This window comes from Sceloporus occidentalis, unplaced genomic scaffold (genome assembly GCF_023333645.1).
Source record: "Sceloporus occidentalis isolate IW3139 unplaced genomic scaffold, rSceOcc1.0.p SCAF_5, whole genome shotgun sequence".
NCBI lineage: Eukaryota > Metazoa > Chordata > Lepidosauria > Squamata > Phrynosomatidae > Sceloporus > Sceloporus occidentalis.
The window spans coordinates 31,263,759-31,407,937 of record NW_028316985.1 but is presented as its reverse complement, the minus strand read 5'-3'; the positions used below and the strand labels follow the sequence as shown (position 1 = coordinate 31,407,937).

The 144,179-nt window shown below is 41.3% G+C and overlaps 3 protein-coding genes across 10 annotated transcripts in view; all 3 read right to left on the bottom strand.

The window, feature by feature from the left end:
- Positions 1–7,259, bottom strand: part of HMOX1 (heme oxygenase 1) — a 15,070-nt gene extending 7,811 nt beyond the window's left edge. The window contains exons 1-2 of the mRNA XM_089528076.1: positions 7,021–7,259; positions 5,146–5,269 (exon numbers count right to left, since the gene is read on the bottom strand). Of these exons, the coding sequence (XP_089384202.1) occupies positions 5,146–5,269; positions 7,021–7,040 (144 nt within the window). The 5' untranslated portion in view covers positions 7,041–7,259. The remainder of the gene's footprint in view (positions 1–5,145; positions 5,270–7,020) is intronic.
- A 28,157-nt stretch (positions 7,260–35,416) lies between these two features.
- TOM1 (target of myb1 membrane trafficking protein) lies at positions 35,417–72,781 on the bottom strand. 4 transcript variants are annotated; one of them, XM_089528072.1, is made up of 16 exons: positions 72,637–72,781; positions 60,602–60,686; positions 57,226–57,304; positions 56,536–56,685; positions 55,496–55,630; positions 54,377–54,523; positions 52,565–52,681; positions 52,200–52,333; positions 52,062–52,095; positions 49,588–49,699; positions 48,810–48,930; positions 43,623–43,698; positions 42,174–42,236; positions 38,993–39,052; positions 37,177–37,216; positions 35,417–36,581 (listed from the first exon to the last, which is right to left on the bottom strand). In XM_089528072.1, the coding sequence occupies exons 1-16, from the start codon at positions 72,686–72,688 to the stop codon at positions 36,433–36,435; spliced, it is 1,554 nt and encodes a 517-aa protein (XP_089384198.1). In that variant the 5' UTR covers positions 72,689–72,781; the 3' UTR covers positions 35,417–36,432. The 4 variants fall into 4 exon arrangements, with proteins under 4 accessions (XP_089384198.1, XP_089384201.1, XP_089384200.1 ...); XM_089528075.1 differs by lacking the exon at positions 72,637–72,781 and adding an exon at positions 72,134–72,385; XM_089528074.1 differs by lacking the exon at positions 72,637–72,781 and adding an exon at positions 61,542–62,169.
- Positions 72,782–75,189: 2,408 nt separating this feature from the next.
- On the bottom strand, positions 75,190–98,842 carry LOC149311861 (HMG domain-containing protein 4-like). Of its 5 annotated transcripts, none has more exons than XM_089528066.1 (11): positions 98,502–98,842; positions 96,544–96,649; positions 95,848–95,993; positions 93,317–93,395; positions 90,257–91,263; positions 89,656–89,737; positions 86,932–86,996; positions 86,594–86,699; positions 85,038–85,207; positions 81,852–81,974; positions 75,190–78,927 (listed from the first exon to the last, which is right to left on the bottom strand). In XM_089528066.1, the coding sequence occupies exons 2-11, from the start codon at positions 96,572–96,574 to the stop codon at positions 78,883–78,885; spliced, it is 1,854 nt and encodes a 617-aa protein (XP_089384192.1). In that variant the 5' UTR covers positions 96,575–96,649; positions 98,502–98,842; the 3' UTR covers positions 75,190–78,882. The 5 variants fall into 5 exon arrangements, with proteins under 5 accessions (XP_089384192.1, XP_089384193.1, XP_089384195.1 ...); XM_089528067.1 differs by having other exon boundaries at positions 95,878–95,993; XM_089528069.1 differs by lacking the exon at positions 96,544–96,649 and adding an exon at positions 94,927–95,026 and having other exon boundaries at positions 98,518–98,840.
- Positions 98,843–144,179: the final 45,337 nt, after the last annotated feature.

Genomic DNA, 144,179 nt, shown 5'->3' with positions numbered 1-144,179 from the left:
CAGAAGTGCCCCAGTAGCACTTAGAAAAACATGATAATCATTTTATTAACATATTAAAACTTTGCCGATCTACACCATCAAACATCTGGAACAAAATTCAAGTATTATCCAACTAGAATCCAACCCATTCAATCAATAGGAAATTGGTACCTCAACATATATGTAAGTGGAATCACAGAATAATAGAGCTGGAAGAGACCTCACGGTCAATCCAGTCCAACCCCTTGCCCTACAGGAACTCATAATCAAAGCATCCCTGACAGATGGCCATCCAGTCTCTGTTTAAAAACCTCCAGAGAAGGAGACTTCACCACACTCTTACTGTCAGGAAGTTCTTCCTAGTGTTTAGGTGGAATCCCTTTTTCTGTACTTTGAATCTATTGCTCTGTGTCCTAGCAGCAGAAAACAAGCTTGCTCCATCCTCTATTATTATTATTATTATTATTATTATTATTATTATTATTAGCTTTATTGATAAAGTGTCGTAAATGTACACAGCGCTATACAAAAACCAAATAAAATCAAGAATATATAAAAGGCCTGCCGATGGCATACAATCTAGAGGATAAAACAACAAGTTAGAAACAATGTGACATCCCTTTAAATATTGTGTTATGTTTACTCAGTGGGTCTTCTTAAGGGTAACAAGTGGATTTAGGACATAAAGCCTAATTAAGGAGACCGAGTTTAATGTAAGAAAATCCCAGTAGCTTTCCCAGATTTGCATTCCTGACAACAGGCTGCCAATAGAGAAAAAGAGTCAAGATGTGCTTGTAATTGTTTAGGTAAAATCAGTGTGCTGGCTTTGTGCAAGTGGCAGAAAAATGCTTCTACTTGTGTTAATCAGTGGCACATGATTTATGCTGATTCCCTTCTGTACTGTCTCTCTCCTGGGCAATATCTCATCCTGTTTGCCAACCTCCAAGACTCGGGGCATAATAGACTGTAATGAGTGGAAATTAATGGGTGGACTTGTGAAAATGAAGTGCCGTGTCTTGTGCAAATAGAAGTGTTTTTCACAAATGGAAAAATGCTATTACAGTACAATTGAGTAAATATGATTCTGTCTAATTCACTGGCCGCGACCTTTATACAGGAATCATGACTACATTGACAGCCTGTTTATAAAATACTTTCTGTCCCTTTCTGTGTTACAAATAGAAAACTAGAACAAGATACGTGTTAAATATTAACAAAGTTCCAGGAAAGTTCTGTTGATGTGCAGTAAATGCCAGCCCATGAGATCCTACAATCCTTGTGGGATAATACTCTGGGGCTACAATCCAAAATGGTTAGAGAACAGAGGTTCATCAAAAACAAAAACACTTGTACATAAATAATGTCATAGAATTTAGGATATCAATATTGAAAGGTAGATGGGGTGAGGGCAGGAGGGTGCTGGGTGCATGATTTCCATGATCATAGCACAAACTATGTGACAAAGTATATGTAAGTACAGCTTTCCTTGACCTTAGTTGGGCAGCTGTGCAAACAAGGAAAGTGCTCTGAAAAGACCAACACTTTTGTTAATTTGGGTTTATTGCTGAATTTTAGCCATTCATATTACTTCTCTCATGCTAGCTTGCTGTACCTCATGTTGTGGGTTGGTGAAGGGAGCAGCTGTAGTGAGAGGGAAAAAGCAAAGCTAGGCAGCCTGGTGCCTCCCCCCTGCCATATTTTGGATCTGGGCTACAAATTAGAGAGCCTTGTAGCATGAATCTGCTTTTGCCTGCAATAGCTAAAGTTCCTCCTTCTCCTGCTTAATCTGTAATTTCCAAGCAGAGGTAGTAAATGTGATGTTTCAGGTATTGTACTGCAAACTCCATCACACCTACTCATCACAGTAAATGGTGAGGGATATTGGGAGTTGTGGTTCAACAACATCTGGAGGGACACGCATTCCTTACTCCTGCTTTAATGGGACAGCAAATTTCAGTCACCCTTGGGGATCAAGCTGTTTTCAACTGATAGGTTATTTCCTATATATTTTAATATGTATATCTTTGATGTGCTAATCTCCTGGAGCCATTCAGGTTATGCTCAGATAATGAAATCATCAGCCTGAATCTGACCTAAGATAAATATTTCGTTTCTGCTATCTAACTACAAACAAGCACACACAGAGAAAGACATATGTAAAATCCTGTCTGATTTCAGAAACTAGTGTCAAACCTGGTAAGCACTTGGAAGGGAGACCACCAGGAATACCAGATGCTAAAAGCTATATTGAGAGGAAAGCAGTGGCAGACCACCTCTGAATAATTCTTGCTATGAAAACCCTATGAGACAGCTTCCATAAATCAGAGTTGACTTAACAACAAAAAGCAAGACTGCATGTTGCTGAAGAGATCTGAAAGCTTATGTCCCCCATGTATTTTTTAAACCTTAAAAGCAAATGTGGGTGTGAGGATTTGACTGAAGCAATGTCAGTCAGACAGAGAATACTTGATCCTTTCTCCACACCATTTTCCAGATCAAAATTGCCCCCCTACATTTGACCAAAGTTGCCATTAGTAGTCCCAAACTTTAAAGAAGCTATTTATGTGTAACACATTTATTTATTTAGAGGATGTTTGCCCTTGCCTTCCTCAGAAGCTGAGAGAGTGGGATTCATCCAAGGTCACCCAGTGGATTTCCAAGGCTGAGCGGGGATTCAAACCCTGAATTCCTGAACAGTCTTAGTCCAGCACTCAAACTACTGCACCATGTTGGTAAACCAAAGGAGCCCCCCAAGGTGTTAAAGCTTACCCCCTAGGAAGATTCTGTTAAGAATTATGGAATTATTTCTTCTTCTCTCATTCACCCTATCTGGTTTAATAAACATGAGCCAACCAGCAAAGAATGGAAATCTCCAGGCAATAGTCCATTTTATTTCCTTGGTAATATATTAGTCACCTGGGCTAGTCTTTCAAGCATGTCACTGTTGCTTCCATAGCTACCTCCCTGGAGTTTTCTCTCTCACTATCTCCCTGTTGACTGTTACATGGGTGCTTCTGCCTACTCACACCCTATTATCCATTCAGGAATTAGGAGTGACACCCAGCCATTATTTCTAACTGGTTCTACTGGACTGCACCAAAGAATGCTCAGCATTTTTAAAAACCATCTAGTGCTGTCAGATGTGGCACACTCCTGGAAGGCAGAATTTGTTTCCGTCTCCAGATGAACCTAGGAATTGTGCTGTTGTCCCTGGCATGAAGTGGAATTCAGTCACTGCATCACAGAAATATATGCTATTATTAAATTATTATTCAGTTAAATTATAATGACAGTGGAGTATAAAATCAAGGTCAATCTTAGCTTTTTAACTTTTCTTAAGCATATATTTTAATTAGTTATCAATCCTGGTAAACCACAACTCTGCAAATTTCTCATAATGGTATCTTGCTCTCAGAAATCCCCTGGGCAAAATATTTGTGAGTAACCACCCTACAATAAATATTATAACCAAAGAAGCACACAAATTAGAATTGTTACCCATTTGAAGAAAACTTTTTGGGTGGCTAGTCGTGTCTGTTTTGGTTGATCAGTCAATCAGTTTAATTTGTATGTAGACAAAAAAGTTCAGAAGCAAGGACTATCCTCTCATTTTTAAAATAAGCATCTATGTGTGGAGAACATTCCCAAGAATTCTTCTGAAAGGCTGATAGTACTGGATGAGGATTGGGAAGATTAAAATTCTAACTCTCCTGTTAAATTAATTTTCAGCACAGAATACCTCAGAAGGCTGTAATGAGGAAAAGGATGGGAGTAAAGAACTATGCTCTGAGCATCTTGAAGTCAGGATTAAGATAAAAATGTAATTAACAATACTCTAATTGGTAGGAAAAGTTTCTTATAGCATCCAAGATTTTGTACATACTTGTATGAAGGAATGTGTATGCTTTTATTTGTACCTCTCTCCATAGAGAGCCATTATGGTATGGTTTGAGTACTGGAACTGAACCTGGAGAGCAGGGTTGGAATCCCCACTCAGCCTTAGAAACCCACTAAGTGACCTTGGGCAAGTCACACATTCTCAGCCTTAAAAGGCAAAGGTAAAGGCAAACTTCCTGGGAACAAATCTTGCCAAGAAAACCTTAGGACACATTCACCATAAGGTCACTATAAGTCGGAAACAACATAACGGCACATAACAATATTTCTCTTTCTATATATAATCTCTATATAATATTATTAATATAGAGTGGGCCCTTGTTATCCACTGGGATTTGGTACCGCGACCACCCAATGGATACCAAATTCTGTGGACATGCAAATCACAGATTTGAACATTGCAACCTTACTAGTTACTACCAAGGAGGGCAGACCCAGTGAATCAATTATCCAATGAGGAGTTGATAGCCAGGCCAATCTCACTGAGGCACCTCTACTTGGGAGTCACATCAATTCAGGCATTAATTGGAAATGGTTAGAGCAGCACAGTTCTAAATACTTTAAACCCTGAGGTTCAAATCCCTATTCATTGAGAAATATGCTATTAAACATGCTATTAAAATGGCAAAGTATTTCTACATTTCTTTTATCAGCGTGGTGTAGTGGTTTGAGCATTGGACTACTACTCTAGAGACCAGGGTTTGAATCCCGGCTCATCCATAAAAACTCACTGGGTGACCTTGGGCAAAACCAAAGTGAGCAGATGTCCTCACTGCAAAAGAGGACAAGGCACTGTAACACGTAGATCCTCCAGATCAATGGAGGACCTGACCAAATAAAAGCTAAAAACACTCATATAGAAATGGAAACCCATGCTTCTTAGTCCTGCTTGATGGAAGGTTGAAATGGATGGAAGAGGAGATAGAAGGTTGAAATGGATAACATGTCTTGGGAAAAGTGGATGTCTGGCCAAACTGGGCAAGTTATTATTATTATTATTATTATTATTATTATTATTATTTATATAGCGCTGTACATACAAAGTACATACAAGTCACACTCTCTCAGCCTCAGTGGGCAATGACAACCCAACTCTGCAGAAACTTGCTAGGCTTGCCTCAAGTCAGAAATTATTTGAACGCCCACAACACCAACAACAACAGCAAGACATTTCTACTCAATTTTTTGAAAAATTAAAGCAATCTCAAAGTTTCCCTTTTCCAGATTGCGATTCCACTGCCCCCAAGCAACCCAGGGAACCCCGGTTACCTTAAATTCACGGAGTGACACCTGTCCCTTCTGGAAACTCTTCATGAATTCAGTGTTTTCTGCCTGGATGTGGACCTCTTTGGTGCTTTCCTTCAGGGCTTCTGACAAATCCCGGTGGGACATCCTGATGAGAACAGAGAGGGACATAAAAAGCGATGTTTAAGGTTGCACCTGCACTGCAGAAATAATCCAGTTTGAGACCACTTTAACTGCTCAATGCTGGGGGTTCAAGGGAAAGACACAATTTGGAGTCAGTTCTTCAAGGAAAAGACACCATTTGGAGTCGAAACTCTACTCCAGAGTGGTATTTATTCTCAAGGACCACAAAGATCCCTGTGGTCCCTTGAAGGCAGACAGATTTTAGAGGAGAATAAACCTCCAGCTCACTTAAACATCAAATGTTACACTCAAATGGCATAAATGGCAATGTGTACTGGGTGACCTTGGGCACATCACACTCTCTCAGCCTCAGAGGAGGGCAAAGGCAAACCCCTCTGATGAAAGCTTGCCAAGGAAACCCAGTGATAGGGTGGCCATAAGTTGGAAATGACTGAAGGCAAACAACACACACACACACACACTCTACACGTATCTGTACATAATATGTGTAGAGCCTATACGAGGGCATATATGTGTAGCGGTTTGAGTGCTGGATGACGATTCTGGAGATTAGGGTTCGATCCCCCCGAGTGACCTCAGGGAAGTCACACTCTCTCAGCCTCCGAGGAGGCAGTGACAAATCCCCCCCACACACACACTCTGAAGAAACGTGCCATGAAAACCTTATGATAGGGTCTCCATAAGTCAAAAATGACTTGGAGGCACACAACAACAGTACACATTCAGAGATTGGGAAATTAAAAGATATAGCCATGCTAGTCTGTAGAATCAGTACAGCCATCATTAAAATTGGACCTGCAACTTCATTTCCATACACAAAGGACTTGTAATTTGAATTGATATCCTCACATACTAACGGTATATATATATATATATATATATATATATATATATGTCTGTCCCTGGCTTCTACTCCACCAAATGCATCTGAGGAAGTAGACTGAACTCTACAAAAGCTCATGCTGCCAATTTCTTTCTTTCAGTTACTCTCAAATGTGCTACAAGATCTCTCTCTATATTATATTATTATAAAGCATCTGGGGAAGTAGACTAAAGTCTATGAAAGCTTATGCTGCCCACTTCTTTTTTCAGTGAGTCTCAAAGGTGCTAGCTTCAAGAGCTGGGAAAAGTTACTTTAACGTCCCAAATCCCCAGGCCAGCATAAGCAATGGCTGGGAAAGGCTCTGATATACAGGTGATGCAGGCGAAATGCCAGCATAAAAAAACCCACCGGGAGACCTTGGGCAAGTCACACTCTCTCAGCCTCAGAGGAGGACAATGGCAAATCCCCTCTCTGAAGAAAGTGTCAAGAAAACCCTATGATAGGGTCCCCATAAGTCAAAAACAGCTTGGGGGCACACAACAGCAACAACAATAGTACACATTAAAGTTTGGAAAAGTGACTTTAACGTCCCAAATCCCCAGGCCAGCACTAGAAAGACTGATAATACAGACTCAGACACCCCTGTATATAACCAGAGAGAGAGAGAGAGAGATGCCAGGCGAAATGCCAGCATAAAAAACCCACCAGTTGACCTGGGGCAAGTCAAGTTGACTTGGGAGGCACACAACAGCAGCCACAATAGTACACATCAGAGTTTGGAAAAGTGACTCTAACCACCCAAATCCCCAGGGCAGCATTATAAAGACCCTGATAATACAGGCTCAGGCACCCCTGTAGATAAGCACAGAGAGAGAAAGTGCTGGGATGCAGCGATGCCAGGGGAAATGCCAGTCTTGCCCACCTGCCCTTACCTCTCTGAGGGCTGCGCCATCCTCGCCTCTTCTGCCTCCTGTCGAGACTAGAGCGTCCTCTCCCTTCTTGCTTTGGCTGCTTTCTCTCTCTTGCGATCCCGAGTCAGAGAAGCGTCTGAAGTGTTAGGCAGCCCTGTGCCTGCATCCTCTTTATTTATACGTTGCTTTGCGGATCACGTGCTGCACTCAGAAAACATCTGACCTCAGTCTACAGTTCCTTTTGCACAACTTGCAGAAGTTTATTCTTTTCTTCCTTTTTTTTTTTTTTTGTCCTTCCCTTCTTCTCTTTCTCTCTCATTGCTTCCCCTTTCTTCCTCCTCTAGGGAAGGATGGAAAGAGAAAGAATAATAAAAGTCACTTGACCCAACTTGACAACTTTAAGCACAACAGGATGCCCAAGAGGAAGCTCTGTAAATTAAATTAAATTAAATTAAATTAAATTAAAAATACTGGGCACTTTGCCCAGCCAGATGATTAACCCCTTTTCTTCTTCCTTGCCAGAGAAGCATATATACAACTGGCCCTCCACAACCACAGATTTTCTTTTTATCCACGGATTCGAGCATCCACGGCTTGAAAATATTCCCCCAAAAATATAAATTCCAAAAAGCAAACCTTGACCTTGCCATTTTATATATAAGGGACACTATTTTACTATGCCATTGTATTTCATGGGGCTTGAGCATCCATGGATTTTGTTATCCATGGGGGGCCCTAGAACCAAACCCCAGCAGATACCAAGGGCCCACTGTATTTTGAAAAAACGCAGGGGGAGCTGTGTTGGCCATTTAACAAATACAAACAAAAATCCATCACTGATACCTTTATTGGCCAACCAAAATAAAGGTATCACTCCGATGGATTTTGGTTTCTATATATTTTGAGTCTGACTAGTTGGGAGCTGTGATTCCGCTCAGAGTACATGCTTTTTGGCTTTCGTTTAAAAAAGAGAAGGGAACAGAAATTTGTTCTGTAAGATTATTTCATGGGAGAAATATTAACGGTACGATAGTGGTGAAATACAATCCCGCTACATCAACCTAAATTTTTGCATGAGTTCTGTCACTGAAGAATAATGGTTAGCTCAATATGTTCATGTCATAAATCTTTTGTTGTCATCTTACTTTTTCATGAGTATGGAAGATGACGTAACCCCATCCCATTCCCCCCATTTTTGTCTCAAGGAAATAGGGTCAGCCTAAGCAGGACTCAAAATAAACATACTAGAGAAGGCTGACTGAAGACTCTGCAAATTAATAATGTTTGTCTTTTTTAAAAAGAGGATGAGGAATATGGTGTCCCTCAGTTGTTGCTGGACTTAGCTCCCATCATCCTTGACTACTGACTATATTATCTGGGACAGATAGCATTTGAAGTGCTGCATCTGCAGGGCCACTCATTATCCTTCTCTGTTTGCCTGCCTTCTATCTCTCTTTTCTTGTTTTTGGGGTATTTTTTTTGCTATTAATGCACAGTTGTGTTGAGTGCGCGTGTGCACACGCACACACACACACACACACACACACCAATAGTGGTAGCAACTCAACAAGATAATGGCATGAATTAAAATACACGATTTAGTCAAAGAAGGCATGACTGTCAGCATACCAGGGGTTTGTTTTACTGCAGTTTGAGCTATAAAAATAGCAGCAGTTAGTTGTGACAGAACTTGGAAAAGTTATTAGTTTGACTGTCTATGGAGAGTTGCTCAAAAAAAAAAAAAAAGAAACTTTTAAAAGCTCCAATTTCAGAATGGGAAGTTCTGCCATTATAGAACCTCTTTGGTCAGCAGCAGTCTATCTCTGCATGTAACACTGGAGGCAGATAAATGGAAAAGCACTGCTGTTGCTTTCATGATTTGCTTATCAGAGCTTCACAGAAGCCAGATATTGTTAGACAAAACTTTGATTGGTTCAACATCACTGTGCTTTTAGGAACCCACAAGACAAGCTTTTTCTTGGCATGGAGATTAGTGGACCACATAGAAGTATCTGCAAATCAAGCTGCTGCACAAGGCACAGGAACACAGAGAAGATTTTAAAAGTGGGCAATGGAAAGCAAACAACAATAATAAAACTCAAATTAATGATGGGAAGTATAGTGTGTTGAGAAGAGCCACAATGAAAACTATGGAGGACAAAGTGTGGCCTGGCCATCCACATATTGCTAGATTGCATCTCCCATCAGCCCTACCCCAGATAGCCAATGGTCAGGGATTGTGGGAACCGCAGTCCAAGCCACACACCCTTAATATAAATATCTATGCTTTATGGGTCAGGCAACCTGTAGCTCTGAGGCTAAAGTCAAAAACCCTCTGAGTGATCAGCCCAGGCTTCTGGCATGAATAACCCACCCCTAGCAACATGAAGGAAAGAGAGTGGGGAAAGGAAAGAGGGAGGCAGAAAGAGGGAGAAATGGGGGCTGGGTATCAACTTTTGCCTCTGGCTTTGCCCATTACCCATACGTGAGGCACCTGACCATTTACCCCCCCCCCCCCAAGGAACATGACCCCAAGAACAAGGATCCCCAAATGCGATCATTCCATTACTGAAATGTAGAAAAATGCTGAAGCAAAGGTCTATTTAAATTTGTCTTAGCTGAAGAGGTAGACATTTTGAGTGAGCTGGGTGCATACTTAGGACGTTATCAGACAAGGGAAATTGCAAGTATAATCCAATGGCAATCCAAATGCAATCATGGGGTTTAATGTTATTGTGTGACAGACTAAAACACGCAATTTCAGGCAATGGGAAGTCAGTCCAAACGCAATCGTGGGGTTTCACGTTATTACATGATAGACTACTACACGCAATTTCAGGCAATGGCAAGCTATTTTTGGGCAATGGGAAGTCAGTTCGAACACAATTCAAATTCACATAAATTCGCTGAACTAGCGAATTCACGTGAATGCATTCTGGCCCCACTTTCTTTTCATTCAAAATTAAGAGAAATTCCTCCCGTGTGATAAACTCCTTAGGCAGTATGACATGCCATAGCATTGCCTCTGGCTCAGCTGAGCTTCTTCTCAACGTCTGTTTTCTTCTTTCAAAGTAATTGGAACCATTTAAAACACCACCGTAAAATATTCTCAGTTCTACTGACTTATTCCCTGGCCAATAGTTGTGTTACAGTTGTATTCATTCTGAAGTATAACATAAAACAGTTACACAGTCCTGCCAGAAGTCATAATGTACCCAACATCAGGCTGATGAATCTTCTCATGGGACCAAATTTGTGGGTGAATATTTAATTGATCCATGTGAGATGACTACTGTGTTGTGTTCACCAATTACTGAGGAACTCTTGACAGAATCCAGTTTAAGAAAGGAGTAGCAGAGATTAAAGCTTTCAGAGTGGATGCTTTTCCCACAGCCCACCTGAATCACATAGGATACTTTCAGGCAACCCATTTACCTCATGGAAAACACAGTAATCATGTTACCCTAGGAGTTTCGCTGTCATCACCCATCTGATCATCAATTCTGCCCAGTGGTTTTTGGTCATTTTTTTCCGATGAAAAGGGGGGGATAGAAAAGGAGCAATGGAGGTTAGGCAATATGGTACATGTGATGTCACAAAGACCTTGCATTTGTCAGTGATGAAGAACAATTCATATCCAGTGGGATATACTGGAGAAAGCAATGGACTCTGACCAGAGTGACCTAGTTTTGAAACCTTGTTGTTGCTGCTGTTGCGTGCCTTCAAGTCATTCCTGTCTTATGGCAAACCTAAGATGACCTATCATTGGGGTTTCTTGGTTTTTTTAGAGGGGGTTGCCATTTCCATCGTCTGAGGCTGAGAGTATGTGACTTACCCAAGAGTTTCCATGGCCAAGCCAAGATTTGAGCCCTGGTTTCCCAGTGGCCTCATTCAATGCTTGAAACAATATACCATGCTAGCCCTTGCTCAGCTATGAAACACATTGGATGACCTCACTCTAATCTACCTCACTGGATTGCTGAGGAGACAAGCCAGATGTACCATTAATGGCTCTACCATTAAGCTGGGAGACTAGGCCACCAATGTGTTTCTGATCTGAATGTCTGTGATGACATAATAAGTTTTCAATGACCTGGGATTTCCATACATGAAGGGACACCATCTTCTCCTACTATGTATCTACCTGAGCACTGGGATCTGCCAGAGAGTCCCATTTGTGGAAGCAATACACTGATATGAATTCAAAGGACGCAGTTTTCTCTGCAGTGGCACCACAGATGTGGAGTGCCTTCTTGGAGACAGAATTGGCACAAACATGGATTTCAGTTCGGCACAAGCATAAAATGTGGCTCTTTACCACTTTACTGTGTCTAAGGATCTTGAACTGAATCTGTATATAAGATTTGAAATTGTCTTAAACTGCTTACGTTGTTTAAATTTACAGTGTTTTCTATTTCTCTTTATTGTTTTAAATGCTTTCTTTAAATACTTCTTTTTGTCAGAGATTGTCTCATACAGGGCATGATTTTAAACTGTACTAGGTAGCAAGTGCTAGAAGGCAAGGGTCGGAGGCCCCATTACTCTTCCTGACCCCCAATTACTTCTCTCTTTAGAGGATAGAGATATCTGCAGAGTCACACAACCTGTTGCCTTTTTGCTTTGTTCCATGTTGAAGATGCTTTTCCATTGCCAGCACTGATGGAAGATTAATCTGCCCATCCAGTCAGATTCTGTACATAAAAATGGTAATGGGTACCCTCTTGTTCTTTGTCTCAAGTGGAACTGTTTCTAGGCACAGCCCTATGGCAAGATCTCCACAACTAATAGCTGGAATATTTTATTATCAACTTCTAGAATTTTAATAGTTTTGCTTCTTTGCCTTTCTAAGGGATGATTGTTCTTGTGTCCCTTCAAGTTGTTTCCAACTTTTGATAACCCAAAGGTGGGATTTTCTTGGCAAGTTGTTTCACAGAGGGGCTGCCCTTGTCATTCTCTGAGCCTGAGGAAATGTGACTTGCCCGAGGTCACGCAGTGGGTTTTTACGCTTGAGTGGCAATTAAAAGAAAAGTTCATTTATGATATTTTAGACAGTTATAATGTATATTAATGTTGTTTTGTTTTCATTGTACGCAAGTTTTAATGTATTTTAGGCCTGTTACAGACAGCCAAAATAAAGCTGCTTCGAGTCACAGTGGAGCTATGGTGTTTCAATGATGCATGCATCCTAAGAGTCCAGAAGTCACACCAAAGCCACGCTCCAGCCCTAAGGACTGGAGCGTGGCTTTGGTGTGGCTTCTGGACTCTTAGGACACATGCATCATTGAAACACCATAGCTCCACTGTGACTCGAAGCAGCTTTATTTTGGCTGTCTGTAACAGGCCTTAATATATACCTTATTCTTCCCTTGCGCTTGATTTGCTGTGTCAATTGTAATAATAAACATGACTTGACACTGATGTATTTCCAGTCACTGCACATAAGAGTAAATCTAAAAGTCAGCTTTAAGTTCTTTTCCAGACTGGCTGTCTTTGTTACAGCTGCAGGGAACAAAGCCAGAGGCTAAACTTGGAGGGGGATGTATGCATTACTCAGCAAAAGCAATGCCTTCCTTTCAGGATATATTGAACAATGACACAGCAAAAACAACACTGAAGGGAAATGCTGACTCAAGGAACATCACATGCAGCTGTGCAACAGGAAAAAGCAACAGCTTTGGGAGATGTGGCAACTGCTTTGTGAAGATTTAAAGGTGCCCAGTTGGTGCAAAAATAATCTAATCATTTTTATCCAGCTGTTAACACCACTATCAGCTATCAAGAAAGGGAAAGTATTGCCAGTATCCAACAGAAGACTTGCTGGAGGTCAGATGATAAATTCCTACAAATAAATGCAGCTAAGCTGTTGAGACGTTTCCTGAGTGTAAGCCACAGAAGCTATTGTCCTCCCTGCATTTGTCACCCTCTGATTATGTTGGCAGAAGGTAATTCATCCAATTTGTTGTTGTTACTAACTGCCTTCTAGTTGCTCCTGACTAATGGTGAACCTGTGGATGAGACATTTCCAAGACCCTTTATATTCTGCTTCTCTGCTTAGGTCCTGTACATTCATACCAATGACCTCCTTAATAGAGCCCACCCATCTAGCATGTGGTCTTCCTCTCATCCTGCATCCTTCCATCTTTCCTAGCATTATTTCTAGTGATCCATGCCTTCTTTCCTAGTGATCTAGGCTTGGTTTCTAAGGAGATTTCTGGCTTTATCTGTTCTAGGACAGATTATTTGTTTTTGCTTTCAGGATACCCACAGTATCCTCAACACTCTTCTTCAGTACTACATCTGAAATGAATTCATTTTCTTCTTGTCCACTTTCTTCACTATCCAGCTCTTGCTTCCATATGTGTTAATGGGGAATACAATGCCTTGTATGATTCTTTCGTGCTCAGTTGTATATCTTACTCTTTATGATCTTCTCTAGTTCTTGCAGAGCTGCCCTCCCCATTCCTTCTGGTTTCCTGACTGTAGTCCCCATTCTGATCTATGTACCTCTCATATAAACATTTTCCTCCAAATGTTGGTAGAAACTCTAGACCCTTACCAAAACACCTTTCTCACAATTAATCACAATCCATGACCTTGGACCATGTTTGTTTCCCTGAACAAAGCCAACAACACTATCCAAACAAATTTAAGCTGGACTCTTTCTAGCCTACATACTGTATATCCAAACCAATGAAAGATAGTGAATATCATCTGAGGGATGTCCCTCATGAATGTAGATGTTAACTTCTGTGACAGAACAAGTAGTTGAGAAGATTCCTAGAGTTTATCCTTTCAGAGGACCTCAGGTCTGTGCCCTGAAGGAGCTTCCTCTTCTTGACAGGATAAATTTTTGACAGAAGAAACAAAAGAACAGAAAACAGTTTCTGCTGTGGGAGCCGGAAGAAAATCCATAAGCACTTTCCATAAGCAGCCTGGCAGGTGGGGGAAAATGAGATGTTATTTATTAGCAGCTGGCAGCATTGCCACCTGCAGCTTGGATAGTGGGGTTCAGTTCCCCAGTGGAGAGCATCAAGCTCTCAGGAGGGACCATAGCGCAGTAACAGGATCCCTGCTTTGCACACAGAAGACCCCAGCTTCAATCCTTGCCATCTCTGCTTGAAAAGACCAAATAGCAGATGAAGTGAAGTAATGGCATCAATAGGGGCGGTGTGTGTATGCAGATGCACCAGGCGACATCTGAGAGGAGGGATGACACAAGAGGCAAGCACAACCCTCCAGATTTTTTTGCAGGAGGAGGCTACTGTTGAGGTGATGGAGAAGGGCAAATGTGCCCTTTTGGCTGCCCCCCCATACTGGGTGACACCAGGTGTGGGGGCATCACTGATGTGAGGCAACCTTTCCCTGGGATGCTGGAGAAAAACTTGGTCTTTCCAGTCTCTAGGCCTCACAATCTCCCTTGATGCTGTCCTACCCAAAAAAATATTTTGGGAAAAAAATAATTTTCTGACTGTGGAAGCTCAGGAGATATGGTTTTGAAATAAAATGGGAGATAGGGAGAGTGCTATGTGGGGTAAAGGTGATAGGAGAGAAGTTGGGTTCCTTGTTGAAGTACCAGATGAAAAGGCTCAGCTCATCAGGAGCCTGATGGTGTCAGATGGGGTGGCCATGCCCCATGGCATCATCCAGCCTGTGGGAGGTCACAGAGTTGGCCCTCCACTCTATGCTTCCTCAACTCTGCTATAAGTCCTCACCTAACATGCACACCACATGAGAGGTTGGTCCATATGCTTAGGATTCCATGAAAACAGACTGTGATCCTTTGGCATATGAATCCATTGAAACATGTCTGTTCATGCTGATCAATAGGTAGATTGTTAGATAACAGGCTTCAACATGGGTTGATCTGACTCAGTAATACACACAGCACAGATGAGATGGAAAGACATGTGTTTCTAGAGTCACAAATCAGAAGATCACAGAACAATAGGATGTCAAGAGGTCACGGGAACATGAACAGGTAGCAAAGTCAGCTTGACAGGCAGACCTCATTTTATGCCAGGCACAGGATCATAAGAGGAGCAGGGCATGTTTCAAAGAAGCTTTGCCCAGCTTGGCATCCTCCTGATGTGTTCAGCCTCAGTTCCCACTGTCCTTGCTAATTGGGTTAGCATAAATCCTAATTCAACATATTGGGAAGGCACTAGGATAAGGAAAGATTTAAATGATTAATGGCTGCAAATTGATCTTGGAGATCAGTGGCTGTTGTCCATCCAAACGAGAAAACAGGAAGCTTTGCTTCTTGTAGTACTTTTCATTCCACTGCAGCAAAGCTCAACATCCTTAAGAAGGCTCATCCGCAATTCTAAAATACCTTATGACTTTGATTCTCATTACTTTATCAAATGACTCTTTGTCTAGTTAGACATAGGCACACGAGTTCTGGCTAATTACTCACAGGTGATGTAAGTACATAGCAAATATTGTGTATGGCATGGGAACTCACCTTGCTGAACCACCACACACACTTATACAATGAGTCAGAACATTAACATATTTGTTAGGAACTCTATGGGAAAAGCAGCTGTCAGGTTGGTACTCAGAAGAAATAAATAGACTTTGGCCTGCCAGATGCTTTGAAGTACTGTATAATACCCACAATCCCTTACCTGTAGCCTCGTGAGGCTGATGGAGGAATCATCTGGAGGAAAGCATCTCTACTGTAGTTCTTGAGTGCAGAAAATGTCTTCTGACACTGAGTTGGAAAGGATAACATTTGTCTCATACAGATGCATGAGCGTAATGAGCTAAGGTGAAAGATCTCCTTTTACCACTTTTACTATGGGATGTTCTTCAATGGCCTCCAATATTTCACAGATGAAATCAGAGACACATGTGGCCAAGCAACATCAGAGTCTAATCCAAAGACAAAATGGCCAAAGATATTATTGAGGAAGAATAAACAAGCTAGGAGAGGCTGCAGAAATTTGCTTTTGCCGTCTCCTTTCCTCTCCTCTTCCTGCCTCCTGAATTAATAGAGTGCAAACTACAGTCAGCTGTCCATATCCACGTTTTTTTTATCCAGGGATTCAAGCATCCACAGCTTGAAAATATTTTAAAAATATATACATTCCAAGAGGTAAACCTTGATTTTGCTATTTTATATAAGAGACACCATTTTACTATGTCATGTATTTAATGGAAATTGAACATCCACAGATTTTGGTATGCATAGCTGATCCTGGAACCAAAACCAAACCCCAGCAGATTAAGGTCCACTGTACTTTTGCATGTCAAACTCAGTTTGTGGCAACAAAAATAAACCGAGGACAAAGGAGGAAAGTGGGAAGAAGAAAGTTGAATATTTTAAAAGCAGTTGAAAACATGGGGCAATCAGGACTGTCCCTGCCATATCAGGACAGTTGGAGGACATGCTCTTCTGGCTTTTAATTTTTTTTTCTTTTTTGAGAATGACTACTCTATTTGAAAACTAAGGGAAGAGATCAGAAAATAAAAGACAGTGAAATGTGGGAGATTTTACTCTCAGTTCAAGCCAGGGGTTTATAACATAAGATTTCCAGTTGTCTTTCTTATTGAACATTTCATTTGTATTGGGTTTCTCTTACTAAAATCAAGTTTCTTTGTGTTTCTCTTATTGACCTATCATTTACCATAGTTATTAATTTGCTTTTGAGTATTGAACCCTTCCCCCTATTTTCCTGCCTCTTGTGTTGGAGGCTTCTTGTAGCCACCATTTTGTTTTTTTCCAGAATGCCCCCAAACATTCTGGGCATTGTGAAGGGAAATGATGTCCATGTTTAAATGCAATCAGCTATTTCCTTCAATAGTCAATTTCTCCCCTGGAAAAACTCAGTAGTAGCTATAAATAATAAATAAAATAAAACTTTTATTTGTATCCCGCTTTTCTGTGACGAGACAATCAAAGCGGCTCACAACACATTAAAATCCACATTTGAAAAATTATATCCCAAATTCCACCCCTTAAAACAGGATTAAATAAGTTACAATTAAAACATCTATTAAAAACACAATTAAAAATACAGCGAGGACAGAGCGGTGGGCTAATACATGATGTGGGGGGCAGTCATTCTGTGGCCGGGCACTTTTATTCAGGAAAGGCCTGCCGGAAGAGATCCGTCTTGACAGCTTTTTTAACACTGTCTAAGCTGGCAATTTGACAGATCTCGTCTGGCAGGCCGTTCCATAGTTTGGGAGCAATTACAGAGAAGGCCCTCTGGGAGGTAGCAGTTAGTCTGGTTTTTAAAGGCTGCAATAGATTCCTCCCAGAGGACCTGAGGGTGTGGGGCAGATTATGTGGGAGCAGGCAATCCCTCAAATAAGTTGGGCCCAAGCCATGTAGGGCTTTAAAGGTTATAACCATCACCTTGTACTGTGCCTGGAAACTAATAGGTGAAGAGTGAAGAGATTTTAGGATGGGTGTTATTCAGTCACTCCTAGTTTTTCCGGCGACCAGCCTGGCTGCCATATTTTGCACTAGTTGAAGTTTCTGGACTAGGCACAAGGGTAGCCCCATGTAGAGCACGTTACAGAAATCAAGTCGTGAAGTTACCAGTGAATGTACAACAGTTTCTAGGTCCTTTACTTCCAGGAAAGGGCACAGCTGATGTATCAGCCGAATCTGATAACAGGCGCTCCTGATCGTTGCATTCACCTGATTTCTCATGTGAAGCGACGGATCTAGGAGCATCCCCAGACTGCGAACACAGTCCTTTGTGGAGAGCATGACCCCATCTAGGACTGGAGGTTGCAACCCTATACCTGGTTTGGGGGCCACTACTGTAACTACTAGACATCCCATCTGAAGAAAGCTGATGCTCCTGATTTCCTAACAAGAGTAAAATCCTCCCATCTCCATATCTCTAAATGGAATGAGTAGGCACACATGGCAGTCCTGAATGTCCCCCCCCCCACCCCCCGATTCATACCAATTTGTTTCCTACTTCATTTGAGGATGAATAGAGTGAACTAAATGAATCCCATTTTCTTCAGTGTTCCATTTATTGACATGAATGGCTGCACATGCCTAATTGAAGGAAAATGGAATACAAGCACATGGTTCCACAAACATATCCAAATTCTTTTAAAAATAGAAATAATGATCTTCTAAGTTATCCACTTCAAGAGCTTTAACTCTTTTTCTGGACTGTAATGATGATAAAATCATTACAGTCAAGGTCTGTTGTCCCAGCCCAGGATTTCCTCTGCCCCATCTCGATTTCGCCCCATTTCACTCGCTGCCCCTCACTCCTGGAACCTTCTTCCCCCCCGAACAAGAGCCATCACTTCTTTAACCAGCTTCAAAATGGAGTTGAAGACTGTACTGTTCAGAGAAGCATTCCCAGGCCTTGCATAATTGTCGCTTGCCTCCCTGGATGAAGATTAACCATCCATTATGAAGCCAAGCCCTCCCTCCAGTCCACTGGCCTTGGTCCAGGCCTTGGAGGTAGAGAGGAACTGCTGGACCTCATCCCCTTCCCCACCACTACTCCCTTCTCCTTTTGTGTGGTGTCTTTTTAGATTGTAAGCCTGAGGGCAGGGAACCGTCTAATTAAAAAGACTGTATAAATTTACAGCGCTTTATAAATAAAGGTTAATAATAATAATAATAATAATAATAAGGCGATTTTTTAAAAAAAATTGTACATTATCTTATTTGACTTACACTATGATGATTCAAGAGAGCCAGTGTGGTGTAGCAATTTGAGCATTAGATTATGGGCCTGAAAAGACAGGCCAAAATAAAGCCGCTTCAGGTCATTTTGGAGGTATGCTGTTTAAATGCTGCATGTGTCCTAAGAGGCTGGAAGCTGTGCCAAAGCCATGCTCCAGTCCTAAGGACTGGAGTGCAGCTTTGGCCGAGCTTCTGGCCTTTTAAAATGCATGTGTCATTTAAACAGCATACCTCTAAAGTGACCTGAAACATTTTGACCTGTCAGTTCGAGCCCTATGACTGTGGAGATCAGGGTTAGATTCTACACTTGACCATGGAAACCCATTGGGTGAGTCACACACTCTCAGCCCCAGAAAATCCCACGATAGGTTTGTCTTAAGGTTTGTCACCATAGGTTTGAAACAGCTTGAAGGAATGCAACAACAACAACAACAACAATTCAAGAGAGGCAGTGTGATATAGTGGTTTGAGTGTTGGACTATGACAGGCTTAGATTTCACACTCAGCCATGGAAACCCATTGGGTGACCCACACATTCTCAGCCCCAGAAAACCTGTGCTAGGTTCACCTTAGAGATGCCATAAGTCAGAAACAACATGAAGGCACACATCAAAAACATGAAGATTCAATGATTTATTAGCCATCAAAGGAAAAAAGTGTAACATTGTTTAAGAAATGGTTGTAATTTTTAATACAAGTTTATAACATTATTCAGAGTGACTGTTCAATTTCTTCTTTTCAAAACTGCATTATTTTGCAGGGTTTTTTTTAAAGCTTAGTTTCATGTTTTGCAATGCTTGCTACAATTCAACCCATTTTTTTAAAAAAATGTTATTGAAAGGAAAATGGAAAGGGAAAAAACATAGATCTGTACAAGAAATGCTTAGTCTGTATAAGATCGTGTAAGTTGTACTTCCTTCTCCTGTAAAAGTCTTTAGGGCCAGAAAGAGGTAAAGGGACTGGAGCTCGATGGCTTAGAAGAAAATTGTTTCCAGATCATGAGGCGTGTTCCCCAATTGGGACATGAGCCAATTCAAACATCTGCAATCTCAGAACAAGAACAGGAAACCACTTGATTTCAACACAGACTCACATGTCCCACAGTGACTTAGCAAAAAATGCTCTCAAGACTGAAACTTTGACTCAGCAATGGGAAGAGGCAACAAAAAGCTACCATGACACAGCAAAATGCACAATGAGGCGCATGCCTTGAGAGGCTGCTGTCAGCACAATCCCCAGACATCTATTTTTCTTCCCGTGTAAGCTACTAAAAAAGGATTGCCAGAGTCTCTAATTCACAACAGACACACATAGTTTTCTCTGCTAGAAATCTCTCTGTGACATGACAGAAGAATCCATTTAAAAACAAAATCCAGTCCAGTTCCACATTAGTGAGGAAGAATTTGTGATATCAAACTCAAGGTAGAGAAGAAGCAAGAAGAAATCTTTACCTTCAAGGCAAAATGGGGCCCTCCAGATGTTGTAGGACTGCGACTCCCATCAACATAGTCAATGGGGAAGAATGCTGAACATTGCAATCCAGCATCATCTGGAAGATAAATTTTGCTCATTTCTACTGCAAAGTGTCTAAATGGTGATGATTGTAATATTTAGTTTTTATTTTTAATCATTCAGGTATGCTGAAAGTTGAGATGAGATAGGATGAGATATGTGTCTTGACATTTCTTTGTAGTTCTTGTGTGCCTTTAAGGTTTCTTGGATTTGTACTAAGCCTTTCATAAGGTTTTCATTTATGCCAAGGAAGTTTGTCATTGCCTTCCTCTAAGGTTGAGAGAGTGTGACTTACCAAACATCACCCTGCAAATTTCAATGGCTGTGTGGATTTGAAGCCTTGTTTCCAAAACTCAAACCATTGTATTGTTGTTGTTGTTGTTGTGTGCCTTCAAGTCTTTTCTGATTTATGATGATCCTAAGGGGAACCTATCATGGAGCTTTCTTGGCAGGTTTCTTCAGAGGGGGTTTGCTATTGCCATCCCCTGAGGCTGAGAGTGTGACTTGCTCAAGGTCACCCAGTGGGTTTACATGGCAGAGCCAACATTTCACTGAGACACATGTGCAAGCAACATTAGGATGTGATCAAGATGGCCAAAGTTGTTAATAGGATATTGAAAGGAAGAACAGATACATTAGAAGGTGCAGCAGTTTGCATTTGCCTGAACCCTCTGGCAAGAGCAGATACCAACCCTCTTCTCCTGCTGCTGAATTAACTCAGTGCAAAGTGCTTTTGTACTTTGAACTCACTCACATCAATTGAAGAATGCAGAGTACAAAGGAAGACAGTGGGAGGATGAAAGAGAAACTGGGACATTTTAAAAGCAGCTGAAAAAGCAGACAACTGAGGATTAATCAGGACTGACCCTTTCAAATCAGGACAGTTTGAGGGAATGTACAGCACACTCAGGGACATAGCCAGGATTTTAGGAAGGGGGGGGGGGGTCCAGACTAAGTGCCACCATTATAATGGGGCTTGGGCACGGTGGCACAGCAGCACGCACCATTCATTTTTCTAATGGAAAGGGGGGGGGGGTCCAGGCCCCAAGAACCCCCCCCCCCCCTTGGCTACGTCCCTGGCACACTGGATCCTTTGACACTCCTTTGTTGTTATTGTTATGTAGAATAGAATAGAATCATAGAGTTGGAACAGACCGCAAGGGCCATCCAGTCCAACTCCCTGCCATGCAGGAAATCTAAATCAAAGCACCCCTGACAAATGGCCATCCAGCCTCTGTCTAAAAACCTCTAAGGAAGGAGATTCCACTACACTCTAAGGGAGTTTGCCTAAGGTGAACCTATCATGGGGTTTTGTGGGGCTGAAAGTGTGTGACTCATGCAAGGTCATCCAAGGGGTTTCCATGGCTGAGCAGACATTTACAGCCTGATATCTAGAGTCATAGTCCAGAGCCTCATTTTCACTAAGTTTTAAACTGGTTTGCAAATTGGTTTGAAGTGGTTTAAATTACCCTGGTTTGCACTTTTGGAGAGGAGGCCATGCACTGGACCCATTTAACCCACGTCTTTTGACGCTGATTTTTTCTGTGTCTTTTTGGATAATTTGATTCTGCGCAAGTGTGAACCAGATACGGATCAGAATCGATTTGAAGAATCGATTTGAAGAATTGAATTCACGAATCAATTCAGTGTCAATGTGAATCAGATGCGGATTGGAATCGATTTACAATGACATAAGGGGTCACCAGGTGGGAAGCGGAAATTAACAACCTGTGTCCACCCACCCTTTGACCCTCCCCCTCTCTCTTGGCCCAGTGCCAGAAGAACATAAAAGAGATTGCAGTGATAGACAGAGAAAAAAAAATCCTGCTGAAAACGCTTCCAATTGAACCGATTCATTTGCCAATGTGAACTACAAGTGGGTTATTTTGAGAGACTCCCACAGGAAACAGTTTAAATTGAATTGATTCATTCGTCAGTGTGAATCACAAGTGGGTTATTTTATTTTGTTTTACAGCAAGAAAATATGATTGGGACAAATGTAGTGTGAACCATGCTTTGCTGACGAACCGATCTATCAATTTGGATCGCAAAGCAATTTATTTGTAAGTGGAAATGAGGCACAGTGTTCAGTTCAAACTACTACATAGTGCTGGCTCTCTTTTGACATTCCTGTTGATAGCAAATTATCCTGCTCTGCATCAGATCTCTAGAGAGAAGCTCAGCAATTTCCCTTCAGATTCTGGCTCAGCTCTCATCTCTCCCTGCTCCCTGTTCTGCAGGAAGTACTTTGGAATATTTAGCTCCCCTGAGAAGTATTACCTTAATGTTCCAGTCTATTAATATTCAGGTTTGAGATTCTGGTCAAGCAATGCCTTAAGACAGTGTTCTTCAACCTGGGACCCTTCAAATGTGATGGACTATAATTCCCATCATCCCCCAGCCAGTATAGTAATAAAGGAGTTGCAGCCTTCCCCCCATATCTGTAGGGATGCCGTAAGGCAAACCCATGTTGTTAGTGCTAGTCACACTAATCTGACAGCAATCCTATAACCAAACTCTGATTATCTGAGTTTAAGGCTTGGCCAATTAACCTTGTGCCAGTTCTTTGTGAATCATCCAACAATGTGATTGCTTGTTGGTAGCATGCAATGTGTGTGAAATCACCTTTCTGGTGGCAAAAAGTGGTTGTACTTGACTTTCCCCAAACATTGCACTTGTAAAAACAACTTTGACCTCAAATAACATTGAAACCTTTTAGCGATGAACAGCAATATATGCAAGTGACAGGAAGGGCACTGATAGTCATTACAGCGCAAATATTTCTAGCCATCAGCAGTTCATAAAGGGTTATTCCAGATTACTGTATATACTCATATATATGTCTAGAAATTTTTGTCAAAAAAGTGACCCCTGAAAAAAAAAATTAGTTGTCTTATCCATGGGTCAATGTAAGTATTGTAGTTTAACTCTTATTAAAAAGGTACCACCCCCTGGTGAAAGGCAAAAGAGTTCAATCTGTCCTGCAAGCATTCACCCTCCACTGCTCTCTCATCCATCCAGCCTTTAGTCTGAGCACAAACAGTTATGCCTGCTGGATTTTTGCAAGTTCTTTGGCATTGTACTGCCTTGCTTCATCCTTTAGATCCTTTGTTACATGCTCTTAAGTTTTATCTTTGACTTCTACGTGGGTCAAATCACAGTCTGTAATTTTGGCCCCATCTTGCCCTCGACTTGTACATGAGGTCAATTTGTAGTCATGTACAATCAGCCCTTCTTATACAAGGATTTCTTATACACGCTTTCAAGCATTCACGGTTTGAAAATGTTCAAAAAAAGTATAAATTTCAAATATCAAATCTTGATTTTCCATTTTTTATAAGGGACACCATTTTGCTATGTCATTATATTTAATGGGACTTGGGCATCCACGGATTTTGTTATCCACGGGGGATCTTGGAACCAAACGCCAGTGTATAACAAGGGTCCACTGTATATATGCCTGTTGTTAGCATTTCTGAAAAGAGATTAATACCCAGTCTTCAACGCTGGAACAAAATCAGGGCTAGTGGCAGATCTTTGAGGTGGTAGAATGGATTGTGAGCCAGTGTGGGTGTAGTGGTTTGTGCATTGGACTATGACTCTTGAGCAGTTTTGCCAATTTTCTGCGAATCCGGGGAATTCAATTAATTTCTTTCTGGAGATTTTGATGGAATAATAATAATAATAATAATAATAATAATAATAAATAAATATTGGGGAATTCTGGGGATTTGGGATTTTGATAAAACATTCCAGGGAATATCTTCGAGGCTTGTTGGCAATACTATTCTTGAGACCAGGATTCAAGTCCCTGGCTCAGCCATGGAAACCCACTGGCCTTGGCCAAGTCACACACTCTCACCCTCAGAGGAAGGCAAACCCCTTCTGGAGAAAACTTTCCAAGAAAACATCTTGATATGATGTGAAGGGACACAACAAGAAAGGATTGTCTCACTTTAAACCTTTGACTGATTGAAGGGAATAATAAAGCATTATGGGCAACAATGCTGGGTTCACCAAAGATGCACTCAAATAAAAACAGGTGAAAGATTCACTTCAGGTATTGAAAAACAGGTTTTTAATCTTTTTTAAATAGTGCAGGGATGGGGTGCAACTAACAAATCAACTTAATTATGATAATTAAACAGGCACAAAAGGGCAAAAGTAGAACATAAGGGAAAATCAAGGTAAGAAACCCAGCCTTCAGGTACAAGAATTTCTGTATGTATACTTCATTGGCAATTCAACAACCAGTTTCTAAATCAATAACAGATACACAGTCTTAACTAGGATTAGGGTGCGCCATGATGAGCTTTTACCAAAGTATTCATAGTGGAACATACTAACAATGAAAATCTCCCAAATAGATTCTTTAGAAGAGAAGAAGAAGGAAAATATCGAAGCTATCAAATCTGTTTGGGAACTTTTCAAGATTAGGTCTATAAACTGAGAACTAATATCCTTACAGACAGCTAGATAGAAGACAAGAAAAGAGGGGGGCTGGTTTGGGCTCCTCTAAAAAGACTTTGTAAAAAGGCACTTCTTTCTCAGAGGCTTTGTTAACTGAGGTATGTCTGTAACAAGTACTTATTAATTTTAAAAACTTTTTAATAATAAGGAAAGCATGATAAAGCCTCTGGAGAACGGTTTGCCCTTATACATACAGAGCAAACATTGCAAACTGCCGGTCATTTTCAAAATCACTAGTCAGTAATTATATACTTTAAAAATGCTCAAAGTATGTGTTCTTTTGTAAATGAAAAAAGTTTGGATCTTACTTCTGCTTTCTGAAACAGCACTGCTGTGAGACTTCTAAGCATTGCTCAACAGTTAAGTAGGATAGTGCCCCTTTCTTTCTTCTCCTGGAAGTTTCTGTATCTACCACTTCTCTTTGCCAGGAAGAAATACAACTGGTGCAGTTTTCCCCAACATGGAGGAGTGGTTACAGGGACAATGCCTGCCTATATTATAGTAGAGAATTCCTGAGATGAGCCACAGTGTTTGTGTGAGGAATTGTGAGGGGACAGAAACAATTGAACAAAACTCAAAAGTTTGTCAGTAGTGCAGCCAAAAGAATAAATCTGTCCCTCCTACTTAAGATAAACCACAAAAAGAAGAAGAAAAAGGACGCTGAAGAGCAGAATGTAAACTTCATTTTGCCAAGAAACAGGATGTGCGTCAGCAAAAAAGAAGAGAACAGAGTTTTGCAAGCATACACATAGGCAAATATAGAAATAATAAGAAAAATATAAATCAAGGGTGGGAGTTATGTGGCTTTTCTTATATTGTTGCATTGCAGCTCCCAGCAGTCCTTGCTACTAAAATGGTAATGATGATGAATGGTTGGAGTTGCAGTCTAACAACTTCTGGAAGGATGAATGGTGAGAAAGGGATCCAAGTATGCACTGTTGAAAAGAGCCTTAAAACCTATGATGTCCCTTCTTTATCCTAGTGCAGCAGATAGATGGGTGCACTATTAAGGCACCCATGAGTGCTTCCAGGTGCGGGGATACTACTAGTCAAACGGATTGTGCAGTTATTCCACTTTTTCCTTTGGAACAGATATTTTATTTTGGGAATAAAGGCAATGGAAGCAGCTGTGGTAAAATGCAAGAGGGTCACAAGTGGAAGACAATTTTGCTCAGAATCCCTGATAAAATTCTATGAAAAAGGGAGGGTATTTAACCCCGAATCTGATCCCCATTGCCCCAGAATCATTCCCATTCAGTTTCGAATCTGAATCAGGTTTTATTGTATAATCAGGATTATATGCCTATAAACTGGTTTTAAAAAACAGTAGGTTTTAAAGCGAATTATTTTTGTTCCCAGGGTCCGATTCGCAGTATCCGAATGGGAACGACAAGGGTGTCTGATTCGGGAACCTGGAGATGGGAGGAGCAGCACTCAAGGGGCTGGCCTGGGGGTGTCACCCTCTTTGTTCTCTTTCTGCATCGCCAGCACCATTTTCTTCCATAAGCATAGCCTTTACCCTGGTGGATTGCAACCTCCCCTCTGGTCCACATTCATAGACTGATGTGTGAGGAGAGCCATTGAACATCATTTTAAACTATTATTTTTTCTTCTTTTGCCTCTGCCTGAGCGCCTGAGCAGCAGATGGGCTTTGCAGGACATGCCTGCTTGATCTCTCCCCCCCCCCCCAGACAGCCCAGGGAGCAATGGGGCAGGCAAAGGGATTTGGGGGAATGGAGGCTCCTTCCCTCTTTCCCAGAGGAACTATGGGAAGACACAGGAGAGCCTGGACGCCCAGGGATCTGAGGGGGGGATCGAGCCTTCTCTTCTCTCTTTCCCAAAGGGAATCTGGGAAGACACAGGAGAGCCTGGACGCCCAGGGATCTGAGGGGGGGGGATCAAGCCTTCTCTTCTCTCTTCCCCAAAGAGTCTCTACCCACTGAAGCCTGCTGCCTTTCCCCCTTGATCCGATTTGCTAAGCCTGGGCTTTGAATGCAGAGTCTTTCTCCACTGAAACAGTAGGTTTTATGTGTGTGTGTGTGTGTGTGTGTGTGTGCATATATATATATATCCCAACCCTGGACTTTGGATGCAGAGTCTCTCTCCACTGAAACAGTAGGTTTTATATTTGTGTGTGTGTGTGTAAATTATAAAGTAACAAGTTTTTTAATTTATGGAAAAAAACTCATCTGTAGTTCCAAACCCACTGTAGAAATAATACAGTTTGAGACCCCTTAACCTGCCCTGGCTCAGTACTAAGGAATTATGGGAACTGGTGTGTTTGTGAGGCATATATTCTCCTCTGCCAGAGAGTGCTGGTGCCATAATAAACTACCATTCCCAGGATTCCCTAGCACTGAGTTATGGCAGTTAATATGGGAAGACACAGAAGAGCAAGGGGTTTAGGACAAATAGAGGCTCCTTCTAGTCTGGGGAGACACAACAGAAGAGCCTTGGATGCAGCCGATTTTCATTGGCTGCCCCACAAAAAAAAACAAAAAAACCTCCAAGAATTGTGATGTCTGAACCCTACGCGCTTGATTGACAGCTTGCGGACACAAATGGGAACGGGGAGCAAATTAATCCACTTTAAAATAAAGCGATTTAAAATAAATGGGAATGAAAACAGGGTCTAAATGAATCGAGGTAATTTGCCCCTTTTCGTAATGGAAACAATGGAAAAAATTTGAATTATTCCGGAACATAATCTGAATCAGAATCGCGCCAATATAATCCATTTTATCTGCCAAGTGGGAACACCCTCCCCCCCCCCCCCCCCCCATATGACTGAAAGTCAGCCTTGGATTTGAATTTAACTGAAACAGGCTGCGGGCTTTGCATTGTAGAACTCTGCTGACATCTGCTGGTTCACTTGGTCATGGATATGCACTCTTAAATGGTAAAAGAATGAGATTCCATTTTCTATGTTGAAAAAGGTGTGAAGTTGGTAAGTAGCAGTTTGAAAGCTGTAATCCTGGGACTCTTTTTTATTATTATTAGAAAGCACTATGGCATAATCTGCCCCAGCCTTGGATGTTTGTTTTCTCTGCAGTTTAATAATAATAATAATAATAATAAAAATAATAATGATAATTTATTACCTGCTTCTCCCCATGGATTGAGGTGAGGAGCAACAACAGATTAATATACAACAGAACATCAGTTAAAACACATAAACCAGCTAAAACACATAACATCAATCTCACAGAGATAGACTAAGCTGGTAGACTAAGCTGGTAGTCTCAAAGGTGCTACAAGATCTCTCTACATACTGATTCTACAGACTAACACGGCTATATCTTTGAACAACAATATAGTTATATCCCACCTTTTCTTCAGCCCTGGAAGTCAAGGTGGCTTACAAAAGTTAAAACAGATACATCATATAAAAGTATAATTAAACTATCAACAGAACTGAAATCAGTTGAAAGTATGACCATTAAAAAGAAAACATCATCAGCAAAGTATATAGACAATATAATACGTGAAAGCCCTTTCTCCATTGAGCAATCGTTCAGCAAAGGCCTGTCAAAACAAAAATTCTTCACCTCTTTAAGGCATTCTGTATATGCAGACCAGAATTTGGAAAACAACTTTTTAAAAGTCATTTATTCGTATTACTAAATCAATGGAAAAGTGACTTGTTGCTCATTACGTTCTCATTAGTGTTAGTAGCATAATATTTTTAAAAAGGGAAGAAAATCTTGTGAAAATGTCTTTAAAATACCTCTAGAAACTAATTCCTGAAATAACTAGAAATCATTGCTTATCATATCAATAAAATAACTTAAAGTATCTTACTTACCTAAAGTATCTTATTTGTGTTGCTTTTGAATTGTAACTTGATTACACCTTCATTACCCAGAACATAACTAGTTGCAAGTAGTTACCTTTCCAAGGCATTGGCCCTGGGCATCACCTGCCATGTAGTCCTTCTGTTGGCAGAACAGGCAGATTTGTATTTTGCCAGCATTGACACAGGCAGGTTATGGTGCTGGGAAATATGGTTTTACTACCAGCTACTTGGATCCATTGTATTTGCACCTGCTCTGTGAAATATGACCATATCAATTTCAGCAGCATCTGCTGCTTCAGTGGCTCCAATCACATCTTTTGTGGTAAACAATATGGCTTCCTCATCATTCAAATAAGGTTTAATTGATTTACTAGATTTAATTTTTAATTGGTCCAATTGTTCAGAGCTGAACTATCTGTCCACCGTAATATCTAGTTCATTCAGTAAACAATTGTGGCAGATACCATTGAGACTACTGCTGCTGCAGCAGCATACACTTGTTATGGGCCTTTTCCCTCCCTCTTTTTAATTTTACCTGTTAGTTTTGTTTATTTGATCAATCGGTTCTTTCCCTCCATTTTATACATAGAAACTCTTGCACTTTTTGCTTTCTAGCTCATGGTAGCACATAACACCAGAGCTTGGATTACAACTCCCAAACTCCTCCAATTAGTTTGCCCTATGGATTCTGGGAACTATAGTCCAATACCTAACTTTTCTAGGTTGTAGTTAAAACTGCTTTTATGTAGGAAAACTGGGGACAAGGAGTTTAATTAACTACTCTAATTATATACAGGTAGAATAGCCAAAACAGTGTAGGAGTCAAGAGGAGAATAGCATGCTGGCACAGGTGAGAAACATGCTTATATCTTCTCTTATATTCCTTTCAACCAGTGGTTCTCAACCTGTGGTCTTCCACATTTTGGACTCTAGCTCCCAGAATTCTTCACCATTGGCCAGACTCTTTGGCACTCTGGGGAGCTGAAGTCTAAAATATCTGGAGGGGCAAAGTTTGAGAGGCATTTGTCTAGACCAAATTTACAGTCCTCTCTCCATTCTTGCGGTCTTCAGACTCGCGTCCCTTGCTTATGCGTGAAGGATGAACAGAGGGAGAATGAATGAATGAACCTCTGTGCCTCCACACACCTGCGCCAATATTCAAGCCAATGGGGCATGAATATATGCGAAACTCCATTTTCACGAGGGGGTCTGTAACGGATCCCCTGTGAAAAAGGAGGGGCGACGGTACACAAAAATGGTGGCTCACAGATGGGTGCCGGCCCACAAGCCATGGGCTGCTGGTCCCTGGTAAATTTCCTGGAAAAAACAAAAAGAAACAATTGCAACCAATGAACACAAACATGGTACCAGTCCTTGGTACGTGGTGTATGTGTGAAATGCCAGTCCCACACATCAGCTAGCTTGACTTTAGCATACACCTGAAGTTATATCCCTTTTCAGACCTTGGAATTGGACTTCATGGAACTACCTATCAAGGTTATTGGTAGATGTGGTCTGAAACCCTGTGTCTGGAAGCGTGTGCTCATGACCTCTGAGCTCCACAGCAGGCAATGGCCTCCTGCTCCTGGCATTTACAGGCAGATACTGGGGTGCTCTGGGACAAAAGTGTCTGCAAAATATGACTACGATATTTTACCTGTTCATACTCTTTTTCACCACCCTAGATGATCATTGCCCTTCTGATGCTTTCAGGGCATTCCTTGCAACATCTCAGGCATTGCTGAGTGCCTCCAGGCTTCCTTTCCCTCTGCAGCTAGCTCTTACATGTCAAGGCAATGCCTGACAATATCGTGATCATGATGGGATGGTTTATTTCCAACAGTTCATGAAATGCCAAGCATCAAAATGGTTGAATCCCTCCCTTTTCCAGCTGCTCATGTCCCAAAGTAAATGTACCTGGTTCAATGGTGCCTTCATGGCAAACCTTGGGAGCAGAAGTCCAGGAAGCCAAACAGCAGAATGAGCAGGAAGCTTCCAATGCTGCAGAGCTGGCTTGCCAGATTTTAATGACCTTCTCTCTCATCGCCCATCCCTTTCTGGCAGGAGGACTTTCCCAGTTAATACAGGGGTGTTTTATGTATAACTCAATGGGGGGTGGTACTTGAACTGGAAGCATGTGTGCATACATTTGTATGCCCTTGTAGCTGTACAGAACATCCCCATCCTCTTCCCTGCAACTGTGACCATGATAAAGGAGAAAAACCCTATGTGGATTTGAGCCAGTAATCCTTGGAGAAACTCTTATTTATTTACGGTATTTATACCCTGCCCTTCAGCCCAAGGCTCTCAGAGCGGCTTACAATTGTTAATATTTTTAATTAGATGGTTCCCTGCCCTTAGGCTTGTATTTCCCATATTTGTTATTTCTTTGCTCTCCCCCTCCCCTTCCTTTGATGTAAAATGTTTTCCAGTGTGGATCTCAACCTCAGTTGGTTTCAGCATATAACATCATAGGGCTCCCATGGCTATATCTAACCTGTGACCACTCCTAATTTCTCTGTTACTTGCAAACAGGGAGCATGGCAACACGATGGACACACTCCTGGCCTAGATTCTCTTCACCACCCATGGTCCATATGGAACATGAATTTTGGGGGCATCAAGTGGTAAAAGTTCATAGGGATGCTTTATATGCACCTGCCATTCTGCTACTATTTGAGAGGCACACTTTTCCTCCCCTCCTCCTCTTAGATTCTGTGACTACAGTACAGGGGTAGGCAACCGTTTTGAGCCGGGGGCCGGGTTGCTGTCCCTCAGACAACTGGGGGGCCGAAACCAAAAAATAAATAATTAAATAAAATTTTTAAAATTTAAATAAATAAATAAACCGGGACAAATGTAGGACAACATTTTCAAATGGTGGACACTTTTTTAAAAAAAGTGGAGGACATGCAAAAAAAATTTGCTGATTTTTAAAAAAATGTTAATAGAAATGCATGTTTCTGAGGTGTCTATAGACAATTGCCCCCTTGCCCCTGCGCGCAAGAGGCCAAAGGCCCCGGCGGCAATCGGCGGCAGGACCAGGCTGGGGCTGGTCCCAAGGCCTCGCCGGGCCGTAGGTTGCCTACCCCTGCTATAGTAGGTAAAGCTGTTCTCCAGAAGCAACACTGGTGTATCTGAACCCCACCATAATTAGTGTATAGCAGGGGTCGGCAACCTACGGCCCGCGGGCCGGATCCGGCCCGCGGAGGCCTTTCTGACGGCCCCCGCGCAGTCCTGCCGCCGATTGCCGCCGTTTCCGTGCCGCTCCGGGCGCCATTTTATTTTTCAAAATGGCGGCCGAAGTCTCGTGCGACCTTTCCCAGGACGGGAAAGGTCGCGCGAGACTTCGCCGCCATTTTGATAAACAAAATGGCGGCGGAGGAGGAAGAGGAGGGCCGCGCGGCCTGGGGTGGAGGAGGCAAAGGATGAAGACCGGCGCCGCCCTCCCCTACCTCCCCGTGGGGCTCTGCGCGGCTCTGCGGGGCCCTGCGCGGCCCTCCCCGCCTCCCCGCGGGGCTCCGCGGAGCCATCCCCGCCTCCCCGCGGGGCTCCGTGGGGCCATCCCCGCCTCCCCGCGGGGCTCTGCACGGCTCCGCGGGGCCCTGCGCGGCCCTCCCCGCCTCCCCGCGGGGCTCCGTGGGGCCATCCCCGCCTCCCCGCGGGGCCCTGCGCGGCCCTCCCCGCCTCCCCGCGGGGCTCCGTGGGGCCATCCCCGCCTCCCCGCGCGGCTCTGCGCAGCTCCGCGCGGCCCTCCCCGCCTCCCCGCGGGGCTTCATGCAGCCCCGCGCTGCCCACCTCCTCCTCTGTCTCCTCCGTCCTGGCCCCAGGCCGCGCGGCGCATGGAGGAGGGGGAGGAGAAGAAAGAAGAGGAGGAGGAAGAGGATGGAGGAAGAGCAGGAGGAGGCAGCAGCAGGAGGAAGAGGAGATGGGGGCAGCAGGAGGAGGAAGAAGAAAGAGGAAGAGCAGGAGGAGGAAGAGGAGAGAGGAAGAGCAGGAGGAGGAAGAGGAGAGAGGAAGAGCAGGAGGAGGAAGAAGAGAGAGGAAGAGCAGGAGGAGGAAGAAGAGAGAGGAAGAGGAGATGGGGGCAGCAGGAGGAGTAAGAGGAGAGAGGAAGAGCAGGAGGAGGAAGAGGAGAGAGGAAGAGCAGGAGGAGGAAGAAGAGAGAGGAAGAGCAGGAGGAGGAAGAAGAGAGAGGAAGAGGAGATGGGGGCAGCAGGAGGAGGAAGAGGAGAGAGGAAGAGCAGGAGGAGGAAGAGGAGAAGGTGGTGAGTGGCCAGAGGCCACATGGGTTTTTTTGTTTTATTTTGCATTCTTTTTAATTGCTAACAAGTCTCCCTTGCTTTGACAATGATAGTGTGGTGGTGATGGTGATGAGTCAGCTTGAGAAGCATGCAACTACTGTTTCAGAAGCTGAGAGAGTGTGACCTTGCAAAGTGTGTTTTGTGTGCTTTTAATGCTAACAAGTCTCCCTTGCTTTGACAATGATAGTGTGGTGGTGATGGTGATGAGTCAGCTTGAGAAGCATGCAACTACTGTTTCAGAAGCTGAGAGAGTGTGACCTTGCAAAGTGTGTTTTGTGTGCTTTTAATGCTAATAAGTCTCCCTTGCTTTGACAATGATAGTGTGGTGATGATGATGATGATATTGATGATGACAATGATGATATAAGCCAGCTTGAGAGGCATGGAGGCACTGTTTCTGAAGCCAAGAGAGTGTCACCTTCCAAAGTGTGTTTTGTGTGCTTTTAATGCTAACAAGTCTCCCTTGCTTTGACAATGATAGTGTGGTGGTGATGATGATAAGTCAGCTTGAGAAGCATGCAACTACTGTTTCAGAAGCTGAGAGAGTGTGACCTTGCAAAGTGTGTTTTGTGTGCTTTTAATGCTAACAAGTCTCCCTTGCTTTGACAATGATAGTGTGGTGGTGGTGATGATGATGATGATGATGACAATGACAATGATATGAGTCAGCTTGAGAGGCATGCAGGCACTGTTTCTGAAGCCAAGAGAGTGTGACTTTCCAAAGTGCCTTTTCTGTGTGTTTTTGGTTCTTTAATGGTGATATTGATATCAGAAAGCCTCTGAGGCAAGGCCAATGTAAATTGCTGTGATTTTTACAAACCCATGCACAGTGAAGAAAAACCAAAGTCCCTTGACCAAGTACACATTTCTGAGAAGTACACTTGGTGCAAGAACGGTGAAACCACCTTGACATGTTCAATATGCATAGCCATGTTAAACCATGCTAAGTGTTAAACCCAAGGGGTTTGGTTATGGAATAAGCCTCTGAAATATGCAAGAGGCCATGTTAAGTAAAGCCATGTGAAATGCACAACTGTGCTGTTGTGTGTGTTTTGGAATGCAGGTTGGGGGTGTTTGTCCAGAAAGGGACCGAGGAGGAGAGGGCGGGCACATGCCTCCTCCTCCTTGCAGGGCTTCGGTGGAGGCTCCGCCCCAGAGGGTGGCTCCGCCCTGGTGGGTGGAAGCTCCACCCCCTGGCTTCGGCCCCCCGACTTGTCTGAGGGACACCAACCCGGCCCCCGGCTCCAAAAGGTTGCCTACCCCTGGTGTATAGGATTGCTCTGTTAAGGCACCTCTTCACATGCATTTCCTGTTTATTGTGGAACTGAATTAAACATTTGGTAGTGTGTAGTTTATTTGCTAAGTGAGCTTGGAAGTCCATAGGGTTGCTGCTTTCAGTTGACTTTTGTCCTATACCTCTCCTGGATAACATAGGTAGTGTTATTCCTTTCTGTGTGCTGGGGGTGTCACCAATGCTAAAGCATCACATCCTCCTCCCTAATGGGGTTTCTCCCATGATGTATTTTACTGGAGCAACATGGGCTCCAGTAAAAACTACTAAAGGCTTCTTTTATCTTACTACAGTCATACAGGAGTTGATTTGATTGGGTGAAGTTTTCTAATAGCCAGAGGAGCCATCTCTATGCATTTCTTTCCTCTCTCCATTCCAGAGGCCTCAGTCTGTCTTTGAGTTAAATCAGTTTTAGATTCTTTACACATGCTAATTCAAATGTAAGCAAATGTATAGCTAGCAATTAAAAACCCTACAAAAATCCATCTGGCTAAACAAAAAGTTCAATACAGAAAATGATAGGTTCAGTCAGTTTCAATTGTAATTTCTGGGTGCCAAGCTTTGCATTAATACAAACCTATGCTTTCCCACCTGGGATGGACAGAAAAGAAGGAAAGAAATCTATGCACCCCACATCTGAATTTTGCAATCAAAGTACAGTGGGCCCCCCACATTTGCTGGAGTTAGGGGCACAGGACCCCCATGAAAGTGAGAAAACTGCAAATAAAAAAAAACACACCTTTTTTTTTACCTGAAATACCTCTCTAGGAATCTCTAGGTCCTCCAACACGACTCTATTATCAACTTCCAGAGTCATGCTAGAAGACCTAGAGATTCCTAGAGAACATATGAATCAAATCCACAAATAATCGAAGCTGCAAATGTTGAGAGCCAACTAATTTTACAAATTTATCCATGTCTTCTTAGCCTGCACAACTTTTCCCAAATATGTATCTTCTATTACTTGCCATGCAACTTGGACAGACTGGACCTAATACAGGGAAGGAGAATAGTTGGCTCTCCTGATTTTGTTGGACAGCAACGTCCAGCTACAGGCAATTGGCTAATGGTGAGGGATCATGGGAGTTGCAATCCAACATTTATGGTGGTGAAACATATTCTCCTTCACTGATCTAATAAATAGAATTCTATAACCAATTAAATACAAATGGTGTCCCTCTGTGAGCAAGAGAATAAATTTTCCCTCTGTCCCTGCATTCACCCAGAAAGATGTCATTAAGGAGCTATTCACACTCTATGGCATGCTCCTAAGAGCCCTCATTCAGAAGCCTGGTTGCCTCTTGCTCTTCCTCACCAGATTGTATTTCATTCTATCAAGTAGAATCCAAACTTCATAAAAGCACACAATCCTCTTCTGAAGTCAAAGTTTTTATTGTTGTTTTTAATATGAAATATAAAAGACAGGCCTCCCAGTTACATGGAATAATTCAGCATTTCACTCCAACCATTACCTTGCCCACTGATCTTGAATATACTAAATACCACTTCCTCAGTTTTCTCTGCTAATGTGCAAAGAATTCAGCCTCCACTGTAAAGAAGGAGGGGTCACTGGGCAGAGCTTTAAGGGCAAAGGCTATGGTGGGGACACAGAAATCATGATTAATGAATAATATGAATTCTTTTTGAAGAGAAAATCTTGTCTCTAGGGTGTTTCAAGCTTTGAAGAATAGGAAGAAGCCAGTCTTAGAAGGATTTTGTACCGCCTAACACCCCTTTTCTCTGTGCTCCAGATGACTGGTACCTGGATTGGCTACTTGCATGGCCTGCAGGCAAGATTCTTTAAAAAATGCCTGCACAACAAGAAGGGATGTAAGAGTGGCCTGGCCGATATTACTCCTTTACTCCCAATTTCACTCTCTTGCCACTACAAACTGCATCCATAATTCTTGTTTCTGTTAGGGGAGGGCACAGTGTGGAAAGCTGTAGGGGAAGAGAGAGCTGCACAGTGTTTAAAATTCAGTGAAGTCATTTGTGAGACTGGTAAGTAACTACAAATCTCACTACCAATTTTCAGCATGGCTTTTACAATCTCTTCACTGGAAAAGGAAAAAAACGGAATAACAGAGAACAAATTTGGTTTGCCTAAACCACACAGGAGAAATGCCACATCCATCAAACTCATCTGGCAATACTTTTGGCAGCTTTGTAACCCCTTTCCAGCGTTCATTTCTCTCAAATTCCCCCAATGCAGCAATGATTAATCTAACCCCAAAGCAGTTTAGAAAAAAGAGGCAGGAAGTGAGGAAAGAGCAAAGATCTCTTCCTCTAACCACTGCCTTCTTGCTTCTCGCCCCCTCACCCAAGAAGGGGAGTGTAGTGCAGCACACAGATCCTCTTGCAACCACAGCACACCAGTTCACAATAGGACTCATAAAGCAAACATGGCATCTTCTTCTTTGTCCTTCTTTCGGTGGGGTCCAGAGCTGGTAGAAGGGGGAGGAACCCCAGCAGAGGGACTGGGAAGTGTGGGTAGCCGGTCGGCCACCTTTGCTCGCTCTTCCAGGAACCTGTCAAACTCTGGTAAGAGAGAACATGCAGAGAACAGAAGGAGATATGGAGGAATCTAACTAGAACCAATAACACATATCATCAATTAAAATTATATAAAAAAGTTTACAAATATTAAACCCCAGAAAAACAAACTAGCTGGATCACCCAATTGCATATCAAGGGGAGAACAGAATGGAATCAAGACACATGGGGGAAAGCTTGTCGAAAAAGAAAGGTCTTAAGATTCTTCTTAAACATGTCAAGGGAGGAGACAGAGTGGAGCTCGTCAGGAAGGGAGTTCCAGATCTGCGGGGCCAAGGTAGAAAATGCCCTAATTTCAGATACTTTGGCAAATCTATAGTTCATATCATTAGTGGAGAATAAATATCATTCATAGCATTTCTGCACATGAAGACATGGGAATATAGTTATGGTTTAACAACCATCTTATGAAAAACTGAAAATTGCAGAAATCATTTCCATGAATTCCTCATTTATACAGGATGTTTTTATACATTTGCAGATATGGGCATGGTAGATGGAGAACATTCTATATTCAAATGAACAAATGGGAGACTAGACTTTCAGGGTAGATAGACAGCATGGTTTGAAAGCAATTTACCTTCACTGGTGACACCCTTTGGATCCACTGTCTCATTTTCCTAAGAAGGGAGAAAAAAGGGCAGTATAGGAATCATGGAATTTCAGACAGAAGTTCAGAAGCCTTAATTACAAGGACAAAGAAGTGTATTCTGACCAAGTCAGGCATCTGGTATAAGTTTCCATACCAGTAGAAGTAAGGTAGAATTTTAAGGAGGAAACAGGTTAGGATATGGCTACCAGAAACTATGCTCAGATAATCATTTTACTTGCACCATGTCCCCAAGAAAGGATGAAATGCAGAGAAATTTCATCATCATCAGAAGGGACACATTCAAAGGAAGAGAGAAAGGCTAACATTTTAGCCAATAACTGATAACGATGATTCACATAACCAATTGTCTGCTGCAAGCAGCTGAGGCTATGTTTTGGCTGCATTTTGCCCATGAGAAACTAGACAGGCAATGAGAGATTTAGATAACATGTGAAATTTTTGCTGATGTAAACCTGGCTGCAGTGTGTGTTTGTTTGGGGAGGGGGAGATGACCCATCTCAGATAATATAGTTGTGCAATCAGTTATTACCTTATATACAGAACTATAAATTCACCTCATGTATATGTTGAGGGCAGGTTTGGTGGCCAAAAGTATGGATTTTTATATGACCCATGGATATGTTGAGGGTAAAACTTAGGGGCATGTAACAAAGGATCTAAAGGAGAAAGTAAAGGAAAACAATGTAAAGAACTTACAAAATTCCAGCAGGCACAACTGAAAAACATGCCTTTGGATGTGGCTGTCAGTTAAATGGATGATAGGGAAAATAGATATTTTTGCAGGGTTAGATTCATCTTAAAGGCTGGATGGATGAGAGGGTAGAGGCATCAGTGCTTGCAGGACAGCTTACATTCTTTTCACTAGTGGATGGTTCCTTTTTTATATGAGTCAAAGTTAAAGTACAGTACTTACATTGACCTGCAGATAAGCTGACTCAGGTTTTTTTAGGTCAATTTTTTGACTAAAATTTCTAGACTTATTTGTGAATATATGCAGTAGTTCAACACACTGCAAACTATATAACTAGTAAGTAATGAGAATGGTGAAGGTTACCAGTGGGTGTTAGATAAAGGAAATTCTTCTCATAGAAAGATTATGATCCATGTAACTCAGTAAGGTGAGCAGACCTGGCAGGTACAGAGGGCAATATTTATGTTTGCAGCAGGCTGCACTACACAATATTTTGTTGGAAACTGGCCGAATATCACAACTGAAAGTGATTTTCCAGTGGCAGGTTTTCAGAGGCTGATTTAGTGGTTAGGGGCTGTTGGGCCTTTAAAAAAGTAAATCTTCTTCTAGGGTGGTACAACCTTGTTGATGTACCTTTTAAGTAATTTCTGATTGATGGTGACCCTATGGCGCCCCTATCACAGGGTTTTCTAGGGCAGAGAGTGCATGACTTCCTCAGTGTCACCCAGTGGGTTTCCATGGCTGAGTGGAGAACTGACACTTGTTCTCCAGAGTCATAGTCCAAAGCTCAAACCACTACACCATGCTGGCTCTAAAACCCAGATGGCTGCAGAATGCCCCTAGGATTACATGTTGTCCACAGATCCCTACATTTTCACCCCAGGAATACATGGACTGGGAATAGCTTTCCAGGGTTTCAGACAGGTGTATTTCTTAGTTTAACTGAGAGATGCCAGAGAATGAACCTGGACATTCCACAGGCAAAATCCATTTGCTTGCTACTCAGCTATGGCTTTTTTCCCAAGGTAACCAATAAAAAATACATAGTTGAACTCTTAACTGATATGCATGTGCTTCAACTCTACTACTTACCACATCAGTGGAGAGCCACTGTTCAATATCCTCCATGAGAGCTGCCTGGGGGACCGGAATCTGACAAGGAAGGAGAAAGGGACAAAGCAGAGAATGACAGGGAAAAGCATGCAATAAATCTATCCCTGAAAAAATAGTCTATTTTCAGTATCATCCATTTAATTGACAGCCACATCCAAATGCATATTTTTCAATCAACATCACTCAGGACCCACCACTAGTCCAGTTTTCTTTTTAAACATAATTTGGCAATGTTAGTTTTTTGGGGAACAATTTCCACAACTCTGCAGCCAGCATAACCACTGACTATGATGACTGGGGTATTCTAGGAATTTTAGTCCAAAAAAGTAATTTTTACAAGTTCAAATCTTAAATGATACCATAGTCTATTAAGATTAATTAATCATTACTTTCACTTCTCTGTCTTGGACTTGTGTTGGCTGAGTGGAGAACTGAAGCTTGTTCTCCAGAGTCATAGTCCAGAGTAATTGAATATTCCCCACTTTCCTTTATATTTTTCCAAAGTTACATAGGCAGAATATTAAAAGCTGCTATCAATTAAGTGGAATTTTTTGAAAGTGAACCTGAAAGATGCAAAGCTATTGATCCTCATGATGTACACTAGATATAGATTGTACAGTGGAAGGTGTCCACTGATATTAGATTTCAGTAACACAGTGTGGGAGGAGGAGAAAGGATCATGTACATTATAGGTATGCAACAGTTTGATTTTTGTGCAGTGAAGAACAATTTTCATGTACCATTATGTTTCTGAGAACTGCAACAAACTGGCTATCACAAGGTGTAATGAATATCAGATAGAAAACCATGACATTGGTGTAAAAATCATGACATGTCCAAAACATATACATTTTAAACGTTTCTGGACACTTCAGGGCATACTACCATATTCTGCAAAAATTCTCCGTCTTTCCCAAAGACGAGAAACATTTTTTTAATGAAGTAGAATTTACACATGGTGAACCACATTCCAGTGACTCCAGTGACGCCAAGTGCCTATGTGTGCTACACTTTCCCTTGGTTTCCTGATGTCAATATCACTTTATATTTTTTCTGTATAGATTCTGTATAGATTAGATAGATTATCAGTCAAATAGGGTTACCCCAGCACTGACATGTCAGCTCTTTTAGGGCTTCTTCATCCATTCTCTCACTTCATGTTATTTTCTGGGTAATCTTTACTCTGAGTGAAATTCATAAAAGGTGTAATGCTACAGTGTCATCTAAACCTTTTCCTTCACACTGTCATGTAAGAAAATTACCACATTTCTATGTTCAGTTGGTGAAACATCATATAGTTTGTGGAAAATCTACAACTGCTGGAATGGATTAAAGGCTTTGTCTTGCACATAGACTAAATTTCTTAAATGGAAACAACAATATAAGATTCTTCTGTTTTTGTTTTTTTTTGCAGAACCTTGGGCACTTGAATAATCCACTCATGTTCAGCATGCTTCTTTCCAGTTGCTTAGACAGACTCATGCAAGAGAGACTATGCTTAACATGAAACACATCAAATGTCTATTACTTTTGTGCTATGATTGTGTGTTATTTGAGGTAGCTGGCTGCTGCTGGGATCAGACTGTTGGTTTGTGACTTGATGGAACTGGATTTGATTCAAGAAAGCAATTTATATAAACTTACAAATAATGGAAACTAGGTTATGCAGACACACACTGGTAACAACTCTGCTAACCCGAAGATATTTGATCTCTGTCTGAAAAAGATGCATGCTGTACTCTCATGCGAAGAAAATGAAGGAAGGTGAAGAAACACTCACTCCCAACCTTTTCAAAACTGGTCCCTGTGCAAAGCCAAGCACTTGAGTTTGAAAAAGTGAAATTTATCTCAACCACAAGCAGTTTCAAATGTGAGAGCTTTCCCTTTTGCAATAAAATTGATCAATGGAGAAATACCTCCCACAACCCTTTGATGTAATGCAAAAGAAGCTGGCCCAAATCCAGAGACATTTGAACACAATAGGGAATTTCAAAAATAAGTGAAATGAAGAAGGAATACCAATTGTTCCCACATATCACCTTAGACAGAACTAAAAAGCAAAGAGGCGTTTGACATTCAGTGCAGTTAAATTTGCAGATCCTTTGTTGCCACAGTGGTGGAAAGGAAGAGAGCAACCCAAAGCATCAGAATTCATCTTCCCTAAGATAAGAAAGCTTCTTCAAAGCAAGTATCCAGAGCTATTCCTAGGTCACTCTCTCTTTCCTCTGTCAAGGGAAAGCTCTTCTTTTTCCTTATCAGACCGCTTATCATAACAGCAGTGGGGTTTGGGGAGGAGAGGGATAATTTAGGATTATGCCAAAATTCCCTTTATCCCCCAGAAGAGCTTTCTTGAACAGAGGGGAGAGAAGCTTACTTATACAAGCCAGCTGGAACGATGTGTGGGGGCACCTTAGACAAGGCATCTCAAGTGGTATGTTTATGTGGGTGTCAGACAATTTCCTCAACTGATTCAATTATATTTATTACACTGGGGACCTCAGAATGACAGGCAGCCTGGTGCTAATCATGTTGCTAGGATACACTCAGGCCAAGCTAGAATTTACTGCAAGTTGTGGAGAGTCTTCAGAAGAGAGAGACACCTAAAGGGAAATTTTTAGTGGGAAAAATAGGGAGAAATAGGTGATTTTAAAGAGTTAAATCTTTTGTGGGGTATAGAAACTTAAGAGGTGGCCACCTGTTGACCTCCCTTCACCCCACCGGTGATCTTCCTTGTTTGGAAAAACAGCTATATTCTCTAGTGCACACCAGTGTTGCTTGTGTAGACAGTGGTGCAATGCTAGTGTTAGTTGGAGATATGCTCTATTGAGAGACCATATTTTTTTTTATCACATTAGGCAAACAAGAGTGGGTAAATTTTGCCCCTCCAAATGTTGCTGGAGTGGATCTTGTATCATATCCCACTGGCTATTTTGACTGTGTTTGATGGGACATGGAAGTCCAGCAACATCTAGAGGGCCAAAAGATGTGCAATCCTACAGTAAATTGAGGGGGATGGAAGTCTTAAATATACTTCCTAGACTGTTTTCACGGCCCAGTTATATGATTTTGGTGTTTGTCCCCATACACTGTTCCGTCAGCTCCACACCCTTGCTTAGCAGCCTTTTGACTTTCCTTTTCTCTAACAGAAACACATTCTCACCATTCCTTGACGTTCCATCCAGTTTGCAATGGGGGCTCCATCATTGGACACACCTGGCTCCAGCTAGTTAAAAAACAGTTCGCCTTGAAAAGTGGAAGATGTGGGGCAGAGTGGAAGGCAGACAAGCAAATGTTCCATGTTCATTAGCCTAGCAAGAACACCAGCCCTCCTCTACAAATAAAAGATGGTAGATATTTCCCTTTTTCCTGTAATATGAGAGAATTACAAACTGAGCTTGGGGCTAGAGATCACAAAAGAGCGGGTTGCATTGCCTCTAGTGATATAAAGATATGAGACACAGAACCAGTTCTTTCTTCTGTGTCTTCAGTAAGGGTCGCCTGCTAGCCTTCAAATCAAAGTTACAATTTAGATAAACTCTTGCTGGTGCTTTTAGCATCATAAAGCCAGCCCAATCTCAAGATGATGATATATTTGACAATGAAACAACTGTCTATAGTCTCTGGATGGATCTGCTGAAAAGAATAAAGATTTGCTTGTTGGGGGCTAGAAGAGTTACTTTGATATTGCATTGTATTTTTTTAAATTGCTGGCCCCATTTGGCTGTTGGCTTTTAAGGCTTTACTTCCTATACTTTTATAATAGCTGCTAAGGTTTTGTTTGTTTACTAACGTGCAGTATAATTCAAAGATATTATTGAACTGAGCTATTACTATTACTAGCCTTCAAATGTTTTACGCTTCTGTACATGCTGAGAATAGTTTTTAAAAGTTACTCTACTTCTCCTTATACTGTATACTGAATTCTTAATGACCTTTCTGAAACATTGATGCACAGATTATTTCTCACTATTACTGTCTTTAACTGAATTTTGTTTTGCTGAATTGCCTTGAGAACAATTTATTATTATTATTATTATTAACTTTATTTATAAAGCACCGTAAATCTACACGGCACTGTACAAAACCAAGTAAAATCAAGAATACAAAAGCCTGCCTATGGTGTACAATTTAAAAGTTAATTATGTGGAATTAGGTGGCATATGTCAGTAATATCTCAAGTAGTAAGGAGATACATACAAGCTATGCATCTGTTAACCATGGGGAGGTAGATAACCACTGTAAAGCAAAACATTGGAGAGATGTAAAAGCCCTGGTTTCGATATTAAGTATATGTTTAAATACAAGAAGCTGTACAACTGACATCTAAAGTAGCTCTGATATAGTTTTTTGTTTTTTGGGCTATGAGGCCATGTTCTAGGATAGTTCTAGTGTTCTAGAAGAAGTAATGATTTGCATTAGCCTTTCCCAATCTAATCCATGATTCCCATCATTCCCAGCCAACGACCATGCTTGCTAAGGTTAATAGGAGTCTAATTCAAGTGGCAGGCACAAGACTGGGGAAAAGTGATCTCTATGGATCTACAACTAATGCCTTGGGTGGTTTGTTACAGTTGGGTCGCATGGAACTCCTTTACAGATTGCTACTCACCGCGCCTGTATTTTGCTGTCTGGCATCCAAGGCTCCAGCTAGTCCTTTTGTGGCTAGAGGATCTTCATACTTCACCCTGAAAGATGGAACCTGATTAAAGGTAACATATCCAAGCAGAGAATCTCTTAAAGATTATAGCAGCTTGTATCCTGTCTGAAGCCAGAAACATAAATATTGAAATCTTTAGGGGATGTGTCAGCATACACATGCTCAAGTGGACAACAGAACCAAACTAAAAATGGGAGAAGGAGACTTTGTGAATTTATGGAAGCACTGTCCATTGATTTAATGCTGCTTTGAAGGCAGTGGGTTTTTGTAAATTAAAAATAGAAGCTGTGATTCTTATACAGCTGCAAACAGTACAATATTGCTGCTGCAAAACTATCTCATATACATAGCCCCACATTTATCTTTGTTTCATTCTACTTAAGCATTTGATACTAATGCATTTTGTAAACTTTCACATTTCTTTGACTCAGGAGAAACTTATTATATTAATTATAATTGGCCTTGGACAAAGATAATTGTCCTGATTAATCAGGGCACGCACAAATACAGAAATACTTTTGCAACCACATATAAACTCAGAGAAACTCTGTTACATGCTTGCAACCCACAAGCACCAATTGTTCCATGCCTTGCTTTAGAATGCACACCACCACACCCTTTGCCTTCACCCTCTCACTGATGCAGATTATTTCTTACACAGGTAGGCCAAAATGCCCTGGGGCGATGATGTGCCAGCAGTGAGTTCCCGCAGGCCATGTCTTTGACCCTCCCATGGTCACTGGGAACTGTTCCTTCTCAGAGCCAGGGGATTGGGCCACCTTTGTTCAAACTTTTCAAAGAAGTGCTTGTCAGTGAAGGGCCCGCTGTGCACGATGGCATCAATGATGAAGAAGAGTGCTACCACCATGCCACTGATGAGGCAGAATGGCAGAAAGGGTTTGAGCTGTTGCCAAAAATTCTGCACGCACACGTTCATGGGGTTCTGGGAAGACAGGCAAGTCCAGGTCCTGTGGTTGCCCAGAAAGGAGGTCTTGTTCAGGCAGCAAAGCTTAGGAAAAAGAAAGGCAGACCAATAGGTGTGGGGGCTGCAGAACAGGCTGTTCCAAGCTGGCAAGAAAGCTGAAGTAGAAGGCAGTTAGTCCAGTGAGAGAACGAGGAAAAAATAGAAGGTGCCTCTTTAGTGGAAAGATCACACTCCACCCACCTCGGTCACAGAAGGATCAGGTTGTGCTGAAGAAAATATACCACCCAGTTCCTCTATAGCTTCCAGGGTGGGAGAGAATGGCCAGAGTGTATGTCCAGAGGTTAAGCTTCAGCCTCAGATCAGCAGCTTCTGGCTATTTCTCTACACACATCTACTCTATTTCATGCCCAGGCTTACAGCAAACAATTTGCTGAGAGCACCCTTCATACACTGGTATGTGTACTAAGCATCCGGACTCCTTTCAGTCAGTGAATCAGCCAGGCTCTTTGAGAAAGCAGTCTCTGAGTCAAGCATTATAAAACTTTTAGAAGCATTGAGAACTGTGCCAATGACATCTAGAAGCATACTGGCATCTAGCCTAGTTTGCTAAGTGTTTGGATGTGTGTATGGGTTTTATGCTCAAAGAGAACTGTACATCGCCCATAACAAACATCTGTTTCTAGCATCAACAGGGGTGAACCTAAGTCAAACCACAGAGTTGAGAGGAACCAGAAAATTAGCCAAGTAAAAGGTCAAAACAAGCTCCTTTACAGACTAGCAATGCTTTGCATTTGATTTCTATACTTCTCATAGTAATTTTTAAAACAGTCCTCCTGCAAGCTAGGTCAGTATTTTTTTAATCATCTTTATGTTTCAGATTTAGAATCAAGTTCCTGGTACAATGAGCTGGAAAGGGCTTCTTATCTTTCCTGCTCTATTTGAAGGCGATATGTGTATATTTGGCAATTTTTCAGGGGATAGGGGCTTGAGAAATTGTGTGTATGTGGGGGGAGGGAGAAGAAACATACACAGCATCCGCTGTGCCCCCTTCAATAGCCACCAGCCATTACTTTTCCTCAGAGAAGATGTTCTGTATAATGCTACATCATGATGGGAAGAGGTTTCTAAGAGGGAAGGGACTTGACAGATCCCTCTTTCATGGCAGCCACCTTCTCCTACTACTCCAATCATCCTCTGTGTGTGATTCTATGGCATAATCCAGGATGTAACATGATGCACAGGGGATTTTTAAAGCAACAACTGTAGTCATCATAAACAGCAGTACTACTGTCAATACTTGGACAGTAGACTGGGAGATGGAAACTGTAGTAGCCAATGAACCATGAAATTCACTAGATGACTTTGATTATTCACTCCCTGTCTGACCTGTTTCATCATTTTTTGTGAGAATAAAGAGGGGTGGAAGAGATCCATGTACACCACCTTGAGATCACTGGAGGAATGTTTTATAAACGTTAAGTACAATTATTTTACTTTGATCAAACTGATTTTATCATTTTTGTGTAGTAAGGCAAGACATAAATATTTTAATAACAATAATTACAATAACAGCTGTTGTTGTAAGGGAGTGGGAATAGTTTTGGCTTTCAAAACTTTTGGCCCATCCTTATATTGAGGCCCACAGCTTGTGCTCTTAGCCTGTCTAGCAACTTTCATAACATATAAAATTACTGTCACTGGAAGAGCAGGCGCAAACAAGGCATATGACCTAAGAAGTAAACAACACTACATAGTGCAAGGCGAAGCAAGCTCTTTCCTTGTAGAAAAAAAATCCTTGCCAGCCAAATATAAATGGCTATATCCAAGCAGGCATGACAGTATCTTGTGTTTACCAGATATGTTTTCAAATGGAAACAGCACACTTCTCAAATCTTCAAAATTCCATTCTAGCTTGCCACAGTAAAACACTGCAATGCTTTTTAGTTATGGCATGACAGGTGCACCTCCATTTCCAGGTTACCAACATGAAAAACAGAATAAATGGAATTGGAAGATGGCTCACAAGGACCATCCCATCCAACCACCAGAAGAAATTACTAGCTGAACATTATTCTGCATTGGGGGTTACATTTAGACTGCCCAACATTCGCTAGGGCACTTACACACAGCGCTACACTCCATTTAGACCATACTATTAAAAATAAACTATCTACCCCACTGCTGCTACAATTCTTGAAGGCCATTAGAGAATGAGAACAAGCCAAGGAAAACAAGTAGTGGAGAACAAAGTATGTGCTAATGAAGACTCACAGATACCATCTGTATATAAACACACACACTCTTACACACGTGTAAGCAGTGTGTGTGTGTGTGCGCGTGCGCGCACGCGCACAAAATGAACAATAATAAAGCCATGCCTTCTAAAAGGTCAGTCTCTGTATGGGGTTAGAAAACAGACAGTCTGTTCCTGAAGTCTAGAATTCTAGCACTAAAGAAGATCCCAACCTGGGAAATCAAAAGTGGCCTGAACAGCTGTTGCACTTCAATCCATTTTGCAAAAGGCAAATAGAAGGCAGTAGAAGAGCAATAATACACATGTGGTTTTTTTTCTGTATCCAGACAAACTGGATACAAGCAAGCTGAATCAAAACAATTTGAAAAAATAAAATTCTGATTAAAATACACTGGAAATGGAAACCATTCATCTTTAGGAAACATATTCAGGGATAGCCATATTGGCCATGCAGCAAAATACAATAAAGCTCCAAATCCACAGAACAGTAATACCTTTATTGGATCAACCAGAAAAACACAAAATACATCACGCATGGTTTCAAAGCTCCACTGGCTTTTTCATCAGACAAGGTGTTAAAAACCATACAGGAGAAGGAAAAAATGACAACGTCAGAGTGACAGGCCTACATTTTGTCTTAAGATGTTACTTCAGTTCAGTTGAGATCATCTGGAATATCAGTGCACCCAGAGACTACTCACCTTTTTTGGTCATGTGGGGACTGGGAAACAAAGAGCAGTAAAAGCCAGGTAATAAAAATTCAACTCTATTAGCAAAAGAAAAGTAACTCTCCTTGAGATCCAAGCTGTCCCTGTCCAGGGGAGACTACTAGACCCTTAAATTTCTCAAGAAGCCTCCATGCTGTTTCGTATGCAAAAATGTTTAGGTGCTGTATAGGCAAAACGTGCCAGCTGTGGTCCAAATGAGAAAGTTTTACCTTCATTGGAAGTAGAAATCTCAAAGAGTTAAAGTCCCAAGTGCTTTAGCTGAACCAAGTTGTTTAGGAATTTCTGCTTCATCTGCAGCATGCCAGATAGCGCTGTTATCTGAGCCAATCTAGACCCTTCTCAGTCTCCATCCTACATACATGTTTGATTGCAATGTTATAGTTCCTAACTTTTCTCTGGTCATGAAATGCTAGATATTAGAGTTTAGCAACTTGCTAAAGTGACATGGAAAAGGCATCAACGGTCAGAGGATCATGGTGTTATGTTAAATGTATGTGTTAATATTGTTGTGTTTGTGTGCCTTCAGATCATTTCTGATTTATTGTGACCCTAAGGCAAATCTATCACAGAATGTCCTTGACAAGATTTGTTCAGAGGGGGTTTGGCTTTGCCTTCCTCCAGAGCTGAGAGAATATGACTCGCTCAAGGACACCCAGGGGGTTCTCCCTGGTTGAATGGGGATTCAAATTCTGGTCTTCAGACTTGTAGTCTAAAATACAAACCAATACACCACAAATCACCTCTGAGTATTCCTTGGCTAAGAAAACCCTATGAAATTCATGGGGTTGCTGTAAGTCAACAGAGGACTTGACGGCACACATACATATACACACATGTGTTAATATCCATATTAAATATATAGTCTGCATTTAAAAGAAGTGACAGTCATATTCACACGAATCTTCATGGATATAAACCAAAAGTGTCATATGCGGGCGCCTTTTATGTGGCTTTCAGCTTATGCTGAAAGGCGCGCGACGGAGTTGAATGACATGCGTGCGCCATGCACAAGCCCACTGTTTTCAATGGGGATCGAGCGTACGTGCTATTTGCTTTATGCGGAGGGGTCCAGAACGGATCCCCGCATAAGGCAAGAGCGCACTATACAACAAAAACCTGAATTCTACACTGTATACATTATGGGGGTCTGCAAAAATCATCTCATTTTAAATAATTTATTCTGTAACATACATCATTACACATATATAATTATAGCATGTGCTGACACTCACTCTTTGCGTTGCTCAGCTAAGGAGCTGCCACGGGTTAGTGCGAACATGTCAAACTCTTCCTCCAATTTGCCAGAATTATTAAGAGATTGCAGGCCAGCACTGACACTACCTGAACCCAGATCTGCAAGGCATAAGACAGAAACAAAGTGATTTCTAACACTTTTTGTGTGTGGAAAAAACTGTACCAAAAAGAGTACATGAAATACAATGGCTATAACAAACCAAATCAGGATAAGCACACATTATTTGTTTACTGACCATATATAATACACATATAGGGGAACATCTGAATAAATGTTTCCTCATTCTAGGATGTTTATTTGAAGGAATTCAAGATGGGAATTCTTTGTTGGCATGTACAATAAATAAGTGCCAAATTGCTCTGCCAGCCCACATACTGTATATTATGATGATAGTATGAGATTGTTCTGAACGTTTGTGAACAGGAGTTCTCTTAGCCTCATCTCTTAGATGAGGGTTAGGATACTGATATAAGCAGCTGTGCCCACACACACACACACACACACACACACACACACACAGAGCGCAACACAGACTTATTTTGCAATCAATACTTAAGGATATTCAGCAATTCACATGCATTTGCTGGTTCTACACAATTGATTCTACTACCATATAGTCATAGAATTTTGGTTTTTTTTTTTAAAACAAGAAAATATAAGGAAAGATATAGAGTCTGGAGGCAGATATGCTGGTGACCAGGATCATGGCATTAGGGAGTCAAGAACTACACAGCACATGGTCACGGGTTACTCACTCATTCCTGCAAGCTGAGATGAGAGTGTGTTGGTGGCCTCTGGCTCTTTTTCGACTGGTGCAGCACTGGATCCCATGTTAATTAAATTGCTGGTATTTTCGGCAGTGTTTTCCTAATTTAAAGATAATCATAGAATCATAGAATCGTAGAGTTGGAAGAGACCACTAGGGCCATCCAGTCCAACCCCCTGCCATGCAGGAAATCCAAATCAAAGCATCCCCGACAGATGGCCATCCAGCCTCTGTTTAAAGACCTCCAAGGAAGGAGACTCTATCACCTTCCGAGGAAGTGCATTCCACTGTCGAACAGCCCTTACTGTCAGGAAGTTCCTCCTAATGTTCAGGTGGAATCTCTTTTCCTGTAGCTTGCATCCATTGTTCCGGGTCCTGTTCTCTGGAGCAGCAGAAAACAAGCTTGCTCCCTCCTCAATATGACATCCTTTCAAATATTTAAACAGGGCTATCATATCACCTCTTAACCTTCTTTTCTCCAGGCTAAACATCCCCAGCTCCCTAAGTCGTTCCTCACAGGGCATGGTTTCTAGACCCTTCACCATTTTTGTCGCCCTCCTTTGGACGCGCTCCAGTTTCTCAATGTCCTTTCTGAATTGTGGCGCCCAGAACTGGACACAATATTCTAAATAATGTTTACTTGCTGTTTTCAGTGACTGTGGTAGAAGAGCCAAGCATGCTTCCACTGAGTATTTTAATATTTTGGGATTTGTAAAACATGACCCATCACTCAAAAGCCTGGAAAATATGTGGTATATGTACCATATATGTACAAATGCAAAGGCCATGGTGCGCAAGACACTGCAAATACACTTGGTTACTTAGGCAAGTACCATTCATTTTATTAATATTTTTGTGGTTCCTCTGTATTAACTAGCAGTTCTAAAGCACTACATAAACAGTTAAAAAGTAGACATTTTGTCTGCAATGACACTAAAATTAGTGGGACATGCAAGCTTAAAAAACAAGCCTCAATAAATCAGAGGTAGACAAAGTGTGGTCTGTGGGCCATATGTGCCCCCCATTGGTCTTCCCCCCTCCAAATGCCCTGAAATAATTTCTAGCAGATGTGGAGGGCATTTGCTCCTCATTTAAAGGCTTCTTGGATGCCCAATAGGTCAAAATGTTTTCCCCAAAATATCCTCTAGGGGTACAGGGGGTGTTTACACCATTTCTGGGGTCCTCCTGGGCCAATTTATGCCTTATTTGAAACACAAATAACAGGAAGTGAACTAAAAGTGCTTTTTGCTCACTTCCTGTTGTTTAAAAAAGGCACTTATTGGAGTAAGTGCACTGAGTGTTTGCATCTTTCCTAGGTCTCCAGGGTGGGGCTAATGCAGCCCCTTGGCCTTCTACATGTGCCCACCCCTGTACTGTAAAGTCAATGGAGTTCCAACACAATACTTTCCTCTGGCCTTCAGATTGACTTCAGCAACAATACTGTATGTCTCCAACCAATACACTTGATAGTAAAAACTCATACACAAAATTGTGGAAAAAACTGTACCAAAAAGAGTACATGAAAAAGAAATGGCTGCAATCCTTAATATCACTATTTTTTTCTAAACATATAAAGTGTGAGAAGCCAGAAGACTTAGGTTTGTCATGTGGGGAACAACCAGTCTTAGATCAAGTGCATCCTAAGTTAAGGTATCCTCAGTGTACCATTACACCAGGTGCCCTGGTGGCGCAGTGGTTAAATGCCTCTACTGCAGCCACTCACTCAAAACCATGAGGTTGCGAGTTCAAGATCAGCAAAAGGGCTCAAGCTTGACTGAGGCTTGCATCCTTCCAAGGTCACTAAAATGAGTACCCAGATTATTGGGGCAAATTAGCTTACAGTTGTAAATCGCTTAGACACTGCTTAGGTGGTATAACGCAGTATATAAATGAAGCTTGAACCTTGTATTACTGACCAAAATATATGACCTATCCTGACAACTAAATTGCTTAACTGGGTTAAGCTGAGCTTGGGGCCAGTTTCCCAACTAACCAATCCCTTCTGTGGGTTGCACCTTCCCAGTGGTGCCCAGATATACTTTAGGTTTTTTCTACAGATATTTCCTGGCCCAAATGATGACTCAAAATGATACTGAGCTATCTTCAGTCACCATTCTGGATGGAAGAGGGCTGAGGAATATGTTTGCTCCCCTCTAGGGATATTCTAAATAGATGGGAAGGCTGTGGACAGTGGGACAGCTGACATATTCTGGCCTCAAAATTGCACCCTCTCACAAAATTAGGGGACTGGTGAGGCGTTAGAGACTGCATGTAACCTACAAGTTGCATCTTCCTCTCCCCTCATGTCATGGAATGACCCTCTCCATGTGCAATACCAAATATATGGATCTACCACTCCAAGTGTTTCTTATAGCATCTGACCATTGTAACATGTTCTAAGTAACCAACAGGAATAACAAAATGTTGTTAGCATGCTTCAAAAGAAAGGAATGTGCAACTTACTTTAGCAGGCTGTCCAGAACGAAGTCTTTCGAACCTATGAGAAAAAGAGAGACAAACTTCAGAGGAACGTGGTAGGCTACTCTGCTTGAGAGAATGAGAAGGAAAGAGCAGGGGAAGGGAGAAAGGATTTAGGAATACCGTTCATGGCGTAGGAAAATGTTGTTGAGATTGTCATTGACAATGAGCAGCTCCTCTGTTAGCTGTTCATTGAGGATACGGGGAATCAGTTCCAGCACACGCTGCTGCATTGCTTTACACGTCCGGTTCAGTTCCTACCCATGGTAAGAGAATGTACATTGTGAAACCCAGATTAAGTAAATTGTTAAGAAGTGAAAGCTAATAAGCAGCTGGAGCTAAAAATCCACGCCTACTAGTCAGGATATGGATATGACAACTTATATTTTGTTGGGTATAATAATCCAACTCTGTTGTTACTGGGGTGAATCAAATTAAGCCCCTACTCACAGGGGAAAGAGAAGTGTCCTGTTCCAGCTACTTCCTACCTGGAGCAGTTCAAGGTCAGAAGGTTCAGCTTGTCCTGGCACGAGCTCAGTTAGCATCTCAGACATCACTTTCACATTTCCATTCACTACTTCTAGCTCACTGCGTAGTTTCCCAATCTGAAAGCAGAAATACAGACATGAGATTCCAGTGGGCTTCCCAGTAGCAAAGAAAGGTTTACATATTGTGAGACCATTGATCCATCTAGCTCAAGATAGTCTACTTTTGCCAGGATTTCAGATACATTCCTTTCCCCATTCTGCTATATATAATTCTAGAATCTTACATAGTTGGTCCTCCACATTTGAGGCTTTGACTTTTGCAGATTTGATTATTTGCGGTTTTGATTACTGTGTCCTCTCTAGGAATCTTTAGGTCCTCCAGTGCAACTCTGGCAGAAGTTGACCATATGAGTTGTGCTGGAGAACCTGAAGATTCCAAGAGAGGTGTTCTTTCAGGTAAAAAGAATAGTGGTTTTTTATTTGCGGTTTTACCACATTCATGGGGGTCCTTCACTCCTAATCCCAGTGAATGTGGAGGGACCACTGTATAAGCAAAGCACATGCTCACTCGCGTCTTTCTCTTTACAGTCTTTGGGCTGATTAGGGATTTCTGGGATTCCGCTTTCTCATCTTATGGGCTTCTAAATTAGCAATATGATTTGAAATATGTCCTGTCTCCTGATCTAAGGTTCAAGCTCTTTGCTGGGTTCTTCCACTGTGGAAGAAACCAGCACAGACCACTGCATTTTAGAGCTAAATTATATACAATAAATAAAATGTGATGAGAGAGGTTTAGTCTACATAGTTGAATGGGCAACTGGAAATTTGGTCAAATGAGTTTCACAGCCAAGTAACACATTTAAACCAGTACTCCCTAGTCCTAGGGGCTGTCTATACTGATGAAAAAATTCAGCTTCACCTTGCATTTTCCTGGTCTGCAGTGACCACAGTGACTGCAGTGCCACAACTACCCAGAATAAACTAGTTTCACGTTGTACTGATTGCCACACATTTCCTGTGCCCAAATTCAAATTAGTACAAAGGGATTCACCTTCTTTTCTTCCCAGCTTGTCAAAACCTATCAGCCAAACAACCTTAATCTTTACCTGTCAAACTTGTTAGCTTGCACTCTAATTAGTTGCCTCCCCAATCCAATCCTCTTCCCCCATCTAGTTCAAGTGAGTGATCATGAGTAAAGGGGGGAAGTCTACATGTCTCCTTTCCCCCAACTATCTGTTGATTTTTGTTTAAAAATGTTTTTTTAATGTGTTCTGATGCACACTCACACATACAAACCCACAGGACACAAAGTATTCATTTCTTTTGCTGCAATTGCTGGCAATGGAGCGCTGCACCCTGGCTGCTGCCAGCCCCTCACCAGCAGAGCTCCTCTAGTAAAAGTTGTTCTGAAGTCAAGCAACAGTGAGAGAATTACCTGATATACACCCCCAGAGTTGATCTCATGGCTAGGCTTGGTTGGGGAGAATGCAGATATGTGGGCTTACAGATGCGCCGACATTAAGAGTGCTCAATGAGCACACTAGCATCTCTCTTTCTTTTCACTGCAGATTCAGCAGATACTGGTCTTTGTACCAACAAATGATCAGAAAGCACACTTGCTGCAGAGATAGAACAAACCAAGGCACTCCCCCCTCTTAGAGCTTGAAAAGTCTGAGGCAAATGGGATCTCTGATCAGGGGCAACTCTGGAACTTGTCATTTGTTAAGAACTTTAAATGTGCAGTTCAGTGATTATAGAATGTTTTAAGCAAAGTATGTTGCAATGTAACTACTAAGCACATACTGTTCTTACCTGATCTGGTGTAGGTGCGATGGGAGCATCAGTTGCAATTCCTGGAGTACCTGGTAAAGATACAGGATGCAGGATAGACTCTATTACTTGAGGGGATTCTGCTGGTGGTGAATTCACACCTGATGAGGATTCTGGGGTATAGACAGTCTAAGAGAGGAGTCCAGAATGGGAAAAAGCGATTTCAGTACAGGTATAGAAGGCAAAGGAAATCTGTACTTATTCCAACCCAAGATTCCACCCAGCAGTATTCTATCTAGATTCTCTTTCTCTTACCTAATGTTGCCCTTATCTGACATTTTTGGCTTTGTTTCTGTTCCTCTTAGTAATAAATTCAACATGCAGTACACAATCCTTTTCATGTATTCTGAACATACCCTCAGTGCTTTTAAAGAGATCTTTTAATTCATATTGATTTGCTAGCACTTTCCCTTTCTCCATATTAACCCCAATAAATCCTTCTGCAAAGAGCTTATCTATTTTTCTTAAGTAATCTCAGTTTGGATCTGAATTTTAAAAAAGAAGCTAATACATAACATTGACCTAAATCCAATGTAACTTCAGCAGAGATAGCAGAGTTCTGTCAGCTTTTCCAGTTGTATTAATAACAGTGCACTTGTTCTTGTGGTCCCTATGCACACTACTGTATGCACAACTACTGGTTCAACTGAGTGCGTAACCAGGTATATAACCAGTTCTGCTGATAGAAACTACATTGGGTTACCCGTTTTGCATATACTCAGTGTCCGTGAGACACTATTTCTGCTAGTAGAATGACATCTTAAGATGTGGGCCATAATTTTAGTGTTCTACATCCAAAGCAAGTCTAAATCCTGCCAAAAATTCCAAATCTTGCAATATAACATCAAATACCACAGAAAAAAAATATTTTATCTTTGAATGAAACAACTACATTTAGAATATGCTGGGAAGATTTGTATTTTTTTTTATTTTATCTTAATTTCAAACACTGGCTTCTCATGATATTCCCTTCCCCCTCCACACACACACACACACCCCGGGCACATAGTGTTATCTCTAGCTCTTCACCTTTTTTGTTACACTCTTTCAATAGTCATTGAATTTAAACAGACTCTTGTTATAGAAATCAATTAATCTCACCCTCTGTGGCGTATGGATGGGTGACAGCATATCCAGATCAGTCATGGGAAACTCCAGGCCTTTTCTTCTCAGGTCCTCATAAACAGCTACAACTCCTGTCAGGTCTGGTGTACTACGGAAGGCATCAGCCCAGGACTGGAAGACAGGGGGGAAAAGTACCATTTCACATTATTATAATTTTTTGTTTTAGTTTGCATGAAAAAAGGAAAAGTGCCTGTATTTCATGATTTTGCAAGAGCACAGAGAAAGTATCAAATGTAAGATCGGATGACAAAATTATCTGAAACAGTTAGCTTTATTTTGAAGACATTTAATTTTTTTTTAAATTGCCTTGGAGTGTACACAGCCCTGAAAATAATTTGGCAGTGTGCCACAGCCCAGAAAGCCAACATGTGTAGTGAGTGTTGGACTAGAACGCCAAGAGATCAGGGTTTGAATTCCACCTTACCCAAAGAAAACTAATAGGTGACTACACACTCTCAGCCTTCGAATAAGGCAACAGTAAACCACCTTGGAACAAATCTTGTCAAGAAAATGTTAGGATAGGGCAGTGATGGTGAATCTTTTACAGACCGAGTGCCCAAACTGCAACCCAGGCCCCACTTATTTATTGCAAAGTGCCACGTCCCTCTGGCTTTCTAGTATGAAACTGGCAAACTCTGTGCTAGGGAGAGAGCATGTGTGCCCACAGAGAGGGCTGTGAGTGCCACCTCTGGCACACGTGCCATAGGTTCGCCATCACTGGGATAGGGTCACCAGCTGAAGTCAGCTTGAAGGCACATAACAATGGCACATAACAACAACAACGACATAGCTCAAGTTTAGACAGAGAGATTGTTTTCTCAGTCACTGAGAGCTATGCTGGCAGCCCTCTGAAGACCCACACATTTGTAGAGATCTTAATACACAAAATGTCATCCTGCAGTATTTGAAGTTTAAATGGATTTCTTTGCTCCTTTCTGCTCAACTATTTGCCAGTGGAGAAAAACAAGGAACTTCCTACAGCTGTGTTTCCTTGTGCAGCTCCTTTCTGTACTCACCTGTATAAGAGTCAGCACCTTGTCATGCACAATTGTGGGAGGATTGTTCTTGGGGAGGATGGTTCGCACCAGCACACCTTCTACAAAATCTTGGCTGGCAACCAGTACATGGAAGCGGTGGCCACAGTTTTTGACACACGTTTCAAGGACCTGAAGCACAGACAAGATATCAGTGTTTTAGGCTTCCCCTACTGCCTTCCTTCTTCTTTCCTGGATAAAAATAGAAAGTCAGCAACACATACTCATCATCTATTCCAAATGGGCATATTGATATTTCTACTGCAAAAGGCCCAGGAGGCCAGCACAAGGATATGGGCCTACTGAAGCTGGTCAGCAAAACTGATATTTTGTTATGCAGGTTATTTTCACTTACTTTCAACTCAACCAAAGATTCATGGCATATTAGATGCAGCATTTGCTGCTTTCCCACTAATGAATCCAAGATTTAACATTCCAGTTCAGTGATCACACTACTTTTCCAGACCTATCCCTGAAGCAGATAGCTTCTCAAATGTCCCTGCTACTGAAGTGTTCAGTATTCCAGTAGATTGTTTAGCCATGAAGTCAATGCAGTTCTATCATGACAACCTACCTGCCTTCCACAAGCCAACAGATGCTAAGAAATAAAGAGTGAGGGAACCTAAAGGGAGCAATGGCTTGTTCTTATTGAAAAAGGGGCTTCATACTCACTGTCAAAGCCAGCATCACCTCATGGAAGTTCTTGTTCCCTACAATCCTTTTCTTTATGGCTCGGAAGGCATCTTTGGGCCTAAGAGCAAGAGAAGCAAGATTAAAGGAGCAATCACAATGTAGCAGAGACATGAGGTAAGGCTGCTATTTGTCTGGAAATAATACTCAGTTGGACTAATTCCTCAGACACAGGTCACAAAATATAAATAATAAACAAATAAAATATTTTTTAAAATATCTATCCCACTTTTTGCCAGGCAATCAAAGTGGCGTACAACAAGCTAAAATACATCTATATATACATAGTACCCCTCCTTAAAACAAGATTAAACAGTATAAGATTAAAAACTACATGCTAAAATCCGAATAATCCAAATAATAATCATGGGCAGAGTTTGATAGATGGGAAGTCTTATTCGTGGCCGAGTATTCTATTCCGGGAAGGCCTGCTGGAAGAGATCTGTCTTAATGGCTTTTAAAAAGCTCTCTAGATTGGTAATTTGACAGATCTCGTCTGGCAGACCATTCCATAAATTGGGAGCGGCTGCAGAAAATGTCCTCTGGGAGGTCGCCGTCAATCTGGTCTTTATGAGCTGTAGTAAATTCCTCCCAGAGGACCTGAGTGTATGGGGCGGATTGTTTGGAAGCAGGTGATCCCTTAGATAGGTTGGGCCCAAGCCATGTAGGGCTTTAAAGGTGATAACCAACACCTTGTTCTGTGCCCGGAGTAGCAAGCCAAGTGAGTTCAGCCAAGTGAGCTTCCTCATGATACCAATAGAAGCAACAGTGGCATTGCTAGTGTGTCACCTGCTGCTCGAGGGGGGAGAGTAGCAGTGGTCAGCCCCCCAGTTGCCCAGGGACACTAGACAGGAACTAGCCAAAGCAATAGGGAAGGGGATGTGGTGCATGCTCACCTTCTTTCCCAGTTTCTTTGACTAGCTTGAGCAAGCTAACCAAGGCAATTGAGATGGAGGGTGAGTCATGCCCTCTCACTTCTCTGTTGCTATGGCTAGTTTGCTCCAAGGCATCTGGGACAGAGGGCGACTGCATGCCTGCCCCCCGTGTTGCTTTGGGTAGCTCGCTCACTCTCCTCTCCTTTTTTGTTGTCTTGTCTGCCTTGGCTGAGAGAGCCAGGGCAGCAGATAAAGGGCAGGTACCGGCAGCAGCACCACGCCCCTCCCAGTGGGAGGACAACCGAACCAGGTGTCACCCTGTGTGGTCTGCACCTCCTAGTGACACCATTAAGCAGCAACTTGCTCCTCACCATCTTAGAATGCTTAAATTCATATTAATATCCTGCCTTTCCTCCAGTTTGGGATTCAAGACATTTTACAAGGGACAGAAGCATAGGTACCAAGAAGAACAAGAAGTGAAATGAGCAAGGCAAACACAAATAGAAACACAGATAAGTGGAACATTTGCAGAATTTTTTTTTTTATGAATCCATCTTAATTGTAGTATTATGGTATTGGATGGCTGGAGTAAGATTTAAATCCACAGCACACAGAAAATGGATAGCTATTAGGCAGATATAGAACAGAATACACCAAGTCTACCCACAGAGGAAAAGAAAATTTAACCTTCCCCCTAACAAATTGACTTCAGAGCTCCACTAGTATTTTTAAAAGTGGAACAATACACCTGCTATCTGTTGCCATGATGAGAAAGATGGGAAAATAAGGAAGTACAGTAGGATATCCAGGACATTCTTTTAATTTCTTGGATTTTTCTTTTTTTTAAAAAATACTTTACTTCACTGCCTTGGATACCCAAAGCAGGTTTATGAGGGGGAAAATGAAGAATGAAATATACTGCAGGGAAAAGGATAAGAACCAGAGCTAGGCTAATGAGAGATTGACGGAGCCTTGGATGAGGCCATGAATTTTATATATGGCAAGTGATTATGTATCATGAGTACCGCTGCTGCCTGACAAGCCCACTGAGGACCCACTGATGTGTGTGTGTGTGTGTGTGTGTATGGGGGGGGGGGCAAGGAACAGCAGATGACATTTTGCTAAGAATTCTGTCATGGTAGATCTGGCCCTAAATAGAAAAATTAGCCATAACAAAATTTGACCTTTCCAACATGCAAAATGCTTCATAATAGTTATTTCAATATCAATGAAGAATCTTACATCACCTTGAAGACTGATACATTTATCTTGACACATGCTTTTGTAGACCAGACCATTTAATCAGGTGCACTTCTTTTAACCTGACAACCAATTGTAGGCTAGCATATACAGAGTCCAATGTTCGCAGGTAAGGCAAGATGCCAGTTATCTCCCATAGCAGGTAAAATATTGACTTGATGAGCAATGATGGAATGTCTGGGGCCAAGAAAGGAATATTAAGAAGTGTTTCTGGGGAGAGGAGGATATGATTCTGGGCTGTGTGTGGGACCTGCTCGGAAGAGATGTATAACCTAGGAAGACAGAGATGAGACACAGTAATAATAAAGGGAGGACAAGGCTGCAGAGTTTGAAGGAAAAGTAGCAGACAACATCTCTCAATTTCTGTATAGGGAGACAGTTGCAGCAACAGAAAACCACTGCTTTGCATTCCAACTCCAATTACATGCTGTTCTTGCCCTTACTGAGGTCACCAACAAACCCACCAGCAGTTATTTATAGGGTCCAGCATGGATAATTTGGCATTGCTCAGATTTCTGATTGTTTACACTAGTTTGCCCAGAATATGTAATCTAGACACAGAACAGATGAGGAAACGGTACAAGGCAGGAATGAAATTGGAAAGTCCATACTTTTCTCCCCAATACACTCTCTAATTTTATTGTACTATAAATATACCTGAAAGCCAAGCCACAGATGAAAATGAATAAAATCAGAACACTGAAGGGTCAGCTGAAATTCTTGAGGTCTCCAGTCCCCAATAAAGGAGAATATTAAACTCCCAGGGAGAAGAGGAAAGGAGAGACAGACAGCAAGAAGGAAATTGAGATAAAAAAGAAGGGTTTATACAAAAGGAATACACCCCAGTAACCAAACTTTTGTGAGAAAAGAATGAGAGAGATCTTCAATAAACAAAAACTAGAGAAAAAGGATCTGATTGATTTTATTCCCTCTCCCCACAAGAATTATGGCTAATGGAGCTTTTGGCAACTGACAGTATAAAAGCAGATTTCAAGTAGCACATTCTAGCAATATTCTCTTCTGAAAGTGTCAAGGGATTCAGGCTTGGGCTTTTAACAACATCCACAGCCTCCCTATACACAGAGAACTTTTCTGGAACAGGGTGTGTCTGTAAGCATTTTGGAAGACTCATGCACAGCAGGGTAGGCTGAAGCAAGTGAAACAATGAGCACATGTTAGAAGATGGAGAATGTTACTCATAATTTTTAACAGTACTTCCTCACCCTTCTTCTGTTTCATTAATGATGTCGCAGATCTCCATGTTGAGGGCCCAATCTTCATTCTGCAGGGAGCCATCAGTAGCTTTCTCTGGTGTCAGCGGGGGGAGGGAGGAGAAGGAAAAACAACAACCATAAAATGATGACCCCCTAACATTGCTTTTGAAGTATGAAAGCATGTTTGGGGCTGGGACTGGAAGAGAAGTAGTAAGGTTCTAAATATACACCTCCTGTCTGAGAATATTATGCTTCATTCAAACAGTGGACCTAAAGATAGTATTTGCATTGTCAGAAGAACTGGGAGCATGGGAAGTTGTCATATCAGTGGCCTGTGCAACTGTACAGGCTAAATAAATCTTTGGTAAGAGAAGTAGGTCCCCTCCTTCACACAGCTGCCAGATGGTGATAGCTTAAACCACAAGTGGAAATTGTGTGGCTCTCTAGATGCTGTTGCCGAATTGCTACTTTCAAGAGACTTAGCCAGCATACCCAATGGTGAGGGATGCTGGGAGCTTCAGTTTGACAACATCTGGAAGGCTCACAATATCCTCCTTAGAGTAAACTATTTCTGAAGCCACTGGCCAGTAACCTCTAGCTAGCTGTAGAAACTCTGTGTTGTGACAAGCAATGCAGTCAACCAGTTAACCCAATTATATCTCCCCACTGCCCACCCACTCAATCTTGGGAAGCGTAAGGATTTTCCTTGCAGCACAACACTGTGTTGTATGGAGAACTGTGCTGATAAGACACTCCAGGTAAGTGACAGATAGCTATCATGGTTGGCAACTAGTAGAATCTCCATGTTCAGAGGCCAGATTGTAAAGACAAAAAAAAAAAAAAAAAAAAAAAAGGGGGGGGGAATGACCATCTCCATTAGCACTCAGCTAGTTATGATGAGTATTCAGTAGTCACAGAGATAGATAAACTGCTCTTTTCACATTCTTACCCTTTCTTTCCCTGCAGCTGGGAGTCTAAACTGTCATAGAGGATCCCCATCAGAAGTATGTATGAAAAAAGGGAGAAAGAAAGTTGAGTATTTTGTTTCTATATGGATCTTGCCCATTGTGGACTCTTCCATGAGATAAACGGTGCTGGCTCATTTCTGAGCTATTCTAATAAATCAGATTATTGCTCAAGTTTATTATTGTATTTTTATCACATGCAGTACAGCAGGGACCAAAATGTATTGGACTGTCTCCAGTTCTAACAAAAATTGGTATACAGTGGACCCTTGTTATACACTGGGATTTGGTTCCAGGATCTCCCGTGGATAACAAAATCCATGGATGCTCAAGTCCCATTAAATATAATGCCATAGCAAAATGGTGTCCTTTATAAAAAAAATGGAAAATCAAGATTTGATGTTTGAAATTTATACTTTTTTTGAACATTTTCAAACTGTGGATGCTTGAATCCGTGTATAAAAAATCTGTGTATAAGAAGGGCCGACTGTACTCATAAAACAGGGTAAGAAATTTTTGGCTTTCAACTTTATTGGCCATTCTGGGTGAAGCTGATGAGAAATGAGGTCCAAAGGTTCCTCACCCTTATTATAGAAGGTTCTTCAGAAGAAGGAATGAAAAAAAAAGGCATCCCGTATAGCAAGAGCACAAACTATGCAGTGGTCCATATGTTGCTGAAGCTAGTATGGCTAATGATGAGGAATGCTGGGAGTTACAATTCAATAAAATTCTGGGGAGCACTGAATGCTCAGCTTTCTATATAGAACATAAGACAGAACTGAGTGAGAGGAAATCCAGTCCTCATTTCATGGTGTCCAGATATCTCTTCCTGTATTTGTTTTGATGACAGAGTGATAAATAAGCTGTTATTACCGGTTCCCAGTGTCTCCACCCTATAATAAACTCGGCCTCAAACTCTGGTGGCAAGTGGGCTAAGTAATTATAGGGATAGTTCCACCATACAAAGGTAAAATGGATATCATGCCAACAGCAGAAGCAGCCGGGAGTCTAGAAAGCAATAGGATGAGGCGAAGGAGGGGAATTCAGACTAGCAGAATCCATAATTCACAGTAGCGGTGTGGCCAAAGGGGTAAATCAGACCACCAGTGGTTCACTCAGAAGTAGAGATGGGGTTGTCACTTATTTTTCCTGGAATTGTTTCTCTGCCTTTTACATACATGTACACAGACCTCCTCTTAATAAGTAAAGCATCTGGTGGCATCATAATGGCTGACAAGATTTATTCAGAACCTGTACTCTAAATGTGTTCTATCTCTATGCTATAAAAGCCAGGAAAAGCTGTTTCAGTTGAATTCTGGCAGGCTTAGTAAAGGAATGAGGTGGAGGACCTGATATTGCTTATTATTTCAAACATTTATACTTCATCCTTCCTCTTGGGAAGCCAAGGAAAATAACAGTAAGGATAAACCCATACTTTCAGTTCTCACAGTTTAAAAATACAGAATTGCCTCTACAGCTTGAGATGGTTAGTTCAGTTGGCTTACTACTACACACACTGTCTGTGTGTTTATGGCAACTACTCTAACCTCTGTCTTGAAGAAAAGATACCCCATCAAGGTCCCAATTTTTTTTACTTTGCAGAAAGGAAGGCAAATAAGTCACATATAGAGGCTGGTTTATTGGGAGAGGAGCAGGGCCGGCTGATCCATATAGGCGAACTAGGCAGTCACCTAGGGCGGCAAAATGTAGGAGCAGCGCAGCGGCTTTCTTGTATAATTTTCTGCGTAATTAAACAATATTAAAGTGAAAACTCAGTACAGCAAGCGACATAAAAGCTACCGTATGACGGTTTCTTTGTACAATGGCCAAAACATAAATATGCACCCCCCTTCTACCTTCTGGGGAGTGACAAAATATTACTCGCCAGGGATGGCCAAATATCTAGAGCCAGCCCTGGGGAGGAGACATCCCAAAAAGTATAACATAGCAATAATATGCAAAGTCTACTAATCTGTAATAGGCAAAGTCTATTAATCTGACAACACAGAAATTTACATTCACTTGGGCCAGCAGCTTTGGAAGGTGCAAAATTCTTGATGCACATAAGGTACATGAAGAAGTGAGAACAGGGAGTGACATGGTGGGAGGAGTACAACTGGGAAAGAAGTCTGAGGACAGTGTGACCAACTCCCTGAAGGAGTATAATAGTTTGGTATATTGTATATAGGAACCAGGGGGTGGGTGGTGGGTGGGAGGGAGGGAATCCAAAACGCTCTTAGAATGAAGTGGGCACATTTGCATAGTGCAAACTAATTTTTGATAGTGTATCTCCAATATGGAGAGTATATAAATAAAAGCAAATATTCACTGAAGGACAAATTTCACACCACTGCCTATGCTGGGTTTTATGGTCAGCATGAGCTACACACAGTTCTACATACAAGAAAGGCTTTACAATGAGAGTGTGAGCCAGGGAGTTCCCAGTACAACTTGCATTTCACGTATGAACTCACTATAGGACCACAGATTATTTCAGTCATAATGTCCTCCTTCTAAAACTGGGATAATAAAATTGGCCTCTACCTGACAATACTGTTCTAAGAACTGTTGAAGTAATGAATGTGCAGCTCACTGATTTCAAATTCTGAATGGGTTGCACTAATGCAGTTCTAGGAGGAATGAAATGTGATAAAGGAAACTGTTTTTGAAAATGGAGTGCCTGGACTCAATGGAATTAGCCATTCTAAGTAGAAGAATGTAGGAGTATGGAGATGCCAGGATGTAGATGCTACAATGACAGTACCGAGAAAGGGGATTACTAGCTGGTGGGCCAAATCCAATTTATTGATAGAGAACCCCTTCCCTTCCATTGGTTTCACCCTTTCCTCCACTTTAAGAGATTCTCAAAGAAATTCCTATTATTTCTGAACACTGGCAGGAGAGAGTAAGGATAACTTTCTCAATCTCAGTTACCTCTCCTATGTGAGGAGGGGGTTGAAGCTGCCCTCTAGATAAGTTAAACCATAAGCTCCACCACTTCTCTACCATGCTGACTGGGTATGATAGAACTTGTAGACAAACACATACACAGGTGCCAAATCTGTGAATGCTGAAGCATGTTGACAGTTTTTGTTTTGTACAAACTGACTGTAAAGCAGAAATCAGAAATACAGGGAAATTTAAGTCTTCCATTTACTAACTGAAATCCTATTATTGTTACTGATTAAATTTGCCATGTATGTGTACTGTCAGTTCTATCAACAGATTCAGACCATCTGAAAAATGATGAATTCAGTTATGAAAGTGTGGGAAGGAAGAAGTGCACATGTAGGTGAGACAACTCATCACCTGACAGTCTACCTGAAGAGTTTTTACTGATTGATACAGTCCCTCTAAATTCATTAATGAAAAAGATGCTGATATGCAAGCAGAGATAAAGTGCATGATTATAAGGCTCTCATTCTTCCTTTAGAGTAGTGATTCCTAAACTTTGGTCACCCAGATGTTTTGGACTTCAGCTGTCAGAATTTCTAACAGTTGGTCAAGCTGGCTGAGGCTTCTGGGAGATAATGTCCAAAATATCTGTAGGACCAAAGTTTGGGAACCACTGCTTTAGATGTAGGATGAACAGGTTAAAAAGTAAGGAGAGAGTAGCAGTACAGTACACAGGACCAAGGGGATAAACCTAAAAACAAAGAATTGCTTTGACAAATCCCTGTTGATTGTGTCTAGGAGGTTATCACACCTAATAGGAAAAAAACCCCAGAAATTGTGTGTGGAGGGAGGTAGTGGGGAGGATAAACAGGGTCCAAAAACACACTGCAGAAATAATCCAATTTGAGACCGCTTCAACTGCTTTGGCTCAGTGCTAGGGAATTCTGGGAATAGTAGTTTATTGTGGCACCAGAACTCTCTGACAGAGAAGGCTATAGGTCTCATAAAACTACAGTTCAGAATTCCCTACCACTGAGCCAGGGCAGTTAAAGTGTCTCAGATTGTTTCGGCAGTGTGTTTTGGACCAAAGAAAAAGGGACACTATCTTAGTGATTGCTCCTTCTTCTCTGAAAGGTTAATTATAGGCTAAGAATTACCAGCTGGATTCTAGCTGATTCTACAGTACCACTTGTATCACTCTGACTGGATGTTTTAAAGAGCACTTTTTTAGGTTAGAATTTTAATCTCTGCCAGCCTCTCAAACAAGGCTCCTTACTTTCATAAATTCATTGAATGGATTTTGAGTTTGCAATGTTTTGCAGGTTTTTAATATATTTTTTTTAAAATGGAAATCCTGCATTTGACTCTTCTAGTGATTTTTTCTCTCTCCATAAACACAAAGGCTATTCATTGGTCACATGAGAGATCTGGATGCTGGCCTCTGCTTCAGAAGCCGTAATTAGAACCATCCACACCTCCTGAAATCTAATCCAGATCAACATGGCTTCTGAACAGAGTGACTCAGACAATAGGCACAGAAGTCCAAATTTCACTTGGTAACAAACATTCCAAATTGTAGGTTATGAAAAGGGGCACTAGAGAATAAATGTGATGAGCAAACTGAACATTTCAAGCTGGCACCGTGTGAGCATCTCTGGCAAACATCAAACTTGGTTATGAATGTTAATCTGCCTCCAGGGTGTGGCACATAATTCTGAAGTGTTAGGTCTTACAGGCTGGTCAGGTTTTTGTGGATGTCAAAGAGTTCTGGTATGCTCCGAAACTAAAGTGTTTACTTGTTTAAATTCCAAAGAAAAATGACAGAAATATTTCAGTGAAGATTCCCAGAATCTGTGAGCATCAATCGAGGATGGACTATCAGAGATAATTTACTACTAATACCTAGTAGGAATTGAACTAATTTTACAATTTGCAAAAATGACAGTTTAGCTCTGCTTATTCCCTTAGAAATGATTATTAGTGTTCATTACGAAGTTGTAAACAATGGATGTCCCCCACTTGAAAATTAGGCAATGCTTTCAAAATTGCTTCTAATAGAGACTTTATTTCGTGAATATTACATAGTGGTTTGAGTGCTGGACTACGACTCTGGAGACACAAGTTCAAATAGCATGCTTGTGAGGTTTAATATATCTTGTCAAGGTTGTTGTAGGTTATGACGACCCTAAGGCTAATCTGTGATGTGGTTTTTCTGGCAAGATTTGTTCAGAGGTTTGACTTTGCCTTCCTGTGAGGCTGAGACAGTGTGACTTGCCCAAAGTCATCCAGTAAGTTTTCATGGCTGAGTGAGGAATTCAAGCCCTGGTTTCCCAGTGTCCTAGTCCAATGCTCAAAGCACTACACCACTTCTCAAACTTGTCCTAATGTATTTTAGTGTATGAACAACATTCCCAGTGCATGAAATCAATGAAATAATAATCAGTGTACAAAATAATCAGGATGCTATCAGAAAAGGACTATCCTCTCATTATATTCTCACTCCACTTTCAAGTTATATATCATTCATTAATCAGTCACTCTACGTAGGCCATTCACCATGTAAAGTAGGTTTACACAATCTTTTTGGACCTTGAGGACAACATATGATGTTGGCTCAGGGATAGTTAGGAAGGGGAGTACAAAGCTTCACTTTACACTCCAAGTGGATTTCAGTGAGGATTTCTATGGGAGGAAACATGGAGGGGTGTCAAGGCTACCATAAGGGGGTGCATGCAAGGCCTGATGGGGGCACATGTGATGTCCTCTTAAGGGAATAAAAAAGTGCTTCTGGGTGACATCTCCTAGTGCTACAAATCAAAAGGAATGTGCAGCTATTCTGCCTTTCCTCCTTAACAGATTCTTGTCTGGTAAGAGAAAAAAAAAAGAGAGAAGTGAGAGAAAAATGTAGCGGAGATTACCAACTGAAGATGTCAATTCCTGAACCTTGTGTAAAATCTTATGAGCATAGCAGGACTATTTTATAATAAAAGGCATTAAAAAAGCATACCAAGTCTATTTTGAATGGCAAATGGATGTATTTAATAAGTAGTAAATCTGATGATCTCTTAAATGTCTTTTATTCTGCTGATCCCAACTGTTGATCCTGAGTCACCAATGGGTCACCAGTGTGTGAATGTTGATAGATTCCAGTTTTTTGCTATGCACTGCAAGCCTAAATTAAACTTAACTTGCCAGAAGAAATATATGAATTGAAGAACAGAGAGTTCTAATATTTCCAACTTTTTAGTGCATTCAAAACTAGTCAAAAGTGGGCACACAGTATGTTGGATTACATCTCCAGTCTGTCAAGTCTGTTTTTGGGGAGAAGGGAAGGGATATTCTTCTGTTGTGTTGACCAGAATTTCTTTCAATTTTACATAGATTATATATTAAGTACCCAGAAAGGAAAGCTTTCTGTGGGGCCATTCAGACTACAGAAAAAAAAATGGGGTTGAAAGCGATTCTTGCACGTGAAGTTCTTTTGGATCCGAATCCGTCACAATCCATGTCGGGGCTTGCACAAGGAAATGCCCCATACACCGAGGTATCCAGATTCGGGCTAAAATCCGTCTTTTCCCAAAAGACTCGGGTTGTGTGAAATTTGAACTTGCCCTTGATCATGATTGGGGCAAATTAGGGAGGAATTAGGGTCAGGGGGTGGGCAGAGGTCAGAGCATTCCCTCCCATCATCAGAAGGGAGGGGGGAGGAGGAGGAGGAGGAGGAAAGAGCCGAAAAAAGGGGAATCTGGATGCAAAGGGTGACAGGAGGAAAGGGGGAAATCAGGGGTGACTTTTGGGCTGCAGAGGGCTATCAGAGAGAGGTGGGGGGGTGGAGAAAGTGATGAAGGAGGAGGAGGAAGAGGAGGAGGCGAAAGGGGCCATGGGAGGAAGGGAGCCATGGAGGGGATTCTAAAATGGAGCAGGAGGAGGAGGAGGATGAAGGAACTGGGGGAAAGGGTTACTATTATTATTATTATTATTATTATTATTATTATTATTATTAGTGTTATATGAGGATGATACAGGAATGCCTGCGCTGCATTTCCATTTTATTCCCAATTCATTCCATGGGTCTACTTTAGTTGGAACTGACAGGTCACACTCTCTCAGCCTCAGTGGAAGGCAATGGCAAAGCCCCTCTAGCAGGAGGAAAAGGGTCAGGTCAGGTCAAAGGCAGGGCACGAACAGAGCTCACATCAGGCACCCCCCCCCTTTTCATATTTTTTAAAAACTATTTTTGACCAAATATGTGCATGGTTTTTTTTTCTTGAGGCAGATAGAGCAGGGCTAGCAGCTTGTGCACTTTCCCTTTTCTCTGCTCTTCCAGCAAAGGGGAAATGTTGCGAATGCAAATGTTACAATCAAAGGGCAGACCTACAATGCGAATGTTACATTTTTTGCTCTTGTCAATTAGACAAATGATACATGCTTTTGCTACTGAATTCAGAGGCAGCCCTGAATTGCTTTTAAAAGCAAATAAAATAAAATAAAATAAAATAAAATAAAAAAAAATAAAAAAAAAATGCATGGCAATTGCATCCTTTACTGGCATTTCTGAGGTGAGGAATTTATTATTATTATTATCATTATTATTATTTCATGTGTAAGAGGCATTCTGGGGGGCAAGGAGTAGGGGATGCATTAGCTTGCATGGGATTGAAAATGGGGACAGGGGCAGATCTGACCCAAATGCCCACACATACACACAACACACAAAAAAGAGGTTTTAAAAAATCGACACTTTGGGGCATTTTGTGCATGGCTCTTTAAAAAAAAAGGAGGCGGGAGGACACTTCCGATGCCCCTGCAAAACGTCACCATGACGATCGCTTGATTGACAGCAGGCACCTTCACAGCAGGCACAGAATGCATTCGATTTCAAATGCCCCTCTTTTTGTAGTGGGCACTTGCTAACGGAGAGATTCGGGGGAGGGGCATCCGAATCAGCCCAGTTCCTTCCAGGTTTTTGATGCCAGTCTGAATGGGGCCTGTGAAATCATGAAGTGGGCCAGGGGCATGATGCAGTGAGGAAGGAATTCTGAAGAAGCATGTAAATACATGCTTTTATCTAAAATACCACAAGGACATGTTAGCAAAGAGCAGCTCTCATATAAACACAGTGAGGCCTCACTATCTGCGGGGCTTGTCATCCACGGACTGAAGCAACCATGGACACTAAACCATGTTGTCCCCGTGTACACAGCTGCACACATGTCCTGCTACCATTAGGGACAATGGGACATGAGGTCCCACCTTTTTTTGTAATCGTGGGGGCGTTCAGAATAGATCCCCCAGCCCCAGGGATACAAAGGTTTGACTGTAACAAAGTTGTCTTCCAAAAACAAGCCACCTGTAGCACACCTCCTAAGTGTATCAGTAGATTCTCCCAGTAATCAGTTGGCCCTATACCCTGCTTCACAGGGCATATACCACCAGTACCTAGTATACATGGAAAACTCTCTCGGGGTCTTTATTGGCAGTGCTTTTCTGCCAAAGGTTTCTGCCACAGCAAAATCAACTGAATCTTGTAGCACCTGAATGTAGGAATGGAAATAGTGCAAAACACATGCCATGTATCTTCACTCCTTTTTGTCCCCTCCCACCCCACAACTTACAATTTCTTCCAGGCAACCCTCCCCCAAAGACCACTGCCACTTCTCTGGTATTCCAGACCACATCTGTCCCCCAACAGCCCTTTACTCCAGCCCCCAGAAATGCTAACCAAAAGCCATGTGGGGTTGAAATTTTCAGTCAACAGTACTCTGGTTACAAAAATTGCACTCCATCCCAGTGCTGCTGCCCTCCCCACTTTAAGGACTAGAAAATTTATTAGGGTATACATGCTTATGGATTGGAGACAGGGAGTATGATTCTCAGTTACAAGTATATATGCACATGTAGGGAGGAGACTGTATATATAATGTGGTCAAAAGGAAATGAAATGCAGAGTTCAAAGGGAAATATTGCCTTCTGTACTTTATGGTACAGCATTTCTGTTCTGAAGCACTAAACAGCACCAAGTATTATTATTATTATTATTATTATTATTATTATTAGATTTATTATATCCCACCTTCCTCCCAGTACAAGGGGCTCATGTGAAAGAGATGGGTTTACCTGTAATGCCCTAAAGAGCAACACTATGTCAGGAGCACTATAAGAAGATATTTAAACAACAGTTAGACCCAGTTGCCCAGTATTGCTGCCACAACTGCCAATCTAAAAGAGGGCATATCACCCCAAACTCCTGCTCTGGAGCTGACCTTGGCCCCAGATCCATTCACTTCCCATCATCCCCTGAAAACAACTATTTTTCTTGTTGGAGGGCCAGGAATGCCTGGTTGAGTTTTTGGGCTGGTCTTTCATCTCTTTTCTATTAGTAATGAAGAAAACAAGAGCCCTGCTGGATCGTATCCAGGGGTAGCTGTGCTGCTTTATTGTTGCTCCCTGCCTCCATCCATAGGGAAAGGTGGGTAAGAAATAAAATATTATTATTGTACAACAAAGTACAATGACATCAAAACAGTGATACCTTTATTATTGTAGTTAATTGCTCTGATACTGTTCCTGACTCATTGCAACCCTGAAGATGAGGCATCTCCAAGCCCCCACTGTCCTCTACTGTTTGTCTTAGGCCCTATAAATTAAGGTCTGTGGTTTTCCTGACTCAGTGTATCCATCTGGTATACAGTCTTCCTGTCTTTCTACTACCTTCTACCTTTCCTAGCATTACTGTCTATTCTAATCACTCATGCCTTCCCAGGATATGGCCAAAGCATGACAGCCTCAGTTTGATAATCTTGGCTTCCAGAGAGATTTCAGGATTGATTTGTTCAAGGACCCATTTGTTTGGCTTTCTGCCTATCCATGGTATCGGCATGACTAAGAGGCATGAATTTAATATTTATATGTTTTTATGTATGATTGATGTTCGTAATGTTTTGTAATAGTTGCTGTGCCTTATACAAATAAACCTTTGGTCTTCCAAGTGCTTTGGACTTCATCTCCCAGAAACCCTAGCCACCTTGGCCAACAGCCAGGAATTCTGGGAAACCGAGCTCTGAACATCTGGAAGGTCAAAGTTCGTAGTGTTTTTAGCTTTTGTTTGGTAATGTATTCCATTTCTTTTTGTCCTACATTTTTGCAGTGCCTTGTCCTCCTTTGTGGTGAGGACATTGGGTCAGCCTTGCTGGGAAAAAATTGCAGCTTTGACTATTTGCAGTTTTGATTAATACAGCCCGCCCTCCCCATAGGTGGGGATCCGTCCCGGACGCCCTCCCCCGCGTACGGGGAAACCGCCTGTGCTCAAGCGCCATTAATTGTTATGGCAGTGCGCTCCCACACGCCATTTCACCCTTTTTGCCATGGATGCAAAGGGCAAAGGCAGATTGTATGTCCTTTCTAGGAATCTCTAAGTTCTCCAGTGCAACTCTGACAGAAGCTGACCATAGAGCTGTGCCGGGGGACCTAGTGGTTCCTATAGGAAACACTTCTCTAGGCGTTTGCAGGTCCTCCAGCGTAATCGACTTCTGGCAGATGTTGGCCATAGAGTTGCGCTGGAGGACCTGGAGATTCCCAGAGAGGCCTTCTCTCAGGTAAACAGAGCAGCGGCTGCTTTGACTTGCAGTTTCCCCACATTCTCCCTTAGCCCCAATGAGGGCGGAAGGGCCTCTGCAGCAACCTGTTGGGCCAGAGTTTTGCTCCCGCTGTGGCCAATCCGCTGCCTAGGAGGAGAAGCCAAGGCAAGGAGCCAGCAGCTCAGCCTCCACCTGAGGAGCCCGGTTGCGACACACGCCAGTTTCTCCTCCTCCTCCTCCTCCAGGGCCTCCTTTGGGTTGAGGAAGCGGCTGAGGAAAGGCACCGGTTCTCCTGATCCGAGGGGCGCTGAGGTGCCTCACAGGGTCCCTCAAGAAGAAGCCCTTCAGGAGCGCTTTGAAGGAACTAAACTTCAACAGGATTGCCCCAGGAGGGCTGCCCACAGATACCCGCTCCCCATTGCTTAGCTCCCTTGTCGTTCAAAGCAGCTCCGGGTTCCCATTGGCTCCCTCGCCCTCAGCCCCGCCTTCGTGGGGGCTAAGCCCCTCCCACCTCCAACCGTCCTGAGGTCTTGAGGTAAATGCCTCCGCTAAGAAGGAGAAGCAGCGCGCGCGGTTGGGAGGGGAGGGAGTCCGGCCCTGGCCTTACCTATACGCTGCCCGACTGGCGAGCTGAAAGGGTTGCCCAGGAGAAACTCCATTGCCTCGACTACTATGCTGCTGCTGTCGCTGCTTCCACAGCCTCAGCGGAGAGATCAGCTGACCCGGCCTCCAGGCCCTCGTCACGTGATCACCTCGGGACCCAGCCGAGGAGGGAAGGGGCGCGCCGCTGCCTCTTCGCTAAAGCCCCGCCCCTTCCTCGTTCGTTCGCTCGTGCTCTCGTGACGTAAGCAGCCTTCCGAGCGGAATTTAAAGGGCGAGTCTGCCAAAGCGCCCCTGGGTCCCGCGCATGCCTACTGGGGACCAGCTCCGTTTTCCCGTACTCTGGCCTTCCAAGCTTTGTGGACTTCAACTCCCAGAGGCCTCTGCCATCTCGGGCCTTATTATGGGATTCTGGGAAGTGAAGTCCAAATAACCCTGGAAGGCCAGAGCTTGAGCGCCGCTGACTGGAACTCGACTTCAGTCCTGCAGAGGCCTTTCTGCGAAGGCTCTGGGGATTTAGGGCAACGGCAGCGTGTGACGTCACGGAGGGCACAGTGGCGTCACCAGGGATGCGGATGTTTTTGCCATTCGGCAGTTTTGCATCTCTGAGTATTCATTTTAAGGCTTTTCAACTATAGGCAAATCTGTTGTTATAGTTACTTTCCCCCTGCCTTTCCCCCGCTGGGCCTCAGGGGGCCTTGCAACAGTTAAAAGAAATACAGATCTATAATATCCTAAATACAGGTTAGAAAATATCATTAATGTAGCCATAAAATTAAAACCACTTAAAAGCATAGCTATAAAAATAACAACCAGACTGTGCGTGGAGAGATCTTGCAGCACCCCTGAGACTAAGTGAAAGAAGTTGGCAGCGTCAGCCTTCTTCATAGACTTCAGTCTACTTCCTCAGATGCCTTTCAGTTAAGTCCACGGAAGCTCACGCTGCCAACTTTTCTTTCTGTTAGTGTCAAAGGTTCTACAAGATTTCTCTACGTACCGATTTCGCAAAAACTAACATTGCTATATCTCTGAATACAGACGCTATGCTGCAAGGCCCAGTCCCCTTGAGCAGTCTTCAAAGAGCTGCCAAAATAGGTTTCATCTCCCCCTGGAAAGACAGCAAGGAGGGTGCCCTTATAACCCTAGACCCTAGAGCAGCAAGGAAGCCTCTCCCAGGTTACAACCAGATGTGACTGTGAAGGTGGTGCGACCGAAAGAAGGCCCTCCGCAGATGGTATCAAAACACAAGCATGGTCATATAGGTATAGGAGAATACGGTTCTTCAGATAACCTGGATCTGAGCCATACAGGGTTTTAAAGATCAAGGCTAGCAGTTTGAATTGTGGCTAAAAATGAACTGGCAGACAGTGAAGCTGTTGCAGCAAAGGAATTGTGTCTTGTAGCCGGCCTCAGTGAACAATCTGGGTGCAGCCTTTTGGGCCAACTGAAATGTCTGACTCTCTTCAAAGGCAGCCCAGTGAACAGTTATGTGTTAGTTATCCAAACGGGATGTAAGTAAGGTGATTTTTCTAGCAATGGGAACAGCTGGTGCCCAAGCCTTAACTGTTCAAAGGTGCTCCTGGCCACTGCTGGCTCAGGGGTGAACCCAGTATACCCCAGCTGCAAGGGTACATCTTTGTGTAATCTCATCCAGCACAAGATAAATCCCTGTTCCCTGACCTGACTTTTGACTGACCAGGAGCACCTCTGGCTTGCCTGGATTAAGCTTTAATTTGTTTGCCCTCATCCAGTTCACTGCTGTTGGCAAGCATCGGTTTAGAAGCAAGGCAGTCTCTTTGGAGAGATGAAAAGTAGTCGTACAGCTGGGTGGGCCTCAAAACTCTGTATGTTATTTCCCTGCTATTTCATGTATATGTTTAATAACATGAGAGACAAAACAGAGCCTTGTGGAACAAGCTAATTGAAAGGAATTAACATTTTCAGATTTAATAGAAAGGAGCAAATAACACAAGAATCACAACTTGGTCAGGAGGACTGGCACATCTTAAAGAATAGACCTTTTATTTTTGGTTAGTCTCTTTCACCTAACAAATGTGTGTTTATTTGATGTGCTAAAACTTCCAGGAATAGAATTTTCCTGTCTTATATCAAAATACCTGAAGCAGGTGTGGGGATTACTCTTAAGTCATTCTACTGCTGCTGCAAAATTTGGGGATCTATTTACATCTCACTGCTGCCTACACCAAATTGGGGAGGGTTTCCCACCAGTTATCTCACTTTTCACACCAGTACCACCGTTGGGATTCCTCTCAGGCAATCCTACCACTGTGGCCAAATTTTGGGGGGGGGGGGTGTCTTTACTTTTGACCCACCAAATATGAAGCCTCTCAGTGTTTACTTCAAACACACAGTGTGATAACTTTCCCTGACCCCCACTTCTGGCCAGATGACTTTCTCCTGTCCCCTTGTGTGACAGCAACTGTGGGGTCAGTCTAAATGCCCTCAAGGTTCCTTAGAACCAACCTGTCCACCTTTAATGCCACCAAAGAAATCTTCGTCTGTAATTCAGATCAGAAAGACAGCAATTTGAGAAGTCAAATGTGTATAAAAACGAAAACAAAACTTTATTTACAGTGTTAAAAAATAAAATTGATTATTTATATATAACATTTGGAACACTACACTCTCCCTACTCAAGCTAGGTCAGACCCTTACCAATCATTCATTCTTTCTCACCCTCTCATCTCACCCAAAGCCCTCTCAGACCAATTTTCCTGCACTCTACTCAGACCTCAAGCAAAACTCCCCAAAGCCAACAAAAAATGTCATTCAACTGCCATGCAAATCTCTCCAAACATTCCACCAATAATCATCCACTTCTGCACTCCATTTTCTTCACCTTCCCAACAGCTACTTCCTTCAAATGACAATTTAGTATACAAATCCATGACATCACAGCAGGTTATCTAGCTCAGGCTGCTGATTTTGAACCATTACTCAGCTGGGAAATTATATATGAAGTCATTTTGTCATACTTTGCTATACAGGTTGAGTCTCCCTTATCCACAATTTCCTGAAATCTGACATACTTCCAAATCCATAGTTCTCCACATGGCTGATAGTGACACCTGTGTTTTCTGATGGTTCACTGTACATAAACTTGGTTTCATGTGTAAAATTATTTTAAAATATTTTGCATAAAATTACCTTCAGGCTATGTGTATAAGGTATATACATAACATAAATGAATTTCATGTTCAGACTTGGGCCCCATCTCAAAGGTATCTCATTATGTATATGCAAATATTTCAAAATCCAATGCACTTCTGGTCCCAAGCATTTTGGATAAGGGAGACTCAACTTGTACATGCACTCAGGTCTCCAGGGGGGAAAAAGGACTCTGATTATAATGCCTTTTGAATCTTGGTGTGGCCCACTTTTGGCTGAGTTTGCGGAGTGGCTACCGATTAACCTTGAAATCGTATGTGAGAATTACACACAAATCCAATTACAATTAATTAGTTTACACAGCAACTGTTCCTAGTAGCTCACAACAATTGGCTACAATCTAAAGACAACTACTGTTGAAATGAGTGAAACAAACAGTTATGGACTATTAAAAGTAAATTCCCCGCTGAGGCACACAAAAAGTACCACATAGATGCTATGGAGATGGGTGAAATATGCACAGGAATGTTGTCCAACTGAATGGAGAAGTAGCCTCTCTGAACTAAAATTTTGTAGCTTAATGCAAACCTGAAACAATTTAAGATGCAAATTTCAGTTTTTTTTTTAAAAAAAGTTTATATACATTATTAGCAAAACATTTATACAACACAATTTGGACCATATGGGCAGGAAATAACCAATATAAAAAAAACAATAGTCCAAATCCTTCTGGTACCAAACATCACAAGATACAGATTATACAAATGTATACAAATTTGAAATAAAAATACATGAATACACCATTAAAAAAATCTTCAGGTTTGCCATAGTGCAGATGGCAAAACTGAAGCAGATTTCCTTTTATTGTTTAATCATAGACAGACACATTCAAATCTAAGCCAAATATTGGCTTGCGCCAGACTATGCAAACTGGGGGAGCAAGAAATCAGTCCCTCTTTCAGTAGCATATATGTGTTTGGCTTGATTGGGGGGGGGGGGGAGAGACAAGAGAGACAAGTCAGAGCACCACAGCATACCTGTACTTAGATGACACATTAAACCAACCATGGAAGAAGGCTGTGGGATTTGCTAATCTCTTCCTCCTGAAAGCAGGAGCATTTGAGCAGCCTGCTCCAGGACACTGTTCATGCTCAATAAACCAGGGTTTCCATGGACCACTGGCCTGTCATGTTGCATCACCCAACCCATTATACCTCCTCCAGAAATAAATTTTTCCAAAATTACAAAGTCTTGCCACTGACAAGGTTTTCTAATCCAATGGAAGTTTCTGTTAGCACAAAGTACGAGTGGGATTTGCTCACTACTCCTCTCTCCTGCAACCTCCCCACAGTATCTCAAAGTGTCCCCAGGCCTTTGCACCAGATTGCTGAGGACCTGCACTGGAAGAATTACCTCCCTCCTCTACAAACAGAAGCCCTTGGCTGTATTCATCCATCAGCATGAGGGCATTATTGGAGGCAATGATACGTTTCAGATAATTGCGCAGATCAAAGAGATTGCACAATTTTTTTCTTCACCTCCCTAACACTGCTTGAGACACTACTTGGATGAATAATATCAGATTTGCTTTGTAAAAGCAAAGGTATTAGTCCCCAGCACATGAATCCATTTATAGAATAGCACCTACTATAGTAAGACTGTTTCCCTTAGGTTTAACTAAGGGAAACCAGTTTAGAGAGGTCTTTAATGATAAAGTAACTATGAAAGAAGATAGTAAAAACAGCATTCATATTCTTAAATCTTGCTATGAACCCAGCCAATTTAAAACTACTTATAAGTATGTCAAGTCACAAGTGCCTGGAAAAACAGTGCATAAAATTTAGTCCTGGAATCAACATTACCCTCCTTTTTGCCCCACTGACCTTTAAATTATCACAGCTGCTATTGAGTTGTTATACTGTCTCATTCCGAGACTATGCTCTGATATAACAGATCAAATTCAATTATTATAAGGTACCCCGATGACAACAACTAATTCATGCTTTCTCTGGACTGCATGTGGAAGGAATCTGTTTTAATTACAACTATATACAGAAATGTACAATATAAATTAATCTACTAGAGATATATGAAAATGTAAATAAGCAAAGCAAAAATGTTACACTTAAGCATATGAGGATACAAAGTGCTTCCTCAAAGAGAAAGAGGCACCCTGAGGACTAAACCCAGTGTCAGTTTATCCAATCAGTGTCTCCCTCTTAATAGTAAGTCCTTAAATGTCACCTTAATCACTGCTTCTACAAACATATACATCAACACCATGAGAAAAGATAGGCCATATGCTTTTTACTGCTGGTGACAAGAGATTCCAAATCTGAGTGTCAATTATATCCCTAAGAATTTTATAGTGGCACTCTTAGCTACTGCTTTTTAAAAGTCTACAAGGGATGGGGGGGGGGGCGCTTTTTTGGCTAAAACATACCCCTTTATTTGCTCCCAATTTATACTGAATTTATAACTCAAGCAATATTCTAATACCACAGTCCAGAGTAACCGTCTATGGCAAAACCATATTAATAATAATATTTCTCTATTCATCTATATTAAGAAGACCTTGCTTCTCTTATATGTTTAAGAATTCATTCACCACACTTTCCTCTGTATATGGAGATTTAATCCTATGACTATGAGATTTAATAAGATTCCTGATGCCACAGGTGTAGGGATGGAGTGGACAACGAAAAACAACACTCTTTCCAGCACTGACTTTGACAACACACAAATTCACTGTTAAATCAAAAGTCTTTCAACTAATTGACTTCTCTCAGAGAAGTAACATTTGGGTTATACCCTACAATATGAGTGGTGTCATGTCGATGATACTTGTTCTTCACCAAACTTGCTTGACTTTTCCAGGTAATATCAATTCCATTGTTTTATTTTTCTTCCACATTAAGGCTGATGTATCAAAAGATCTCTCAATTCTAATTCTCAAAAATTAATTTCAGAATGTTTCATGAAATCAAGTTACAGTTCAATTTTATGTTCAGATTTTCTGTTTCTTAAAACCCTTCATGTTGACTCCGTGAAGAATGCCAGTTCAGCATATATCTACATATAGCAGTCACATGATTTCAGGTCAACTCCCATAGTTCTTTGCCTGTCAGAGTCCAGGCATTATGTAGGCAATATTATCCAAAGTGTTTGACTGGAAAGAGAGGGAAAACATAATCAATCTGGTAACGTTACAGAACAAATATGCCTTCCAAGTGAAATAAGTACATAAGGAAAAATCTAACATCTAATAACATAATAAAAACAGAGTTTTTTCATGAGTTATTATTAACCTTTATTTATAAAGCGCTGTCAATTTGCTTATTTCTGCTGAGAGAGAAAAACACCAGCAATCTTTCAGAAGCACAGGGTTGTTGGTTTTTTCCCAATGTAGTATAGGTTTCAATAGTTGTGACTAAGCCAATAAAGAAATGGGTTCTAAATTAGCATTCATGATTCCACCCATTTACTCTGAAGTTAACTTGACAGTAATTGGCTTCCATGGCAATCCACCGTAAATTTGTGGTCATTAATAACAATGGATTCCTTCAAATGTCTACTCTTTGACTAGCCACTTTGTTCTCATATGGGAGAAAAGAAGAATATAAATAAAATAAAGTAAAATAAATACTTCAAGGGTGGGAATCATGCAGTCCCAGGATTCCTCTCAAATTAGGGAGACAAGGAGAAATGCTGTTCCTGGCACTCTTCTGGAGGAACATCTTCCTCTTAAACAAAGTAAAGCCTTTTCTTTGCAACTTTCAGAACTTAAATACAGTTAGGTTCATTCTTTGTTGTGACACCCGTGGAGAGTTGAGGAACTGAACTCTGGACTCCCAGGGCTTGGCCATCTCTGACTCATTCGGTAAATCCCACTGTGTATGATGTAACACTGCATTGGTGGTTCCTACTCTCATGCTGCATCTCTATGTGATCTGATGGACAACCCTGTCATCCCCTTCCAAGTTTGGGATTGATGAAGAGAGAAGAGCTAGTGTTTGTTTTCTGCTTGCCAGGTGAGCTGTTCAGATTGTCCCCAGTACCACAAGAGCCATTTCTAGGTTTTCCCTCCAAAGCCAGGGGAAAAAGCTTGGGCTTTATTTGGTGCTGGATGGCTGGCAAAGATCCTTTGAGTACACACTCCTCTGCATTAACATAAGACATCTCAGCCATCACACCAACCTGGAACTGAAGGACGGAGGAACACAGATCTTCCTCTAGTTGTGTTGGATGCTTTAAAGTTTAGTGCACCTGGAAGGGCAATCTCCCTTCTTTCCACTCTAAGTTGGAAATGAAGGTTCTTGTCAGTTGCATGTTTTTAGTAAATTGATATTCTTATGTTGCCACTGTTTCTCTCTCTCTCTCTCTATTATATTAGTGTCCATGATTTAATTTTTAAAATGTAAGCTGCCTTATGCATCCTTGAAAAGGCAGCACATAAATATTTCAAATAAAATCTCAAAAACATATTTGATGAAATGGCAAGTGATGCAAGACAGTCCTTAGGCAGCACGGCCACCTGCTGGTAGAAAATATAAACAGCAGGTTGCATGATTACTGTAACATCTCTCAAAAATGGGTCAAACAGAAGTCTTCTTGGTCAAATGAAGGAGTTTTTCTACACAATGGGGATATTCTTAAGCTGACGTGGTATATTTCTTGGAGCACTTAATGAGGACTGGGAAGTCTAGATTCAAATCCCCACTGAGGCACAAAACACGTTGGAAGACCTCGGACAGCTCGCTGTCAGTCTAATTTCATACTGTGGCCATGATTATAAAAGTGCATGGAGAACCATAACTACTGCCTTGAGCTTCTTGAAGGTACGATTAGAATATAAACACAAGAACATGTTAAAATATGTTCAGTGCACCTATGCCAACCGTGGGCTTGTCATCTGCGGTTTGACCTTCTGCGGATGGCAAGCCCTGGCTTTTTAAATGGGCATGTGTGCACCCATTCAAAAGAACAGGACTGAAGTTTATGCATCTTTTGCTATCTGCACAGGGTGTGTGTGTGTTTCCTGGAACAGATCCTCGTGGATACCAAGGGCATACTGTATTATGCTTTCATACTCCCACAGTCCTTTCAGTAACAAAATCAGAGCATGCCTTGTGTATACAAAAGACTAGAGTATAGTCTTGCTTTTGGCAGATAGTTTAGAGTTTGCATCTCCTTTAAGGAACACTATAGAACTCCCATCAGGTGTGGGATTCCAGTGTAGGAAGAAAATGAGTTCTCTGAAGAGTGACAAATGTAACTAAGTGAGTGGATCATAAAACAGAGAGGCACTGCTTTAGAGGAACTGCTTTGTAGTGTTTATGAATGAATTTTCCTGTACTGAAGTTATGAACTGGGAGAGTTCATTGCCTTAAAAATATTAAAAGAATTCCCAATATTTGCATTTAGTGGGGAAACTATATAGTTCATTGTTTTTGTGGGTTTTTGGGGCTATGTGGCCATGTTCTAGAAGAGTTTCTTCCTGATGTTTCACCAGCATCTTCAGAGAATATAGCCCAAAAAACTATGGATGCCAGCCATGAAAGCCTTCGACTTCATATATAGTTCATTTCCAATTACATCACAGCCAATATCTAGCAATAGCTGCTCCTGCAAAAATTCCATAGTACAGTCATTTTTCCAAGGAATGCAGTATCTAGTGAGATGGCAGTAGGGGAAAATGTGTGTCACACTTATCTCATATACATAATACAGTTTTTTAATCCTCATTTACCAACACATTATCCATAAAACAGAAGTGCAAATACAGAAGACATCTGGACTCTGATCAGAATACGAAACACTAATTTATACATCCACAGAGCAGAAGATTGACTGTAGAGAGGCTGAGGTCCACGTGATTGGTTCACCATTGCCTCAATGTTCTTCAAAAAGACCAACCCAATTTTTCTTTCTACAAATGTACTGTGAGGAAAAGGCATAGTACATCCTTGAAAGCCAGTCCATCAGGAAGTATGCTACAAATTACAAATCACACCTTGAAATGGGGAAAAAATATAGTGGAAGCTGTAGGATATAGCAACAGCACTTGACATGCAACAGTAACAGAGAACTTACCAAAACATGTTTGGGGCAACCATTTAGTTCAGGTAGTTGTGATGTCAGGCAAGCTAAAGGACCTAGGGCACAGATAATTGAATCCAGGAGCACAGATAAGCTTCCTGACACAGCCACCATCCCCTGAGAAGGAAAAAAGAGCACCAGACAGGAGTTAAAGTTTTAATGTAGATTTTTTTTTTTACACACAACACATGTTCCTTCTACCTGCTTGGTGAAAGACTCTTCAATAGGTAAGTTTGGAATAAACTGAACATATTGAAATAGAGATGGAGATATTTCCCCCCCCCCCCACTTCATTGTATTTCTGACAATCACCACTACAACCCTGAATCCTATGTAAAAGCACTGTATGTGAGTGGCACAGACTGGGAAACTAATTTTCACAGGAAGCCAGCATACTATCCCTCTTTCACTTTCAAGTATGCTTATATGCCTCGTATGTTACAAGTTTATCCTTTTGAAACAGAAGTTCTTTCTACGCTGCCTCTGCTCAGATAGCTTTTTACAAGATAGCTCTGAATTCTGCTCTGTTCGCGCTTTATGCACTATTACCACTTATATTAGTGATGGGGATCACACAGCTCTCTAGATGTGGCTTTATTACAACTCTAATCCACTCCAACTAGAAGAAGCCAATGGAGAGAGATTATGAACACTATAGGCCAACAACACATAGAGGACCACTTATCCCCTGTCCTTTGCATTTATCATTAGAAAAACTTTGGGCTCTTTCATCCTTCAGTTTCTGTAACTGTCTCAAAGTTAAGGAGCCCTGGTGGCGCAGTGGTTAAATGCCTGTACTGCAGCCATTTACTCAAAACCACAAGGTTGCGAGTTCAAGACCAGCAAAAGGGCCCAAGCTCGACTCAGGCTTGCATCCTTCCGAGGTCGCTAAAATGAGTACCCAGACTGTTGGGGGCAAATTAGCTTACTTGCTAATTAGCTTACTTGCTGTTCACTGCTATGATCTTTGGAATAGCGGTATATAAATAAAACAAATTATTATTATTAAAGTGCACAGTCACTTTTCATGCAATGCTTTTTTTGATCCCTATTATCACTTACCAGTGACTAATAATAATTTGTAACCCATTTTCCCTCCAAAACTAATATCTTGTATTGAACTATTCAGTTGTTTGTTAATGACTCTAATAAATATATATTTTTAGTGATTAAGTCCATTCTTCCAAGATCCAGAACAAAATTTGAGAAGTCTTTGCTTTTAAATCACCTATCCACACATACGCAACATCACAATTGCATGCACATGCATGCACACACACAAGATGTAGATTAAACTGATCATGTTTTCTACCATTGCCAGATTATCAATTTCAAAATTCTCAGTTCTTCAATGCAGAAAGGAAGTGTCATAAACATTTAGTAGGCCAAATATTTCCTACCCTCTCACAGTCTAATCATTCACTCTCATATCTGTGCAACATCTCTCCTGTTCCTGTAACTGTCATACACCATGTAAGAACATGAGAGAAGTTCAAGTGGATCAGATCAAAGGTCTATCCAATCACAACAGCCTGCCACAGCAGTGAGATGACTATAGAAAGCCCACAAACAAAAAACGAGTGCAGCAGCACTATCCCACTTATGTTTTCTAGCAACTGGTATACAGAGCCATACTGTCTCTGAAATCTAGGGTTCTACAATACTAACATGATCAGAAACAATTAATAATGGCTATATGGACACCTCTACTTCCAGGGAGAGCACTCTATTCCATTATTTCCTGACAAAACAAGAAGCTGAAAATAAAAATTCTAATAGAAGCAAAAATAATAATATTTTAAAACATGTAGGGAAATACACCATGGACACTTGCTATTCAGACACCAAAACTAACACATGAGTGTAAAATCAATTTGGATTAATTATTCTTTCATGCTCTTTACAAAAAGTACTTTCACTCTTAATGGAGGCATCAGTTCAAGGCAAACTCATTTGGGTACCTGCCAAAAAAACCATTTAAACATTTTAATTTAGTGACATTAGCAGTAATGCAGGGATTGACATTTTGTTCAATGAAGGGAGCCAGGAAAGGACAAAAGGCCAGCTAGTTTGCACAACAATACTTTTCATCTTACTTTCTCGAACATGGCAATGTGCTAAGCAAAAATTGTTTTGCATTATATTCAGCTTTTAAAAGTATTTGTTAATTGACATCTTTTCTTAGCCTATGAATTATTCATTTATGCCACAGTAATTCCAATTGTTATGTATGGTTGTGAAAGCTAGAGTGAATAAAACTGACAAGAAGAGAATCAACTCATATTAAAATGTGGTGCTGGAGGGGGAGTTTCAAACAAATGGTTTATAGAGTAAATTAGGCCTGAACATTCAGTAGAAGTTAATATTACTAAACTGAGGTTGTCATACTTTGTACACATCATGAGACAACGTGACTAGCTGGAAAGATGCTAATCCTTGATAAAGTGGGAAGTGGTAGGGAAAAAGGAAGACCTCATTACACACAGATAGACTTAATTAAGGAGCTTGCAACACCTGAGCAGGGCAGTTGATGACTGCAACTCCTGGAAGTCTCTCATTCATAAATCAAAGAGTTTGATGACAAATAACAACTCTTTGGCTTCCTTGTCTCTGAGATGCTTTAAGCTTTTTCTAATGATAATCATAGTGGTTTTTTTTTTAAATATAGCAAAACAAAGTCTTGAGAGACTAGAAAGGTGGGTTTTCAACTGAGGGCCAAACTAAAGTTCTAAGTAGTTCTTGGAGGTCACATTTGTATAGCGAGAAGAGCCAAGGATAGAACAAAGGGACAAAAATGCCATATTTTAGCTTAATCCACTTACTGCTAGTCAGCTTTAGGAAAAGCAATATCAATATTTTATAATTTATAATATACAAGTGTGTGTGTGTATAATAAAATTCTGGGAAATCAGCAGCATAGGGAAAGCAATGTGGACATTGGCAGAATCCCCAACAGCCAGATTTGGTGTTGGGACATTCTGTATCTCTACATTAGAGATGTAAAAATGCTGTCATTAGTTTGCATAATCTATTCTGTTGGAAATGAACTCTGCGTGCAGAATAAGCATAGTCTTTATTCAACTCATTCTCATTTGTCATTTGAACTTTGTGTGCACTACAGCAGCTACATTGTGTCTAAGCAAAATAAGTGTATTCATGAAGAAAGGCTTTCACACTCACCTCAGTCTCCTGTAGTCTGTGCCCAATAAGACTTAGAGATTCCCCCAGTAATTGCAGATGTGCAGCTACATCAATGGGATCTATTTCAGGAACTTTAACTGGTGAAGATGATAACACTACAGTACTAGATGGTGACTTCTTGTGAGGTGAAAGTCCACCTGAAATAGAAGCTGAAAACAGGGAGTAAAATCATTTTAAGTTTACATTTGTTTGCCACTCAAAAATCTGAATATTTATAGTTCTCTGGTGTTATCAGTAACAAGAAATCTCTCCCATACAGTCCGCCCTTCTCTTATGCGGGGGATCCATTCCCCCCCCCCGCGTCAGAGAAAATACACGGATGCCCAAACCCATTCAAACGAATGGGGATCATGCCCGTGATGGTGTGGTGGCAACGCATAGAGCGCATGTGAATGGAACGCGCCGCCCCTTGCACCCTGAGCAAATTTCTGCGCAAACAGAAATTTCAGGAAACTTAAAGTTCTAGGCCTGGCGGAGCAAAAGATTGACAAGAGGGCCTAGTAAATTGAAAATCCCTAAGTTTATTTCCAATTTGTTGACAAAGGAAACTTGAACTCAGTGGAATTCAAAGTTCCAAAATCTGAGGCCCAGAAAAATACAAAATGGCTCTTTTTATACTATTTTAGTCAAAGAAGCTTCTTCAATATACTTGATTGGCTAATGACAATTTAAACATACAGAATTCTTACAATCAGGACAGGAATATATGCATACATTAATAACTACATCATCACTCCTCACCCCTCCTTCAGGAATTTAGTAGCTTTTCTTCTAACCTTCTAACCTTCACAGTTGCATCTCCTTATCTAAGTTGTGTGAATGTTATGTCTGTTAGCTAGTGCTTGCTTCCTACAGGTCAAGATGCCCTCCCCATTCTTCTCTGCTCCAGTTTTCTAGTTTTCAAGCCTCATTTTAAAAATTAATTTTCTCTTAACCCAAGTGACTCCATCTTTCTAGGGCTTTTTACTATAACAGGAAAATTTCACCACTACAATCCAAGCCCCCAAACTTTTCTTACTAGTGCATATTTCACATCACAGATGTTCTATATTAAGGGCACAACTAATGGTACAATGCACACGAGTACAGATGGGTTTCCTTTCTCTCAAACAATCTTGTTACCACCTGAAGACCAAAACCATGAAGCAATTAGTTACAAAATCTTGTCAGCACACTTGAATGCCAGTCCTGACTCTGGCTGTGAGTAACAAATTTACTATGCTTTCAACAAGAGACTGGATAATCTTGACTTGGAGTATCTTGGTATTTAGGGGACAGTTTTCACACCTTAGAATCTGAACTTTGAGATTTTTGAGAAGGAACATCTTTTTCAGCTACTATGGGTTTTTAACAATACTTTAATGTTACAGATTAAGGAAATTTTGGGTTAAAACATATTAAGAAGTTGCTGTGTTGATCTCTGACATTAATAAAATACAAAAATTACCTTGGAAAGAAAAAGGGTTGCCAAACTTCTGATGATGTTCAGCACACTAATGCATGAAACATAAACACCACCTGAGTATAGAGGTTACCTTTCAGTTTGGGGATACCCTCTGATGAGGATGCTTTTCTCTTCACTGTTGTAGCTTCTGCTTTATTCTGCTTATGTTGCAAATATTGAGCCTTCTGTTTCCAAACCTTCAAATAAGCAAAATAAAACAAATGTAAAAAAAAAAAATCAATTTCTCCAACAATTCCTATAGAACAACTGAGCAGCAAAATGTCGTCAGCCAAATATTTTGTTGTAATTGAATACTAATACTTCACAATCACTAGCAAGTGGAAGGGTATGTCCTGTACAAATGATATATGGACACTGAAGGTGGTTAGACCCCAGGACTAAGCCATATGCTTTCCCTCCGATATTTACCAGCTTATCCTTCTCTGGAAGCTGCTTCCAAACTTCTGCCAGCTTTTTGCTCAGATCACCAAAATCTAGCAGAAAAGAGTTCAGAGTAAAAACAGATTTTCCGACTTAAGTTAGAAATGTGATCCATGACTATAAAGTTGACAGCTTGAAAGATTATATGACTTTTCATTCACAGTACACATAACAGTAAAAACATCTCATTGCTTCCAAAAGTAACTGATAATAATATTATTAAATAATAATACCAGCACTTTAATACAATAATACCAAAGCAAAAACACGTTTGTGATGCATAGATGGAGCTTCCTTCAGTCCTTCCTAACATAGGCAGAACTTGGGCCTTATACTGCTTTCTGAAGATTTTTCAAAAGGTGGTATTATCAAAATATTTAAGATAATTGTCCAACAGAGAAATCCCAAGGAGGAGAAAGGCTTACGTTATCATCTGATTAAAAATATAGTGCTAACAAGTTTCTTAAAGAACTGAAGACACATGCAGAGTGGTACAGAGAGAAGTATTCTCATATTTGGGTCTCAAAGTAAGTACCTGCACACTGGATTGGCCCTGGAAACACCAGTAATAGCTCCTTCAGGGTGGGTGTGATGTGATCCCATCTGATAGCCCTGTCAACGTTTTAGCACTAAAGTTTCCAGGTTGTCTTAAAAACAGCCCCTTGTACAAAGGATTACAGTAGTACAATGAAACCATAAACTACAGTGGCCATTCTATCCTTATCTGAGAACAGTTGTCACTATCAAATAAAGCAAAGCTGACACAAATCATTAATGCTAATGTATTTGTTGTCACTAAGAATGTTAATCATTTTTGGCTTATTATGTACAAAATTCATTTTTTACAAGATTAATTCACTTGTTTCATTCTGGATACTATTTCTGTGTAGTTACACAGTAATCAGGACCATCCTGAATTTTCTGATAGAGCTTAATTTTCAGAACACTGTTTGAAAGGTGCTACCAGGTATTCACTAACATTGGAAAAAGACTAAGAGCCGGAACAGATAGCCAAAAAGGAACGGCTTGAAGCTGCCCTGATAAAGATGGTCACCTTTTCTGGCCCTGCTGCAGCCCCAGGGCAGCTTCAAGATACACCAGCAGCATGTGGCGTGTAAACGTCATGCCATTGGAGCATCTTGAAGCCGCCCATGTCTGGGCAGCCAGACAGCTTCTGAATGTGTAGCATGTAAATGATGCACTCCCAAGATGCCCAGAAGCCGGCTGTTTTTGCCCTTAGTAACCCTTTATTATCCAACCATTGGGTAGCAGTTGTATAAAGAAGTATATGGTACAGGGTGAGTGGAGGAAAAGGTCATTACCCCTCCACCTTCCAAAATAAGAATTCTGTCAACCAAAATGAAATTTTCCTTCAGTTCCCAAATTTTTAGTATTGTATAAAACCTCAATTGAGCATTTAGAATTTCAGTTTAGGCATACAAAGAAAACGGGCAGGCAAAATTTCTCAAGAGAATGGAAACACAACAAATAGTTCTAGGAGTGAACTAGGTGCATTTCACTCTGCAAGGCTAAAAACCTGGGAAAAGAAGGTTTTTTTGGGGGGAGGCAATACTGTCATTTTGACCTACCCCAGTAGCTACATCCCTGATCCTATATATATATTCACCTGGGAGTACAACCTACTGAACTCAACAAAACGTATTTGTGAGGAGGAACATGTATGACTGAACTCAATCTATTTTCATTTGCTTTATATTAATATCCTTAATTTATGATAAAAATATTGTCTAAAGGCATTACAGTATTTGCAATCATGCTTTGTGAACAGACCACTTATTTTACACACTTGTATGAAAAAGATTTCATACCCAGAAGAGATCTCAGAAACCCATCTGGGACACATGGGGATATCCCAAAATATTATAACAACTTTCCCTCACAACTTGTGTTTTCATTTTGAAGTGTTCAGGTACTGCAATATTTTATCTGTGTCTCCCTTTGAAGAATGTATGAAAACTGCAGTTACTTTAAAACACTGGAACCTACATGCAGGGACTACAGGAACAGAATATTTTTCTCCAACCCTGAAACAAATACAGAGACTCCCAATCCATTTCCAAGAACAATTCAAAGTTCTGGCTTTGAACTTGAAAGCAGGGCTGGACAACCATGGTCCTGTTTATATTGCTGGACTTCAATTTCCATTGCCCTTATCAGTGATTAAGCTAGATGAGATGTGAAGTTCAATAACCACTGTAGGGGCAGTTGCCTGCCCCTCCTTTAAAATCTTTTTAGTGGTGATGCATTTGCTTTGGAATTCTTGCTTTAGTTGTGATTCCTTACTTTGGACTTACCATAGAGATCCACCAGATATATTATTTGGAGCTCTTCCATTTTCTTGGACTCTTTGTTTAAATATCTGCCTGTTCTTTCCTGTTTACAACCATGCTGTCTAGTTTGTTGTTCTTGTTTTGTTTTTTTAACTACATGGCCATTGGTTTCAATTATGGCTATTTTTCTGGTAAGCTGCTCTAAGATTCTTTTCAACTGAACTGTGGGGTAGCAAATATGATAGCTGTTAGATGGGAAATATTGAACACCAGCCCTTGCTCGGTATTTAAATTATTCACTGGGTTTTATTAGAGCAGTTTACACCCATGAGACTGCACCAAGTGTTCAGAGACAGTAAAATGGAAATTACAATAAAAACAAACAAACAAAAAACCAACCCCATACATCCTGCTATTTTACCTATTCCTGGATGTTCAGTCACAATGTTCACACGGTATTCCTTACAGAACACTTGATAAGCAGACATGTTTTTCTTCTTTGGCTAAAAGAAAAGGAGGGAGGGAATATTTTATAGTACATATTTGTAACAAAATAATTGTATCAAAATTTCTAGTGCCTGTAGAAATCTCTGAAAAAAGGGGTTCTGGTGCCCTTCTTCACAAGTAAATAGCCTACTTTCAAAACCCTTTTACCATGTGGTACGAAGTAGCTACAAAAGTTTACAAAAACACAAGCAAAAAATAGGAGAATGATGTTATTCCTAATTTGTTCTGACAGGAATCAACCTCTGGAGAAAACTGGGCATTTCTCAATCATATGCAATATTTTTTTAGTTGCCTGCAATTCAGGAAGGTAACTGTATATACTTAAATAATGTTTGGTTCTTTTTTCTAGAGTTTATCTTGAGAAAACAAGTTACATTATTTTTTGTGTACTGAAAACATTTGTAACAAAATATTAATTCTGACTCCATATCTGTGTTTGCTAAGTACATGCTTGTCTCCTTTTACTAACATAGCAATAATTGCTTTTACCCCCTAACTCTGCAATTGCATTTTACCTTTTCTTTTTCCAGTTTCTCAGCCCTCTCTTTTTCTTCCTTCTTCTTCTTCTTCTCACTCTGGCCATCTGTAGGGAAAACGGGAGACAAAGGTGGGGGTAGGGGAGGAGGAAGAGGAGGAGGAGAAGGGATAGCAAATGGCGTGCTTGTTGGCGGGATTGGCAGTGGAGCTGCAACTTCTGCTAATGCCAATGAAGATGAATGCCCTGAACTCTTCTTAGATTTTGAGTGTTTCTTTTCCTTGTGTTTCTCCTTGTCTTTTTTCTTTTTACTCTTCTTGGATTTCTTCTTTTTCTTTATCTCCCGATATGAATCGTCAATTACTAGCTCTCCAGCTTCCAATTCAGCTCCAGAGGATGAAGCAGATTCTAATTGTGGTTCTAGGCCTGACAGCTCAAACCCACTGCTTTGTCCTTCTTGGAAAAGGGATGTTTCTGGGCTAAAGCTCTCAGTGACTGGAGGGGGATGTGAATCTGGTGGCAGCTTGTGCTTCTTCCGAGCTGATTTCAAGAAGCTGTGAGTGTCATGACTTGGGAGATGCGAACCCTGTTCATCCCGAGTGGACTTTTTACTGGATTTTTTGGTTGCTGGAGTATAGGGAAAAGTCTCCTCTATTGCACCTCCTCCTTTTTCCTTAGGCGAAAGGATAAGTTTCATCTTTAAGCCATCAGGTTCACGCAAGGTCAACAGTTCAGTATTCACATAGGGGGGCTTCATCTTTTTGGCCTTGTGAGAAGTGCTATCATCCAAAGACAGATCATTGCTGCTCCCACTCAGCTTCTTCTTGTGATGTTCTTTCTTGCTTTCTGAATAACCAGAAGCAGTGGATGAAGAATGAGATGATTTCTCCAATGGCCTTTTAGAAGACTTGGAGCTGGTAGTCAAAGGTGAGGTGATGGCTTTAAGGAGATCCATGGCAGTGTCAGTAGAGGGAGGACTGAATACTACTTTCCCCTTCTTTTTGGAAGTTGAGTCCAAAGGTAAGAATAGTTCAAAAGGAGAAAGATCTAAAAAATTTGCAGAAGAGAACATTCAAAGGAGGTTTGATACACATCTAACATACCTCTTCCTATACAGCTGCAAGATGTCCTACTGACAAGGAGGCTTCCAAAGTGGTTCCTAAGAGAGATTTGATTTAATGGCTACTAGATAATAAGGCTTATCTTGGAGCACATCATTTTTAGTTGATTATTTTATTATGTCATTTATGTACCATCCTATGAATCAAGTTCTTGAAGAGACTTAACTAAGTTTAATACAAACCAAATTCAATATTATATTGAATCTACCATTCACTCTGAAACCAAGAAAATGAACTTTTCAGCAAGAGAGCAATTTAAAGCTGATGAAATAAAATCTGCACAGCGACAAAACATAAAACCATAATATAATGTGGAAAGTACAAAAGCATTTTGCCTAGTATTAGGAAGATATTAAAGTACACACCAGGAGAGCCTTTCTGAAAAAAAAACTGTTCTCTCAAAGCTTCCTATTGTATTTCACTATGTAGGGTTCTTTAGATAACAGCCTTAGATAATCATCTCAAGAGTCCAGGTAGATAGATGTGCCAAAAGATTATTTGTTGAATACTGAGTTTGCACAAATCTTTAAAGGTCACAAATAGTACATTGAACTGGGCCAAAGATGAAATTGCTAGCATAATATGTTCATGATGCCCAGCCCCAATTAGTAATCAGCAGTCATATTTTACATCAACTGATGTGTTTTCAAAGGCAAATCCAAGCATAATGACTGCAATAATCCTGTTTTAATTGATGGGGCTACAAGATAAAGGCACATTCATTTATATTTAAAGGCTACCTTTGTTCTATTACTGTAAGATAATAAAAAGATGAATTTCCTTTTTTAATCAAACAGTATGTAGGAAACTGGTGTTTGTCTGCATGTCTCAAAATTTGGAATCAAATACATTCTAATTAATTAATTAAATTGCAAATTAGTAGTTATTTTCAATTCTATTAGTTTAGAGGAGCAGTGGAATCACAGAGACACCCAGATGTTGTTAGACTGTAATTCTCAGCATCAGACACCATGTCACTAAGGATGTATAACTTTAAACAGTTTCAACTTCCTGCAACCCAAATTACCGTATATACTCAATTATAAGTTGAGAAATTTATGCCCCAAAATTGACCCTAAAAGATAGACTTATATAAGGGTCAAAACATCAGCAATGCTTAAAAAGGTCCTAAAGCAAGCCTGATGCCCCAATCCCCATTGAACACCAATCCCTTCCCCCTCCATTCTGTTTTGCAAGCCTTTGCTTCCAATCGGAAAAACTCCCCATTTAAATCCACTTGCATTTCTCTCTGGTCCGTTTTCTAAGCCCTGGCTTCCTATGGAAAAAACTCCCCCTTTAAATCCACTTGCTTCTCTCTCTGGCTTCCTATGGAAAAATTTCCCTATTTAAATCCACTTGCTTCTCTCTCTCTCGTCCGTTTTGCAAGACCTGGCTTCCACTTAAAAAAACTCTCCATTTAAATCCCCTTGCTTCTCTCTCTGGTCTGTTTTGCAAGACCTGGCTTTCTATGGAAACAACTCTCCATTTAAATCCACTTGCTTCCTTTGTCATTCTGATGTTAAAACCTCTCCTCCAGCACCTGGGAGTCAGTTGGGAGAGGCCCAGAGAAGGAAGAGGAGGGATGGAAGTGGTATTTCCCACTTTACATCCTGCCTTATAGCCCCCTAAGTATCCTGAAACCTTCCCTTGACTTATACATGAGGTTGACTTGTACACAAGTGTATATGGTAGTGGCTGCTATAAAGGAAGCTCTTGTACCAAACAGGAAAAAGCTTTTGGGAGTGCATTGTGGGTTCATTGCTGGGGCTGAGATACACTCAGATGCATCCTGTTTCTTAATTCTAAGACATGTCTGTGGTTCTTTCTGACCCACTATTTTGTAAAGAGTAACTTTTGCTATATTTTGCTACAACTGGTAAATCTGGAGTGGTAGGAAAAACAAAGCAGACCCTGTAAAGATGAAGTCTACTCACTCTTTTTTAAAAGTACAAAAAGTACCTCAAAGTTTGCTACCTTACCTCTGTAACTGTAGTCATTGGAGGAATGCTTCCTCTTCTTCTTGTGAGAATCTGTCCCTAGCAAGACGAGTTCACTCTCCTGCAAAAGAAAACAATAGCATTTAAGCAGCAACAAGATAAAGATATGTATTATGAGCAGCAACTTGTGCCCCCCCAAAACATAACTGTCAGCCATCAGCCCAACCCAGATAGCCAATGGTGAAGAATGATGTTAACAAACATCACCAGGGCATTAGGTTTGTCCCACTAGCATATACATACTTAATTCTAACACTCATTTCCTGGTTGATCTGTCCTATATGATATTTCTGTGCTGCTGTGAAATTTAGAAATACACCATACAGAGAATGCAGGATTTTCACAATTAAGAGTGGAAAATAATTTTTCCTAGCTGGATTTTCAAACAACAAAAACAGAATACAAAATTTACCTCAAGACTAATAGGATAAATGGCAGTGCAAGGGGAATGTTTGAGGAAAGGCACTGTGTTAACTTTCCCAATAAAATGAATAAGGGAGGTCATAGGCTATATTTAGGGAGACAGTAACAATTGCAATTTGTTAAAACTGACTAACATAACCAAAGAAATAAAATTTTAATTTAGAATTATCATTCAATTTTGAATTTAGCTGGGATCTGCCATGACGCAAATGGAACTGCACAAGTAAGATTTCTGAAATGAGACTAGGATTTGTCTCATCCTAGTTTTTAGATAAAGGGGATATAATTTTATAGATATCTTTCCAAAAGGAAGGAGTAATAACATTCATATATCGCTTTATAAATCCAGAAAATCATGTTTAGGGGCAAAGCACAAGGCTGATAGGGAATGGCCTCTGACCATTCTGACTGCGATAGCCCATGGCAACTGAATGGCCCGCTTCCGCTGCAGTCCCAAGCCAGTCGCCACCAGGAGCCGGATTATTTCCGTTCTTTTTTTATCCAGTCCAAAGGACCAGATCGTGGCATCAGAGAGGCTTCCAAATGCTTTGGGGGTATATATCGTTTGAATGCCATGCCCCCTCAGTGTCCAGGACCTGCTTTATTTGGCCTGTGTGTTTTGGGCCTTAGTTTTCTTAAGGTCACATTTTTTACTACAAGAGATCAATACTATTGGCAGACCTGTTGAATAGGTCCCTCTCACGTTATTGTGGAACAAAGGAATGTCAAATGGAGATTCAATGAACTGCTGAACTACTATTACACGTTCCAGTCTTTCACATGAGGTTTGAAACAAGGTAGCAAAGTCTTGTCACATTAAATTTCTTATTTGGCTTACTGAGTGCCAATTTTTCTAACAGCAGCCATTTATGAACAGCCAGCTAGCTGCCATTATTGGGACTTCCTGCTTTAATTTTCCTTCTACTATATCTTTATACCCTTCCCCCCCAAACATGTATACTGTAACTGGAGCCCAAGATAACTCTCCACGTGCCTGAGGAAGTGCACAGTAATTCATGAAAGCACACACTATAATAAACTGGTTAGTTTTAAGATGCCACAGGACTGTTGTTTTACCCTGGAAAATGTTTTTATAGCCTTCCAGTTGCTGATGAAGGTGGGAGAACTGAACTTTTATACTAGAAGTAATATCCATTTAGATTTCATACCTCCACTGGCTTGCTCACATGAATTCTGTTAACCTGCATGCAGTTCCTGGTAGGCTATCACTATCATGCTAGTCCTCAAATACAAGACTGGCCTAGAAAGCTTTAAAAAACAAAAGCTCTATAAGCTGTGATGGCAGAACAGAACTTCCACAGACAAAGGTAATATATTTATGAGCAATCAGATGCTTGTGGCAAACAATAAAGCCAATAAAAACCTGTTTTTCAGCTTCAGGGGTCAGGCTTAGAAAGAGAATAGAGAGTAAATTTTCCTTGAGTTTTTATTTCTATTATAGGTTATCATACTTCATATTCTGGAATATCTGTATTTCCATATACATAATACATAATAAGGGATGGGGCATGGGAGAAAAGAAGTTAGTCACACGTCCAGCACCTGATGAGTTTTTCAAGGAGCCTTTGCTCCATCATTGGGAAGGATGAGGAAAGTCCATGTGGATTTTGCTGAGTAAAGTGCCAGCTGACAACTGTGGCCAAATCCGCTTGAACTTCCCATTGTCAGCTATGAGGACTACTTTCCTAAAAGGGTGAAAAGTGTGCTGACAGCCAGGAAAGTTTTTACAGGGGCTTTGCGTGAGCAGAGCTTTAGAAAACTGAGCCCTTGGTCCCTTCCTCCTGTTCTCTTCCACCTACCAAATTTCTGACAGTCGTAGAGTAAGGGCTCTTTTGAGGAAAAACTGAGCAGACACTGGATGAGTAACTTTCCTTTAAGGCAGATGTGGATGGCTGAGGGTAATTTTTTCAGCTTTTGGAGGTTCTCAGATTTCAGGATAAGGGAGTTTCAGCCTGTAGTACTGTAATTTAAAAACGCTGGATAAACAGTTTATCAACATATTCCTAATTTCTCTGCAGCCATTTCATTCAAACCAGACTGACAAATGCATCTGTATCTCATATTCTCACCTTCAGTTTCTTCTTTGAATTCTTTCTAACCTGAGTAGATATCTCTTCCTCTTCTCGAAGCAGATCTTTGTAGGAATGTTTCCTCTCTCGCTGGGTTTGGCCTGCTATCAGCCCCACGCCGTCAACTTGTTCACTCTCTAGGCAGTCTGGAGGAAGCAACACAATGAAGTCAGGAAATCATCTCATTTCATTCCACCACAAAACAATGTACCTGGAAATAAAGTAAGATGCATTAAAGGAAGCACACATCGAGTTACATGCTCCAAAACCACAGTGGGATCTAAACATTACAGTACAGCACTGTCCCAAGTCTTTGGGGAAATGTATTGTGCTTTATGTTGCCATAGGGAAGATGGATGTTTTATACCTACTCTTGCTTAAAGGCTCTGCCACATGCCTAGGGATCTATGTTGTCCTATGTAAATCTAGATCCAGTCCCCAATCTACAATAATTATTTTAAGGAGCTGACTGAGTTTGAAAGTGCTGCGTGGCCAAGAATTTAATCAGCACTCTGAACTATCCTTTGTGAGCCTCATGATCCTGTCCTAATGCTTTCGAATCCCTGAAGATAAATCTGGAAATGCTGCAGAAACCCAATCCATGCAAGACAATGGCTTTCTTTCCTAGCCGCTCACTCCATGGGATGGGATGGTATTCTCTGTGTAACGCCTCTCAGATTTATGAAACAATCCTACCTTCTTTTTTCCAGGAGACATCATAAGCCATGGCGGTCCTGCAAGGGCCTGGGAATGTGTTCCCACGTCTGGGCTCCTTCCCCTGTTCCCGTCTACAGGACAAGGTCTAAGAAATAGAGAATGAGAATAACCCTCCCATAAAGTGAAATCATAAAGCAGAAAGAGACTGAATGAAGATGTTAAGAATGAAATGGGAAGTGGAAGGATGAAGAGATGTGCCTTGACAGTTTACTCTTCAAAGACACCAGGACTCAGAGAGAAATATCACATTCAACAGGTAGTTCATTTATCTGGTTTTCATATTAAAAGCATGGAAGGGATGTTTTTCCAAGGAGACATATACTCTCAGCCTCAGGGGAAGGCAATACCAAACCTCCTCAGAACAATCTTGTCAAGAAAACCGAATGATGTGTTCATTTTAGGGTTGTTGTAAGTCACAAATGACTTCAAGGCACACAACAACAACAAAGCAAAACCATCATTCCTCTACATGTCAAAAAGAACAATGACCAACTGGCTTTCTTTGGCTTTTGTACTGTTGCATGTAATATCAGGGGGAAGCGGTTTTAAAACCCATCTATTCTGAGCAAAGGGTCCTGGTGTATCTTCAGACTGGGGAGGAGATGTGGATTCTCTCATTTCAAGACAAAATGGATTGAGTGGACAAAAGGACCTAGCCTACCGTTTGTGTGCGATGTATAGCAATGTCAAACTTTGGGAAATGTAGTTGTGATGTAATTTTAACAGATGTTATTCCCATAGTCTCTATTGGCGTTGCTCTGAGTAACTGAACAGAAGAGGGACAGGAAGGAGAAGTGGAAGAAAGAGGAAGAGAAGAGAGGGGAAGAAGCAGTCCTTTTTTCTTGGGCCTCTACAGCATTTCCTACCTCTGTCACCTCAAGATGCTTAGGACTGCCTTAACCTGCCTCAGGAACCCATTCAAGTTGCAATGGTTCTCCTGTTGCGCATCCATCCTGCCTCTTAAAACGCCAAGGCACCTGCTCCAAGACAGGCATGCAATCTCTCTAAAGCGCAGCTGCAGCTTTTAACTCGTGAGTCTCACAGTAATTTAAGGATTCAGCTCCAGGATTAAAATATTTATTTGCTACAAACATCTCTTCCATTTTAACACAATTGCATACAGCCGTAACTGAGGAAGGCAGTTTTTTCTCCTTCTGCTCTTCACTCCATATCCGTATGGCAACACATTTTGCAAGTTGCTCCAGAATGATGATTACTGCAGTCATTTACTTAATGACAGGGACCCAAGGTGCCTCACATCAAATAAAGACAGTATAAAATTGCATGCATTAAAAACAAACATAACTGCATCACCCCCCCAATATAAAAGCCATCCCTTGAGTACGCATTAAAAGCCTGCCTGAAGAAAACCATTTTACAGGCAGAAACACCCTTTGAAACAAAACCTAAAACAGTAAAACAAGCAAAGAAGCCATTTCCAAAAAAACTAAAAACCCTTACTGCAAGTGACCTTAAAGATCAAAAGCCAAATAGTGTTTTATTTCACTGGCCAAAGAGCATTTATTTTAATAGAGTAAAATACTATTTGCCCTTTTATCCTTAAGGCTTCTTCCAGTGGTTTTTAAAACCTGTTTTTAAACCATTCTTGAAGCTTTGTTTTTCAGCACGTTCCCCCTTTGCCTTGGGAGCCCTGGCCTGGTGATGAGAGGCAGGAAAGGAAGGGATTCCTAACAATATCATGATCATGATCATTAATTTCATGTGTAAGCCGCCTTTCTCTGGGAAGTGGCCAAAGGCGGCTCACGGAAATAAAACTGTATTGAAATAACATTATGAAGAAAATATTTCTTAACAGATTATTGAAATGAATTTAGAAGTAACAAACTAACAAACCTCAACTGTCAGAACTCTGACTGTTTTAGTAATCAATTCTTAATAAAACCACGGAGATAACATGGAAAACAGCACTAACAAACCTGCCAGCGCCCTTACTCTTTAGAAGCGCCCAGGGCTGAGGAGGAGGAGGCGCCTTTCCTGAGGGACGGAGAGAGGCCTTCCATCCTGGGAGCCTCTGGAAGCAAAGCAACCCCAAAGAAGTCCCCACCACGGTCCGCCCCGGAAGACATCCTGGGCCTGGTTAGCGGCCTCCCTGATGGCGCGAGAGAAGGGCTGTTTTCAACACTCAAGGCAGGAGTCCAGCGCGGGCAGAAGGGCCCAGCGACCCGGGAGTCCCCCCTCCTCAAACCGATGCCAGCCGCCGACAACGGAACAAAACAACGCTGGTCAAGTCCCCCTCAGACAGGGTCGCGGCTCTCGCGAGATTAGAACGAGGTAGGAAATCTCGCGAGAAGAAGCAAAGAAAGCCCTGCCCCCTGCAAACCTCGCGAGACGTCGAGGAGAAGTCCCGACTACAACAGCCGTCGCCTTGACCGCGCTTTTCAGTTCGTGGTGGGGTGGGTTGTTAGAAAGGGGGCCAAAATCTCGTGGGATTTCGTACATCTCGCGAGATTTTAACGCGAAGTATCGCCTCCAATAGCCGTCGGCTTGACCGCGCTTTTCAGAAAGTTGGGCAGCGTTGTTAGAAGAGGCCTCAAAATCTCGGAGGATTTCGGACATCTCGCGAGATTTTAACGCGAAATCTCGTGTGTAATCGGCGTGGCCAGGGCTGTTCTGGAAGGAGGGTGGGTGTCCAAGTCCATGGCAAAGTTGGGCTTTTCTTTGGTCGTTTTCTTATTTCTCTGCTGGGAGAAATGCCAGGAGCACAGTGGGTCTTCCACAGCAGGACCCCGTGGAAGCGGAACAGTTGCAAAGACAAAGCTCACCCTTTTAAACACCTGAGAGAACACCTCTAGGCATTTCTACGTCTTCCACTGCAATTCCATGGTCAACAGCTATAAAAACATCCATCTGAGGAAGAAGGTTCAAGTCTAGGAGAAGCTAGCGTTCCCAGTGTCTGTCTTTCAGTGCCTCCCAAAGGTGCCGCACGATGCCTTGGCACTGATTTCACAGGCTAGCATGGCAAGGTCTTTGCACTCTATAATCTGTGGAAGTTGACCATAGAATTGTGCTGGAGCACCTGCATATGCCTACAGAAGTGTTCTCTCTGGGTTCTCAAGTGAAACTTCTGGCATCATGCTGGAGGACGTAGAGATTTTTAGACATAACATATTATGCCATGGCAGCCGAGGCTAGGAATTATAAGTCTTAGGGCTTGCCTCCACAAGACCTCTCCTCCATCCATGAGAAGGAAGGGGGACCCAGCGCTCTCCTCCCGTCTCCTGCCCTAATTCCAACGAGGGTCAGATGGAGGACGCTGAAGGAACTCACACACACACCCCTTAGAGTTCATTTTAATTATTTAATTGCAAGGAATGTTTATTGTTAGTTTTTCTTTTCACTTGTTTTGCTGTTAATTGGTAGGTATTTTGCTATGTAATTTGCTGCTGTTGATTTACTATATACTTTTGTTTTTGTTATTTACTGATATTGTTAATTGTTATGTTATTATTATTGTTTAATATGCTGCATTGTTACATCTGGTTTTTTATTTCATGTTTATTGTTATTGCTTCACTTTGTATTATCCCTTCTGTTACAAGCCACCCGGATTCTTAGTGATCGGGTGCCATATAAATAATAATAATAATAATAATAATAATAATAATTAATATGCCAATAATCAAATCTACAAAAATCAAACCAGCATATGTGGTGGGTTGATATTTATTTAGAGTATTTATATCCTGCAGGATGGAAAGCACACGTTTTCCTTTCTGTCTGAATTACAGAAATGTCTGATTTCTAATTTTGGTGTTTAGGATTCAGATTAGTTTGAACCTTTTCTAAATTATTGGAAATGGAAAAACCAAAACAGCTCCTACGGCGTCTTACAAATCATTTTGATAGAGCTCAGCCCTCAGGCGTAAGATCTTTGCTCTCAAGGCCACCTTCGGGGGCTATATAAAATCATAAAGAGATAGCATATACATGCGTGGTAAAGCTACACAACATTACATTGTACAAAGGCATAGCTTTATTTCGACAATGCCTATGGCCTGTAGATACCTGTTTACAATGTAACGTCAGAAGTTTCTGGAGCTGAAACACACCATTTATTGGATAAAAGTATGGAGATGAAAGCTTAATTCTCCCCCCCCCCCCGCCCAGTACAGTGAAGTATGTCTAAATGTGAGTATTTAGTTACCCCAAAAGAACTGGGCAAGGTGGGGCCGATGTGTGTCATGCAGCCTACTGAAGAAAAAGGTACCTCTGTATATAATTGGACTAGTATTCTTCACTTGCTTAGTAAGAATTAAGCCCCATTCAAGAATGATTTATGAATTAATATGTTGAGGACCAGACTAAGAAACTTTTGTTAAGCTTTCAATGTAATCATGCTTTGCATTGTAGGTAAGAAAACCCAGATACTGAAATAAATTTCTGGAAATTCTGGAGCCATGGGGGAAAATGCAAATTTTCATTAAATCAAAAAAAGAAAACAGTTGGCACCCTTTACAGATTGAAAGTCACTTTGTTACTTTAAGGGATATAAAATACATTATGTATAACCTGTTTTATAATAAAAATATCATTTTATATATTAATATTACAGTTTAGAAAACAATTACAAATTTAATTTACTTTTTAAATTATTATGTTAAAACAGATCTAGGAGTTCCTCAGCTCCAAGGAACATTAAATTATAAAAAACATATGAGGCTTTGCCAGTGTGTGAGATACAGGTACCCCCCCCCCCCACACACACACACCAAAAACAAAAACGAAGAAACAATATTAATTAATATTAATAAAGCAAAGAAAATTGTTTTGTGTTCCCTAGGCCTGCATATTCCTAAGAACAGGGGTAGGCAATCTTTTTGAGCCGGGGGCCGGGTTGCTGTCCCTCAGACAACTGGGGGGCCGAAGTCAAAAAATAAATAATTAAATAATTTTTTTAAAAAAATTAAATATATAAATAAACCAGGACAAATGTAGGACAAAATTTTCAAATGGAGGACACTTTTTTTAAAAAAAATGGAGGACACATGAAAAAATTTGCTGATTTAAAAAAAAAATGTTAATATAAATGCATGTTTCTGAGGCTTCTATAGACAATTGCCCCCCAAAGGCCCCGGCGGCAATCGGCGGCAGGACCGGGCTGGGGCCGGTCCCAAGGCCTCGCCGGGCCGCATCCGGCCCGCGGGCCGCAGGTTGCCTACCCCTGCCTAAGAAGATATGAATGCACCCATTCCCATAAAAAGTACTGAAAAAAGTGCACCAAAGCCAGTAATTGCTATGATTGGTATAATGTACCTGCTGCATCATTTTTAGAAATAATGTGAGAGGAATAATGATAATAATAATAATAGTAATAATAATAATAAATGTAAGAACATTTTTATTTAAGTATTTTATTAATCATTCATGAACTACATTTCCCCATATTGTATTTTTTCCCCATTTTTTCTGGGCAAAATGTTTTTGCAATTCTGTTTCCTGAATTTTTCCATTTTTGCTAGGGGAGAGGTAAATCTGAAGCCAGTACTTGAGATCTTTTGTGAGCTGCTGTCAAAACAATCTACTATGAACAACTCTGCTGGTCAAGAATGTAAAAAAAGTGAAATGAGGAAGGATCCATGTTAAGCCAGATATAAATGATCTCCATCCCAGGGACAAGTCACAATGTCCTAATTCTTTTTCTACATAGGCTAGCATTTAGATTTAGGACAGTTTCATTTGAGACTTACTACTTGGACTTCACATGTCCATCTTGCACTTTTATTGGACAAAAAGGCAAGTTAACAAATTATTTACAGAATGATCTCTGCATATTTATTGTACAGGGAAGATAAAGTGAAGTACAGTACAAAAATCCATTTTATCCATATATTATCAGAAGGTGTTATCTACCAAATAAACAGTGATTAAGAGTAAATATGGGCAGCAGTTTCTCAGCGCATCTAAATCCATTTCTTTCTACACAGCAGCAGCAATGGCATACAGAAGTACTCATTTGCAGGCATATTTTTCGTGTTGCAGCTCTGCATTCACAAAAGGTAAAGGATCAAATGGTAATAGCTAAGACCATGAATGCATCTCCAAAACATAAAAAATAGTTACCCTACAAAAGAAGTGAATTCATTCTTTATTCAGTTATAGATGTAATGCAAATTAATTCTACCTTTTTATTGGAAAAAGGAATTAATTACAATTGATTGGGATGGATGACAAGTATGACTAGTGAACATGGACAGAGGCTGTGCGAAGCTTTTGTTTTTCTGTGTCTGACAGACATACCAGTAATATGCTTCCTTTGAAATTATCTTAGCAAATGGTTTGGATGTAGACTTAGATTGCATTCCACATTGTTATTGCAGGATGGAAAGCACACGTTTTCCTTTCTGTCTGAATTACAGAAATGTTTGATTTCTAATTTTGGTGTTTAAGATTCAGATTAGTTTCAACTTTTTCTAAATTATTGGAATTGGAAAAACCTAAATCTCTGTGCCATAAGTTAAGATGGACCACACTTTTGCCTTATACACAGTGAGTACTGAAAGAAAGTATCCTGGGTAGCTATAATTTAAAAGATGGCACAACCATACATAGAAATGGGAAATAACATGTCTTGGACAATTCTAAATTTAGTATTCAGTGATACATCTTTACACTTCAGGATCTTATCTAGTTATTTCATAGCTAGCCTTCCAAGTCTTAGGCGCGTTACAGACCACCCAAAATGGGCGGTCTGCCGCCGCCACCATTTGCAGCACAGAGGAGCCCCAGCGTCCAAACTGCATGGGTCCTCTGCGCTGCAAATAAGAAGCGCCAAAATGGCACTTCTCTTTGTGGTGCGCTTATGATGTCGCGAGGCGCCAATGGCGCACTCGCAGCATCATGTGCTGTGCGACGTGCAGATGCAACGCGTCCGCTACGTCAAGATTGCGGCGCCTGTGTGGAACGGGCGCCGCCATTTTGTACGGACTCGGTCCGTATTAGGGTTAGGGGTGTCAGGAAGTGACGCCCCTTTCTAACCCTAGTACGCATGGAGCGCGTACTTTATGCCCATGTGGAACGGGCCATAGTCATTTTCTTATTGTTTGACTGCTGTCTTCATTCTGATTAATGTCTGAGCTAAGGTATGGAAACTACAGTGGACCCTTCCCATCTCCAGGGGTTCAGTTCTGGGCCCATCCACAGATTGGGGAAAAAACTACAGATGATCAAGACCCATATTATTCAAGACCCCCCAAAAAACACCACGCAAACTAGACCACAGAAACCCACTGGCCAAGTCACACTCTCACATCCTCTCTGAACAAATCTTGCCAAGAAAACCTTGTGATAGGTTAGCACCAGGGTCACCATAAGTCAGAAATGACTTGAAGGCACACAACAACAACAAAGCTAGACCTATGGGAGAGGCAGATTCAATTACAGCCCTTCTGTTTAACCGATCAACTTATTACTGAAGCAATAAAACTGTAAAACCATCCAGAACACTGAATTTCAAATGAACTTCCAGCCCCCATTTAGAATGGGTGAGATCAGCTTTATGTAAAAGAGAACATTTTAATTATTTCACACTTCACATGTGGAGAGAACAGTAAATATATTTCCCATTCTTCTTCAAGGATGAGAAGAATTATGGCAGCAGTTTCCTTCCCTAGTTGCAATGTATGTTGAACATTTCCTATCTGTGGGCCATTATTTTTCATATTTTTGACAGATTTTAGTTAGAACTACAGAAGATTCTGTAGCTTGAAGCACTGTAATTGTATGCCATCTGTTCCTGGTGATTTATTGTTCCTAAGCGCCCTGAATGCAGCTTCTTTATTTTCTAAAATTGTAGGTTTATCTTCCAATGGTTCATCCTTGAATGAATCTGCCATCCTTTCATTTCTCTTATATAGTTCTTCAATGTATTGTTTCCAATGTATTTGGTCATGTAATATGTTCCTTTGCTGGTTGTAGACCACCCCCACTCTTGGTTTCAATCTCCCCTTTTTGGATATTGTAGAAGTTTCTTGTACTTCTTCTTTTCTTTTTTCTTTCTTTCTTTCTTTCTTTCTTTCTTTCTTTTCTTCTATTTCTCTGCATTGATTATTAGAGTAGTTATCCTTAAGCAAAGGTGTTGCTATTTCAGCCATCCATGTAGACAAGTTTGGATTATGGAATATTTTGGATTTTGGAATTCTGGATATGCAACTTGTACATTAATTTTAGAGGATTATAGATATTTTTGTACTTTCTCTTGGTGTATTGCACCTTCCATCTTATTCATCCAAAATTAATGCCCTCTCTTTCTGAACAAATAAGAAAATCCATCACTGAACCTATTTTTGTTTTCTAGTTTGTTTCAGAATTATTTACTTTCTGTTCCATCATTATATCTGGTTGAAGAAACTTAAAGAAAATATTGTGATGACTAATAGAGTTTCAAATTATCTATGCTCAAACACCCTCATGGAGTACTCTGGTAAAACTGGCAGAAATAACAGCTGTTTGCTGTTCCAGAGATAAATATAAATGAATTGAAGACATTGTTCGTATGAAATCTAGCTATGTTCCATATTGAAAATTATATGCAAATTATACTCAGAGAGATTGGGAACTGAGCATAGGAACAGAAAATATTAGGAGAAGATGGCAGAAAGAGAGAAAGTAGATTTTCCTTTTTCATTATGTTATATGCCTTACTGTTTGAGATAAGTCAACCCAGCATCTGTTACACAATCATAAATTTAACATTGCCTTTATGTTTCCTAGGTTTGGTTTACTGTTTGTTTCCTTTTCAAAAATAATTTGTAAAATGCATGGTACATAGAATCGTAGAGTTGGAAGAGACTGCAAGGGCCATCCAGTCCAACCCCCTGCCATGCAGGAAATCATGATTATCTTAGACTAGTACTACTTTGAGTAGCACTACGGCCCTATCCAGACGGTCCATTTGTACGTACTCCATATGTACTAGGGTTGCCTGGGGGGGCATCTCTTTTAGACGCCCGCAACCGTAGTACGTACAGAGTACGTACAAAATGGTGGCGCCCTGTTCACACAGGTTCCGCCATTTTGACGCAACGGACGGCTAGCGTCTGCACATTGCGGTGCCCAGGTGACATCATGAGTGTGCCAATGGTGCACTGCGGCGTCACTTGCGCACTGCAAAAAGAAGCCCCTTTTTGCGGCTTCTTTTTCTTCCGCCGGGAAGCCTCGCCGTTTGGAGGCTGAGGCTTCCCGCTGGCAGAAATGGAGGTGGCAGCAGACCGCCCTTTTTGGGCGGTCTGTATTCCGCCTATGTCAGACTATATCTTCCATACAATGAATAGGGAATGCATGGTCCTGGGCATGTTAGATTACACGTCATATCATCCCTCTCTATTTGCTATGCTATGGGAACTGGAGTCTGATAACATCAGGAGGGCCAGAGGTTCTCCATCTCAGCTTCACAAATTTCATCCCTATATTTTCAGTAAACCAAGAGCAGCTCTTACTGGAAGCTTTTATTCAAAACAGGAGTGTGAATGAGAGTCCACAAATTTTTACAGGATTTAGGTAACCAGTTGATTCTAATTGCTTTTGTGTGTTTTTTTTCTCCATTTATATTTGATCTCTTTGGATGCACCCTTATGAAGAAAAGCTTCAATTAAGTTTATAGCAAATGTTTAAAATGCAAACTATAATACCAATGTAAAATGTATGACATCATAAAATGGTTTAAATAGCAGTAACAGTAAAAACTCATTTAAAAAAAATAAAAAGGGCATGCATTAATTTGAAAGCAGATTGGTGTATCTAGACTTTTTGAGTTCATTTAAGAATGGAGAGGAAGCCACAAACTTCTTGTGGTATGGCATTTCAAAAGGGTACTTGCCCAAGCTCTCTTCCTGATAGCCTTGCTATCGAAACATTTAAGGTGGGTTACCTTTTATAATAATACCATTATTTTCTAATGGACAAATTGGGGCAGTAGGAGCATATGAAAAAGAAAGTTATATATCAAATCTTTTGTATTGTTACACAACGAAGTTTGGTAATGATCAAGTAAACTCATACTACTGCAGGTGAGACAAGCATAGGAAGAGGCATGGAACATCTGCAGATGTCCAAGTCATATCATTCCTCAGTTTTGGCTATCCCAAATAGATCTAGTCAGAGTTGTAGTTCAGCAACTTTTGGAAGGCTACCAGTTTTCCTGTCCTGGTCCAGGACTGCCTATAAAGAGGGTCTTGTGCATCCTGTTTTTATAAACCCAAGCACTTAAAAAATTGTTAAGAATTAAAAGAGTTTCAGTAGAAAGATGATGCATCCCTGTGGGCGTCACCACTGAATCTGCAATCAGGTGCTCACTTTTGATTAGCTACCTCAAGGATCCTGCTTCTTCTCATGGCTCGTTATCTTTAAACAGGGTTTAGGCCGAAACACCCCTTCAAATGGAGGATGTTTTCAGCACACTTCTGTAAAATGGTACACACTCATCCATCTTATAAGCAGCAGCTCTTGGACTGTGGCCCAGGAGTTTAGTCAGCACTGCCAAAAACAAGTTCTGGAAATTAACACCTGCGAGACCACTTGATTCCCACTCTTGCTATGGAGATCTGATGTAGGAACAGTGGATTTTGTATCTCTTTTGAGATGTTTTACCTATGCCTTTATGCTCAACTTTTATGTCTATAGATTAAGTCCAGTCCAGTATTTTAAAATGCCTTAAGCATGTGGTAACCTCCTCCCAAACAAAACTAAAATCTGGGTAAGCACTGCAATTCTGGAACTATTAATTGAGGGAAGTATAATATTTTGTATTTGTTCAAGTGGCCCCTTGGTGGTGCTGTTAACCAAGGTTTCTACTTTATCTCTTACTTTGCAGCTCTTATTATAATCACCAAATGGCAGTACCCATTTTCTTTCCTGCCACAGTTGCCTAACATATACCGTAATCACAGCAAAGCACAAGCAGGCTTCCAGACACTGGAAGTCTGCATTAAACTTGAAAGTGCATCCTAAATTGGAGCCAGCTTCACTGAAGAAAGGTTTCTGTTTAAGCAAGTGTATATATTTTCCCCACTATATTGCCCTATTGGTTGTGTGTGTGTGTGTCTTTTGCACTGTGTGTGTGTTTTTGCCAACAATTACTTGCTTTAACTACCTCCCAGATACTGGAAAATTTGAACAGTTCTACTGAGAGACACAGAATTCTGGTAAACCTGTATGCCAAGAACTCAGTCTTGAGTTAGACTGCGATTTAACATACTTATACTACTGGAGTTCAGTTGCTTCACTTCTGGCCAGTTTCTTGGAAATATCTGCTCTTTCTGTAATTCAGAGTGTAAATCGTTATAGCTGGACATTCAAGGAAATTAATGATGACAACTTTCAGATGGTCATTTGTGTTGGTCTCAGCAAAACTGATAAAAGTTCTTGTAGCATCTTGATGATAAATGGTTTTACTGTGGCATTTGTGACCCGGAAGAAAGCCCATTTCATCAAATTTATTAAGTTATCCTAAGTTGGCAGATGTAAACATACTAGAGGTCAAAGCCCTGAGACTATGATTAGGAGAGTCTATAACATTGTATTATTGTGAGCAACAACATATTGTTATGAGCTGTTGATGTTGTAATCCAAATTTTTGGGAATGACTTAGTCCTGAGTGGGCAACAATAATTTGCTTAACAAATGAATTTCTCCTGATGTAATAAATCCCCCAAGAATACACAGTTGCCTACATTTCTGACTTTCTTCAGGGTTTTCAGTACAGAAACTGTCAAAATAGTGGCCCACATTTCAAAATATACTACTACACCACTAAGCAAACACCAGTCTTAAATAAACAGTCAAAAGTATTGATAAATTCTAGCCCAGCACAATATGGGTGTCATGGGCTTCTGTGTAGAAGGAACAGTGGGACTATTTTTGGTCCAGCTCCTGTCCCTATGTGTTGAGTTTGGGTGTCTATGCTGGAAAGTCAATACACAAGTTTCTAGAGATTCCAGAAGCTTGTGACTTTGAGCTGGTTTAATAAAGATATTACCCCAATATAGATTTTGAAATTAAGGCTTGAGGTAAATTCTCTGAGATGTCCTACAGAAAAATTAGAGGAATATTCTGCCCCTTAAATTTTCTGCAATCCAATCTATCATCGAGGAAAACTATTATAAATCAGTTCATGCACTAATAATGTCACTATTATGTGGTAAACATGTCTCCTCCTAATTGCTGTTTCTAAAGAACTGAACACCTCTAAATCAGAGCTTGGAAAAGTTACTTCTTTGGATTACAATTCACAGATTCCCCCTTCTGGCTAGGGGATTCTGTGAGTGCTAGTCAAAAAAAGTAATTGGGGGGAGAGAGGCAGGCAAGCTCCAACTGCCTGCCTGGAAGAAGAAAAAGCCCTCCCTTCAGCCACCATCTTGGGGGGAGAGAGGCAGGCAAGCTCCAACTGCCTGCCTGGAAGATGTAAAGCCCTCCCTTCAGCCACCATCTTGGGGGGAGAGAGGCAGGCTAGCTCCAACTGCTTGCCTGAAGAAGAAAAGCCCTCCCTTCAGCCACCATCTTGAGGGGGAGAGAGGCCTGTTATGTTTGTTTGTTTGTTTGTTTTACTTTGTATTGTACTTCCTGTTGTACACCGCTTTGATCTACTTTGGAAAAGCGGTATATAAATAAACATTATTATTATTATTATTATTATTATTATTATTATTATTATTATTATGTTTCCAAGCTCTGCTCTAAATTGCATATTCAGCATGCTTGGCTAAGCCCAATGCAGGTCTCACCTAGAATGGATCCATTGATATGAATGCAATTTGTTAGTCACAACTTATTTTAATTTCACCTTGATTTCAATGGGTCTGCTCTAGGTAATCTAACATTGGATTTCACCCAGTCTCATGTCTCCCCCCCCCCACCATATACCCTGACACATTCCTTTTGTTGAAATTGCACCTAGCTGTCAGGCTGTACAGACTGGCATCTTTGGCTGGCCTGGGGGTGGAGTTGGGGTGTGGTGTCTACGCGACACACGCCCTGACTCTGCCCCTAGGTTGGCATGTGGCATCACGTTGTTCCTCTGGCACCACGTCTACATGACACAGAGCCAAAGGAGGACCAAGAAGCTGCCGTGTCGGCAGCGATGGCACCCTTTCCACAGTGCAGAAAGGAGCTGCTTTTGCAGCTCCTTTTTGCGCTGCGGAAAGACAAGATCGAGGCTGTGCCATTGCCGTGGCCCTGATCTGGCTTTAAAAGGGGCAGCCTATACAGCCCCTGTGTAATTTTTGAAGAAGTGGTCTTCAGAGTTGTTTTTTTAAAATCGTTACACATCACTAGCAAATTAGTTAGTCAAACACTAAGGAATCATGGGGGTCTACTACAGATCCCCAAGTCAAACTGAGGATTTGGATGATGGTGTTAAGGAACACATGATCAAATATTCGAAAGGAGAGATATAGTTGCAAGGGGATTTCAATTATCTTGATATTTGTTGGAAATAAAACTCTACCAAGAATATAAGTTCAAACAAATTATTTATTTATCCTGCAGACAATTTCATTGTCTAGAAGGTGGAAGAAGCAACAAGAAGATCAGCTATTTTGGTTCTGAGCCTAACCAGCACTGATGACCTGGTTAATGGGATGGAAGTGTCAGGATCCTGAAGTGGGAGTGACCATGTTTTCCTGGAGTTTGTTATACAGTGAAAAGGGGAAACCAAGCATAATCAGACATCGTTCTATACTTTAAAAAAGCTGATTACAGTAGAGTCAGGGAAATACAGAGAGTGAGCCCACGGTCAGGAAAACTAAAGGAGAAGGTAATTGATAATGGGAGTTTGGGAAAAGTAAGATAGATATTTTACTCCTATTGATGCAGCCCTTTTAGCTGTCACATCACACTGTTAACTCATGTTCAGCCTGTGATCCACTAAGACTCCTAGATCCCTTTCAAATGTACTGTTGTCAAGCCAGATGCCACCCATCTTACACGTGCACAATTAATTTTTTCTGCCTAAAATGTAAGGTATTACAGTTGCCCCTCCTTTCTCGCGGACTTGAGAGGTCACCTCCATTATTCTCAATGGGCCTCGCCCTGTGTGTGCTTGTGAGCATGTGCCCCATTCAAGTCTATGGGGCTTGAATATAGGCAAGTCTCCCTTTTCGCAGGGGGTCTGAAACAGATCCCCGTGAAAATGGAGGGCCGACTGTACATTGCTCCCTGTTAAAATTCACTTTGTGAGTTTTGGCCTGGCTATCTATTCTGTTAATGTCATTTCGAATTCCGATCCTATCCTCTGGGGTATTACTTATCTTTCCTAATTTGGTCTTATCTGCAGATTTGATAAGACTGCCTTCTATTCCATTATCTGAGTCACTGATAAAGATGTTGAAAAGAACTGGGATCAAGACAGAACCCTGAGGCACCCCATTAGTCACTTCTCTCCAAGATGAAGAGGAGCCATTGGTTAATACCCTTTGGGTTCAGTCGGTCAACCAATTACAAATCTACCTAAGATTAGCATTGTCTAGCCCACATTTCATGAGCTTGTTTGTAAGAACATCATGGGGAACCTTGTGAGAGGCCTTACTGAAATCAAGATATGTTACATAAACAGCATCCCCTTTATCTACCAGTTACAAGATTGGTATGATTTGTTTTTGATAAATGCATGTTGGTTTTTAGTGATCACAGCATTGTTTTCTAAGTGCTTACAGATTGTCTGCTTTATGATCTGTTCTAGTATCTTTCCTGGTATTGATGTCTGGCTGACTGGGCAGTAATTTTTTAGATCTCACCCCCACTGTTTTTGTTTGTTTGTTTTACTTTTTTGAAGATAGGGACATTTGTCTTCCTCCAGTCTGCTGGAACTTCTTCTATTTGTCAGGAATTCTCAAAGATTATTGTCAATGGTTCCAAGATGACTTCTGCCAGTTCTTTTATCTTGGATGTAATTCATCTTGCCATGGAGCCTTAAAATTCATTTAGAGGAGTCAGGTATTCTTTACCTCTTCTGTGCTGCATTTTCCCATGTTCAGTTCTCCCCAGGTTAAGCACTGTTTTCCTCTCCTGTTTTCCTTTCAGGAGAAGACTGAGGAAAAGAAGGTGTTGAATAGCTCTGCCTTTTCTTTATCCCCTGTTAGTATTTCACCATCTTCTTCACACAGTGGCCCTACTATTCTCTGTTAGTGGTCTAAATGTACTGAACCCCATCAAATTTTATTTTCCTTCAACTAAACAAAGCACTATTATTGAAATAAATAAATTTGCCAGATAGGATACATCAACTGGCCTTCAGGGCTCTATCTAAGTTCATCAAGAGGAATTGGCAGGATAAAAATTCTCTATCCCTGAGGCTTTGGGAAGAAAATAGAAACTGAAGTGACTGAGAAAGGATCATTGATGGAGACTCATCAGCCACAGAATAAACTGAAAAATAGACTTGGCATCCTGCATTTGCATAACATTGTCAGCTCCTGCTATAGAGACAGGAATCCATTACCTCTGTTTATGCTTCTGCTAACTTAATTTATAACAATTTATTCTATAAAAGTAGATTGCAACTTTGTTGGTATGTAGGAGGAGGGAGGGAGGGAGGGGGAAATCATCTTAGCTGTTCTGAAGATAAAAATGGTAATAGATTTCTGATAAAGCAATTGGAATGGTGGGCTAATATCCAAGCTGGGTTAAATGCATTTTAGTGAAGCTCATCACAACCCAGCAGCTCATCTAAATGAATGACTTGATGGAAAGATAATTTGGTTGTCTGACCCATTATCTTCTATTGAATGGGACAAGATATAATTCTTCCCATAGTAGTATGTTGCTGTGCTGGCCGGGACTGATGAGAGTTGCAGTTGAACAACATCTAAAGAGCCGCTATCATTGCATTTCTTGGAATCCCATCAGCCTTCTTGTTGCATTTTAACTGTTGGATTGCAAGTGTTTCTCTCTCTCTCTCTCTTGCTCTCTCTCTCCCCACATATATTGGAAATTTATGTATATTTTTGTGTATATTTCTTGGAATTTATGCACTTTGTCTTTTAAAAATGCATTTTTGTACAAATATTTCAATGGGACTGAGGAAGATCTGAACAGTGATATGATAGGAATCTTTAAATATTTGAGATGTCATGTGAAAGATGAGATGAGCTTGTTTTGTGCTGCTGCAGAGACTAGAACAAGAACCAGTGGATTCGGGTTATATGAAAAGAGATTCCACTTAAACACTGACAAGAACTTTATAACTGTAAGATCTGTCTGACAGTGAAATAGACTGCCTTGGAGAGTGGTGGATTCTCCTTCTTTGGATATTTTTAAAGAGAGTTGTATGGCTATCTTTCTGGATTGCTTTAGTAGTGTATTCTAGTATGGCAGGAACCAAATGACCCTTGTGGTTCTTTCCATCTCTTTGACATAAGTGCATATTTCTGTAGAAAAATCCATTTTTGGCCTATTTTTAAATTATATGCATGGTCTTATGTACCCCAAATGTATCACAATTGCACAAACATATGGATTTCCAAGGCAAGATGTGGCTCATTCCACTGAATCTTGGGAAGAAAGAAATGGATATTTATGAAAATACAAATCTGATTAATTTCTTTTCCACCCAGAGCCATAGGTTATCCACTTCTGTCATAGGTGGACAATTAAGAGAGAGAGAGAAAAGAAATGTAACAGGAAGTTGGGTTGTTTAGTTTTATCTGATATATCATCTATTTTTAAGTAAGTAATAAAACAAATGTGTGTTTTACACATTAAGGAAAACTGAAATGCCAGAAACAGGAATCTGGAACCTTAGATCTTGTGGAGTAATGCAGCCTCATCTCAGATGATGCCATCCAGATGTGTTGTACTAGAACTCCCACTATCCCCATCCAGTATATTGAATCTGCCTGGGGAGAGTGAAAGTTACAGTCTAACACTTCAGGCTGGCACCAAGCTGGGAAGGCAGAACTAAAGAATCACAGGTAACAAAGCTGATAAATGATCTAACTGACAGCTATATATTGCTTTTGTTCCAGCTGATCAGTCTCTGTAACATTTAGGGACACTTAGCGGGTAAGAGTTTCAAAAAGACAGCACACATTCTCATTGACCTGGCGAAGTCATTGCTCATAAAATACAATGAGAAATGAGTAAAGCATGACCTAAACCTAGTTAAAGCATGACCTAAACATCCATACTCTCTAATATGCTCTGATTTGGCACGGACAGTCCCAATTAATCCTCGGCTGACCCACTTTCTTAGCTACTTTAATAATGTCCTAGTTTCTCTTTCCAATTCCTCCTTTCACCCTTTGTCTTCACCTTACTTCAATTATTTCAAATTCAGAGTTCAAATTTGAGTTCAAAGTGCAAAAGGAATTTGACTCATCTCAGCATGGGGAAGAGGAGAGAATGGAATCTTGTTCTTCCCAGGAGGGTCAGGCAAAAGCAAACTGCAGCAGTGTGCTAGCTTATGTGTTCTTCCTCAATAACTTTTGCCATCTTGATCACACACTGATACTGCTTTGCCACATGTGTCCTGGCTTTCATTTGTGAAGTGTTGGAGGCTAGAGTAGAACAGTTGAATAAATAGGACTTATGTAATTGTTGACATAACAAATTGCCACTGATTCATTGGCTCTACTCTAGTTAGAGCTAACAGTTGGAACTAGGGGTCTTTCACAAATCTTTTGAAAACATTATTAAGATACAGTAACAGGATAGGTACATTTCACCCTAGTTAAAATTTGGTAGGCCTGTTGAGGCCCCATGGCCGGCCATGAAGCCCTTCACTATTTCATAAAATCCATTATTAGGGCAATATGTTTTATCAGACCAAATCAAAGATCACAAAAGATTTGCATGTTTGATATTTCCAGTTCTCTCCATCATGATCTTAGTAACATCTCCCCTGAAGAAGAGAACTGTATCTCTCAAAAGTGTACAGATCTCTTTCTTGGCCTTGTGAAGTTATTTCTCTAATAGAGGCCGGTTACAGACCGGCACCTGGGACGTCCACAGGACGTCCCATTTTAAAAAAGGGGCGTCTCTTCTAGACGTCCCTGGCTCTAATATGGACTCTGTCTGTACAATATGGTGCCGGCCGTTCCACACGGCCGGCGCCATCTTTACGTATCGGACACTGTGCGTTCGAACGTGTCGCAGTGCTAATGACGTCACGAGTGCGCCAGCGGCGCTGCGCGACATCATTAGGGTGCCGCAGAAAGAAGCTCCATTTTGGAGCTTCTTTTTTGCTCCGCAAGGGAGCCGTGCGGTGTGGCTGCGACGGCTCCCTTACCGAGCAAACGGCGGCGGCGGCGGCGGCGGCAGACCGCCTCAAAGTGGCGGTCTATAACCCGCCAGAGATATTAATATGGATAATATGGATTAATATGGGATTCATTTATATCCAATTTTTCTGCCAACACTGAGACCCAAGGTGACTTACAAAAATCAAAAGAAATATAGTTAAAAGTACTTAAGGGCATAAATAAGCATATAGAAAGTAATCATTAAAATGCAATTAAATTACCCACAGCATTAAAACCATTTCAAACAAATCCATTAAAAACAAATCCATTAAAAGCTCTAGCAGTCAATTTCTAAAAGCTTGTCAAGACAGAAATATTTTTCACTTGCTGACAACAAGAAGGGAGTGATCCTACTAGATTCCTTAGGGAGGGAGCTTCAAAGCCTGGAAACAGCCACTGAGAAAATTGTTCCCTGTATTCCCACTAAAAATGCCTGGGAAGTTAGTGGGACTGAGAAAAGGGTTTCCCCTGAAGATCTTGGAGAATAGGCAGGTTCATATTTGTAGATACAATTCTTCAGATAATTTCTTTTTCTCTGTATGTCCATACATACGTACATAGGTGAGTGCATACACATCTGTATTTTTGTCTTAATCCTGTTGGTAGCCCCAACTAGAGTACACCCACTGAATCAGTGGGATTTACCCATGTGTTGACTCACCATTCAACAGATGATTCAGTGAGTCTATTTTAGGAGGGACTAACCAATAAGATTCAAGTGTATATATGTATATACTTATATTAAACACTTTTATTTTTTTAAACTGGATTTTATTTTTTTAATGAGTGATCTGTTTTAATATTGTAATAATTTTATTTGATTTTAATGCATCATTTTTGTATGTTTTTAACTGTGCTGTTCTTTTAAGTTGTAAGCTACCCTGAGTCCCAGTTTTTGGGAAAAAGTGGGATACAAATAATAATAATAATAATAATAATAATAATAATAATAATAATAATATAGGTATATGTATAGTGTGTTGCCCCCTCCCCCAGCTACCGTAGTTGGGTTTCTGATCAAAGCAGAGCGTGGTTGGATCACATTTCCTATGTGTGCTTAAAAGCAGTGCTTGCAAAGGTGCTAAAAAGAGTTGAGAAACATATGCGTATGTTTTTCCACTCTTCTCAATACACAGCTTGGGCAACTGAATATAATAATAATAATAATAAACAGCTGACGAATTAGCGGAAGCTGATAACAGGCACTCCTGGCCGTCACATCCACCTGAGATGACAGCCGAAGCGACGAATCCAGGAGTACCCCCATGCTACAAACACAGTCCTTTATAGCAAGTGTGACCCCGTCCAGAACTGGAGAACAAATCACCACACCCGGGTTGGAATTGCCTATAGCGAGTACCTCCGTTTTATTTGGATTCAATTTAAGTCTATTTTCCTTCATCCAATCCATTACCAACCTCAGACATTCATTCAGAGGGGAGATGACTGGTCACTGAAGCAGTCCAAGACATAGAGAAGCAGATTTGGGTGTCATCAGTGTACTGATAACACTGCGCCCCATGTCTCTGGATGATCTCTCCCAGTGGCTTCATATAAATGTTGAAAAGCATTGGTGACAGTATCGCATTCTGAGGGACCCCTGATGTGAGCTCCCTCTTGGCTGAACAACTGTCGCCAAGCGACACCATCTGGAATCTGCCCAAGAGATAGGACTGGAACCACTGCAGAACAGTGCCCCTGATTCCCAATTCCCTCAGGCGTTCCAGAAGGATAGTATGGTCGATGGTATTGAAGGCCGCTGAGAGGTCCAAGAGCACCAACAGGGCCACACTTCCCCTATCGATCCATAGACGGAGATCATCGACCAAGGTGACCATGGCGGTCTCCACTCCGTATCCTGATCTGAAACCGGTTTGAAATGGATCAAGATAATCGGTGTCATCCAAGACTGTCTGGAGTTGGTTGGCAATGGCCCTCTCAATCACCTTACCCAAAAACAGTAAAAGCAATACTGGCCGATAATTGGACCTTTCAAGGGGGTCAAGGGAAGGCTTTTTAAGAATTGGTTTGACCACAGCCAGTTTTAGACTGGAACACAGCCTTCTCTGAGGGAGGCATTAATTATGGATCTTAAGAGATTCCTAGTAGCCTCCCCTCCCTGGATGGCTAACCATGAGGAACAGGAGTCGAGAGGGCAAGGTTTGACCTTTCCAAGCAGCTTATCTATGTCACCAGTACTCAGAGACTGAAATTGATCCAAAAAAATTTCATTAGCGGAGTCACTGGATACCTCTCTTGCCGTTTCCATATTAAGGCTGGCGTCTAAGTCGGCCCTTATCTGAGAGATTTTATCTGCAAAGTAGTCATTGAAAGTGTCACAGGAGGCCTCTGTAGGTTGTAGTAATGAGTTCAAGGTGGGAGGAGTCTGAGTCAACTTCTTAACCACCTTGAAAAGCTCTGCCAGACGAGACTTTGCAGACGCAATAGATGCAGAAAAGTAAGATTTCTTTGCTGCATTTATTGCCACTCAATAGGCTTTAAGGGAAGTCCTATGACATGTCTTGTCAGATAAGTGATGAGTCCTTCACCAGCGGCGCTCTAGTCGTACAGCCCGCTTCATTTTCCTAAGATCGTCAGTATACCACGGATTCCTATTAGGAGCAGGCCGAAAAGGACGCTTGGAAGCGATTGTGTTGATAGCCTTTGTGAGACTGTTATTCCAGGTGGTTACCAAAGCTATATAACCAGAGAAAAAATTTCTCATCTGTTAAACTTGGTGTTTATTGTTTGAATAACTTTCTATGAGCAACTGTGGTTGATACTACATATATTATGCTCTATGACATTACTTTGCCCTGCTTAGTGTGACATCACCTGGAGGTGAACCCCCTTCTCAACAGAGATGTATTCAAGTGCTTTACTTCAAGTATCATATCAAGTCTGAGGTCTCTACCTTCAAGTCTCAAGTTCTTGTAAGATACTTTCAAGTCAATTTGCAAGTCGAATCTCAAATCTGGGAGCCAACTTTAACAGAAAAAAAGAAAAAGAGGTAGTGGAGTTTGCTGTTCCCCTCTGGGAAATGTGTCCCATGCTTTGGGCTTGAGGTGGGGTTTAGGTCTAGTCAGCAGGCTCTCCCCACTGCACATTGGAGGGTCCTTTTAAAGCTTTTTCTAGGAACAGTAGGCAAGTCTGGCTCCCATAGCATAGGACAGGGGTAGGCAACCTTTTTGAGCCGGGGGCCGGGTTGCTGTCCCTCAGACAACTGGGGGGCCGAAGCCAAAAAATAAATAATAAAATATTTTTTAAAATTTAAATAAATAAATAAACTGGGACAAATGTAGGACAAAATTTTCAAATGGTGGATACTTTTTAAAAAAAAGTGGAGGACACGCGAAAAAAATTGCTGATTTTTTTAAAAAATGTTAATATAAATGCATGTTTCTGAGGCTTCTATAGACAATTGCCCCTGCGCACGAGAGGCCAAAGGCCCCGGCGGCAATCGGCGGCAGGACCGGGCTGGGGCCGGTCCGAAGGCCTCGCCGGGCCGCATCCGGGCTGCGGGCCGCAGGTTGCCTACCCCTGGCATAGGATGTGTTTCTTGGAGAGGAACAGCAGATATTTTAGGCAATGAATGTGAGGTAGGAGTTAAGGTCTGCATGGCAGCCTGTCCCTGCTGCCCATCAGAGGAGCCTTCTAATACCTTTGAAAAGCTTTAGAACAGTCTTTCAACCTAAAACCCATTGTCTAACGCATTTGCTGTTCTCCTCCAAGAAATGTTATGAATGCATTACTGAACCAAGGACAGCAAGTTGGTTACTAAAAATATACAGGTCATAGAGATAGTGCATCATTTTTTGCAGAGTTGAGTCCACATTGAGTTATTGAAGTGACTTGACTCTTATTTGAGTCCAAGGACTTTATTGCATCACCTCCAGTGCCCAACTTACCTCTTCCAAATTTGAGCCAAATTAGAAAGTTATGCTGATTTTTCCGATTTGGAAAAAAATGGCTGCTGAAGCAACTTACGGGGCCTGAATTCAACACTGTGGGCAATGGGAAGCCATTCTGAAGGGGAAATCAGTGTGATAAAATAGGCGTAACTTCAAAATTTGGCTCAAATTTGGAAGAGGTAAGTCAGGCACCAGAGATAGTGTGATACAGTCCCGAGTCAACTGACTCAAGTCTGCATCACTGCATCTCAGTTTTGGCCCAGAATTCTCAGATTTGGGATGCTCCTGACCTAGTAACCCTATGTATCTTTGCTTTTGAGATTACTACATGGCATGTTGATCTTGGGATGTGTTTTCCTACTAGGACATGATTACAAACATCTTTATGAATAGGATCTGGTTTTCTTCTCCTGTTGACTGAATGCAACACAATAGCACAAGTAAGAAAGGGAGCACGTTTTGATTGTACATAGAACATGCCTCTATGCCTCTTTAAAGATGGAAAAAGAGTGTCAGAAAGCTGTAGCTTCTCAGCTCTCATAACTGATTGACTTGTGCCTGGCTTGCAGAGCTGAACGGCTTTGCGAAAATAGTAACTAATATCAGTTCTTGTTTCTGAGCTGAAGGGATAACACTTTAATCCTCTTAGGGTAGGATTCTGATTCCATTGAAATCAACAGCCAGACTCCCAATGGTTTCAGCAAGAGATTAGGCTTTTGAGAAAGGATTTGAAGGAGGTGACTTGATGAAGTGAGACTGAGAGTGCTTTTCCAAGTGCAGGAAACAGCTTGGACAGAGGCACGAATGAGGTCCAGAGGGCAAGGAATCACTTAACTTCAAAGGCATGACCTGGATTTTTTTTTAAATCCCCTCATTATTCTTATTGCCTTTGCACTCATAAAGATGTTATTAGCAAACATATAAAATTAGCTGGCCCTCTTTTTTTTTTTTTTTTTTATAAAAAAGCAAGCTTCAATTCCAGCTTTTTGCTGGAGTGACCTCTTAGGGCAATGCATTTGAGAAGTTAATGCTAAGCTACAGAAGGAATTATTTTTTGTTTTATTGGTACGCAACCTGCTGCCCTTTAAGAACCAGCAAGTGGCTCCTTCTTTGCATAATGTTGCAGGGTGACGTTAAAAAGAAGATTCAATCTATTTTGCAGCAAACCTTTGATCATCCTGAATGTCTCAGACATGCCCCCTTCTAACCATTCACCCTCATAGGCTAAATAGTTTTCAACTCTGCATTCCTTCATCTTATGTGGATGCTCTCACAGCAGGCTGTTGACCTTCCCAATGACTTCTACAAATCATTTCCTCACTGAAAAACTGAAAAAGCAAAGCTGTTCTGCTGCTCAGCTTTCTTTTATTCTCAGAGTCCATTCCCATGGCCATACATCCTTGATGCTAAGTAGAACAAACATGAAGATTTCTTTGGTGTGCTCAAATTAATTGTTTCTTTATATATTACATTTATAGCCCCACCTTTCTGTTCTAAATGGCATTCTGTGGCTAATAATGATAAAAGACCAAATTACAGTGGGTCCTTGGTATCCTCTGGGATTTGATTCTAGGACTCCCCAAATCCATGGATATTCAAGTCCCATTATATACAATGGCATAGTAAAATGGTGTCCCTTATACAAAATGGCAGAATTAAGCTTTGCTTTTTGGAATTAATTTTTTTTCAAGCCATGGATTGTTAAATCTTTGGATGCAAAATTCATGGACAGGGAGAGCCAATGGTATAGTTAAATCCATCAACATTCAATTAAAACTAGTCCCAAGCTAGGGTGATTCCATGGAAAACAAAAGCTTAATAAAGGGATAGCTCATTAGAGGAACCAAAAGGTTTCCAAAGTAGTGGATTTGTTTTAATAATAATAATAAAAAAATTATAAAATTTATTTATATCCCACCTCTCTACAAAATGCAATCAAGGCGGCTTACAAAGTTAAAAATATACAGTCCGAACCCTCAACCCCCCCCCCTTAAAATACAATTAAACAATGTAGAATTTAAAACAGAAAACATACTTAAAAACAATACAATAACTGTGGTGAAGTCAGAGGTCAGCAATTAGATTTTCCTTTTGATAGCCAGATGATATGCAGATGAGAAGGGTTAATTTTAACTGATGACTGCTTCATTTACTTTAGAACCAACAAGATCAGGAGTACCCCAAAATGAAAGGTGTTTAGGAACAGGACAGGCATGGTATTTAGGAACACAGCAGAAGATAAAAGGGAATCTGGTCTTGACTTTGGTTTGAACGTTGGACCATGACTCTGGAGAAAAGGGTTTGAAACCCTGCCTGGCCATGAAACCCACTGGGTGACCATAGGCAAGTCACACTCTTTCAACCTCAGAAGATTTGTATTTATTTATTTGTATATTTATTGGCAAAGGTAAGCCCCCTCTGAAGGAACTTACCAAGAAAACCCCATGATATGTTCGCTTTTGGGTGGCCATAAGTCAGAAACGATGTAAAGGCACACAACAATAGGCTATTTCTTCTGAAAGAATGACTGGTTGATTGCCACCACACACTGATCTTTGGCAGAAGACTTTAGACCAGGGAGAAGAATACATGGTTCTCCAAGTGGTGCTGGACTGCAACTCTCATTGATGCTGCCAGGATAACTAATAGTGAGGGATAGTAAGAGTTGCAATTCAACAACCTCTGGCAAGCCCCACAATTCCTGTCCCAACTGTCTAGACTGTCAACTTGCATGAGGGGATTTTGTTATTCTAAAGACAACCTCCTTTGACTCATCTGTACCAAAAATACATAAAAGTGGCATGTCTATTTGCCTAAAGAGGTTGTCAGTGAGGTGAATGGCCACCAGCCAGGATTTTTATTTTATTTTATTTTACAGAGTTGCCTCCCCATCAGTTGTGGACTACCAAAATTCACCTGGGGGAGTTGGTGTCTGTTAAAGACATTCTCATTTTCTTTGGATTTCTCCCCCTTGGAGTCATTTCTTTGCAGCATTGTTTTCTGATGCTGGTTTTATTCTGGTCCTGTTTTAACTGTTAAAGATTTTCTGCTCTTTTATTTCTATACTCCATGGTTTTCACTTTAAAAAAAACCACACACAGCACAGTAAATGTTTTGTTGTCAGGAGTATAGAAATGTTCTAAGTAAGTAACCAAAGCTGAAATAAGAATGCGAAAGTGCAGCAGTGGCCTTCCATACCTTTCTCAACTGCAACTCCTAGTGGTTACTGGCAGCTTCCTTATCAGTGGTACAGGGAATCCACTCTGGATTTTCCTGTGTCAGGATAAATGACTGGCATTTCCAAATTTAGCACTGCATCAGTCATAAGCCCCAACTTTATGTGACTCCTTTGCCATGCCATGCTTAAGCAGAATCTTATCTCTGTTTGGGCTCACAGTTTTGAATGTGGGATCTCTCACACTGCAAAGTTGCAGCACTTTGCTACTGCCTTAACTGCCATGGAAAATATTGTGGAATACTAGGATTTGTAGTTTGGGGAAGCACAAGAGCTCTGGCAGAGAATACTAAATACCTCAAATTGAAGGATTCAATAGAAAGTAGCCATGGCATTTAAAATGGTATCAAAATGCTATAATTACAGAGTGTGAAAGAGACCTGAATAAAAGAAACCCTGAGGTAATGATGCAGAAATACAATTAGCATCCTAAATTCCAAGTGATCCAACAACTTACTTCTTCATACAGGAAAATCTCTTGAGAATTGTACAATCAAGCCAGTGGGCTGATAGTCATCTCTTGCCACTTCCAGGTTTGTTGTTGTTGTTGTTGTTGTTGTTGTTGTTGTTAACTGCCACTAATTCCACTTTCCAAGCATTGGGTGATAAAGTCCTTAGTCTTCCTAGTGTGCATGCTTGCAACTTCAGCTTCAAAGAGCAAGATGAATATTATTGAAAATCCAAACAGGAATGAATAGCTAAGGATTTAGACAGCAAGTTCCTAGGGATAAACAATTGTTTAGCAATAGCTAAGATTTCCATAATGGCACACAGCATTCCATTGATTTTCCTTTTGGATTCTGCAGGGCAATTCCCCCTCCCTCCATGCTACTCTAATTGAAACAAAACAGCATCCAAGGGAAATGGTTGTTCTACAGAGAGTTATCCATCTGCCTGTGCTGCACATAAGAAAGAAATTATAGCATTGAAAAATTAATTTGAAAAATTCTAAAGCATCTCATACTGAAAACTCCCTGAGATGTATTTAGGGAATTCTTATACTCACAGAACTCACAAATGTTCAGGTGCTGTCGATAGGAAATGTGAAATCGCTGATTACCATGTCACAATCAGGTTTGCACTGAAAATATTATGTTCCCATTAATACAGAAGAGGGTTCACATTATTTTTTTGGTATGAGTTTTATTGCAGCCTGTGTTTCTACATCTCCCACCATCCATGACTACTGACTATGGTGCCTATATTTCTTTGAGGAGAGATGGAGTCCAACATCATTTGGAAGGTCACAGGTTTTCAAGCTGTGGCGCTTTTTCACACTACACAATTATAACATTATGATTTGACTTTAATGCAATGGTTCTTATGGAATTGCTGGGACTTGCCATGTATTGTTGTTACATGCCTTCAAGCCCCAACCTCCCCTCCAGAGGCAGCCGCGTGGCGCCTAGCCACTTGGCTAGGCCCTGCGCGGCTCCTCTGCTATCAGAAAAGGCCTTGCCTGTGCCGGCTAGACCTCAAGCTACTGCAGCCTCTCTCCTCAGGGCCCAGCTCAGTGGCAAGGCCTTCTCAGAGGCGGAGCCACACAGGGCCTAGCCAGTGGGCTGTGCTCCAGAGGAGGAGGCCATGGCCGTGGCAAGGCTTCCTCCTTTGGGGCCTAGCCGGCCAGCTAGGCCTCACACCGCGTAGCACTCGATGCTGCTGGAGGAGGCCTTGGCACAGCCATGGCCTCCTCCTCTGGAGCCCAGCCCACTGGTTAGGCCCTGCACGGCTCCGCCCCGAGCCCTCCTTTCCAGCAAGGCCTAGCATGGCAGCTAGGCCTTGCATCAATGCCACTGCCACACTAAAAGCACGGCAGCGAAGGGGGAAGGAGATGGTCACCGGGACCTCCCCGGACTGCTGCCAACCCGGGATGAGACTTTCCAAACGGTTGGAAAACCAGGAATGTCCCACCAGGAACGGGGATATGGCAACCCCAGGTTCATGGCCGAGCAAGGAATCAAACCCTGGTCTCCTAGAGTCTTACTCCAGCACTCAAAGCACTATGTCACTTGCAGTCTTAGCTAGCAAACTCTAGTGATACACCAGACTAAAAGCTCCAGGATTCCATAGGATGGAGCCATGGCAGTTAAAGTGGAATCATTTTTAATTTATAATTACAGCGCTTTAGAAATAAAGTTTAATAATAATAATAATAATAATAATAATAATAGTGCTACGCATATGTAGTGTGAAGGGCTCCCTGATGTAAATCCTGAGGGGTTTCTTCCAGAAACTTGTGTGGAGTTTTTCTTTCCTATGGAAACTGATGGCTGAAGTGATTAATCAAATGTGAATATCACAGAAACAAAGAAACCTTCCATAAAGAGAATAGTGTTCATACATGCCACTGAGATTAATTGAATGACAAGGGGAAAATGAATGTCAAATGTATGAAGCAATCAATAAATCTGGCATATTTCTTTTCTCCATCACTCTAGAGAGAACAAAACTATATTTAAATCCATGTGAGGGCTGCTCATAGAGCCAGATGTTAACTTCTGGCATTTTTGATTTTCAGTGTCCAAAAATTCTAAAGGTGAACTTCCATGTTTTCTCCCATTCTCTCCCACCCCCCACATCAAACAGCATGAGTGAGAGCATACTTTTAAAGGAAATCATGTTATGACCTTAGGTCTAGACTATCTGTAATTCTCCATATGAGCCTACCTGAGTTTTATTTTGAGTGAGGGTGGTGTGTCTGCCCCACCAACCTCCCAGTCTCATCTGGTGAAGAAATGGGCAAGCCTTTCTGCTCTCTTTTCACTGACAAGCAAAGATCTTTATTCTCTGAAGATGTCAGCCACAGATGCTGGTGAAACATCAGGAATAAACTCTTCTAGAACAGGGCCACATAGTCTGAAAAAACCACAAAAAACTAAAGATCTTCCTGTTTAAACAGATCTTCAGCCTTTTAACTGGTTGGGATAGAGGGGTGTGAAATGGGTGTCCTGCTTATCTAATTAGATTGTTAACCACTTTGAGTCCTGTTCTGTGAGAAATGTAGGATAGAAATCAAATAAACAAATGACTCCCTGCCCTAGCACTGTTCCAGGTGCCACTTTTCACTGCCTGGAGATGCAGGATAATAACAGAAGAAGGCATACTAGCTAAATTTCTGCCCTTTCAAGTTAGACAAGCTCATTCAGATGGCAACCATACCAACACCGAAAGAGCAGCTGGCCAGGTGTAGGAGCTCAGCTCTCTGATTCACAAGCACTGTTGTGCAGAGGTGAGGAAACTGTAGCACTGAAGATGTTGTTGAACTATAACCCCTAACGTTCCTGTCAGTGGCTCTGCTGGTTGGAGCTGATGGGAGTGGGAGTCAAATCATAATTGAGCGGGGGGGGGGGGGGGGGCACAGTTTCCCAGTCACAAGCATTCACAATGTGTGTCTAGCTTGTGAAATCCAGAATTGTATGTGGGATATCTGGTGGATCATATGCCAGGGAAAGACATCAGGTTTAAGTAATCCAAACACACTTTTATGAATCAACCTAGAGATGACAAAGGATCTGAAAGAAAAACATAGTCCAGGAAACATATTACTGTACTACTGAAGGAGAATGCTTTAAGAACAGGCTGGCAGAAGCTTCATCAGAATGTTGCACTGCATATTTTCCATTCTAACAATGTGGGTTCTTTTTCAGGCATCCCATCCCACCTAACTGTCCACTCTAGTTAACTGCATTTCTTTCCCCGGTAATATTCAATATTCTGTGGTAACATAATACGTTTAGTCCTTATCACAGTGTTTAAGTTTTTCTTCTTAAACAAAATGTTTTCCTTTTAGATGTTTTAAAAATATTTTGGTGGCTTCAGAAATGTCAGATTTCCCCCAGCATGCTCATATATCCCTTTTCTATCTCAGCAATTCTATTTTTGGTTCAATATCCGTCAGCACTCACCACTTGAGATTACTGTTAAGGGGAGGGATAACCTTTAATGTCCTACAGATGAACACAGGGACAGACTTGGAATGTTTTTTTTCTCACATCAGAGAAGAATGCCCCCTCGGTCCCCATTACACATGGCTGAAGCTTCTGCTCTGTCTGTTGAATGCTGCAGTCTATTAATTTATTCTGCAATATCTTGCCCTGCATGGATTTAAAAGAAAATAAGAGAATGGTGGTTGTGTTTCTGGTAAAAGATAGACTAGAAAAACTTAGGAGTTTATCACACGAGGGAAATCCTGTGCAAAAATGGGAGTTTAAATTGGGGGAAAAACCCACAAAAGCGGGTTGATTTTTCACGTGATGTCATTATTAAACTAATGTTAACCAGAACAGAAAGGGGATGGAAAGTAGATAAAAGCTTCTTTTTACTATTGGAAAATCCTGAAAGTAAAAAGAGGTGGCTTTTGTTTACTTTCTGTTTGAGTTAACACAAGTTTAACAACAGCATGTGTGAAAAACAACCCATTTTGTGGGTTTTTTTTCTACCTTTGAAATCCCATTTTTGTACAGGATTTCCCCCATGTGATAAACTCCATTATTGCCCTGGAATATGTAATCACAGATTCAGAATACACTTCAATTGTTATGATGAAAGGCTGCATACTGACTTTGGGTGTGTACAGATTAGTCATTAAGGCCAGCCTGGGGGTGGAGTCGGGGGGTGGCATCCATACAGTGTATGCCCCGTCTCTGCCCCCAGGCTGGTGTGATGCTGTGTGCCACACTACATGGCATGTGGTCTCCCAGCGCACCTCTGGCACTTCATCTAGATGACGCAGTGCCAAAGGGGCACCAAAAATCCGTGGCACCAGAAAGGCAAGCAAAAGGTGTGCGGTTACTGTGGCCCCGATCTGGTACTAAAAGGGGCGGCTGCAGGCCACCCCTTTGTGTTATATTGTGCTGCTGGTGGCTCCCATGTTGGTGGGATGGTAGAAACCTCAGTTGGCCCAAAATTTTGTTACCAGAATGCTGATTTGGGCCAGTTACAAGGGCCATATAACTTCCTTTTTGAAACAGTTTCATTGGCCCGGTACATACCTCTCTGAAGGTCCAGGCTGCTGGTGGCGATTTTTTTGCCAGAGGGAAGCCACAGCCTCAAAACCGCATGGATTCCCACCAGCGGAAAAAGAACCTGCAAAGAGTGGGATCTTTCTACGCCGCGGTGACAGAGTAACAAGTGTGTCAGAGTGCATCAGTGGCACACTCATTACACAAGCCCTGCGTAGCGCCATGCGGATGCTGCATGGTGCTTGCGAAACAATAGCGGTGCCCATGTGTACAGGGCGCCACCATTTTTATGCCCTTGTTACGTTCTAGGGTTGAGGAGCGTGTAGAAGCACCGCCCTGAGGCAACCCTAGCATGTCACCATGCTGCTGCAAAGGGCTGGTATGTACCGGGCCTCTGACTACTTGTTCATTTCTACATGCAATTCAAAGTGCTGGTGATGACCTGTAAAGTCCAATGGTTTAGATCCATACTATCTGAAAGATTGTCTCTTCCAATGCCAGGGATGGGCAACTGCAAACAGGGCAAGGACCATTTTTCCTTGCTGTGCCTGCCTGGCAGAACTCAGCAGTGCATTTCAGTGCACTTTAAGTGATGTGATATCACTTCTGGCTATTCTGGCCATTCTTCTTCCCTTTTTTGGTCTCTTTTGGGGAGGTTGGAGGGGTCAGGGCAGCAAACTGTTATTTTCTGAAGAAGTTTGGTGGCAGAAGTTTGCCTTTTTGGCTGTCTACGGTATCCTCAGCATTCTTCTCAAGCACCACATCTCAAATGAATTTATTTTCTTCTTATCCACTTTTTTAACTGTTCAGCTCTCTCATCTGTACATTATGATTGGGAATACAATCTCTGGATACCAGTCATTATTTGCTCTCACATCTCACTGGTGGGCTTCTCATAATCATCTAGAAACAATGTGTGCTGGACCAGATAGGCCTTGGGTCTAGCCCAGCAGGGCTCTTTTTACATTGTTGTGTTGTTACAAGTGCTAAAATGCATGCATCATTATTAGGCTTTGAAAAATGATCTCTGAGAATGGCGTTATTATGGTTACTATTCTTTTTAAAATGTCTCTTTGATTATGCTTTTTATTGAGTTAGTGGCATAACAGCTTGATGGTCATTGCATTTAAATTTCAGTTACATCCATTTTGTGCCACTAAAGCAGGCTCATATTTGCCAATTAATGCTATAAACTGACAGATTTGCTCCCTCCTTTTGGTTTTGTTATTTTTTGAAATTGAGTTGGGTACTGGCAAACAGCCACACAATAATGGAATTTGAGCTGGAAATATTTTTCTTAATCTCTAGGGCACCATTCTCATATGTTTACAGGATATGCAAATTTTTTTACACTGCCACATTTCTCTTCCTGTTCCTCCCCATTACCTTTCACAATGTGAATCACCAGAATATCCTTCTCAGTTCACCTATAGATCTATCTCCAGGATGAACTTGAAGGTCATTAGCTTGAGCCCCTATACTGAAGCAGGATTATATCAACTGTAACATTTCAGGAATAATGGTGAATATTTAACTGCAGCATTATCCACTTCCAAAAGAGAGCTTAGAAAGGTTATTGTTTTGGACAGCAAGGCCCAACATTTACAAGCTCTGTTTCAGACACACACACACTTGTCTGTCCTGGACTCTTCTGTGTTTACACTAGATTAGGACCAGCCTATGATATTTTGTTGCCTGAGGCAAAGGGCAAAATGGCAGGGCCTCATTCCAGGCATGGAAACCAGCTGAATTGGTAGTAGAAATGTACGATGCTAACAACACCTGAAGACAGCTAGTTTGGGATTGTGCTGGCACACTCAGCATTGTCCTTCAGGGGTTTTTCCATATTGCATGATGATAGTAGTTTGATATCAGTTTAACTGCCATGGCTACATCCTATGCAATCCTGAGATTTGCAATTTGCGGGTGGGTAGCACCAGAGCTCTCTGGCTGAGGAGAATTGTAAATATTTCACATAACTGCAAATCCCAGGATACCATGGCAGTTCAGTTGTTGTTAACTGTTATCATTGTTGTTGTTAACTGCCCTTGAGTCATCCCTAACTCATGGTGACCCTGTAGATGAGATTTCTCCAACCCCCCTATCCTCCTTTGCTCTGCTTAAGCCCTGTAGATTTATGCCCATGACCTCTCTGACTGAGTCTATCCATCTGGCATATGGTCTCCCACTTTTTCTACTGCCCTACACCTTCTCTAGCATTCTTGCATTTTCTGATGCATTCTTTCTCATGATGTGGCCAAAGTATGACAGCCTTAACTTGGTCATTTTTGCTTCCAGGAGAGTTCTGACTTTATCTGCTCAAGAATCAACTTGTTTGTCTTTCTGGCTGGCCATGGTATCCTCAGCACTCTTCTCTAGCACCATATCTCAAAAGAATTAATTATCCTGTTGTCTGCTTTCTTCTTTCATAGCTGCCCTTCCCATTCCTAATCTCCTTCTGATTTCTTGACTTCAATCTCTGTTCTGGTCAATATTTGATCTAAGGTACAGGAATTCTTTAACTATTAAAGTTAACACTTTAATATTAACACTGCTATCATTATGCAGTATGACATGAGAAGAAAATGGTTAGTAGTCTCAGGAGGAAAGACTGGATGTGTGTATGCTACTGCTTCAACTCCCATTTCCAATGGTAGGCCCATCTTCATTTTTTATATTGCAGTCTCATCATGTTTGTTTGCTAATGGGGCTATGACCATGGAAGTAACATTTGCAGCAAGAAATAGTTGGCAGGGGGAGGACTCCCAGTCTCCATATAGTTTAAATCATGGTCCACACTTGAGAAGAAATTGGCACAGCTGGCATTCTCAGACATATAGATTGTGCCTCCATTATGTGGAACTACACAATCTCCAAAAACAAATAATCAAAGCTTGGAAGTAACTAGATGCTATTAAAATTTTTTTCAATAACTCAGATATGACTAAGTGTCAAAGTAGCTGTTAAAGAGAATGTGTATTCCCCTTGATTAACTTGTCTTCTCTCCCACAACAGTTGCAGTCTAAAAAAGCAACTTTCCCATGTGCTGGTTGATTTTTTTTCTTTTGTAATTCAGTCTCAGCATATTTCAGCTTCTTCTACCATGAACTGCAATGAGATATAAAGTGCTTTGAATGTTTGATCATAGCCCATATTAAAAGGAGCGAGGGATTATAGTTTTAAAAAATGCAGGGCAGAGTTTACAAAAAGAAATGTTAGCGATTTCATGTCCCTCTACACACATTAGTGACATTTTGTTATCGCAAGTATTATTTCAAATGTTCTGGAGGATAATCAACAGTCGCCTTCCTCACAAATGGGCACAGTGAAATGTGTCCAACCCAAGTGAGAATCCATTTATTGCCTCTGAGTTGGAAGAAACTGAAATTACTGCTTAAATAGCCTCTCAGTTCAAGTGAGGGTAAATCGATGCTGACCGTGGAGAACAAACAGCCCAGATTCTCCCAAAGCTGTGTGCCATCATAATTAATCTATTCTTGTCAATTGAAAATGGAGGTGTTATCTCCCTTTTCCTCTGTATGCTTTCCTTTGATGCATGCTCAGCTGGCATTATGACTCTACTTGGAGGGTGGTTGTAGTGAGATTTTGTTATTTGCATGATTTCACATTAAAAGACAAAGGGAAAAGCCTGGTACTCATTTGGCAGAAGGGTTCTTATCAGCTTTGTAAGCAAATCTTTGTTATTTCATTAAGTAGCATTACCTCTGACTACTTTTGGCCTGCTGATATTCAAAGCCTAGGTCCCATCACACCTGGACAAAAACGATGTGTGTCACTTCTTGGTACTTCTTATAAAACAGGATGGGAAACATTAAATACCGTAAGTTCCGGAGCTATGCATAGCCCTCATTGGAACTCAGTGGCCACACCAGGGGAGCGCTACTGATGTGTGTGCAAAATGAAGGTATTATTTCACCCCAAATAAGAATCCCTCCCACAATTTTCTTGCAGTCTTCCAATTTCTTTTTTTGCAGAGACTGCGGGCATGTCCAAATGGACAATTGAACTGGTCTCCTCCTACCCTCACAGCATCCTGTTATGACACAGGACCAAAGCCCTGACTCAACTGCAGACTGTCTTCACGACATGAGGCTACATCCATATTGAATCTGGCCCATCGCTCCCTTGAACTAGATTTAAAAGACTTACCTTTTGCTCTGCATTTTCCAAGAAAACATGGAGCGCTCCAGAGTGCATCAGCTAGCTGTGTACACATAGAATCATAGAATCGTAGAGTTGGAAGAGACCACAAAGGCCATCCAGTCCAACCTCCTGCCATGCAGGAAATCCCAATCAAAGCATACCCGATAGAGGGCCATCCAGCCTCTGCTTAAAGACTTCCAAAGAAGGAGATTCCACTACACTCCAAGATTCCACTTCCACTGTTGAACAGCCCTTACTGTCAGGAAGCTCTTCCTAATGTTAAGGTGGAATCTCTTTTCCTGCAGCTTGCATCCATTGCTCCGGGTCCTGTTTTCTGGAGCTGCAGAAAACAAGCTTGCTCCCTCCTAAAAATGACATCCCTTCAAATATTTAAACAGGGCTATCATATAATAATAACTGTTTATTTCATGTATCACCTCTTAACCTTCTTTTTTCCAGGCTAAACATCCCCAGCTCCCTTAGTCGTTCCTCATAGGACATGGTTTCCAGACCCTTCACCATTTTAGTCGCCCTCCTTTGGACACGCTTGAGTTTCTCAATGTCCTTTTTGAATTGTGGCACCCAGAACTGGACACAGTATTCCAGGTGGGGCCTGACCAAAGCAGAATATAGTGGCACTATTACTTCTCTTGATCTAGACACTATAATTTTATTGCATTGGCCTTTTTAGCTGCTGCATCACACTGTTGACATGTTCAACTTGTGGTCTACTTGGACTCCTAGATCCCTTTCACATGTAGTCTCATTCAGTCAGGTGTCCCCCATCCTATATCTGTGCATTTCATTTTTCTGTCCTAAGTGCAGTACTTTACATTTCATTTTGTTAGTTTTGGCCCAGCTTTCTAGTCTATTCAGGTCATTTTGAATTTTGATCCTGTCCTCCGGAGTATTAGCTGTTCCTCTTAATTTGGTGTCATCTGCAAATTTGATAAGTATGCACCCACTTCTGTCATCCAAGTCATTGATAAAGATGTTGAACAGCACTGGCCCCAGGACAGAGCCCTGTGGCACCCCACTAGTCACTTCTCTCCAGGATGAAAAGGTGCCATTGTTGAGCACCCTTTGGGTTCAACCAGTCAACCAATTACAAATCCATGTAAGAGATACGTTGTCTAGCCCACATTTTACAAGCTTATTTGCAAGAATATCATGGGAAACCTTGTCAAAGGCCTTACTGAAATCAAGATATACTATATCCACAGCATTCCCTTCATCTACCAAGCTGGTAATTTTATCAAAGAAAGAGATCAGATTTGTCTGGCATGACTTGTTTCTATGAAACCCATGTTGACTTTTTTTTAATGGCATTGCCATTTAGATGTTCACAAACTCTCTGTTTAATGATCTGCTCTAGAATCTTTCCTGGTACTGATGTCAGACTAACTGGACGATAATTGTTGGGATCCTCTTTTTCCCCTTTTTTGAAGATGGGGACAATGTTTGCCCTCCTCCAGTCTGCTGGGACTTCTCCTGTTCTCCAGGAGTTTTCAAATATGATTGCCAATGGCTCCGAAATTACATTTGCCAGTTCTTTTAATACCCTTGGATGTAGTTCATCTGGTCCTGGAGACTTAAATTCATCTAGATTAACAAGGTATTCCTCTACTATCTACTTATTCTGTGCTGAAATTCCCCTATTCTGTCCTCTGCTCCATTATCCTCAGGTTGAAGACCCTTTTCCTTTTCTGAGAACACTGAGGCAAAGAAGGTGTTGAGTAATTCTGCCTTTTCTCTGTCCCCTGTTAACATTTTGTCATCTTCTCCACGTATTGGGCCGACCATTTCCTTCTTCCTTTTGCTGCGGACATATCCATAAAAGCCCTTTTTATTTTTTTAACCTCTCTAGCAAGCCTGAGTTCATTCTGCACTTTAGCTTTTCTGACTTTACCTCTACATGTGCTTGCTATTTGTCTGAATTCCTTTTTCGTGATTTCCCCCTTTTTCCATTTCTTATGCATGTTCCGTTAAAAACTTAGCTCAGTTGAAAGTTCCTTAGTCATCCATCCTGGTTTCTTGAGACACCTCCCATTTTTCTTTCTCACTGGAACTGTTTGAAATTGTGCCTTCAGTATCTCCCTTTTGAGAAACTCCCATCCGTCCTGAACTCCCATCTCTTTTAATATTTCTGACCATGGGATCACTCTCAATATTTCTCTAAGTTTACTGAAATCCACTCTCCTAAAGTCTAGAATGCGTGTCTGACTATGCCTGGCTTTTCCTTTCCATTGTATAACAAACTCCAGGAGAACATGGTCACTTCCACCTAAGGATCCCACCACTTGCACCCCATTAACCAAGTCATCCTTGTTGGTTAGGATCAGATCTAAAATAGCTGACCCCCTTGTTGCCTCTTCCACCTTTTGGACAATGAAATTATTTTTGAGGCAAGTGAGGAATTTGCTAGACCTTGAGGATTTGGCTGAGTTTGACTTCTAGCAAATATCATGATAGTTGAAGTCACCCATCACTACTGCATCTCTCTTTTCTGAGTGAATGGTCATCTGTTCTAGAAAGGCATCATCCAATTCCTCCATCTGACTTGGGAATCTGTAGTAGACTCCCACAATAACATCCTTGTTGTTTCCCTCCCCTTAAATTTTTATCCAGATGCTCTCCACCTGGTTGCCAGTATTGATGTCTTGGATCTCTTCAGTGGTGTAAATATCTCTGACATATAGTGCTATTCCTCCTCCTTTCCTGTTTGGCCTATTTCTCTTAAAAAGATTATACCCCTCTGTTTCAACATTCTAATTATGAGACACATCCCACCAGGTTTCAGTGATGCCTATTATATTGTATTTGTTTTGTTATACTAGGAGTTCAAGTTCATCTTGCTTATTTCCCATGCTCTGTGCATTAGTGTGCTCTGTTGTGCTGAATGGCCCTGTTACCACAGGCACAGGTCATTCCCTCTGAGATCACAACAAAGCAACCAGCCATATGATTGACACTGGGGCACCTCTGGGGCCAGAATACTACAAGAGCAGCCTGGTGTATTTTGGCTGGTGTAGGCCTTCCCTGAGAGGTTGAAAATCATTCATACTATCACTCTTCTATTTGCTGTGTTAACATTTCTTTGATAACTTTGCCTACTGCTCTTTTGTGGACACCCAAACTGTACTTCTGAATGTCCAACTTAAACTTTAAGTTGCCACAATGATAAGAATTTGGGGGCTAAGGGAAACTTTCCTTTTTGGTAGGGCAGAGTTCTTAGCTGGGGCAATGGTCTCATTCCTCTCCCTTGTAGCTACACTCCTAAGCCATACACCCCCCTCTTGGTAGCTGTGGGAGACAATTACACCATACTTTGAGCTCCATGTTTTCTGCTTGTGACCCAAGGAAAGTCTTTTAGAAGCAAGAGGTACATTGGGACTTTATTTTAAAGATGGCCTCTTCTGAGAACCAAATAGCCTGAATCTCTCTTCTTCCTGTCAAAGTCCCTAAAGGTGTGCAAGAACAGCTGGAGGACCAGCCTTGGATTGAAGCAAAGCAATATAAGAGTATGGTTTCGGTGGAAAAAGTTATTAATGAGGAAGAAAAAAACTAGGAGAAGCTGGAGCAGTTTGCTTATGTCTGAGCTTTATGCCTGAGCCTACTGGGAAGGCCCTTCTTCTCCTTTCTCCCTTGCTGAATTAATTGAGTGCAAACTACTTTGAATGGTATATTAAATCTGTAGAAACTGAAGGATAAAGGAGGAAAGTGGAAGAAAAAGAGAAAACAGGGACATTTAAAAGCAGCTGAAAAAGTGGAGCAACAGAGGATTAATTGGGACTGTCTCTACCATATTGGGGCAGTTGGAGGCATGTCATTATATTGGTCGTGAGCTGCATTGGAAACTTAGTGTGAGAGGGAGCAGTGGCAGCAGCAGTTGGTCCATGGGACAATGAAAAAATATATAGCATCATCTCCAGCCATCCTGGCCATGGGCCTTGAAAGTGGCAGTTTGCTTCAACAAAACTCCCATCACCTGATTCAGGGTTAAGGCTGGCTCAAGATGTTTTCCTTAACCCATCATATGTACAGAGGTAATTTGGATTGGCAGCCAAATCTTCCTTCAGTTCTTGAAATGGGACAATGTCCTCTAGCTTAACTGAGGTAACAGGCTACTTTAAGGAATCCAGGTCAGGTTGTACATCTTAGAGAGGATCATTAGGGAGGCTGACATTATTGTCCCCTGGAATCTTCCACCTTAGGCTATTGCTAAACTCTATCAAATAACTGGGCTAGTCCTGCTTAGAGTTATTTCACATATATGCAGTTCACATTTTCTTTGCTTTTTCTCTTTTGCTCCATGGTAATGTGGACATGTAGCCACTATTTATGTTGAAAACGTAAGTGACCAACCACCACAATTTTATTAAAAAATCATTATGGGTATTGCGCATATACCTGGCACCACATGTAAATCTTGAATAAAAGAAAACAAAATCTGTTTTCAGGCTGGTGGATGCTCCTTACAAAATGAAATGAATAATTTATTCAAATGAAAAGAGACATGTGCAGACTCCAGGGAAGCTCTAAAAATGAGAATGCCTTATGTTGTAAAACAAAAGTCTCAATGTCTTCCTTACACCCTGGCTATTTTATCCACATAGACAACTGTTTCTTAAAATCTTGGAAGGCTGAATTGCTGTTCTGTATATGCTTACCTGGGAACAAATCCCATTGAATGTGTTGCTTTTCAAGCTCACATGCATACATTGCATTGTTAATATGGTCAATTCTTAGAATGGTCAATTATTGTTGTTTAATTAAAGATGCCTTTTACATGTGGTTTATATTCATTAACACATTATCTTACAACCTATTTTCTTTTCATAAGTATATTAAAACTTCCATCTTCTCCATTCCCAACTTTTAGGTTACTGCTTGTAGCCAGGAAGTCACTGAAGCCAAGAGGATAATTTTTCTATGACATGCTGAGTGATTCTTGCATAAAATTGCCAAGCACTTGACAAAGTCATAATCACTACTTAATGATCCATTATGCAATTGCTGTAATTAGCAGTCTTATTGATATTACCTTACTGGAATAATTAGACTAGCATAACCTTTATTTGCAGAAAGAAAATGGTCTATCGATGCTGTCAAAGATGAGCATCATTGGGACTTTGTCTTTTCAGAATGTATGGTGCAAACAGTTTAGATAATAACATGACAGCAGGCGAAAGCTTTGGAAGATTTTTTTTTATACTTTTCCATGCAGGTGAGGAGACTCTGGGATCTGCACTGGAAAAAAGTAACTTTTCTGACCACTGCAGCAGACTAAAAAGTCTTTACAAAGCTTTGGTTGTTTCTTGTTTCATTACAACTCTCCCTCAAAATATGATTTGATAATCCTGGCATAGCTGTACTGTCCTCGCAACCAACAAGTAGCTTAAATGGGTTATTTCATTTTAACAGAGTTCCAAGGCTTAAGGCCAGAAAAACAAACAAAACAAAAACCCTTATCATTACCAGCAGCTCTGAATTTCAGTAACAAAAAGCTTAGGTTCTGTCAGATGTGAAAGCATAAGTTCTGCAACCAGTATTCATTCTCAGAATTTGGCAAATTAATATAATTCTGACTGTTGGTTGTGGCTTTTGTCTAGAAGCAGAACAACACTGGTGTAGGTATATGCTACAAGTCTATCCAAATTACACAGCTGTGGCAGTTTGATACTACACTAACTGCCACAATTCCATACTAAGGAACCCTGTGATTTGTAGAGCATCTTGAGCATCTAGAGCATACTAGTTCATTTGTTCTGAACTACAACACTAGCATTATCAGGCAGAGAATTCCATGCACCTCACCAAACTATAAATCCCAGGATTCAGTAAAATGGAGCCATGGCAGTTAAAATGGTGTCAAACATGCTGAGTGATTCTTGCTATAACTGTGCAGCATGTAGATATCCTCTGGAAGAAGCAGTTGTTGGAGATGCAACCACAAGAGTAAGTAGTCACATCATGATGTACAATGGACCCTGTGACTATAATGCATGCCTCCAGGCAAGCCAGATGTGTTGAAGTGTTAAATATCTCTTTTACCTTCCTCATAGGGCTGCATTTTCCCTGAGAAAAGTAAATCAACAGGCAGACACATTGTGCTTCTTGCCTATCTCATCTTCTACTTTACCATATGATATATGCTCCCATGGCTCTTCTTATATTAGGATAATGAGCCAGCACTGACATTTCTGTCGCTGCTGTCTGGCCAACAGAAGGCCTAGATTGGTTCTGTTCCAATGCCATCAAGCAATTAACCTTGACATAAGTCTTTTATTTCCAGGAGTGGGTTGATACTAGAATTTAATTTTTTTTCTTTTCTTTCTGGGTCAAGGAGGAAGGGTTCAGAGTCAAGATGATGGACTCTTAAATAAGAATGTTAAACCACACTTGTTCTTACCAACCCAAGAGGGGAAATTTTTGCTACTTGTAAGACATTTCTTACTATCAGTTATAGAATTGTTTGATGCCATGTGAAGATCTTGTGGCTGCCTTTGAAAATAGTCAAAAAACCACCAGAATTAATACAAGTTACAGCTGCTAGAGCATTGGCCATCTGTTGAGGATGTATATTACTAGTGCAAATGGAACACTAGTGGAATACAATTTGATCTGGAGCTTAATTCACAGTTCTGAAATTTACCTACAATGCCCTTTGTGACTTGACTCTGATACCTGGTGGAATGTTTGCTTAATGTAATCTGCCTGTGCAGTTATGATAATCTACCAATGTTCTCTTCCCAAGTGTGTTTGTCTTGTGTGAGGTATGAGAGGTAGAAACCAGGGAGAGGCCAGTTTTAGTTATGGTACTCCATCTAAAACTCTTCCTAGGAAAGCTGACCTGCTTCCTGCTCTGCTGTTTTTGAGGGCAACAGATTCTCCTCCTCCTCCTTCCTTTCCTTCCTCTTTCTTCCCGCTTTGCAAGTTCTGTTTACTGGCTCCCATCTTGTTCTCTTTTTGTTCCAGAACTAATGTATGAAAATTTTGAAGAAAACACAGTTCAGCTAAGCAGAAGAAGAAACTTCATTAAAAAAAAAAATCAAACTTTTTCAGAATTTGCAGAGTTCTGTTTCAGAATTTATAGAATGCTTTTGCCACTATTGGATTCCCTTTCACTGAAGACATTTAAGCAGAAGCTGGATGGATGATGGTCATATATGAGTATCTGATTCTTAGTTTGCTGTCCAGGTACTCAGTATAAATTTTTAGACTGAGAGAACGAGGGATGTAGAGGCATCCTATCAGCCCTAGGCAACATGGCCCATCTATGGTAAAGGGTAAAAGGAGTTTCAATGGCGCACATTCCCCATTTATTGATGGACAGATATATTGGCTACTGTTTCTTCCAAGTTTGATTTTCTAAAGATCTTATTTCCCTCCATCTTGAATGTGAATAAATTCATGAAATTTGGTATATCCATGTAAAAAAATGACTAAGGCCCGGTACAGATGGGCAGGAAGGGGTGACAAGATGCCGCTCCTTTCTGCCTTGGATTGTTGCCGCAGCAACTGCATGAGCGTGGCAATGATCTGCCCCAAAAAGGAGCTGCGAAAAGCACCTCCTTTCTGCGCTGCTGCCAAGGTGCCATTAGTGCCCTGGAGTGGCGCGGTGGCATCTTTTGTGCACTGCCCAGTTTGGACGCGGTGCACAAGACATATCATCAGTGCACGTGGCATGTGGATGCGCTTATGCCCAAAATGGTACTGGGAGAGTGCAGAGCGTCCAGATGCTTCACTCTCCCCAGCCCTAATTTTGCCCCCAGGCCACCACAAAGTGGTGGTCTGTACTGGGCCTAAGATACTCACCCATCCCTAGGTTGAAGTGAATGCCTGCAGAAGACTCTTGAAATTAAACTGTGGGCCACAGGTTGCCTGCATTTGCTCTAGCATGTTACCTCTTGCAGCTCTCTGCCTTGGTCTCACTATGAGCCTGGTAGACTCAATCCTTCATCCGCATCACTGTCTAGGCTGCAGTATCAACTGGCTTGAGTAGTAACAGCTGGTCTCAAGCAAGCCATAAGGCCCTTGAAACCACTAGGCACTGAGATTGTTCCTCAGACTAATTAGAGATTGGTTTTTCTGATGAGGTTTCTTTGGAAGAATATCCAGAAATTGCAAATAGTTCAAAACAGAGCTGCTATGCTCATAACTGAGTGTGAACATTGGGAACACAGGCTACTACTTTGCTAAGAACTTCACTACATTTGGTGTGTTTCTGAGGATGAAGTGCTGATATTTAATATAGGCCCGGTTACATACCTCTGAAAAAGGCTGGACTGGACACGGCCTGTTTCCCTTTGCAGGGACGCCACAGCAACCAAATGGCGCGATGTCCCTCTGGACCAAAAAGAACCTGGAAAAACTGGGTTCTTTTTGGTGCACGGGGATGACATCATCAGTGCGCCACTGACGCACTGTGACACGTCCAAGATGCAAGTGCGGCGCCCGGAGATGCGGACGTGGTGACACACTTGTGTCATGCATGTGTGCCACATATGGACGGCACCACATAAAGATGGCACCAGCCATATATGTTAGGGTTCCGGAGCATGCAGATGCTGTGTGCTCTGGAACCCTAAAATTGGTCCCAGGCTGCCACATGGCGGTGGTCTGTACTGGGCCATAGTTGATTGAGCATCTTCTCTTGCACTAGCCTACCTCTAAATTCAGAGCTTTCCTAGAACTCAGTCCTCTTTTGGGAGAGTGCCCTCTGAGAATACTTCCCTTCATCTAATCATCAGAGTAAGGTGGCCATGTGCCCTATTTTATAGAGGACACACCACTGTTTGAAGGGCAGTCAGATGGCATTCATCTGTTAAACAGTGTCCTTTCTTTGAAGAGCTCTCCAATCCAAGTCAAGTGAAATACAAAGAACCATAAAAAGGGAGAGATTATGGTAATCTTGACATTACCAATCAGGAGTTAGCATCTGTTGAATAGATTGGACCATTACTGCATCTTTCCCAATGTGAACAGATATATATTTGTATAACATTTGCATACAATTGTACATGTGGATACAAACTTAGAAATAATGACTATAATTTAAATAAAAATACAATAAATACACTATAGTAATATTTTAAAATTTGCAGCATGTATATACAATTAGCATATGCACATTTTATGTACATTGGTGTCCCTTTTATTGGGGTGATGTGTTTCTGGGGTGGGTGGGAATGTGTAAATGGCTCTCCTTCATTGGAGTGAGGAATCTCACCGATTGGCAAACTGTCTTATCTTCCATGATAATTGTCTATCATGGAACCCAAAAACTAGCTGGGAGGATACAAGTTGAAAACCACTGTTGTTATAAGCAAAAGAACATAGTGAGTAGAATTATTTGTGTTTGTGTTTGTCTGTATAAATTCCATTTTAATCAGGGTCACAAACTCTACGATTGAAAAAAGACTTCATCTGGGCACACACTCAGTTGCACAAGCCTAATTGATCATTCATTGTGATATAATAATACTGCTGCCATCCCCATTGGAATGCTAAAGCAGTGCTGGATCCAATAAATCACTGCAATATTTAAAAGGAGAGTTAAATGAGCATTACATTATAAACCACAAAGCACATTAATCACTTTGCTCTAAACTGTAAATATGACAAGTACATCCATCAACCTAGCACCTTTTTTCCAGGTCTGTGTAGGTGCACGTTACCAAGTTAATGACTTTAGAAAGCCCACCTTTCTTTAATATACATCCTTGGAGTACAGAGTCTTTTATTCATCATGGTTATGGGAATTAAGGTCTTGGCTCAGCCTTTGACAAGTACCACTCATGTGCTAAAGCCACCTGCTTGTTCCTTTGTTGAACCAAGGCCTCATTATGAGAAACTTTTATTCATCTAAAATGATTTAGCTTGTTGGTTTGCCTTAGTTGGTTAAAACTAGGGCAAATTGTCCCCTTGGAAATCATATAGGCTTTCCTATTTAGCAGGAATGGGAACTGGACCGTTCTCCAGATGTTGCTGGACTGAACTTCCTAACTTGCTTAAGAAAAGCCTATGAGGTTCATGAGGTCACCAAAAGTTGACAGGCAACTTGAAGGCACAGAAACATACACAGTAACTCAGACACTTTGTTTTCCTTTCCCTTCTCATAGCTCTTCCACCTTCTCACTCCCTTTCACATTCTCTGAAAACTTCTCCAAACTTACAAGCTTGATTATTTTAAACTTGTTAGTTCCGTATTGGCATCCTTTGTTTCCTGAATGCACTACCAGGATAAAAAGAGTTCAGGCCGCAAGTGAAGCTTTATGGCTATAATTTATTCAGCCCCTATGTGTGTTCCTGTCTCCCTTTCTCATCAAATGCTCCTTAATCTGGTTCCTCATTTCTGAAAATTCTTCTCATTTTTGCAGCAGTAGTAATCTGTGGTTTACATTTCTTCTTGACTAGTTAAGCAAAACAGTCCCATATATTTTGTCTTTTGCAAGTAGCAATGTATGTGTATTTTGTTGTTCTCTCACATGTGGGGCTCCCTCCTGCTCAGGGTTTATAAAGCTATTTTAAAAAAGTAATTAGTTATAGTTATTGACCCAAGGCTGAAAAAGTAGTTTGTTATCATTTTAATTGTATTTTTTAAAAAAATGACTCTTATTTTTCCATTTGTCTGTAATAGTTGCTTTTAATAACTTTTTAAAAATTGTGAAGGTTACAAGCTATTGGCTCATGGTACAGAATGTATTGTCTACCAATCTACCTCCTTGTCATCTCAAAATCCACAAAAGAATACGAATCAACACTTGAAATGTGTGATATTTCTCCACCATGTAATATGGCCCCATGCTTGTGATTTCACTTATAACTAAAAGCAAAAGTTATCCTTCTTTAAGTTACAGTCAGAATGCATTGTGGTTATACCTTTGCTATTGGGGAAACAAACATAAGTCAAATAACTTGCCTGAAACCAGACTCTGTCCATACTGGTGGGTGGAGACAGAGAAGTTTATTGCACAGGCCCCGAGGACTGATTTTGAACAGTTCTTGAAAATCAGCTGCTGTGGGACAGATGGGGAATGGATCAAGGACTTCTGGCAGCATCGGTGGCATTCTCCCGTGCGGTAATATGTGTTATTTCCCCGTTCCGTTCCTTTCCCGCCTCCTTCCATTCCACTCTGGTCACGTTCCCTGGGGCTTGTGCGATAAGCTTAAAAGTATGCTTCTCCCCAGTGTATAGCCTGGAGGTGGGATGTATTCACTTGATAAGATACAGAGGATCAGGGCTAGACTAAGACATTTTGTTGCCGAGCAGTGGTAGGAGGCGGGCTCCATGTTAGTGGGGTGGTGAATTCACTCTGGTTTGTACTTTAAAGGAGCTATCCAAAGTTCTGAACCCTGTTGTAACAGTATGTTCCTTATAGCTCCTTATCATGTCCTGTCCTGTCTCATCCTACCAACTTCCTGCCTTTTTTCAGTATAGATCCCAGGTGCATGCTTTAAAACTAAAACTAAAACCCAGAGCAGATTCATTGCCCCATTGATCCATAAATTATTAGCCACTACTGTTCTTGGGGCAAAAACGAAGAGGCCAGTTCCTCCCACTCATGTACAAAACGCAAGTGGGTTGGGAGTGAAATCATGATGGAACTGGGTTTTCCAATAGGACTGAAGAGAGCACACTGGTTTAGTACAGGGTAGGTGGCATAGATCTGTGCTCTAAAGTATTGTTGCTGCTGCACATCCTCTGCCTCATGCAGCACCTGTTTCCTTCTTTCTAATGAGAGGGCTAATTTTGCTCAAGAGCAATAGACTCTGCCTTGACTGACATTTCCCTTTAATTTGCCTTTTGTGGCTCTGGACTTTCCTATCAAGGTGTGGATGCTTTTATTGTATGTCATCCTGAGATCTCCATACATGTGGTGTGCAATTAATATGCACACCTCAGTTCTGTACATAATGAGAATTTCTAGAGATGCAATATTTACCTGGGTTCAGTTTCCAAGTTGGAAGGAAATCAGTCATAGCAGAGATTGTGTAGTAGAGCAAAGCAGAAACTTGGACTTGATGGCCCTTGGGATTCCTTCCAACTCTATGATTCTATGATTCTGTTATACCATCATAGCAAGTGTATATCATTTCAGATTTGAATTTATTTATAATTGCAGTAAAACATAGAAGGGGGGGGGGAATCTACAGCTTAGCGCTTCATGTGACAATGTGACACTGGTAAGTCTTGTGCTTCCACACCGGTATTGCAGAGATCCTTCCAAAACCCAGTTCATTTTTATCCAATGCTTGCAAGAGTTGGAGGAGGGGGTTGGACATCATGTCCCAGAATCCTCCAGGCAGCATGGTGTAATGGGTGGGGTGGACAGAGGCTGATCCTCTTTCCCTGTTTCCTCTCTAGGTGCACAATAGCAATTGTCTCCCCAGTCACTGAATGGCTGCAGGGTGTATGTAGGTACTGTCCTTCAACACCTAAGGATAAAGCAGCAACTTCTATCCCTTGTGCAGTCCTACTTCTTTTTCCCTTTGTACTAACAGGCACCCAGAACATGACTGTGTAATTCCTGCTGCTGATCAGCATCTGGGCTGGGGAGCCCCCATATTTGTTGCACACCGAGAACATGGATGGATGCTGCAGAAGGAAATATTGGAGGCTTATGTCACCAACTGTACATTGTTGTTATTTGCTGTCAACTTGACATTGATTTATGGCAATCCTATGAATAAGAGACTTGCAAGACCCTTGTGATTGCCTTCCTCAGGTCATGCAAGCTCATGGCTATGGCTTCCTTGATTGAATCAGTGGACAGTTTTCTAGCATCTTGTACTTTACTAAGCATTATTGTCATTTTTAATTAGTCACATTGGCGGGTTACAGACCGCCGCTTTGCGGCGGTCTGCTGCCGCCGCCGCCTGCTCCATGCGAGAGCCGCAGCAGCCACACCGCGCGGCTCCCGCACGGGCCGAAAAAGAAGCTCCAAAATGGAGCTTCTTTAATTGGCGCCTCTATGATGTCATGAGGTGCCAGGGGCGCACTCGCAACATCATAGACGCCGCGACACGTGCGGACGCACAGCGTCCGATACGTAAATATGGCGGCAGCCATGTGGAACATCCGCTGCCAT

What these genes read in the sequence shown, in the direction of transcription:
- TOM1 (XM_089528072.1), bottom strand. Translation starts at nt 72,688, where the DNA reads ATGGAGTTTCTCCTGGGCAACCCTTTCAGCTCGCCAGTCGGGCAGCGT. An exon ending in CCATCCATACGCCACAGAGG is followed by an intron (nt 54,524 to 55,495) that starts GTGAGATTAATT and finishes CTCCTCTCTTAG; the next exon opens with ACTGTCTATACCCCAGAATC. An exon ending in CTGACCTTGAACTGCTCCAG is followed by an intron (nt 52,334 to 52,564) that starts GTAGGAAGTAGC and finishes TACCATGGGTAG; the next exon opens with GAACTGAACCGGACGTGTAA.
- LOC149311861 (XM_089528066.1), bottom strand. Translation starts at nt 96,574, where the DNA reads ATGGCTTATGATGTCTCCTGGAAAAAAGAAG. An exon ending in CAATGACTACAGTTACAGAG is followed by an intron (nt 91,264 to 93,316) that starts GTAAGGTAGCAA and finishes CAAATTTTTTAG; the next exon opens with ATCTTTCTCCTTTTGAACTA. An exon ending in TTCCAGAGAAGGATAAGCTG is followed by an intron (nt 86,700 to 86,931) that starts GTAAATATCGGA and finishes GCTTATTTGAAG; the next exon opens with GTTTGGAAACAGAAGGCTCA.